The sequence below is a fragment of the Dermacentor andersoni genome, chromosome 1, assembly GCF_023375885.2.
Source record: "Dermacentor andersoni chromosome 1, qqDerAnde1_hic_scaffold, whole genome shotgun sequence".
NCBI lineage: Eukaryota > Metazoa > Arthropoda > Arachnida > Ixodida > Ixodidae > Dermacentor > Dermacentor andersoni.
Window position 1 is genome coordinate 8,932,100 of NC_092814.1, and position 144,179 is coordinate 9,076,278.

The 144,179-nt window shown below is 46.1% G+C and overlaps 1 protein-coding gene and 3 long non-coding RNA genes across 5 annotated transcripts; 2 read left to right on the top strand and 2 right to left on the bottom strand.

The window, feature by feature from the left end:
• Window positions 1-1,142: 1,142 nt before the first annotated feature.
• Phb1 (prohibitin 1) lies at window positions 1,143-98,812 on the bottom strand. The gene is made up of 6 exons (XM_050191449.2): window positions 98,606-98,812; window positions 97,414-97,517; window positions 77,527-77,688; window positions 65,675-65,817; window positions 26,871-26,987; window positions 1,143-1,977 (listed from the first exon to the last, which is right to left on the bottom strand). The coding sequence occupies exons 2-6, from the start codon at window positions 97,499-97,501 to the stop codon at window positions 1,669-1,671; spliced, it is 819 nt and encodes a 272-aa protein (XP_050047406.1). The 5' UTR covers window positions 97,502-97,517; window positions 98,606-98,812; the 3' UTR covers window positions 1,143-1,668.
• Window positions 98,813-112,247: 13,435 nt separating this feature from the next.
• LOC129380377 (uncharacterized) lies at window positions 112,248-113,670 on the bottom strand. Its single transcript, XR_008608382.1, has 2 exons — window positions 113,049-113,670; window positions 112,248-112,363 (listed from the first exon to the last, which is right to left on the bottom strand). It is a non-coding gene; the product is annotated as an uncharacterized lncRNA (long non-coding RNA).
• A 564-nt stretch (window positions 113,671-114,234) lies between these two features.
• On the top strand, window positions 114,235-121,994 carry LOC129380376 (uncharacterized). Of its 2 annotated transcripts, none has more exons than XR_008608381.1 (2): window positions 114,235-114,378; window positions 120,531-121,994. It is a non-coding gene; the product is annotated as an uncharacterized lncRNA (long non-coding RNA). The 2 variants fall into 2 exon arrangements; XR_008608380.1 differs by having other exon boundaries at window positions 114,364-114,452.
• Window positions 121,995-126,969: 4,975 nt separating this feature from the next.
• Window positions 126,970-133,039, top strand: LOC129384352 (uncharacterized). The gene is made up of 2 exons (XR_008612090.2): window positions 126,970-127,660; window positions 130,857-133,039. It is a non-coding gene; the product is annotated as an uncharacterized lncRNA (long non-coding RNA).
• The last annotated feature ends 11,140 nt before the right edge of the window (window positions 133,040-144,179 follow it).

The window sequence follows — 144,179 nt, forward strand, 5'->3', positions numbered from 1 at the left end:
TCTCTGTTTCTGTCCCCTCAAAGTGGACATGGCTACGTTATTGTCGCAAGCTTGCCGATTTAAACAATACTATTCATTACTGATACGGAATAAACTGTTTCAATGCGCGTAATGTACTCACAAGATGAAAAATAATCGTGTTCGGCGCGTTTGGCTGGCTCCGCCGGCCGCCATTTTTCTTTTGGTGTCCCGCAATGACAGCGGCAGCCACCTGCTTGTCATCCCACAGCAAATACGGGATGAAAAAAGACAATGTTTGTTTTCATGGGAAATTTAACCTGCGCAATGATCGCACCCCTGAATTTGCGTCATTTTTTTGACAAAAAAGTGCGATCATTATGCGAGTAAATACGGTACTCAAGTATGTGAACAGCCAAACACATCATGCATGAGCGCATATGCGTGGTGCCCGATATGGTGCAAGTGGCGCGCCGGTGTATGGACCATGTAATCCAGCCGGGCTTTTCTCTCGACTCCCCTCGAGGGGTGCACATGCCCGAGACTTAAATTTTTACCTGACAGCGCAAAAAAGGTCGGCAAACTTGAATTGTGCATGTACATTCCCATCGCGACAGTGGACGATATCATTTGGCAATGGCTGCAGAGTGAACACTCTCAGGCCTAACATAGGGCCCCTAGATAGACAAGTTTCAAGGTAGTGCCATCCTCGTCCTCCTCACCCCTACATGAGTGACTTAGTGCAGTCATGTGGCATTTCCATGTGCCCACATTAATCACCAGCATTCCCAAAAGGTTCCAGTTTTTTTTCACGTAGCATAGTTTATGCCAACATCACATGAATAAAAATTTACTGCATGGAACATTTTCAAAATGAGTGTTGATAATAAATGTAGTGCAACAGTAATGACAAGCTACTTGTTTTTGCACGCATCTTGAGAGATTTGGAACTATTGGGGGCACTGGGAGGAAGGCTAGAAAAGGAGGAATTGGCACCAGCTTGAAACTTATATAGGGACCTTGGGCAAACAGTGCCCCGTTAATGGAAAGCTTTCCTCGAGGTAAAACAAAAAGACTGTGTTCCACATTGGTTGATGCCACATCATGCTATGCACTGCGCCCTCCTGTCCTACGTGTCCCGTGTTTTGTGCACTGCCCTGCCTATATCTACAAAATGAACGAACTAGCTTAAAAAAAGTTTTATTGTACAATGCAGCGGTTTTGCTACAAAAATCACCAGCATCTTGCTCAGGATGATTATGTTATCGGGAGCATAGAAAGTACAAATGAAGGATCGATTTCAGAAAGCTTTTTGTTCATAAGTGCTGGTTTCCATTGGCCTTCGCTAATCATATGTCTGACATTCAGAAAGTTCTAGCATTAGAGCTTATTTCTGAATACCAGCTTAGCTTTGCTCAACCCATGTTTCTCAACTTGAATGTGTGCTGAGCCCACGAAATGTAGTGTAGGGAAATATGGATTTATATTTTCAGCAGCATATAAATGAAGCACAGAAAAGTATTTATACCCCTTTAATTAGCCACAAGGCATCATTTGTATAAAGCACAGCACAAGTAATTTACATGACATTGATGTAATTGCACTGTCAATCGTCATGCTCCCCATTTTTGGCACCCTACCACAGGTTTTCTCTGTAGGCTGCTGGATTCCACAACACCCTCTTAATCTAGCTTTGCTTAATTTGTAGCACTATTGTGGCAGGCTCAGCAGTGTGCTCTGTCCCGCAGGAAGATAGACTACATTACGCGAGCGTGAGAGCTGATATGAGATGTCTTCGGCTGCTTCAAGCCGACGAAGTTCCACCAGCGCATCACCGGCCTCGCCAAAAGCCTTGGCAAGCAGAGCTGCAGCCTGCGAGTCACCCTCTGCCGTGATGACAGCTGCCTTCTTGTGCTGCTCGGCCTTCTCAACCAGGAAGCGAGCTCGCTCAGCCTCCTGCTGGGCCACCTGCTTCATCTCGACGGCCTGTGTGAACTCCTTGCCAAAGGTCAGGTGCGTCTGCAAATCAGACAATTACTTGCAAAACAGCTTCTTTCCCCACTTGCAGCTGCCGATAGCCATGAAATTAAGGTACACAGTTAGACAATGAACTGCATAAAATACATTCATAATCAAAACAATGCACTTACATTTGTCCATACATCACGTACAGTTAAACAATGATATAATGAAGTAGGTAAAATCAGTGATTTGCTTCGTTAGATCACAATTTTGTTGTATTGAAATTCGACCTTTTATGCAAATAAGTACAGTCACTGATCGATTTTCCTTACACGGGAAGGGGCTGGAGAATTTTCTGAATTATTGGGCAATCGAAAAAAGAAAATTGGAATAAGAAAACAATTCATTTTGATTAATTTCGGAGTCGGCAACGAATGATAAAGTTTGATGCCACGTCAATATCTTCACACAGGCGGTATGAATTAACCGAAGCCAGCCTCGCTTTCCTGTGCACATGGCCCCTGCGTTGCCCACACTGAGACGATGCTATCATGAAAAGCCCCGGCAGCGCGGAGTGAATGCTTTGTCTGCCTCACGCTCTAATGAGTCACAGATACTCGAGATTGCGCAACCTCCAATACGAAATGCACAGTAACCCGCCGTGGTTGCTTAGTTAAGCTGTTAAACAAGAAGTCGCGGGATCGAATCCCGGCCATGGTGGTCGCATTTCGATGGGGGCGAAATGTAAGAACACCCGTGTACTTATTAGATTTAGGTGCATGTTAAAGAACCCCCAGCTGATCCAAATTTCCGTTGTCGCCCACTACAGCGTGCCTCATAATCAGAGTGGTTTTGGCATGTAAAACCCCATAATTTTAAATGCGCCGTAAGACAGCTTACATGATGCCACGCCGTCTCGGCACACCCACTCTTGGCACATGCGGCAGATTACCTCTAAAGCAGGGTGCGTGGCTGCGTATGCGCTCAAGTGCGCTTAGAGCCATGCACAGCCACGGCCGAGACGCGAGCCAGAAATCGCAACGTGCGCTACCCCTTCCCCACCCCTCTCAAGCGCTTTTGATTGCGTTACCGCGAGCTCGCTCCTCTCCCCCTTTTCCCCTTGCTTGCGCGGGAAGGCAGCACTCGTGAAGCCACCATCTTTGTCTCACCCGTCCACACTTTCACTTGCACCTAAAGCACAAAGAGCGCGATAAGATCTTATCGGCTCGAAAACTCTCGTGTGGACCCCCACTCACGCGGCTGTGCCCAGCAACGCGTCGGCTCACAGTTTGGCTCGAGATCTCGCGCGGAGAGCCTCGTCCGCGGACGGCGTGAATGAGGAGGAGAAACACGAGGAACCCTGTGAGACTTATCATGAAATAGCCCATAGATATTGCTTGAGGCGTCGCGCGCTCCTACCACCGGCCAAGCAACTCGATAAAATGCAAGCGGCCATGTTTTGGCGACTTCAGACAAACACATAACCACACCCAAAGTACATTAACAAAATCACAGGGGGCAAGGAAAGCGACCAATGTAGGCTCTGTTCAGAAACAGGAACACTCACACACATAATGTGGGAATGCACCTCGCTCCCATTTTCTCATCCCCCCCATCAGCAGCGAGACTGGCTGGACAGCCTGGCTCAGTTCCGGGGACGTTGATCGACAGCTTGAACTGGTGGACTGGGTGGAGAAGGCCAAGCAGGCCTAGGGCCTTGCTTGAGCCCAATCCCTCAGCCACTTGGGCCCAATCCCTCAGCCGCATTTGACCATCTGCGTCTGCAGATGGTCAAATGAAGAGAAGGCGAGCTGGTGTGAATCGCTTTGTCTCTTGCACGGCGTTGTTATACGCGAAGGTCACGTAAGGCAAGATCCGATCCCCTGTTTTTTGTTGGACCTCGATGCACACGGAGATCATGTCTGAATAAAGAGAAAATCAGACATCCACCCGTTCGTAGCAATTGCTACAAAGGAAACCCATACGGGTTCCTCGAAGGGAAAGCCTCAAGGCTCACATCTGCTAGCCGCCTGGTTAGCTCAAATGGTAGAGCGGCTGCCCCGGAAAGGCGGTGGTCCCGGGTTTCAGTCCCGGACCAGGACGAATTTTTCTTCAACTATGAGGCTTTTCTTTCAAGGAACCCGTATGGGTTTCCTTTGTAGCAATTGCTACGAACGGGTGGATGTCCGATTTTCTCTTTATTCATTACTTCTCTCCACCTTGCGGGTTTTCGCAGAACTACTACGTCCAGATTATGTCTGTAATCGTTTTATTCAGTCGCTCGGTAAGCCCGCTGGTCTGTGGATGATACGCGGTCGTCGCTCGTTGCCTGATGTTGCTTAATTAAAAAATTTCATCCATAAGCTGGGCTGTGAATGCTGTCCCTCTGTCTGTTATGACAGTGGAGAGAGCACAGTGATGCAGTACGATGTGGCGCATGAAAAATTGCGCTACCTCTGAAGCCATGGCTCGTGGGATAGCCTGTGTCTCAGCATAGCATGTTAAATAATCAGTTGCTACGATCACGCATTTGTTGCCGTCGGCCGAAAGAGGAAACTGTCCGAGAATGGCCATGCTGACTTGGTTGAAAGGTGTGCGAGGTGTTTCAATTGGCTGAAGGAAGCCAGCCGTCTTAACAGACAGTGTCTTTCGGTGCTGGCATTCTTGACAGCCTTTAACGTACTGTTTGACATTTGCCGAAAGCCCGGGCCAATAGTACATCTCACTTACTCTAGCGAGTGTTCGTGAGACGCCTAAATGGCCAGATGTGGGTTCGTCATGGCAAACGACGAGGATGTCTCGCATGTCTCTTGGAACCCTCAGCAGGTAAGCACGGATGTTCGAACGGGCATTCTTTTTATACAGTACGTTGTCTCATAGACAGAACGATGTGAATGAGTGGGACAGATGGCGTGGTATGGTTGTGCCATGGCCCCTAAATGATCGATGATCGGTCAAATTTCAGCGTCATCATGCTGCCATCCAATCAAGTCCGCCTAACTAATGGCGCCCAGGAAGCCGTCGTCATTCTGTTTCCTGACTGACAGGATCAATGGGTGTGCGGGACAGTATCAGCATCTTCGTGCTTACGACCAGACTCGGCCAGGCTTATAAACGACGGTGATGTCAAATTCCTGCAGCCGCAAGCTCCACTGTGCCAATCGTCCTGAAGGGTCGTGCATGCTTGCCAACCAACAGAGGGCATGGTGGTCCATCACTACTTTGAAGGGACAACCATAGAGGTAGGGGTGAAACTTGATCGCCCACACGACTGCGAGGCACTCTTTCTCTGTAGTCGAATAAGTCACCTCGGCACGGGACATTGAGCGGCTGGCATAGGCTATAACTCTCTTCACTCCATCTTGATGCTGGACGAGCACTGCGCCAAGGCCAATGCTACTGGCGTCGGTATGCACCTCTGTACAGCATCATCATCAAAATATGCAAGAATGGGTGCTGACTGTAGGCGCTGTCGTAATTCAGCAAAAACTGCGCTTGTTGCTCATTATGCCAGACAAATGGAGTGTCGTCCCTTGTAAGGTGAGTCAGAGGCTCCACTATCTTCAAAAAGGCCTTAATAAACTGGTGATAGTAGGCACACAAACCCAGGAAGCGCCAGACGGCCTTCTTATCGACAGGAGCTGGAAATGCGACCCCAGCGGCAAGCTTGTCTGGATCGAGTCAGACACCTTTGGCGCTTACTATATGCCCGAGGAACTTGAGCTCCTCACAACCGAAGTGGTACTCTTCTGGCTTAAGTATGAGGACTGCCAATCAGATGGCTTCTAACACACACTGCAGGCGGTGAAGATGCTGCTCGAACATTTCAGAAAATACGACCACATCATCAGATCATAAGAAGCCAACTAACAAATACACCAAGGACAACATAGGGGAAATTACTTGTACTTACTAATTGAATTAAAGAAATGATAAATTAATAGCAATAAAGTGGATGAAAAACAACTTGCTGCAGGTGGGGAACGAGCCTACGTCTTTGCATTACGTGTGCGATTGCCTTTAATTTATCATTTCTTCAATTCAATTAGTAAGTACAAGTAATTTCTTTCATGTTGTCCTTGGTGTATTTGTTTGTTGCCTTCTTATGATATGATTAATAAAAATCGGGCCCCTCAGTTAACCCCCTTCTCGGTGACCACATCATCCAGGTACACAAGACATGTCTTATTGATGGATATAGTTTTTTTGGCGCAAGGGTCAGAAATGGCCAAAGAGCGCCATGACACTTGATGAGAAAAGCTGAATATGGTCGAAATGGAGTGGCTGTATATTGGCCTAAAATATTCGCTGTAAATGGTGTAAAATATGTATTAAAATGTCAATGAAAAGTTAGTCCTATGGTTATGAAAGTATGTTGTGAAAGATTAAATACTAAAATGTGTTAATTTATCGCAGCACTAGTGCCTCTGCAGAGCCCTTCAGCACAAGGGCTGCGAGGCATGTGCTCTGTAAGTGACTACATTGCAGTTACAGCCTACAAGCAGAGGCTGTGCTACAAATAGCCTGGCCAAATGATTTTTATGGTATTCGTTTCTTCTAGGATTTTGAGTACTGATTTGAAATTAAAGGTACATGTACAGGTACAGGTGCAAAGGTACATTATGACGGTATAAGTAAGGGAAGTACTTTTCTCTCCTCTTCTAATAGTGGGCATTGAATGAGAACATGAAGGACTAAATCTAATGCCACACCTAGTGCATGTCGGAGGGTTAGTTCCAGTTGGAATATACGAGTGAGTGCTGTAGGTGTGCCCAATTCTTAATCTACAGAGCAGTACATCCTGGTGTCTTGTTTTCTCAGAGATCCAGTTCCCCTATTTTTGACTTGATTAGGTGCAGTTTGTTGGATACCCGAGTGTCCCATTGCCTCTGCCAATATTTCCGTAGTTTATATCGTAAAAATGGCTTAAGGTCTGTGTACGGTAGAAGTAAATTAATGTTTGCATCACAAAAAGCTACAGATGTAGTCCTTTCATTAGCAGCTACGTTGCCCTATAGGCCTCTATGGCCAGGCACCCAACAAAGAACAATTATTTTGTTCGACATGTATGCTGAGCATAGAAGGTTGTAGACTTCATTAAGGATAGAGATTTTGTGTTTTCATAGACTTGATATGCTACTAACAACACTTAATGAATCTGAATATGACAGCCTTTATTATAGTACCTGTTTGTTTTATGTGTTTCACAGCAGAGATGATCACATATGCCTCCGCTGTGAAAATGCTGGTGTTTGGATTTAATGCACCGGACGTTGAAAATGACTGTCAGAGAGCTGCATAAGCTACGCCATAAGTAGACTTTGAAGCGTCTGTACAAAACTCCGCGCAGGAGTACTTTGCCTGCAGTTCGAGAAAATGTGAATGTATGTGCATTTCAGGCGCATGTTTTGTTATTTCGACAAATGACATATCACACTGGATAGTCTGCCATTCCCACGGTGGTGCAAGGTTAGTGGGAGTCATTAGGACTGTTTCTTAATGTTGAATACCGGTTTCATTAGCCAGCTATTCTAAGTGCACAAACAGAGGAGCTTGAACAGATGGGCGGTTATGGTGAAGTCTTGCAGAAGACAAGGCAAGTACAGTTGAGTAACATAGATGTTCTTTATTCAATTTACATTTTAAAAAGTAGGAGAAGCTTAGATACGTTCTGCGTAGGTGCAAGGATCATTCGTTCGCCTCGACATACAGACTTTCCACGGGGCTTGTCCTAAAAGCCCCTGTTGCCAGCCTTATACCTAGATTGTGGACTGGGTCAAGAATTTTGAGAGCACTATCGATGCAGATTGGTACGCCACGGCTCCGTAGTCTAAACGTGATCGTACAAGGCTCTTATAGGCGCCGTGCACGCCGACGGACGCGCCACTGGTGGCGGCCTTGCGCAGAACACGCGGGAGAGGAGCCTGGTGCGCGCCGTAGTTTGTTGCGTCGTTGATCGTGCTTCTCTGTCTTATTCACGTTTTCAGAGCAAGATAGGCAACACCATTCGCACGTGTGGGGCGGCCAAAGCTTCAGGGAATGTCGAAGAAGAATTGTTGCAGGGTGGGGGGCTCAAATACCGGTGAAAACGTGCCGGGGATACGGTTCTAATCATTCCTGGCAAAGCCTCATCAGCGGGAGCAACGGTAGCAAAAATGGATCGTCGCTTCGAAGGGAAATTTCTTGTTCTCATCCTTTCCTTTGTCTCGTCGGTGTTTTTTTCCACTCGATCATATTTAGATGCGTGAGCAACGAAGTTCGTCTTCAATGCAGCATGAGGTTTAAAGGCATTTTGCTAAAGTTCGGAATGCTGTTTGTCGGTTATATTGTTTTCCGCTTCTTTACCGCGTTGCGCTAGCTAGGCAGCACGGCTGCACGAGCGCATTGCGTTGTATGTTAAAGCTACTGAAGTTTGCAAGAACTGAAATTGTTGGTTTCATGTGGCGCGGTAAATCCTCGCACCAGCTGTCGCGCACTTCATGTTTCTACATGTATTTTATGCGTGGCTTTGCACATGTTTAACTGTTGCTAGTTGCTCCATGCATAACTCTTGTCGATTCTTTTGAGCTGCGAAGTTTTCACCCTGCCTTGTTTGTAAAGGGTATAAATCACGCTGTGTCTTATCGGAATAATACCAAGGAAGTGCTTCTATAAGAGCTTTATTCTTTTCGCCCGAGGGCATCTTAGATATTGTTTGCGTTTTTGGAAATGTGTTTAGAAAATAGGTAGTTCAGGGCGAGAATTGCTAATAGCAGCTGCATATGGTATTTTTGTTCCATTTCTCGCTGAAAAGTTCGCGTCCCGTTTGGGAAGTCATCACACCTCTATGCTGCCTGAGCAAACTTAACACGCCGAGTGATTTGTTTGTTTCACAACATAGTCCCTTCTTGCATGTGAGTTTTGTACTCAACTGAATTCTTTCTTATACTTACGCTGCAGACGACTAAACCGGGCCTTGCCGCCAGCACTCATCTACATTGACTGGCGCTGCTCTGCCTTTAAATATTTCATGTGGCACCTCTCTCTAGTAATATAAAAAGTACTGAAAAGTTAGTTAGTCTTTAGCTTTGTACGTTTCCAAGCAGCTCCCTTGGGGAATCTGAAATTGCACAAACTGCAGCGCGAAGGCTAGTTCATCAGCATATGCAGCAGAATTGCGTCGGCGGTACATCGCTAACACGCGCTTTTATTATCCCGTGTGTTTGGTGACTTCGTTGGCTAGTGTACGCGTTTCCATCAATAAATTGGCAATTACTCTTCTTGAGGCAACTTCGACTGCACTTATTCGGTGATGTCAGATGTATTCATCGGCAGAAAAATCACAATGGCATATGCAGAGATTGCACCGTACGGATTTAATTGATATAAGTCTGCACAAACGACGGGTGCGATTATTCAGGTACAGAAGCAGCACTGCGGCAAGGGCAAAATAAAAAAACAATCGAGAGATCGCATCATTCAACAAAATTTATCGGCTAGTGAACATGAGCTCCACATCATGTAAATGGGGTTCATGGCGTTTGTCTGCGGGACACACCTTGCACGTATGTGGACCATGCTGTCCCAAACACCGGTAACATCGTGTTCATTCCCGCTCGCACAGAGGTCAGCATCTTCCCCACAGCTGTCACCGCAGAAGAAGCAGCCTGGCACCCGAACAAAGGAGAAATCGCAGCCGCGAACTACAGCCATCCTTGCTGCAAAGGGCTGTCGTCTGCTACTGCTCCCGCATGTACTGTTGGACGCGTCCGCTCGGTGGCTTTTAGTGGCGCCTCTATAGGCGGTGCACGAGGCGTATAGAGGCTAAGCAAACACCTCCTGTCACTGCCCCAGTTCAAGAAAGTAGCTTAAGCAGGTTCATAGTCTTCAGGCACTTCGCTCTAAGATATTTCAAGTGGGGATTAAATTAAGTTTTGTGTCCAAGATAATACCTAAAAATTTGTGTTCAAGGCTGACCGATAGTCGTTCTCCATTAAGGTCAATAGCGGGTTCTGGCGTATGTATGTTTGAGAAGAGGACACGTGCTTTTTTGAGGGTTAAATTTAAAACCATTTTCTTCTGACCACTTTGAGAGTTTGTTTAGGCCAAGCTGTAGCTGTCTCTCGCAGATGCTAAGATTGCACAACCTAAAAGCTGTCTGCACATCGTCCATATAGACAAGTAAAAGTGTGCAAGGTACGATGGTATGTAAGGAGTTCATTTTCACAATAAAGAGCGTACAGCTCAGCACTCCATGCTGCGGTACACCTGTCTCCTGTATGAATGATCTAAGACTGCACACTGCCAACTCTAACACCAAACGTTCTGTCAGACAGGTAGCTCTCAATAATGAATAATGGTCAGCAATTGCCACGTATACCCCTTCCAGAAAGATCCCAAATGGTCCCAAAGTGCCGCGTAGCATCGTACGCCTTTTCCATATCAAGGAATACAGATACGACAAGCTGTTTGTGAATAAAGGCTTACCGGATGTACATTTCCATGTGAACAAGCTGGTCTGTCGTCGATCTACCTTCCCTGAAACCGCATTGATATGGGTCTAATATTTTGTTGGTTTCAAGACAGTGGAGCAAGTGTTTGTTCACCATCTTTTCAAAGAGTTTGCATATGCAGGTTGTCCACGCTATAGGCCTATAACTGTTTGCCAAGGAAGGGTCCTTACCATGTTTCAGAATGGGAATTATAATGGCCTCTTTCCAGACAGAGGGAATCTGGCCGGAAGACCATATACTATTGTAAAGAAAAAGAAGGGCCCTTTGTGTTTCAGATGGCAAGTGCATTAACATTTCATATAGTCTGCGGTCAGAACCAGGGGCAGATTTGTTGCAGCCGTTTAGTGCTGCTTGAAGCTGTGCTGTGCAAAATGGTGCATTGTATACCTCACCTTTTGCACTTTTTCTTTCTAATGGCTGCCGTTCTATTCGTGTTTTATGTTCTTGGAATGTGTCAGAATAGTGCGACGAACTGAATATGTGTTCAAAATGTGCGCCTAGAAAATTCGCCTGGTCTTCCATGCTATTTCCCTGAGTACTCTTTAAGGGTAGCGATTAAGGTTGTCGACCTATTATTCTGTTCACTCTATTCCAGACCTTTGTCTCATCTGTGTAAAAGTTAATTCCCGATATATATTTTTGGCAACTCTCTCTTCCAGCTTGTCGGCACGTTCTCCTTCCCTGAAATTCGACATGCTTGAAATTAACCAGGTTTTCTGCTGTCGGAGAATCGCGGAGCAACCCCCATGCTTTGTTCTGCTTCTTAGGTGCGTTACGACACTCCTCATTCCACCACCAAACACGGCACTTGTTAGATGATCCGTTTGTTTCTGGGATACATTTGGTCGCGGCATCAATCAGAAAAAAGATGAAGTATTCAACCGCAGCGTCCAGGCTTAGAGCAGAAATGTCAGCCCACGATATGAGTAATTTTTCGGAACTGTTCCCAGTCAGCTGAATCAGTTTTCCACCGAGGAAACTGTGGAGGACATTCATTCATCTTCGGTGTACATAGAACTATCGAGAAATTATCGCTCCCATATGGATTTCTAATAACATACCATTTAAGATCAGGTAAAAGGGTCAGAGATGCAATACTGAGGTCTATAGAGGAATATGTTTTATGTGCAATATTATAATATGTAGGTGCCTTGCTATTCAAAAGATATTCACCAGAAGAAAAGAGAAACTGTTCAATCAGTGGACCTCGCACATTGCAGTGAGAGTCACCCCATAGGTTGCTGTGTGCATTTAAATCTCCTAAAACAAAATAAGGTTGGGGTAATTGATCTACAGTCGATCCCGGATATATCAAACCCGGATATATCGAATTATTGCCTATATCGAACAGTTGAAAAATCCCCTTGGGAATCCCATACAAAAGTATAGTGCTATTGTTCGCGTATATAGAACTCCCGTGCACCGGCATATCGATGTATCGAACTCCGTGCTGAGCTGCGCGCCGGCAAGTGCGCTTCTCCCACCATACCCCACCCCTGCAAGCGCGCTTCTCACGAACCTCTTGCGATGTGCCCGCTATCTTGCGCACACCGCCCTGCACTCTGAGAAAGGGGCGTGTGGGTAAAATATACGTGACGAGGAGCCCTTTGAGTGCAATTGGGCGTGAAAGGGAAGTGAGAGGGAGAAACAACGCTGACCGCAGGTGCCCGTTTCCTGTTTTGGTTGGCTGACACCGCTGGCGCAGCGAGATGAACGAGGTCAGTGCAGCTTGGGCTTGTAGTAGTGCGGAGACGTGGAGCGGTGCGTCTTTCGATTTGCTTTGTTCCTTTTATTCACGAGGCCAACGCGAAGGCTTGAGACTCGTGTGGTGCAGTGCGTTTTTCTCTCTGCTTTTGGCACGCGTTCTGGAGCCATGGCTGCAAAAAAAAAACACAAGCATTTGGATTTTTCAACAAAGGCGGAGATCATTCGATGGGTGGAGGCTGGCGAGAAAAAGTCGTCGTTCGGAATTCCTCGCAACACCCTGAGTACGATCCTCAAGAAGAAAGCCGATGTTAAGCTGAAGGCAGTGCAGTCCAGTGGCCCAGGAGCGTGTTGTGTGCGCGTCCCAACCTTTGACAAGGTAGAGAAGGCATTGTACGCCTGGTTTTTGGAGACACGTGCCAAGAACATACCTGTTGACGGCTCAATGCTGGACGGCTGGTGCTTGGAACGACGTGATGAAAAGCACAATTGTGAACTGCTTCCACAAAGCAGGCTTTGTGGTAGCTCCAGATGACGGATGTCTTGACAGTGAAGACGATGATGCTGGATGCCTGGACAGTGAATTTCGTGAGCTCTCGGCATTCCCAGGCGCCATCCCAGGCGGCATTACAACATGCGATTTCGTCAGTGCTGACGACGGCGTGCAAGCTGTAGCGGATCGCGCTGACGCAGAGATTGTGGCTGACATCATGGGTGACGAGGACGCAGACTCTAGCAGCGGCGAAGGTTCCGATGAAGAGCACCAACCACCATGCACTGCAGCTGAACTTGCATCAGCTTGCATCACCCCAAAACATCCAACAAGGACAGGCAACTGCAAAAGGAACCCGAAAACACAGCTCTGCGCCACGATGATGTATCTTGGATCTCAATTTGGACCCGCTAAGCTTCAAAGAAAACAGAAGTGCAGAAACTAAAAATGCTGCATTTCGCTACTACAATTTGAAGGAATTTCGTGCTGAGAAATTGGGCAATCATGGAGGGAATCCTGCTAAATGAGAGGGGATCTTCATGGCTTAACAAAATTAACAATAACCCCAAAATTTAGGCGGGATCCCTAAACGCAGAATTCAAATTAGCCTGCACAAACCATATGCATTGCTATGCAACATTCCCTTCTTATATCTAATGGAGAAGTTGTACTCTTGGAGAGTGAGGCTCCATCGGAGCAAGCGGCCATTTTTGTGTGATATTTGATTGAGCCACATCAGCGGACAGTGGTCGGTCTCGAAGATGAACCTCGCTCCGTACAAGTAACAACAACTTCTGGGCAGCCTCTAACTAAACAAGCACATTCCTTCTTTGAAGAGCTGCAGGCTTCCTCTCTTACAGTTAGTTTACAGCTGGCATAGAGGATAGGATGTTCCTCGTTATCGTTGCCGACCTGACTAAGTATCACACCCATACCCCTGTTGCTTGCGTCACACTGAACTATGAATTCCTTTCCGAGTCTGGCGCGCGAAGCACAGGACGAGAAACCAATAGCGTTTCCAAATTTTGGAAGGCGTTCTCTTTGTCCTTACCCCAGTGCACACTATTCGGTGCTCCCTTTCGGAGGGCGTCTGTTAAAGGACTTGCCATTTCCGAGTAATTCGGAATGTACCGCTGATAGTACCCCACAAGTCCCAAAAATGAACGAATGTCTGTTTTCATGTTTTTGCGCGTGGCTGTGAAAATGCTCCAATCGCAGCTATGCTATTTTCAGCTCAGCCGGCTGTCTCATGCCCTGACCGACAACATGGCCCAGATAAGTAACCTGCGAAAAGCCAAACCTACACTTTTCTGCCTTCATCGTTAAGCCGGCTTCCCTCAATCAAGAGAACACTTGTTTGAGGTGCGATACGTGCTGTTCCCAGCTGTCTGAAAAAATTGCTACATCATCAAGATATAGCAAGGCGAATTCCTGCAAGTCTTTTAGGACAATATTTATTAACTTAGAGAAGCTAAATGGCGCTTTCTTCAGCCCGAAGCTGAGGGCGAGAGGGCGAAAAGTGCCTACAGGTGAGATAAATGCGGCATAGCGGCTGGCACTTTCTGAAAGGGGAACTTGCCAGTATCCCCGCACGAGATCTATAGTTGAAATGTATTTAGCAGCGCTAACTCTTTACATTTGTTCCTCAATGTTGGGTATCGGGTACAGCTGATCCCTAGTGATGGCAGTTAACTTGCCGTAATCAACACACAGACGAGGGTCTTTATTAGGGGTTTCCACAAGTATTAGTGGTGACGTGTAGTCACACTCAGCAGGCTCAATAACTTCCAACTCTAGCATGCGCTGTATCTCTGCCTCCATAATTTCTGTTTTGGAGACACCATGTAAGGCTTTGATCTTACGGGTTCAGTTGATGTCAGCTCTACTTCATGCGTTATTAGTTTGGTTCTATCTGGCCGATCGCTGAATCTGTCGAGATATTCCCCTAACGTTCCTTTTAGCTCATTAGCTGCTCGGGTCTAAGAGTGTGCGAGCTTACCGAATGTTTTACTGCTTCTAGGCTGATTTCAGAGTTGGAGGTCGCCTTACACTCATTAAACTTGGTACTAGTGTCATCCTGCTCTTTGATGGTACAGTTAACGACTCCACTAAGCTCTACATATGGCTTCATCAAATTGCAGTGGTACATCCTCACCTCCATCCTGTGACCGGCCATTTTCAGAGCATTGTTAGTAGCTGAAAGTTTGTAGAACACTTTAACAGGCCCATCCCAGTGAACTTCAAACTTGTTCTTTCTTGAAGGTTTGAGGATCGTTACCTGGTCTCCGGCGTTAAACGTACGTAGCCTCGCATTCTTGTCGTAATAAAGTTTGGCGTTCTTTTGAGCTACTCCCCTGTTCTTTTCGACTAGTTCTTGGGTTGCACTTGGCCGTTACAGTAGATTTAGCACGTATTCTACCCCTGTTAAGACTCTCTCTTTCCTCCCACATCTCCCAACATTCTTAGTGGAGAACGGAGTGTCCTCCCATACACTAGTTCTGCTGGCGAGAGCCCTGTAGCCTCAAGAGGAACCGTATGCAATGCAAACAAAGTCGCCGGAAAACAATTCTCCCAGTCCTCCTTGTGCTCGTAACAGAGTGCACGCAAAACTCGCTTAAGCACCGAATGCCACCTCTCGACATTGTTTGACTGAGGGTGATATACACAACTGTGTATTAACTTTACCCCGCACTTCTGCAAGAATGTGGAAGTCAGTGCGCTCGTGAATACTGACCCTTGATCTGCCTGAATTTCGGCTGGAAACCCAACTCGTACAAACACTGTCAAAAGCGCGTCTACTACTTCGGTGGAGCTGAGCTCTTTCAAAGGAATTGCTTCTGGAAACTTGGTAGCTGGACACAGCATGGTAAACAAGTACCTGTAGCCCGATTTTGTTTTTGGAAGAGGCCCTACCGTGTCTATTACAAGTCGTCTGACACCTTTACTGGAGCTTTCCATGTCTCTCCTGGTTTACCCGAGCAGGCGTCGCATGATCTTACAAAGTTATCTACGTCTTTGAAACAGCCAGGCCAGTAGTATTCCATAAGCAATCTTTCCTTCGATTTGTTTATGCCTAGGTGGCCAGACCACCCATTTCCATGACAGACTCAAAAGGTCCTCCCTGTACTTAGTAGGTACGACTAACTGATCTAGAATCCTACCCTTTCGGTCCCTGTAGTGCCGATACAACAATCCTCCTCTCTTGTATTGTCACGTTGCACCTAGCAATGCCTTCTTTAGATGTGTGATGCAATTTAGCTGTCAATCTTTTGCTCGGCTGCCAGTGACCCTCTGTCCACACGTAAGAGCTCATCAAAGTTCTTTGAGGCCGGTGATAGTAACGACCCTGCCAGCTGGCAGGCTTTCCTCAACCGTTTTTTCGTCCGTCGCGCCTAGCTTGGATTCGGTTACTGAAGTTACCTCTCTGGCTACTTCTGCTGGAGCAGCCTTTGCATTTTCAGCCGAAAGCGAAGCGATCTTATGAGCTTGGCCTTGCGTCAATGCCTGTACTACGCCCTTTCTCAGTTTAAGCCCTTTGTCACGCAGTGACTGATCCAACTGATTCGAAAAAATGTAAGGTTACTGCAGCGACAAATATTTGGAAACTGCAGCTTCAGTCACTAGCTCCCCGAATGGTCCACTGATTTTGACTTTGGCCATGGGCAGACACACGCTGTGTTCTTCAACAACTTGTTTAATCCATGCTACTTCTCCAGTGAAGTTATCTACCATCACGTGAGACGGATGGACAATGTCCATTGTGGCGGCACTGTCTCGCAGCACCCGGCATGGTTTGCCATTAACTTGCAGGTTGTGAAGATATGAGCTTAAAAGTTCCATATTCTCGTCTTTTTCATTCCACGTAGGAGAAAACTACGCTAGGCTTTCCGCAGTTTACAGTGATAGTCCCAGGTTCGAATTCAGACACGGGTTTTGCCCCGAGCAGGCATCTCTTCATCCCAGTGTTAACTGTGCAGACAATGGCCGCCCATTCGTGCAGGACTTCTAAGCCCCGTGAGACGGCCGCCAGCCATCTTTTCCCAGGAGTTCCGCCGCTTCTAACAAGCTGTGGCGGCCACGGCGAATCCACGAACGACACTTGGTCCGCCGACCGCGTTTAGTCATAGCGGCGCCGTGGGGGTGTTGATGTGGCACACCGTCGTCCCTACAAAACGAGTCGCTGCGGCAGGTGGGGAAGGCTTCCATGGTCGCTTCTGGGAAGCTCGCCACAGTTGCAACTGCGGCTGGCTGGGAAAATTTTGTAGGTCGGTACCCTTGCAAGCCGTTTGTAACAGGGCCATGTTGTATTGTTACTGGTCTCAACATGTCAAGTCAGTCTTTCTCGACATTAATGAAATGACATACTGTCAGATACTACAAACTTGAGAATCGGAGGGTTTTAATAGGTATAGCTCGTTGCCCTTTGGAAGTGCACTACTGAAGCACTTATTCAAATCTAGCAGCCTGTGCACCACCCTCCTCCTCCCGTCCCCTGGACCACTACTGCCGTCGCTAACTCGTGGTGTGTGCCGGACAATCACCCTATCTGCTTCGCATGTAAGTATCCCGGTCATGTCGCAAGGTTCTGCCGCTGCCGATCGCAGGTGTCCGATCACGATCGGCGAGCACCTTACGTGCCACCTGATCCTAATGCGCCTTACAGACCCATCACCAGCTCGCTCCCAGACTGATCGCCGTCCTCGCTTCAAACGCCTCCGGTCACCCTCCCCACGTCGCTGATCGCTTTCCCCTATGCATGACGACCCGTCTCTAACTAAGAGGGAAACTAGACGACGCAGTTCCTGAGGCAAGAACTGCGCAAGTGTCGACATGCTGAAGTCCTTCTCCTTTACCTGCCAATGTCATTGATATGTTCATCGAAGATCTGGCTACAGTCGCCCTCGTCGATACCAGCGCCGCTATTTTAGTTATGGATGCGAGGTTTTGCCGCTCGCTTCGTAAAGTGACACGTCTGTCTGGATTGTCCCTTCGAACGGTGAGTGCTCAACCCATTCGCCCTACCGCTGCTTGTACTGCCCGTGTGGCCATACAGGACGTTTTATACACGATTGAGTTCATAGTTCTTTCATCATACTCCCACGCCCTTATTCTAGGATGGGATTTTCTCTCATGCCACAATGCCATCATCAATTGCGCTCGGGTTGAGATTGAACTTTTCCAACCTGGTGACCTGGCCTCGGCCGATGCTCATCCTGCCGCTAAAATTGCCGAGAAAAAAGGCACCTGTATTCCCCCGTGCTCTTCAGCATTCGTACCACTCTTCTGTAGTACCATATCGAACGGAACGGTTTTCTTCATGCCCTCTCATCACTTTGTTACCCGAAAAGCGCTTCCTTTGCGCTTTGCAGCTCTTGACCATGGGGCCGGTGTCAGCAGGATTCCCGTTTACAATCATCTTTCATCACCGCTATCCCTGCTCCGCCGCGAATGCCTTGGTTACGTCGAGTCGGTCAATCCAACACAAATTGTCTCCATCCTCGACGAAGTGCCTTCTACTGCCGTCCATGAACTGAGTGCCCTCTCAGTACCCGACTCAACGTGGACTGGTGTGTTCAGCCTATTCATCGCTGAAGATCTGACACATTCACAGAGATCTCAACTTCTCACAATCCTTCAGCACTTCCACCGTTCTTTCGACATTGCACAAACATCTCTTGGCCGTGCATCGACGGTCTAGCATTACATCGGCACTGGCTCTCACTCACCGATGCGACAAAGACCATATTGCGTGCCTGCTACGGAACGTCACGTCATTGCAGACCAGGTCGATGACATACTTCGTCGAGGCGTGATTCAACCTTCACAGAGCCCATGGACCTCTCCCGCGGTCCTCATCACAAAGAAAGACGCTTACATCCGCTTATGTGTTGATTTTCGACGGTTTAACAATATCACGCTGAAGGACATCTACCCATTACCACACATCGATGATGCTCTGGACTGTTTGCAGGGAGCAGAGTTCTTTTCTTCGCTGGATTTGTGGTCAGACTATTGACAGGTTTCGATAGCAGAGGCCGATCGCCCGAGAACTGCCTTTGTTACACGAGACGGCTTGCATGAATTCACCATCATGCCTTTTGGACTTTGCAACACACCTGCTACGTTTGAAAGAATGATGGATAATGTTCTGTGTGGCCTCAAATAGAAAATCTGTCTTTGCTATCTTGACGACATCGTGGCGTTCGCCCCCGATTTCGCAACGCACCTGCTCTGCCTCCAGTATGTACTCACTTGCTTGACCAACGCCGGGTCGCAACTTAACTTGAAGAAGTGTCGATTTGCTGTTCGTCAGCTCACAATTTTAGGCCATGTCGTGTCAACGGAGGGCATTCGCCTGGATCCCGAGAAGCTATGTGCTGTTACTGCGTTCCCAAAACCTACCACTATGAAAGAGCTATGCAGTTTCATCGGCCTCTGGTCTTACTTCCGGCGATTTGTTTGAAACTTTGCACGAATTATATTGCCTCCCACGCAGCTCCTTGGTGGCACTAGAGATCTTTCAGTATGGTCTACAGAGTGTGAAGACGCCTTCACAACCTTGCACAGTCTTCTCACAATGCCCCCCATTCTTTGCCATTTTGACCCTCAAGCGCCAACCGAAATCCATACCGATGCAAGCAGTGTAGGCCTTGGCGCTGTGTTGGCACAGCGTCAACCTGGTCACACAGAATACGTTGTCGCATACGCGAGTCGCACGTTAACCAAGGCAGAGACCAATTTGAGCGTTACAGAAAAGGAGTGTTTGGCCATTGTGTGGGCGCTTGGCAAGTGTCGCCCATATTTATACGGCTGATCGTTTGACGAAGTGACCGACCACCACGCATTATGTTGGCTGTCGATGCTCAAAGACCCATCGGGCCACCTTGCCCGCTGGGCATTGCGAATTCAAGAATATGACATCGGCATGGTTTACCATGCGAAAGCACTCCCAACGCTGATGTTCTATCCTGATCAACGCTTCCCCCAAAGGCCAGTCACGACTCCTCCTGTGAGTGCACATTGTCCTCTCTGGTCTTTGACGCTACCGCTACTGCACAGCGTAATGATCCCTGGACTGCATCTCTGCTCGACCTTCTCTCAGATATGTCGAAAGTTCCAGTGTCACGTACGTTTCAGCGCCTTTTTTACGGCCGTCATCCTTTGCACACAATTGACACCATTCTGCCCTAATGGCTGGACCCATCCGAATGCCTGCTGATCTTAGAAGTCTCCAGACATGCTGAAGAATGTCGCCAGCTGGCCCGCCGATTCACCTCGGACGACCAGAACCGTGAAAAAGCCGTTCACGACGCCCAGAACTCGACTCCCACTTTTCTGCAGGGCGTCTTTGTCTGGTTGTTAGTGCCACACTGCACGCCTGGGCTCGCTTCAAAAATCCTTCCGAAGTACGACTGGCCATACCGCATTCCCGAGAGAACATCATCTGTTAATTACCTGGTTGAGCCACTAATGCTGCCGTCCTACATGCAACGTCGTAACCGCGAAGTTGCTCATGCTCAGAGTCTCAAGCCATATCACCATTCTACCATCCTTCTAGAAAACAGTCACCAGAATGGCTCCTTTATTTCCGCGGGGCCATTGTAAAGAAGATAACGAATGTGAGCGCAGAGTCAGCAGCATCTGCAGTATCAAGCACGCAGCAGAAGCTCAAGCTAGGGGACTGTACTCAATGCATCCTAGAAGCGGCTGTCGTTACTAACCTCATTAAATCTCGTTTATTAGATATATAAACTGGTAATTTTCACAATTTGTACACTTGCTAAAAAACCCAACTGGACACCTGAGCTTGGTGTATATAATATTTTGTTGTCCTCGGAACGAATGGAAACATGCAAGTCACCACACAAAAAATAAAAACTATCAGTTTGTTTTCCGCCTACTATGACGTTTTGACTGAGAAAGCCATTTAATTTGTCCTGTGAGGCGTGCAATAATTGCTGTGCCATATTATTATATTGCACAACACAGGACACAGTAGACAACCATTATTAAACCTCAGAAGAAATTCATAGCACAATGCATATGATCAGGCACATAGCCTTTTATTGCATTTTCTTAATTCGTGTTTTTTTTTTAAATTGTCAACTATAACAATATTGCACAAAGGTACTGCACTGAAATACTATACTAGTACATATTTAAAAAGCACGACTTCATACTACAATAATAATCAATCAATCAAATGTTTATTATAGTGCCCAGGAACAAACAGCTAGAGAGCCTTTGTACTGGTGCACTTAAAAAGCAATATGCGAGACAAAATTTACAGAGAACACAAATTGGGAAAAAGAAAATGCGGAACCGTAAAAGGGAGTTAATCGCAACACGTGATTATCTACATATATACAAAACAGAGGAAATGAAACTATAAAATATGTCAATACAGGCACGATACTTATTCCATGCTTTTTTGGAGTCAGGTCATATATAGGACAGTCTTTAATGCAACAAGGCCAGGCAGAGAATGCGGAATCTTGCCTGGTATACTGTTGCAGCAGGAAAAATTGCGTGTGATCAAGCAGCTTTGGGGAATGTATAATGCCATGGACCACCTTATATAATAACAAAAGGTCTGATTAATTAAGTCTTGAGTCTAGAGGTGCGAGTTGAGGTATATTTGAGAAGGCTGAACTACGGTCGCCAGAATGGCAAAAGTGTTGCTTGAAGATATCAATTTATTCTGGACGCGTTCAATGAGGTCAGAAATACATTTGCACATTGCACCCCAATCTACAGAGGCATACGCTAGTAGTGAAAGGCACACAGCAAAATACAATTTCAGAAACAGAACAGGTGACTGGAAATCATGCAATATACAACATACAATTCCAAGGGCATGAAGGGCACGTTGCGCACATTTAATGTGTGAAGAGATGCTAAGCGTTTTGTCGAAGTACACACCATGATCTTATGACCTTTCATTTCATCAACCCTGGGCAGTAGATCATCCCAAAGGGTGTATGAAAATTGCACAAGGCGTCTTTTCAGCATATAACTTGATACCATAGTTTTGGAAGCATTTAACAGTACCTTATTGTTTCTACACCAGTTTGATGTCAATGCAGTCGTGAACACTGCTGACAGACTTAAATAGCTTTAAGTCGTTTGCATACAAAGCCATGCTGTTCATCTATTAAAATGTTCTTAGCACTAACCGAAAGCAAGGAATGCAATATTGATTCAAACACTTTTGATGCACTGCAGAGGATAGATATAGGCTGGTAGTCAGTAACTGCACTTCTGGCACCCGACTTGTGCACGGGCAGTATCCATGCTACTTTCCAAGTACTAGAAAATGGACTAGACTTCAGGAAACTATTGAAGATGGTTGTGAGAACAGGGACAGTACACTTCCTTATATAAGTATTAAGCAATGCAGGAGAAATACCACCAGCACCACAAGAAAGGGAAGGTCTGAGGCGCTTCATACACTTAAAAACAAGGTCATCATTGACTGATAGCGTATACACAAAGCCAGACTGAGAAGGAAGGTTACTTGAAGCATCTTTTACACTATTTACAGGAGATAAATGTTCTGCAAAGGCATTAGCAGTGTTTTAAGACAACATCACTATTTCCATCAAGAAGACATACATCTTGTGTGCTCTCTTTAGAAGAGAGAGCACACGAAGGTCCAGAAATATTTTGAGCAGCTTTGCTGCGGCTGATAGCATGGCAGCACTTTTCTCAGTGCTAATAGAAGGTTTGTTATTGCGGGCTCAGTCATTCATCTTTACAGAATGCATTTATTTCAAGCGCATATGCTGTGTATAAGCATGATGTTGCAGTAGAAGTGTTAACTTGTTAATTAAACACACTCTGTGAAGATGCATCAGGAACTTGGTTTTGAGTTAATCTTTTTCCTGACTATAGTTTATACTAGTATCACAGGGAGAAAGATCTTCGTGGAAGCTGAAGAGATTTTGGCAGTCTAAGCATGGACTGAACAAAGCACTGATGACACTTTGCAACGCACTCACACTATCTGCTCTTTCAATAAACAAAAAGAGATCAAAAGCCAATTACAGTTTCATTGACTCAGTACGTTCAACTTCTAAAGCAGCAATCCTGGTACACGTGGCTGCATGCATAGGTCTTGCATGATGCAGGCCCTCCTATGCATTGCACACAGTGCACATATTGCAAACAGATCCTTTCTTTTTACACTGCTCAAGTACAAGGACACAGACTCAAACATAAACATGACAGCACTGTGTCATGTTTCCTTCAGTGCATCAGCGTTCTTGAGTGCTGCACGAGCAATTTAACCCCAACTAGCTCATAAGACGCCTGCACTTAAAAGAAGAGTTAAGGAATACTGTTAACTTGTACTGAACTGAATTCCACATGCCGAATCGAAGAGTGCACTGTCAGCTGAAATGAACAGCATGGCTGACGATGCACTTCCCATTGTTTGGCTACTAGGATCTTTCGCTTTCAAAAGTTATCTTTGCTGCTGGAAACAGTGCAAAACTCGCCCATTAAACTTGAGTCACCAAAGACCACATAATTCCCACACAAAACATGCTGAGGTTTACCACCTGAAGTTCCACACGGTTCAGTCACCACACCACATGAAGTCAGGAGTGCTATATTTTAAATCGCTGCAATGCAAACTTTACTGAAAAACTCATTTCTTTCAACAGAGTTTCTCAGCTGGCCTTGTTCACTTGCCAGTCATGAAATTGGCGGTCGGTGAGTACTGATGATTCGGAAGCATGTTTCCATTCGTTCCGAGGACAACAAAATATTATATACACCAAGCTCAGGTGTCCAGTTGGGTTTTTTAGCAAACTATCGCACTGAGGCCGGCGGAACCGAGTGGGCAGGTTGGATTTGTTGTCATTCAAACTCGGCACGGATTCACATCACACTGCCACAACCCATGGTCGTCGGTCCTGTCGTTGTTAGCCTAGTATGACAACACTGTCTTTTAGGAAGTCTCGCGCGCATTGTGCGCCCAAAGAACTGGACGACCGTTGGTGATGGCGTCTTCACATCAGCAGCCATCACAGGCATAGCAGCCGAAGGCCGCAATTGGTGCACGATATTCTAGCATCGGCAGTCTACCAAATCTCTGTGTTAGGACGCGTCAGCCTGTTCGCAACAGATACTTCTCGACGGATTTGATGCATCGGCGTGTGCCGACGCATGCCAATGGTTGGGCCTTAAGGGTTGGTTCTCAACAAAAAGACAACACATTGCTCTTCTACATTCAAAAGAAGTACCGTGCAGTCCACTTATAATGATGCCACATATAACAATATACAGGGTGTTTCAGCGAACACTTTCAAAAATCTTTAAAAGTTGCCTGTGGTTGATATCACAATGCTAGTTCATGAGCTGGTCTACTCGAAGCGGCGGACAATACTTGCACAAACAATTTAGATACAAAATCGGCTAATTAATAAAAATTCACTAATTAAGTTTTTAACTGATTACGTTATGGCCCTTACTGTAATTTACCAATTCTAGCCATGGAGTTCGCAAGGCGGATCCACTTGGAACGAATTTTCAAGATGACACCGGTTTCGAGATATAAATTCCCGAACTTTGCGGAGATGTGCATTGGAATTCCAGTTTATTTGTCAACGAAACGTCGTTTCATGCACTGAAGCACACAACTGGAACGCAAATGCATTTCTCTGCAAAGTTTGGGAATTTATATCTCGAAACTGGTGTCGTCCTGAGAATTCGTTCGAAGTGAATCCGCCTTGCGAAGTGCGCTGCTATAATTCGTAAATTGCAATATGGGTCATACGATAAGTAGCTAAAAAGTTAGTGAATTCTTGTTAGACGATTTTGCATTTTAATTTTTTGTGCGATAGTGTCCGCCGCTTCGAGTAGACCGGCTCATAAACTATAATTGAGCTATCTTCCACAGGTAACCTTTAAAAAATTTTAGAACTGTTCGCTGAAACACCCTGTATAGCTTACAACAATGAGTCAACTTAAGAGTACCAACTTTTGCATTAGGGCTACTAGAAAAATACCCATATATACTAATATGTTATTCACAGCATATCGGATATAAGAATAAAAATTTTGCATTCTGAATGGCGTTTTCCAGCAGAATAATCGTGACATTTGAGTTGCTTAGTTCCCCTTAAACGAACAATGCCTGCGCGAGTTTGTACTTGTACCTGCACTACCGTGCAGTGCATCTTGTTTGACACAGATTCACAAAGCCACGGAGAGCATCACGAGTTGGCACAGCGTGCCACAAGATGACGCCAGGTGCATCGTGCGCGTCTGTATCACCCACAGTCATGCTCCGCACACCCAGAGAGGGAAAAAAAGGGGCAAAAGAAAGAAAAGTGAAGCAGCGCCCGGCATTTCTACAATCTCTCCCTCTCTCAATGAACACGGAAATGCGCCACAGTAGCAGGGAAGCAGCTCGAAGCAGCAGTAGTATGGTTCCATAGTGGTAGCAGCACACAGCCCTGTAAGTGGAAGATGGCGCCAACAATGCGCAAGGCTGTGTGGCTTGAGAAGAAGATGCAAATTATGCAAGACTAAGTACTAGCTTGTGTCGTTGATTATATAAATGATTCTAAAAACTTGGAGCGCATCGATCAAGAAGGCTGGAACCAGTGGCCATGTTGATCAACAAAAAAAAGCAGGCTTTGTGCACCACAGCAAAATCCTCCATGGGCGAAACCAACACGGTGGAAGCCACTGACATTACCGAGCTCGGGGAACGTGTCGCTGTGGACGATGAAAACAGGTGGTGCTTCAGGAGTTCCGAGTGCACATAGTGGTGCCTCGTTCTGCTAAGAGATCTCCGACGGGGCGATTGTGGTCACGACAACAGACAGTTGAGTTGTGCAATGGAGGTGATGACAGCCACAGCAGTGACACCAAGATTTGCAATTGCCTGCCTTGACACCGAGCCCAATGTTCATGCAAAGTACACTGTCGTCAATCCAGTCACTCATTGATTTCACGCATGTTAAATTATTGCCACCTGTGTTCGTGCAGCACCTTGACACAATGCACACTGTGGTTAACCCTTTCACTGTCGGACCTTTCTGGCCGTGACGAACCCCCAGTGTCGGCTTGGTTTCAGGGAACGAGCATAACGGGAAATGAACATAGCAACTTATTTTTGATTATGATTGGTATACAAATAACATAGTCAATGCAATATGCACATTTCAGTGTTTTGCTGCTGTTGTTAGTAAACATTATCATCAGCCTAACTATGACATCCGTTCAACAACCGAATCTGACGATGCGGAACCCATCTCTTCCTTGCATGAGACGCTGTCCAAGTCCAAATCCGAGCTCGGCTCGTATTCTGAATCGGAAGAGCCACCACTCCAATGAGCAGACGAAGGTCCCGCGCGCCTCAGCTATCCGAAAGTAACCGCGCGCAGGAAGGATGCGCTTTCAGTCGCCAGCACAACGGAGAGAAATGGGACGTTGTGTGATCAAGAAGACATAGGGAGATGGAAAAAGGCTAAAACAAAGTTCGAAGGGCTTTACGTTTACTGTTGCAAGTCGGAAGCGAGGGTGCGGCGAGAGAGCGAAAACAGCAATCGAGTCACTCTTTTCGGAGAGGCAACGGCACGTGCGCCTGAACTTGACGCGCCGTAGCAGACCCACCAACAGAAGAAAAATAAAAACCTTCAAACCAGCGGAGATGGCAGAACAACCCTTGAACCCATAACCACACGCGCGCGACGCATGATCCAGCGAACGCGGAGCCACCGCGCCACTCAGAAAAGAGAAAGTGGGGAGTGGCAGTCGAACCGTACTCTTCAATACATGCACTAACACAGGTCGAGGTCAAGAGATGGCGTGGCCCGTTTAGGAGCGCCAGCTTCACGCTCAGGCGCGAAATTTTGAACGCACGATAGAGAACGTACCGGTACGTCAGTGACACTGTGGGGGGGAAGCGCGATGACGTACCGGTACGTCCGTGACAGCGAAAGGGTTAAGAACCTAAGTTTCTGCGAAAGCAAGGGCAGATTTCTGATTATTTCAGTACGCTCACCGTTTGACAAGCTGCTTAGAGGTGTAAATAAATGTTTTATCTTTCACAGCCTACTTTCTACATCTATTATGTGGCAAATTTGGTTTCAGGACTACATAGGTATGGTCAGCAGCTCTTTTAATTATCTTTTTTTTTTTGCAGCAGTCCAGATATAGCGATTATAACAACAAGATTTTTCCTTATTGGTATCATTATAAGTGGACTGCCCTGTAGTACAATTGGAACTGCCTGTGGCACTCACAATTGAGATGTCGTCCAGGATGACGCCAAACTGAGAGGCCCGCTCTGTCAGCTCATCACACACCTTCTGGGAGACCACCTCTCGCTGGGTGATCATTTCACTGGCATCAAACTGGGCCTGAAGGAAAGAGACTTCAGTTAATTGCCTAATAATCGTGTGCTGCTGTCCATTTCATGGACAGTGGCACACAGTAGTAGTAGTAGTAGTAGAAAGTTCATGGACCCAAGAGTAGCACACAAAGGAAACTCTGCAGAAGAAAAGCTTCTGCAGATAATCAGGAGGTGTTTGAATTCGTCAACTGAATGCGCAGGGGCATGCAATGTACAAATCCGATCTGCAAAAGCCAGCAAGGTGGAGGAAATTTTAAATTACACATTTCATAAGAATTTCAATGGTGCAATACATCTCACACAAATTTCATGATTTGTCATGAAATTTATCATGACGGCTCATGGTTGTTTGTGGTTCCTGCAGATGTTAGGACTTTTCTCTGTATTTGGCCCCTTCACTGTGTATTACAACATTGCTTATAGTGCACATGGCTAGAGTATGAATAAAGTCTTCTATGTTCAAGGTAAGCACTGTGTGTCATTTATTTGGTGCCCTGATATTGTGTTACACTTGATCCCAATTCAATGACAACAACAATAAGAAGCCCACACTGTCACCCTTGTCGGCTTCACACAATGTATGACGAAAATATTATGCAAAATAGTACACTATCAACACTGGCTGCATCCACCATCTTTGTTAGGGTGTAGTTGTGAGGCAGCTGTATGCTGTGAGCAGGGTTCGTACAGAACGTTTGACTTAAAATTCAAGGACAGTTAAACGAGAAGAAAGGGAATTAACCGAAGGGCCCAATTTTTATTAGTCATATCATAAGAAGCCAACAGACACTGACACCAAGGACAACATAGGGGAAATTACTTGTGCTTAATAAATGAAATAAAGAAACGACAAATTAATGGAAATAAAAGCGGATGAAAAAAAAAAAACATACTGCAGGTGGGGAACAATCCCACAACCTTCGCATTTCGCGTGCGATGTTCTACCAATTGAGCTACCGGGGCGCGCCGTTTCCCCGTCCACTTTCTTGGGTATTTATGTTTCCTTGTAGAACCCTGGGAGTGTTAACCAGCGCCACCACTCACAGACCTTGGCGGTGGACGTGGAACATCCTTTCTGCTGCAGGCGTCATGAGAACGTGATCTTTTTGGGTGAACGCAACCAGTAAATAAACCCACGCATGCCACCCGAAGACCAGCGGCAAGTTGTTTTTTCATCCACTTTCATTTCCATGAATTTATCGTTTATTTCATTTATTAAGCACAAGTAATTTACCCTATGTAGTCCATGGTGTCAGTGTTTGTTGGCTTCTAAGGATAGTTAAAGGATTTCAAGGATGCACAAGGCCAAAATTCCAAGAGGGGGAAATAAATTTTATTCATACGCATACACTGAAAAATAGTGAAATCTCCTTGGCTGCAATTTACTGCAGCTAGGCAGCTGCTGAGTTGGACACACGCTTCAAGCACTTCAGGTTGCTTTCTTAAGTCTACTTTCCCATTCTAATGAAGTCAATCACCTGATGGCATTATGGTTAGTAGCGTCTGACTTCAGCCAAAGATACTCGTCATATTGCTACAGAACAGTATTTGCGATCCCGAAGACGCGAGCAGAGTGAAGACGACGACGACGATTAGAGCCTAGCGCGGGCTGTTGCCTCTTGGCCAAGTGCGCCGTATTTTCTTATAAATATACTTGTATATAGCTTTTCATCCGAGTCGTCCTACGTAACATGTCTGGTGGAGGTGGACGTTCCCTGTACCTCGTCACGGAGCTTCGCAGTGGACGGTACGTCGAGCCCTCCTTCATGGCTCCCGGCGACGACAACTCGACTCCGCGGCTCCGACACCTGCTGCCACTTCGACGACCTACATCACTCTCCCTGCTCCTCGTGATCCTGGCGTATTCTCGGGCAAAGATGGGGAAGACGTTGAGGACTGGATCAGCCTGTACGAACACGTCAGCCGCAATAACCGGTGGGACCCTACTATCATGCTCGCCAACGTAGTCTTTTACCTCGGTGGCACACCTTGAGTTTGGTTTCGGACGCACGAAGATGAGCTCACCAGTTGGGATTCACTTAAGACACAGCTTCGGGACTTGTTCGGCAACCCCTACGGTCACCAACTTGCCGCGCAGAAGGCGCTTTCCGGCCGTGTGCAGACGTTAACAGAGCCCTATGTCACGTACATTCAGGACGTCTTGGCTCTGTGCTGCAAAGTTGACACCCACATGACTGAGTCAGACAAGGTTGCCCACATCCTCAAAGGCATTGCCGATGACGCCTTCAACTTGCTCGTTTGCAACAACGTAGCGACGGTGGATGCTGTTATAAAAGAGTGCCGCCGCCTGGAACTCACTAAAAGCCGACGTATTGACCAGCAGTTTGCCCGTCTGCCCAACACCCCAGCGACATCTTCCTGTGCCGACACTCCTCGTCCCAACAACATTGCCGATGTTACCAGGATCGTCCGGCGTGAGATCGAGGCCGCCTATCCGGCTGCCTTCGACTCCAGCCCCACCAACACATCTGCAGTCACGGTCTCACTGATCCAGGCAGTTGTCCGCCAAGAGTTCGAAAACATGGGCCTTCACACCATCTGCTCGGCCCATCGCCCTGATACCCATCCGGCTTCTTCGATTCCGCCCCGTCCCGCATCTTCTTACCCACCACGTTTCCGCAACCCATCTGAATGGCACACTGCTGACGACAAGCCCATTTGTTTCCACTGCCATCGAATAGGGCACATTTCTCGGCACTGTCGCAGTCGCTGGAGTTCCCCGACCCGGTCTACTTATACCGCCTACTCTCGCCCCCCAGGTGGCCCTTAGTGCCAGTGAACAGAATGAGCACAAAAACTCACAAAAATATAATGTACAAAAATATAACATCACCCCCAAGCACTAATTTGTATCCTTGAAGAAAATACTTACTACCTTAGCTTAACTTCGCTGCCCAGGCACAGGTGGCGAACCCAAAGCAACAAGAGAAGACAACGCAAGCACAACGCAATAGCCACAATCGACCCTGGTGTAACGTAAAACTATTCCAATCTGTTTTTCTTTCAAATCCGCCATTAGCCCTTCATCAGGTGCGTACCTGGGAGGGGTGCTTATGGGGCTTACACAGATGGTAAAAAAAGTGTGCGACTGGGTGAAAAAGTACAGACTGTTGCAACCGACAGTGTCAACACTCATCTGCTCGGCAGAGAAGTTCAACAAAGAAAGCTGATCGGTAGACAACAGGTGCAAACGTGTTCGACAAGGTGCCTATAACGAGGTGGAAGAGGCTCTCTACAAATGGTTTCTCTATGCTCGTGCCATGAACTTGCCCATCACTGGGCCAATTCTGACCACGAAGGGAAAGCAGTTTTCCCTACTTTTTAACAATGTGGACTTTCAGTCAGGTGGCAGCTGGGTACAGCTCTTCAAAGAGGCACGTGAAAGCGAAGCAGAAGTGGGTGGAGGAATGCTGCTCCGCGTCCTCGACAACTATGTCGACGACATATATAATGGTGGCGAAACAGGACTGTTCTTCCAGATGTTGCCGTGCAAGACACATGCACTCAAAGGCAACACATGTAAGGACAGCACGCTGCACCTCACTGTGTTTTTGTGCGCTAACGTGGACGGATGTGACAGGTGCTTCGCATTTGTTATCGGGAAATTGAAAAATCCCCACTGCTTCTGTCACAGATCTCGGGGGTGCTATTGTTTACGAGAAACACAGCGGCACAGCACACAGGATTTTATCACACATCAAAAATACAAAGAAACTCACACCACACCCTGAATATAAATCACCATAAGAAATGCAAATTACTGCAAACTAACAAATACAACACTAACAATCAATTCTATAACTCCTTAATCTTAATAATTAGTTATAACGAAGTCTGGCTGCTGGATGGCCGAAAGGTAGTGAAATGCGAAATCCTTGAAAAGAAAAAAAGAAAATAAGGAATTCGAGCTGCTGAACGATGGCCCTCACAGCCGCCGCGCGCTTGTTTTCCATCCTTCTCTGCATGCCTCTTTCCCGTCGCCCTCCACCCTTCCAAACATGAATGGTTGCGCCCATAGCTCTATGCCGCACCACCCTCTGAAACACGAACGGACCGCGCCAACTGCGCTACTCCCAGATTGCTCGCTGGCTCCTCATTCAGCGCAGTTCTGCAAACAGCCACGTGGTTTCCCAGCCTCGTTTGACTCGCCACCGAAACGGAAGATAGCCGATCCGCCTGCTGATCGTTGGCAATGCACAACATTGCTGGTGAAAGAAAGCGCACGGCTATAAATTTGTAAACTAAGTGCTTCTAACCAATGAAGCGGTCGTTGAAACGTGCTTGCATCAGATAGCGATGGCGACGGTAGCAGTGATGACACGGTAGGGCAGGCAGCGTTATGGGAGGCCCAGCAGATGATTCAGTCTCTCCGGTGCTTCGTTTTCGCGAGAAAGCTTGCGCTGCACTACGTGGAGCACCTGGATGCCTTGGAGAAGGATGTCGGCAAGCTTCGCGTAAAGCATGGAAGGCCGACAGCCATAGGGTTTTCTCATGCAAGCCAGTGAGAAGTATGTGGTGAGATGCTTGTAGCGATTTCGCCTCAGCGTTTCTTCTGGATTTCTCAAGCTGATAGGCTGCCATGGCAACCTCCTCGCATTTTCTAAAAGGCCCCTTTTGGGGCCACCAATGCGATGCCTCGGCGGAGCTCAGATATTGCTTGCCACCAGTGACGCCCCTTTGCAGTTGTTATATCAGTGCCATTCTTTAACGCCAACAGCTGTGGCTTGTTACAAGCGATCGGAGCATTCAGGAAGCAGTTAAACGAGTGAACACCTCAGCAGCCGGATGGAGGAAGGTGGTAGGGTGGGGCACTGGCCTCCCCGCCATTACAGATTACAACAGCTCTGCCATCCCCCAATTTGCGTTTTTTGATACAACCCGGTTGTAACAATTATCAGTTATAACAATGGAATTTTTATGGCACTTGAATACTGTTATATGTGGGCTCGACTGTATATTGTTACGTCTGTCGCGACTGTATATTGTTACGTCTGCCGAAGAGCTGAAGTGGTATTCTCAAGCAATAGCATACGGGGGTGCGGTACTTTTGCTAGATTTCATGCGACTCGGCACAGGTCGCGCACTAGGCCAACCTCATTGTTTGCACAGTGCAACAAATGTCCTCCGACGCGTCCAATGCCAACACGAAATCAGGTGTAAGTAATCATATCCCCAAAAGTGATCGCTAGATCGCTTGAGCATACCTGTTTGCAGCGATTACATTGCCCACTGGCGTTGATGAGTTGGTGTTCCGTCATCACATTCGACGAGACGGTAAAGCAGGATATTGGGCACATCTTCTACACATGAAATTTAATGTGATTTCGGAAAGTTGCTTTGGCTGATGCTGCTTCTCTACTGCCCCTGTGCTGAGGGAGCTAGGGCTACAGCTGGCCCATGAAAATGCACGCCACCTGTGACCAGCAGAAAGCTAGACATGATAAACACTAGATTGGTCGATCACGAGAGCAATAAGTCAATGTACGTGCAGTTATATAGATCGGTGGTACTCATTACTCAACTAGTGAATGCCATTAACATCAAACACTTAGTTAAAACACATTGGCGACATCGGTTTTGACTACACCCAAACATACGATGGAGAGATGGAGGAAATACTGGCTGGCTGCGACTGCCTTTGCTAACTGCAGAAAAGGAAGATATCACTGCATGTGCTTGAGAGATGTAAAAATCTATATAAGAGAAAAATGAAACCAAAAGGCACGTCTACAACCTGCGCAGAACATGTCGTAGATAACATGCATGCATAAAAGAGCATGGTGCGCTGTTCCCGGACAGAAGCTTCACCAGACACAAAGAAGTAAACTTCACATGTCCACGGCCTCTCGTATTGCACCGCCTCGCAACGTGGAACAGTGCGTTGGAATGTAAATCGAATGTGACCGTAGCCAGTTGGCAGAACGAGGTAAATGTCCTCAAGCTCTGACCTATTTCTAGCCTTTCCTTTAATCTACGGTCTCCGCAAGTTGTTGCCCCATGTCTATGACAGCACAACCCACTAGATTTGTTACGTTAACAAAAACTGTGTTATAACACATCAGTCGCGGCATACACATTTGTGGACACAACATTCTTTTCGCTATTACTCTGCAGTGGTTGCAAGGAATAGGCAATGAACATTAAGCTTTGAGTAAATTGAACATTCTGCTTTTCTAAACTACATCCATTTCACTTCTGAGTGAAATGTACGCTTCAGACGATCGCTTTGGTGAAGGCTCTGCCGAATTTGACAAGACTTTTCCGTAGTAATAACGAAAGATCTTTTTTTCCCATGTTGTAATGCTTGCACCCAATAATTAGCCTGTGCATGCAATATGAGCAGGTGATTCAATAAAGAAACATGGCATGACTGACTGTACAATAAATGAATATTTATTTACTATGCAACTACGATGGGTTAGTATAAAATGTAGTCATTCTCCCATCTTGACTTGTTTTTAGGGATGGGTGAATATTCGGTGCTGTACTTGGCAGCAGTATTCGTTGCAGTACTTGGCATGTGTCAGCCGCGTGCCAAGTACCGCAGTCACCGTTCATGATCGCGTCAATAGCGGCATACAGTTGTTTTGACTCAGTGCAAAGCTGTCGAGGATGAAGAGCACTGGCTACATCGCGATGGACGTACGACCTGTTGGCGATCAGCTCAGTGGTTAAAAAATAATCGGGATTTGTGCGTGGTAGTGCAAAACGTGTCGCAAATGAAGGCACGCGGCACAGCCATGCTGCGAAGGAAGTCGCGAGGCCAATCTGTCACGAGATGAGAATTGCAGCTTCCCCACTGCTTTTGTGCGAAATGGCAAAAGGAGTTGCTCATCCATTCACTAATAAAAGCGTGTTGATGTAGTAAGCATTTTTCTTATTGTTTTCTGGACACTCTCGATAATTCAACATTCGGTTAATTTGGGCAGTCTTTTTCGGTGCCGTGAAATCTGAATTAATGAGATTTTACTGTAATATGTGATATATACTATTCAAACTATTCGATTCGAAATTATTTGACCAAATCACTATTCGCTTCGAACCTCAAATTCACCATTCGCCCATCCATACTTCATACTTGCCTTCTATGGAGTCTCTAGCACCTTAGCATAAAATTATGTAAATTTCACATTTACCGGCAGTCTATCATAATGCATGACTGAAGAGGATAAACGCTTGTTTCTGTTGCCTACAATGTAACATGAACTCTTAGAATACAGCTCAAGAATACTGCTCCACGGCAAACTAAGGCCTTCGGTTCATCATTGGCATGTACCCTATGTGCGCGGTTCACCCCTGCAGTTCTCAATATAATTCGCTGCAACATACAAGATGCTTCACATATGGCAAGGCAAGCGTATAAACAACTGTACTGCGGTAGAAAGTCACGCTGTCCTGCAAGTGCATGCAGGGACTAAGTGTCAATGCTACCAATGACCAAGCTGAACTGTAGCAGATGACAGCCATATGAACACACCCCGCTACCCCAGCTTTCCCCAGACAAATGCCAGCGTTGCCTTTGTTGGAAAATTTGCAGTTGGTCTATTATAAAAACTTCTTTTTGTAGCAAGCATGTGACGTCCCTTTGGGCATAATCTTCATTGGCCCGCCAGGCTCGGTGGCCTATTAGGCAACATTGGTCACCGCACCAATAAACACCGGCGAGCACAGCTGCTCGGCGGTCAGTCATCGTTCATCACCACCACACTGCGGAGCGTCCGTTTAACGGAGGTGCCTCGAGCCCTCCTTTGTTCATGAACCCGGGCGGATCGTGACACTGGCAACGAGTACCCACGGATCGTCCCACACCCCCGCGAGCGGCCAACACCGCCCCCCATTGCTGCCGTCATGCTGCTGCACGGAAGGCTTGAGCCATTTGAGGCAGATGGGTCCGCCTGGCCAATTTACGAGTAACAAGTTCACGTGTTCTTCCGGGCTAACGACACACCCGAGGCCAAACAGCGGGACATTTTCCTGGCCAGCTCCGGGACCCACGTCTTCAGTCTCCTGCTCGACCTCCTCAAGCCAGCCACGCCACATGTTAGGACGCTGGGTGAGCCGCTCGCCACACTGCGCTCGCATTTCAACCCAGCACCGTCCAGACTAATGGAGCGTTTCCGCTTCAACAACCGGAGCCGCCGGGAAGGAGACCTTCGGGTAGTTCATTGCTGGGCTACGAGGGTTAGCGAGTGCCTGCGTTTTCGGGGACAAGCTGGACTCGCTGCTCCAGGACCGTTTCATCTGTGGCATCAACAACCCCGCCATGCAGATGCAACTCCTGGAGCTTCCCGACCCCTCACTGGACGACGCCGTGAAGGTAGCACTGGCAATGGAAGCCGCCGCCAAGGATGTCGGCGAGATTGCCCGTGCGACTGGCTCACCGTCAGCGGAAGCGGCGGTCAACAAGTTGCCGACAAAGGGCAGTACCTGCGGTCGCTGTGGTGGTGCCCACTCCCCTTGAATGAATGAATGAATGAATGTATAGTTCTTATTGGCGCAAGGGCCAGATATGGCCAAAGAGCGCCAGGTCTGCGGTGATGAGTTTGCAATGTGGGTATGAGATCTATGAGGTTGGTGTGGCGTGGCTGTAAAGAGGCCTTAAAAATAGTCGCTGTATAGTGCGTAAAATCTTTCTGTACTAAGATTATGTCGATGACAAATGACGAATACTATGAACATTAAAATCCATCGTAAAAAATGACGCAGAATAGAAAATATATGAGATGGCAAAAATACCTGGAGCACTGTTGCCTCGCCGGAGCCCTTGAAACACAAGGGCCTAGAGGCACGTGCTATACCAAAGAACTATCACAGCGCCATCCTCTGAAGAGAGGAGACGCTACGAACATGTGGGGCTTACAACATGCAACACAACATCTTTCATATAACTTAGGACTGCGTTGGTGTCAAAGAGCGGTTCTGGGCCGAGCAACATTACTGGATGAAGGGGAATGTGCTGCCGGTATGCTAAGGGAAAATGTTTCTTTCAAATTCGGCTTTCCGGCACTCCAGGAGGACGTGGAGGACGGTAAGCCTCTCCTCGCATCTACCGCAGGTTGGAGGGTCATTTCCGGTGAGTAGAAAATTATGGGTGCCGAATGTGTGTCCTATTCTGAGACGACAGAATAGGACATCTGTTCGGCGTGATTTTGTTACAGAGGGCCAGAATCCTAACTGTGGCTTTATCACGTGGAGCTTATTACTTGTTTCCGCGTCCCATAGGCGTTGCCAATGGTTCCGTAGTTTCCTCCGTAAGAAGGACTTCAAATCTGTGACAGGAACTGCAGCGGTGGGATTAGCAGAATGCCATGCAACTGACGTGGCCATCTGGTCTGCCAGAACATTACCTTTGATGCCCCTATGACCTGGCACCCAGCATATGATGACATGCTGGTTAGACATACGCTCTACAGAGAATGGAATAGAGCTCAGTAATTACGGTGTTTCTGTGTTTACAGAGTGATTTCAAGGCTTTCACGACGCTTAGGGAGTCTGTAAATAGAATTGTTTTTTGAGTATTTGATTTTCTGATATGTTTCACAGCCGACAATAGCGCATGGGCCTCAGCCGTAAATATACTTGTTTCAGGGTGCAGTACACCGGATTCCGAGAAGGATGGACCAATGGCTGCGTAGGACACCCCGGCACGCGACTTAGAAGAGTCTGTGTAATACTCTGTGCACGAGTACTTGTACTGGAGCTCCAAGAAATGCATTTTGATATGTGTCTCTGGCGCATGTTTAGTGACCTCTACAAAGGATGTGTCACACTATCAGCTGCCACTCCCAGGGTGGTACTAGCTTAGCTGGAGGCATTAGGCGTTGTTCGAGAACTGGGACATCCATTTCCGCGCAAAGTTCTCTTGCACGCAGTGAGAAAGGAAGTCTCATAGAGGGTCTGTTATAAAAAAGTGTTTCACACGTCAAGTCGTTAGCGGTTGTGAAACACGGATGTTCCTTATTAGAGCGAACCTTGAGAAAATACGTTAAGCTGATGTTTGTTCTCTGAAGATGGAGTGGCCACTCATCTGACTCTACATATAGGCTTTCAACAGGGCTTGTCCTAAATGCGCCAGTGGCCAGACGGATACCCAGATGGTGAACGGGGTCTAACATCTTAAGTGCGCTCGGTGCGGCAGAGTGATATACTACGGCACCATAATCTAACCGTGATTGAACAAGGCTCTTGTAAATATTCAATAAACACTGTCTGTCGCTACCCCACGTTGTGTGGGATAGGATTTTAAGTAAGTTCATTGTTCCAAGACATTTTTCTTTAAGATGTTTTATGTGAGGAATGAAAGTAAGCCTGGAGTCAAGTATAACACCAAGAAATTTCTAATCTTTGTTTACAGGAATTTGTTGTCCGCCCAGTTCTACGCAAGGATCTGGGACCAGGCCTCTCTTGTGAAGAGAACACAAGAACTTTTGTGGGGGTTGACCTTAAATCCGTTTTCGTCTGCCCACTTGGAAACCTTGTTCAAGCCCTGCTGTACCTGTCTTTCGCATACTGTGAGGTTGCAGGATTTGAAGCCTATTTGTATATCGTCTACGTATACGGAATAAAAAATGGCAGGCGGTAGTGAAGCACGTAGTGTGTTCATCCTAACGATAAAGAGAGTGCAGCTGAGCACGCCTCCCTGGGGTACACCAGTTTCCTGCGTAAAGGGACGTGACAGTTCATTGCCGACTTTTACACGGAAGGTACGATTGGACAAATAGCTTTCAATTATTTTCAACATATTTCCACACATGCCCATTCCCGACAAGTCTCGCAGGATTCTGTAACGCCATGTTGTATCATATGCCTTCTCCATACCGAGGAACATCGAGAGGAAATACTGTTTGTGTACAAAGGCATCGTGAATATATCCTGCAATGCGCACAAGATCTGTTGTTGACCGCCCTTGTCTGAAGCCACACTGATAGGGATCGAGTATATTGTTGAATTCAAGGAAGTGTACGAGTCTGTGATTAATCATTTTTTCAAAGAGCTTACACAGACAATTCGTAAGAGCTATTGGACGATAACTTGCTGCCAAGGAGGGGTCTTTTCCCTGCTTCAGGACAGGAACCACAATAGCCTCTTTCCATGTAGATGGGAGGTATCCCGCAGCCCACAGAGTGTTGAAAAGTGTAAGTAGTGTAAATTGCGTGTCAGTATGTAAGTTTCTGATCATGTCATACATGACTGTCAGGTACCGGTGCAGTGCTTTTGCATGTATTCAAGGCAGCTCTCAACTCGGCAATACTGAAAGGCCGGTTATAGGGTTCATTCTGTCTGGATTTTCTAATTATTGGCTTACATTCTTCTGTTTGTTTATATTTGAGAAAGGACAGAATAATGAGTTGAGCTCGAGACACTCTCAAAGTGCTCAACAAGTGAGTCTGCCTGATCTTGCAGGGTATCGCCTTGTGTGTTTACCAGAGGGAGTGATTGTGCTTGTCGCCCTATTATCCTAATAACCCTGTTCCAGACTTTGGCCTCATCTGTGTACGAGTGGATGCCCGGTAAAAACTTTTGCCAGCTTTCTCTTCTGGCCTGTCGGCGGGTTCGCCTGCCTTCGGATTTTACTTTTTAAAGTTAATAAGATTCTCCGCAGTGGGAGAGGCGCGTAGCAACCCTCACACTTTGTTTTGTTTCTTATGGGCGGTCCTACATTCGTCGTTCCACCACGGGACGCGTCGTTTGCATGCGAGACCACTTACTTCAGATATGCATTTAGATGCTGCATCTATAATGAAGGCTGTAAAATACTGCACAGCAGCATCAATTCCTAAAGAAGACATGTCATTCCACGAGATCCTAGTGAGAGTTCGGAATTTCTCCCAGTCGGCTGTATCGATTTTGCACCTAGGAGCCTGTGGTAGATATTCGCATTCTTTATATGTTCTTAGGAGTATGGGGAAGTGGTCGCTCCCGTAAGGATTGTCGTTAACTTCCCATTCAAGTTCGGGCAGTATTGACGGGGAAACTATACTAAGATCAATTGAAGAAAAGGTTCTGTTTGCGAGACAGTAATAAGTGGGTTCCTTCTTATTCAGCAGACACGCACCGGACGAAAAAAGGAATTGTTCAACGAGGCGACCTCGCGCATCAATACGAGAGTCGCCCCACAGGGAGCTGTGCGCATTGAAATCGCCCAGAACATAAGGTTCTGGCAATTGATCTATAAAGGATTGGAATTCATGTTTCGTTAATTTGTAGTGTGGGGGTATGTACAGAGAGCTAATGGTGATGAGTTTGTTTAGGAGAACCGCTCGAACCGCCACTGCTTCGAGAGGCGTTTGTAGCTGTAGAAGTTGACACACAATGCTCTTATGGATAACAATGGCGACACCGCCATTGTCGCCATCATCATTCTTTGCATCATCGCGATCTTTGCGAAAAGTTATGTACTGTCGGAGAAATTTGTGTGTTTGGATTTTAAGTGTGTTTCCTGTAAACACAGCACTTTTGGATTGTGTTGGTGGATGAGTTCCTGCACATCATCAAGGTTCCTAAGAAGACCTCTGACGTTCCATTGTATGATTTGTGTATCCATATTGGTGGTCAATAGGTGCTGTGTGTACAGAAACAGAAGTAGTGATTATGTAAATTACAGAGATTAAATTACAGAGATTAAATTACAGAGCCCTTTGGAGGCCCTGTAACGGGAGTTCTGCCCTTTCTGGAGCGTTCGAGGGAGCCTCGGCGCTCCTTAGGAGCTTGGTGCGCCTTGAGGATAGGTGTTGTGTCCCATTGCCTCTAGTGAGGCTCGGGACACGTGCTCTTGCGAGCGAGAGGTTTTCAGGGGAGTCCCGCCTTGGAGGGCAAGACCCCTGCGCCCACCAGCCCGGAGGTCGATGGGGCTCCCTGAGGGATTTGACTGCGCCGGCTGTTGCCAGCTCTGGAAGGGGCCGAGAGGGTTGGAGCAGCCTCGGCTGCGCCCACCTTCGGGGTCGATGGTCCCTTCTCCTCGGTTGACGGAGCAGCGCTAGCTGCAACCACCGCGGGGGCAGATGGCGTAACTGCCGACTCACGGCTTGTGGGTCGGACAGCCGCCGGAGGCCGTCGTGATGCTGCCCCCTGACGCGCCACTTCGGCAAAGCTGGCCTTAGGAAGGTATGCAACCCGCCTGCGTGCTTCTTTGAAGGTGATATTTTCTTTTACTTTGATTGTGACTATTTTTTTTTCTTTCTTCCAAGACGGGCATGACCGCGAGTATGCGGCATGCTCGCCATCACAGTTGACACAGCGTGGGGTATTCTGGCATGTTTGAGAGGAGTGTTCGTTTTCACTACACTTGGCACAAGTCATCCGGCCTCTACAGTTCTGTGAGCTGTGGCCGAACCTTTGGCACTTAAAGCATCTAAGAGGATTGGGCATGTATGGCCTAACACGAAGTTTGATATAACCGGCCTCGATGGACTCGGGGAGGACACTTGAACCGAAAGTGAGTATAAGGTGTTTCGTCTTGATCTCTTTACCGTCTCGCCTCATCTTAATTCGCTTAACATTTATGACATTCTGTTCACTGAAGCCCTCCAAGAGTTCAGCTTCAGTGAGCTCTAGCAAGTCATCGTCCGAAACGACGCCGCGGGTGGTGTTCATGGTACGGTGCGGGGTTACTGTTACTTGGGTCTCCCCAAATGACACAAGTTTCGGCAGTTTCTCGTACTGCTTCTGATCGTGGAGCTCCAAGAGGAGATCACCACTTGTCATTCTCGACGCCTTATATCCTGTTCCAAAAACATCAGTCAAACACTTCGAAACAAGGAACGGTGAAATGTTACGCACTAGTTTGTCTGGCTTTTCTGAGTGAATCACGTGGAATCGGGGAAAGTTGTGGACTTGTCGTCCGAAAAATTGAAAGAGATCTTCGGTGCGCCCTCGTTTCTGAGGGCGATCAGGAAGTTTGGGGAAAGAAGTTTCCATGAAAATATATAAAAATTCGGCAACAGCGCCGACTGCCCACCACGGAGCCCAACGAGGGGACGCGGCAGAGCTTGCATGCAAGTCTGCACGACGCCAGCCGTACGCCGCCACTATAACCAAATATGGTGTACCCAAGGTTGGATAGCCACACAGGGTTAACCCTTGCCGCCAGGAGAAAGGAAGTAAATAGAAGAGAGAAGGAGACAGGAAAAGTCAAAAAGTGAGAGATAAAGACGAAGATTCGAGGAGGGAGAGACAGGAAAAGGCGACTGCCGATGTCCTCCAGGTGGGTCAGTCTGGAGGTGCCGTCTATGTGAAGCAGAGGCCAAAGGGGTGTGTTGCCTCCACTGGGGGGCCTTAAAGGTCCAGACACCCAGCGTCGGCTCAATCCCCAGGATCCCCTTTTCCCCAGACACGGCTAAGCCGCGCACGGCTACATGCGGGAGGGTCCAACCCTCTTGTGCTCGGGTACGTGGTGTCGCAACACACCAAACGCCTGGTTGCGCAGACGCCCCTGCGGGGGCCCACTCCCCTTCACAGTGCCAGTTCTCTCAAGCACAATGCTTCATGTGTGGGAAAACTGGGCGCCTGGCACGGGTATGCCGAAGGGGGAGGACGAACAGCAAGCAGCAGCCTGGTTCAAGCCCAGGTACTACACAAGCCCGTGGCCAGGCTAGCCGTTGCAAGGGTGCGCGGCGGGGGCGTGCGGCAGCAGGCTCGAGTTCTTTCGCGGCCAGGCTCCACGTCGTGGCCGAGGACCCGCTGATTTTCGACATGTGGCACACAAGCTTTGTACTGTCTGTGCTGCCGTACATGCTGACCGTCCAAATCTGCGGGCACCCCATTTCCATGGAGCTGGACACAGGGGTCAGCGTGTCAGTAATGGCCGGGAAACTCTTCAAGCATACTTTCCCCTGTGTGTGCGTCGAGGCTTCGGGCGTGATGCTGCGCAGGTACTCCGGGAAGCTCTCCCAGGTCTAGGGTCAGGCATAGGTCAGCGTTTGCTTTGGCGACAGGGAGGCAACCCTTCCCCTTTATTTAACCAAAGGTTTGTCGCCGACGCTGCTGGGCTGAATCTGGATCCATGCACTGGGTGTTTGTCTTGCAGAGTACCAGGAAGCCAGCCTACATGTGGTGAAAGACATCCCCAGCCTCCTGACCGTGTTCAAGTCCCTGTTCCAGCCAGGGGTGGGCACTTTCGCCGGCACGATGGCTGGTATCTATGTACCTGAGAGAGCCCGGCCACGTTTATTTAAGCCTTGCCCACTGCCATTTGCCCTGAAGGATGAGGTCACCCAGGAGCTGCAATGGTTACAGCGAGAGGGCATCGTGGTGCCCATCAAGACGTCTGAATGGGCCGCTCCCATTGTACCAGTCCTCAAGCGAGATGGCAGTGTCAGGATCTCAAGGTTACCATCAACCCCGTTGCTGCCTTCGAGAAGTACCTGTTGCCCCGGATTGAAGATCTCTGGTCAGCGTTGTCCGGTGGACAGAAGTTCACCAAGCTCGACCTCAGAGATGCTTGCCAGCAGCTGGTGCTCCAGGATGCCTCCCGGAAGTATGTCACAATATCGACAACTTTGGGGCTCTTCCAGTACACGCACTTACTGTTTGGCATGGCCTCAGCCCCAGCCATATTTCAGAGGGAGATGGACAACCTCTTCAGGGGCATGAGGCGCGTGACGGTATACTTGGATGACATCCTAGTTACTGGCAGCGACGACGGGGACCACCTGCAACAGCAAACCTGCACAACGTCCTGGCATGGGTGCAGGACGCCGACCTTAAGCTCAAGCTGGAAAAGTGCTTCCTGGCCCCCAGTGTTGACTGTTTTAGGCTTGTAGCGCAGCTCAGAAAGAGCAAAAAACTCCAACCAACTCGCCCAAACTGCCACGCTTTTGACCCAGTGTTGAGTACTTGGGACATGTCATTTCCCAGGCCGGCCTAGCCCTGGCTGCCCGCAAAGTTGATGCTGTGCTCAAGGCGCCTAAACCCCAGAACAAGGAGTTTCAGAGCTACCTAGGCCTCATCAACTTCTACAGGAGTTTCCTGCCGAACCTGTCGGAGCATCTACAGCCGCTTCATCTTCTGCTTCGAGATGGTCAGCAATGGGTCTGGAAGAAGGAGCAGGACCGGGCCTTCCAGCGCAGCAAGGAGCTAATCACCAAGGCTCCAGTGCTAGTACACTTCGATCCTGCTAAGCCTGTCGTCCTGACCATAAATGCATCGCCGTACGGCATGGGAGCCGTCCTGGCACACCGGGACAAAGATGGCCAGGAACGTCCTGTGTCGTTTGCTTCTAGTCGGCTTCATGCTGCAGAGCAACGCTACAGCCAGCTGGACAAGGAAGGCTTGGCCCTCATGTTTGGTGTCGAACGCTTCCACCAGTATCTGTCGGGCCGGAAGTTCGAGGTGGTCACGGACCACAAGCCACTATCGGGGCTGCTGGGGCCTGACAAGGCAGTTCCTGTGCAGGCATCACCTCGAATGGTACCCTGGGCCTTGAGGCTGGCAGCTTACAGTTACCAGCTGGTTTACCGTCCGGGAAAGGACCTGTGCCTGATGCTGTTCCAGAACCTGCTGAAGTGTTCATGCTGGAGTACGCGTACCCGAAGGTGCTCTCCAGATCTGCAGTATCGCAAGCGACCAGCCGGGACCCAGTCCTGTCTCAGTTGGTCAAGGTGGTGTCCCGCGGGGAGGAATTGGTTCAGCAGGCCTATAGCCACAAGGCCGCTGAGCTGAGCTTGTAGCAAGGCTGCCTACTGCGGGGTTCAAGGGTGGTGATCCCACAAAGTCTTTGGTCCAGGGTCCTGCAGTTGCTGCACGTGGGCCATCCTGGCGTGGAAAAGACCAAGATGGTAGCCTGGCCTGGACCAGGACATCGCTCACATGGTGCAGAGCTGAGAAATCTGCCAGGAGCATCACAGGGCCTCACGTCATCTGGAAATCCCCCTTGGCCGGGTTCCCACAGAGACCCTAGTCCTGCCTAAATGTGGATTTTGGGGGGCCCTTCAAGGGCCATTACTTCCTGGTGGTAGTGGACGCCTTTTCAATGTGGGTGAAGGTTCTACGTGTCACCACTCCATCAGTAGGCGCGACCATTGTAGCGCTACGACGGGTCTTCGCCGCCCAGGGGTTGCCGGACGTCATCATGTCCGATAATGGTTCTGCTTTTGCCAGCACAGAGTACATGGCCTGGCTGACGAAGAACGGAATCCGTCGGATGATGGTTCCGCCCTACCACCCTGCTTCAAATGGTGCAGCCGAGCGGGTGGTGCAGACCATCAAGGACAAGCTCAAGAAGAGCCAGACTGGGGATTTCCGGACGCAGATTGCCCGGAGAGTGTTTCAGTACCGGACCACGCCCCACGATGTCACTGGCCGTGCCCCCTGCGAGCTCCTGCTGGGTATGATGGTCAAGACGCCCTTAGACGTCTTGCATATTCGGACCTCCGATCCACAGTGCTCCTGAAGCAGCTGAAACAGAAGCTGGCTGCTGACCGAGGATGCCGTCCCGGGCCTTTGCCGGAGTCGGGAGCTCCAGTTTTCGCCAAGAACTTCCGTCCTGGCCCACCCTGGTCCGCCGGACAGGTGGTGTCTCCTGCCAGCGCCTCGTCGCTGCTCGTCCGCATGCAAGACGGGGCCACGTGGCACAGACACGCCGACCACGTTTTAGGCCTCGCTTCAGGACCTGGCCAGCACCCTCGAGCGCCATTTCCGAGTTCCAGCCCACAGGAGGACTAGCGGCAGCACCAGTCGCTTCCAGAGGAGCGCCGCCCACCTCGGAGGCGGCAAGTGTTGCCAGTGGTGCGGCGCCTGTTGGGCCGGTGTCGAGCCTGGCACCACTCACAAGGCCGACCACTGCGGACCCTCCGGATGGAGTGAAGCTGGCTCAGGCAGCACCCGGCGTTGCCACACCCGGCCCGTCAACATCAATGCCCAGGCAAAGTACTCGACGGCGGAGGCCACCAGACCGTTACTCGCCTGGGTAGCAGGCACCGTCGACCCAGCTAGGACGGAGGCAGAGCCTCGTACATTGAACTTTTTTGTTTTTTTGTTTGCGACAAACAAACTGGGGGTAAGGGGGTGCAGCAAGCATATGACGCCCTCTCGGGTATAATCTATGTTGGCCCGCCAGGCTCGGTGGCCTGCCAGGCTCAGTTAGGCAACATTGATCCCACACAATAAACACCGGCGAGCACAGCTGCTCGGCAGTCAGTCATCGTTCATCACCACCACGCTGCGGAGCGTCCGTCTAATGGCATCGAGCCCTCCCTTGTTCACGAACCCGGGCGGATCGTGACACTTTTACATCTTGTAATCCAGTAACATAATAGCCTAATGTACACAGTCATATAGACGTGCGGTTATGCTACAGTTTTGTCACCTGCTATCCGTTTGGCAGGTGAGCAGTCTTGCTCTGAAAGCTGGGCAAGTTCAGTATAACTTTGGTGCTGCCTTCCATTATGCATTTAACGGGTATCAAGGAACACAGTGGTTTAGTATAATCGCACAAATGGTTGGCTGACACCTGCTCTGGTCTCCTCTTCACTGCCAAGATGTTGTGAAGTAGCATATAAAACGGATCATTTTTGGTGCCATCTGCAAGCCATCAATGTGTACACTTGCATGTACGCAGTGGGTTTCTTGTCAAGAGTGTTCAGTGGTTGTGGTGCACTCCTTATTTATTTATTTGTACATACTGCAGCCCTATTGGGCTATTGCAGGAGTGGGTATAAAATGCAGAACAATGACAAATAACAAAGGCAATATGAACAATACAGACTCAATGAAAATAACTACCTATTCAATGGTCGCTAAAAATAAGTTTAATGGCAGAGAACGAGTATTACCAGGCAAAGAATTCCAATATTCAATAATACGGGGAAAGAAACTGTATTTAAAGGTGTCTGTATGTGGTAAATAAGGCGCGATGTTCACGTGATGGTCATGTAATGCACCGGTTAGATAACCGTTGGACCATTAGGGTTACAGAATAGGTACCAAGAGAATGGGAACACAGTCGAGGACGGCAGAAGACTAGGTGGAGCGATGAAATTAGGAAATTCACGGGCGCTAGTTGGAATCGGTTGGCACAGGACAGGATGATTGGAGATCGCAGGGAGAAGCCTTCGTCCTGCAGTGGACATAAAACAGGACATAAAACCCACAAACTTCTAGTATTGCATGGTTTAGCAGGAGTTAGATAATTATCTGAGAAAATCCGGCAAGTGGAGTTAATAATGCAATGAAGAAACTTGAGCAATTCCGTCCGTAGGTGATCTGAGAACGGTTGCAAGCCTAGGGATGGAAGCGCTGCGGAAGGTGAAAAATCTCTCTCAAACCTGCAGCATATGAAGCGAATCACTTTCTCTTGGATGGCCTCGATTTGATTAATGTCGCATTGCTTGTGCGGATTCCAGAAAGGAGGAGCATATTCTAGTAAAGGTCATATTAGTTGCTTATACATCAGTGGTTTAGTATCCCTTGGGGCCGTGGTCAATGGCTTGTAAGCTCTCTTTTATGATGAACTGCAGCATTTGTCCTTCAGTATGCCCTGTCTGCGCAGATAAGTTGACTTCAGTGAATTCGACCCTGGCAGTAACAACGAATTTGGTCAATTAAACAAGAGGCAGAAAAAATGTAGAAACACACTGCTGATTTATTTGGTAGTAGTATTTGCATGATTTTAACACGTCTCCGAATTGTACGCGCACCCACTTTCTATGGTTTCAAAGTAGAAAATTCATGCAGAAATGACAGGGCTCCAAAACAAAGAAGAAATCAAACACGCACCTAATTTTTAGCAAGAAAAACACAGCATGCCTCCGATTCTGGCAATAAGAAAAACACAAAACCAGTTAAAAGGATGACTGCTGCCAAGAAGTACTGCAAATTCTGGTTTAGCAGTGATCTTTTGCTGGGACTGCAGGACCTGGCATGATAGCCAGGACCCTGATAACACTCACCCTGTTTTTACTGCATGCTTGTTGCCATTGTTCCGTAGTCATGGCTTTGTCAGCTGCTCCATCATCAAACCCACAGCTGTGCCAACATATAGCAACAGGCATCGAGATTGAGGGGGGACGCGGCTTTCGCATTGCGAAAAATGGCCAGAAAGATTGAGCGAATGATACAACACCGTTTTCAAGGCGCACAGAATTACCAGACCAGGAACATAACACAGGTTGCTGCATAACCTGCACGCTTTGGAATTGATTGCTAGTTGCGGGCCCTGTTCTGCTACGATACTGTCGCGACAACTTGGGTACATTTAAGTAGCGCACACATCGCCCTTCGTATTGGACACTGTGCGCATCGTACCGTGGTGTAGTTCAGTGACAACAGGCAGCGATCACCATGGCTTGAGTAGCCGGTTGAGCCCGGCTCGCATGCGCCACGCGCACGAGGGATCACACGAGGACAAAGTAGAAGACAGTTCGAGGTCAGTTTTGGAACGCGACTGACGGGTGTTTTCATGACAGTAATGACTGAGTTGTCGGCACAAGTTCGCCCTTAATAAATATTTTTTTATTAACCTGTGCTCCTCAACATCACTGCATTTCTGGTGGAGGTGCGGGGTACAAGTCGAAGCCCCACAAACGCAAGTCAGCGTAGTCCCAACCACCAGCGAGTCGATCCTGCAGAACCGACACCTGTACACCAGCGGACCAGCCGCCGTCTTCGAGATGACTCATCTAAATTCAGCCCTCTCCTTTCACGCCAAGAGAAACCCAGACAACAGATGCCACCACTATGACTAGCCAGGTAACCCCAGCACAACTGGTCGTAAGCCAACATTGCAAGCCTGCCAACATTCCATGGCGACTCGCTCGAAGATGTCGAAGACTGGTTGGAACTGTTCGAGAGGGTGGCGAGCTTCAATGGCATGAGAGACAGAAGCTCCGTAACGTACATTTCGCTTTGGAGGACTTCGCAAAAACATGGTATGAAAACCACAAACCCTCTTTGTCCTCTTGGAAGGAATTTTGACGACAACTGCTACCTACATACGCCAGCATGGATCATATAGAAAAAGTGGAAGTTGCACTTCAGGCAAGAAACCAACTCACAAATGAGAACGTGACGATGTACATCGAGGACATGTCCCGTCTGTCCAAGCCTGCTGATCCCAACATGAGTGAAGATAAGAACCTGCACCATCTCATGCGTGGAGTAAAGCAAGAGCTCTTCACAGTTCTCGTCCATAACCCACCGCGCACGGTCGTCAAGATCAGATCCAAAGCAATGACCATCGAAAAGATGCTGGTACAGCGGGCTCAGCAATACAATCGTGAGGCAAGTTGCGCATCTGCCAATGTCTTCTCTAGAGGCATGCCAAACGACCTTGAAGCCCTGCGGGAGCTCATCCGGTCAAGGATCAGGGAAGAGCTCAGCAAGTTGCAGGCACCTCCGACTCCAACTGCACTATCTATCATCGACATTGTCCGGGACGAACCGAGGCAGGTCATACGGGATCCAGAGCGTGAGCCATAGCCGATGCTGCACACCCCAACGTACACAGATGTGCTCAGGCAACCCGCTGTACACAGAAGTGCAGTTGAGACGACCGTTCCCTACCCGCCGACAGCATGCAGCCTGCTGCTCGAACCAACGGCTGCCTATCTGCCTCGAACATGCAGTGCACCTCGTTTTGTGGAGCAAAGGCCCCAGAAAAGCGACGTCTGCCGTGACCACAAGCACAAGCCTCTGTGTTTTCACTGCAGAGAAGCGGGTCTCCTGTATAAGTTCTGCTCGTACCGTCAAGCTTACAGGGGTATTACTCGAGCTCGCACGTGCGCACCTGACCCTTCTCTGGATCGCACAGCGCCGGCGGAGCGGCAGTCGCTCGCTAGCACTTTCGCAGCAGCCCTAACAGTCAGAGCTGTGACCCATAACCCGCGGTTCGCAGTGAGTTGCGACAACGGCGGGTTCAGGCCAGGACAGGGTGGGTCTCGGACTTAAGGTGTTTATTCAACTTAGAGTACAATATCAACAGAGCAACAGCAGCAAACACAAATACAAAACAAAACCACAGCGGCAGAGCGTTCCGCATATCTGAGGCGAAAGAAACTGCACAATGTTGGAACCACAAAAGAGGCTGATAAGAGTTCAGCTCACCAAGAGTGGATCTGCGCTCGGGCTCTGGGGCGGTCAGTCGCTCACGAAGGCCTAGTGCAGCAGGGAGACGGCGTGCGGCGGTCTCAGCGGCTGAATTGAGGTTCGGTCAGTCGCAAGCTCCTCAGCCGAAGGACAAAGATGCATCGGGGGAATAGCGCTTCTCTCGAGCGGCGGACAGAAGTCTCCCCGGTTCCAATGAAGGGAAAGGAGGGAATGGGGTGCCTTGGGCTGTGGCGTCGCGGCCAGGCGCGAAGAGCAGTGGGAGCGCCGAACATGCCCTCTCCCCGCTACCCTCTGCAAGCGAGCACGTGATTATCACGTGATAACCGCGTGGCCACTCCGGAGATATTGGGATGCGCGTGCAATCCCACAAGCTTTATTAAGGGGTTTTCCCTTATGTGCACCATGCCCCCGAAAAGGTGATACACCAGCAGAGACTGAACAATACTTGTCCATGCATCAAAGCTCCATTACTCCTTGCGAACATCTACCACGGTCACCATCGCCCATGCGCTACAGATTGCCCAGCCGACATGCATCTCCAAGCTTGCCTGGGCATCGTTCACCGAGCCCACACCAGGAAAACTGAACGAAGTGACCTGTGGAGGGGAGGCCGCTGATAACCACAGTTATGAAGATCCTCCTACACGGTTCCAGTGCGATGACGAGATAATTCCAGTAAACAGGTGCAATAACGAAAAGATTACGTCAGATTTGCAGTTGACAATAGACAGATGCGAGCTGAATGCCTTAGTCAACACCGGCGCTGATTATTCGGTAATAAGCTATAAAATGACGACGAAACTGAAAAAAGTTGTGACATAGTGGACTGGACCGCAGATATGCATGGCAGGCGGTCATCTTATTACGCACCTTGGCAGATGCCCTGCAAGACTTAAGAGGATTCACTTACGCATCTGACCTCATTGTACTGCCAGAATGTTCAAGGGAACTTGTACTAGGAATACATTTTCTGCAAGCTAACGGCACCATAATTAACCTACATAGCTCCAGTGTGTCATTCTCAACAGAACAAGCTATACCAGTGGAGGAATCGAAGGAGCGCCGTTTTGCTGCACTGAGCATCGATGATGTAACTGTGCTTCCACGCTGCAGTGTAATCGTTTTTGTGGAGAATGAAACATTCTATGACCGCGAAGGTATAGCGGATGGAAACATAGGGCTTTTTTTGAAGAAAGGTATTAGCGTGGCTGAGGGTCTTGTTCACTTAAGCAATGGCCATGCAAATGTCGTACTTACGAATTTCGGAAATGAATTCTAACACATCACAACAGAAACAGCTATTGCCTATTTCCATGAGTTCTGTGTGCAACAGCATGTGTGCAGCCTAACAACGTCGCTGCTCTGCCAGGAACCCGCAGTGTCGACAGATCAATTACCGTCAACCCGAGAACCTCGGAAGCCCAAAAGAAACAGATATTCCCTGATAAAGGATTTTTCTGACTGCTTCTCCACTTCTAAGAAAGTATGGTGCAAGTCTGTTGCAATGTACATAATTGCAACAGAGGATGCCACGAGACCGGTACGTCAGCACCCGTATCGAGTTTCACCAAAAGAAAGGGAGATCATCAAGAAGCAAGTAGAGGAGATGATCTGAGACGATGTTATTCAGCCTTTCAACAGTCCATGGGTCTCTCCCGTTGTGCTTGTCAAGAAAAAAGATAACACACTTTAATTCTTAGTCAACTACCGCAAAATTGAACAGCGTAGCTAAACGAGATGATACCCCCTTCCGCATATCGATGATACATATGATCAGCTTCGATGCGCAAAGTTTTGCTCCTCCCTTGACCTCAAGAGTGGATATTGGCAAATAAGAGGTGGATGAGCAGCACCGTGAAAAGACTGCATTCGTAACCCCAGATGGCCTCTACGAATTTAAAACGCTTCCATTCGGCCTCTGTTCCATGCTTGCGACGTTCCAGCGGATGATGGACACTCTGCTCGCAGGATTGAAATGGCAGTCGTGCTTAGTGTATTTGGATGACGTGGTCGTATTTTCCGCGACGTTTGACCAACATCTAGAGCGACTGCGGCTGCAACAACAAGATGACCCGGAATTGTTGGCACTTATACAGCGACTGGAGGGACTCGACATTCAACTTCCGTGCATTTTCTCCAGAGGGCTCTCCTCTTTCTGTCTGCAAAGAAACTTCGAAGACAGCGAGGAAAAATTTTTTACCCGTAGTATCCACAGCTATGCAAGAATTTTGCAAGCATGTCACTATCAACCGACATCTGGACACATGGGCGTGAGCCGTTCATTAGCCATGTCGAAACTTACATGTTGTACATGTAGTTTGCATGTATTCCATGTCGAAACTTGTCGCAAATGTCAAAGGTGCAAGACTCCATCTATAAAACCAGCATGCCTTCTCCAGCCAATAGATCCACCAAAAGCCCCATTCCAAAAAGTCGGTATGAACCTCCTTGGACCCTTCCCAACATCATCTTTAGGCAAAAAGTGGACAGCCGAAACCGGAATACAACCAAAACCCGCGGCAACGAAATCCCTAGGGAACGAAATTTTTTCGGATCCCCGGCGAACAGCGATGGCAGTCAATGCATTTCCTATCTCGTGACAACGAAACTTTTTTGTATAGCAATCCCTCATTAACGAAATTTTCTGAAACGACAGTCCACGAATAATCTACTCGCATAACACTAATTGTGTCCGGAAACTGCTCAAATGCATTCGTTGTGCACTTAAATTGCATTAACTACCACCACAGCACACTTGCGTGGCCGCCGCCATCACTGTTTGCAATAAAAAAAGCCTCGCACCACCTTGTGACAGGCGACAGCGATGATGATGATGGTGGTCGTTCGCCCGTTGCCACGGGTGACTGCGCAGTGTCCGGGCCAAAAATGCAATTATTAGCATTTAAATGATACAAAAAAAAAAAAAAGGACAAGAACCGCAGGCGATCTCGCAGTGAGCACATTTTATTTAATCCTGTGTGCCGTCACAGCATGTGCTAAATGCGGAACGAAACGCCTGCGTGCGTGGCAGCCAAATCGACATCTACTACACGTGAAGGCTCCGATAACCCGGATGACGCTTTATCAGTGGGCTTTGTGTACCAACGCACATGGTTGTGTGCTCAGTGTCATTGGGGGTAGAGTGTGTCAATTGTGTGTGTGTGCCAATTGGACCATTTGCTTTTACAGCCTACTAAGATGCCGCCTCCAGCCAAAAAGAGGAAATTTATGACACTGCAGGATAAGGCTGCAATTATATTGCCCAAGCTGAAAAGGGCAGGAAGAAAATGGATATCGCCGAGGAATTTGGGATTGCGTGCAGTTTGATATCTACGATTCTGAAAAACAAGACCTCCATTCTCGGCGCGCTCGGAAATGGTGTGAGTGCGAAGAACAAAACGGTGAGCGCTGCGGCATTTCCAGGCGTAGACAAGGCGGTGTTTGCATGGTTTTGTGAACAGCGTGCCAACAAAGTGCCGCTGTCTGGCAGAGTTCTTCAGCAGGAAGCGCTGGACTTCGCGTGCATTCTCGGGCGCACTGATTTTAAGGCTAGCCCTGGCTGGTTGAGCCGTTTCAAAGCCCGCCACGACATAGTGGCCAAAGTCATTTCCGGGGAGGCAGCAGCCGTCGACCGTGTGACAACATCATCGTGGCTGCTGACCAACAAAGAAGTATTGGACCAGTACAAGCCCTCGGACATATATAACTGAGACGAGACGGCCTTATTCTACGAGATGCTGCCATCGAAGACCCTGGACTTAAAAGGCCAGAAATGCCGCAGGGGGAAACACAGCAAGCGGCGTGTAACAATTTCGTTGTGCACTAACATGGACGGCACAGATAAATGGCCACTGCTTGTAATCGGCAGAAGAAGCCCCACTGCTTCAAGGGAAATCGTCGGCCGCCCGTACAATATACCGTGAACCTGAAGGCATGGATGACCTGGGACATATTTGGCAGCTGGCTCGAGGCCTTCGATACGGACATACAGAAGGCACGCAGATCGGTCTGCTTTTTTTTTTTTTTTTGGACAATTGCAGTGCCCATCATGTCGATTACGTGGAACTGGGAAACATGCGCTTGGTTTTTTTTTTCCACCAAACTGCACTTTCATGCTGCAGCCACTTGATCAAGGCGTCATTCGTAGCGCCAAGTGCGCCTACAGGGAGAGGCTGATTCAGCGTCTGCTGCTGAACCTCCAATTGAAGCGTCCCACCGTAGTGGACATGTTCATGGCGCTTGAGATGGTGGCCACCGCATGGGTTACGACGTCGCCAGCCGTGATAGCTAATTGTTTTAAACATGCCGGCTTCATTCGGCAAGCATCATGTGCTGATGGCGCAGTGCCGCCATCGCTGGCCCACGCATGGGATGAACTTTCTGCCGTGACAGATGGTGTTCCGGATGGCCTCAGCATCGACGAGTTCGTTCGTGTGGATGAAGGTGTTGTCGTGCATGAAGAGATGACTGATGAGGTCATCATAAGTAGCGTTTGCCAAGGTGCCGACGACCACTAGACATCTAATCATGAGAGGACTGCGAACCCGCGGGATCTGTTGAATGCCTTCGACGTAATTCTTCATTTTTCGGTGAGCATGATGAAGACGTGGCAATGGACCACTTTTTGCAGTGCGAGTCGAGAGCAGTAAAACTGCTGCAAGGCAAGGCTCAGCAAAGTAAGCTGACTGACTTTTGGCGATAAATAGTTTTTTTTTTGCAAGCCAATTCCCTTCCCTGTCTTTTCTGCCTCATTCTCGCACTAACGAAATTCCCGCAAAAGCGAAATATTTTGCTTTCCCTGGCGATTTCGTTATTGCGGGTTTCGACTGTATGCTACCAACAACTCCAGCTGGTATAACCAGCGATGTAGTTAAGTTCATTATCAGCCTGGTGACAAGGTGTGGATATGGACCCCAGTGCAATGCCGTAGACTGTCCGAAAAGCTTCTCTGCCGATACTTCGGTCCTTAAGAAATACTCCATCATATAAGCGACGTCACTTACGAAGTGAAATCCACTGGACACGAGAGCTTAAGATTCTGCAACTCCACGGAAATTGTACATGTTGTCGGCATGAAACCTTACCACGTGAGGTCATAAAAAGACCGCAGGAACCCCTACTTTCTCTCGCACATCGGGCTGATGCGTTAAGAAGGGGGATAATGCCACGAGAACTTGGCCACATTGAAGTAGCGCGCCCATCGCCCTTTGTACTGGACACTGTGCGCGCCGTACCGTGGTGTAGTTCAGTGACAACAGGCAGCGATCATCGTGGCATGAGTAGCGGGTTGGACCCGGCTGGCATGCACCACGCATGAGGGATCACGCGAGGAGAAAGTAGAAGACAGTCGAAGGCCAGTTTTGGAACGTGACTGACGGGCGTTTTCACGACAGTGGTGACCGAGTTCTGGGCACAGGTTCCCCCCTAATAGTTTTATTAACCTGTGTTCTTTAACATCACCGAAATACAAAGCGCTTTCATTGCTGCACGCGCTGTGGCTGGTACGCACGGTATGAAGCTTTTGAAATGCGTTGTACAACATTATTGTGCACGATAGCTCCACCTGGACAAAAGCAATTGCTTTGCCTGGCATTGAGTGTGAAAACCACTGGATCGTTGTCTTTCGCAACGGGACAAAGCAGTTGCTTTACATATTGCTTCGCATAGGAAATCTCTCGAGGCTTTCACTGCGCGCGTTTGTGACATGTCGCACTACACTCGAGGCATGATGGCTGCGACAGGATGAAGCGGTTGCTTTTCTTTGCTTCATGTCAGGTATATATTCGAGTATTCGCTGCGCGTGTTTGTGACGTGTCGCACAACTCTAAGATAGCTTTTATTGCGATAGCAATTATATGGAGACTCCAGGCACATTTCTGCCGTTATCGTGATTACATATAAAGTCCAAGGGTGATAAGGTGATAACATTGTCGCTGTACGCCCTATGCTTTATGTGCAAACGAAAGTGTGTGAGGGGAGCTGATGAGCCGGCTCAATCTCGCCCACGCAAAATCCGCCGCACGGGGGGTCTACTCCGGCTGCGACCGGTCGTGCAGCCGTATCTCTCGAGAGCGATCTACGTTGGGGGAAGAGTCTAGGTGCAGCAGCAGCTCTTAGTTTTGGCCCTGCTGTGTCCTTTCGGCACTCAGTTTGAGTTGAAGCGATAGAGAGCACGAAGGTCACTTCACTCGCTGCGGCTGCTGCGTTTCCTCACGCCAGCATTCCGGCAGCGAGTGTACGCGGACATCAAGTGTGATGTGTTCATACTAGCTGTGCGCACTGACACCAGCCTTGTTAATTTAGTTAGCAAGCGAATACTTACGAGCTGATATGGCCGATAAAAGTACTATCCTTACTTCGTATGGCTGTCTGATAAATTTCTACCGCAATCGGTGCTTCGTCTTTTGGGCAAAACTGCAACTTTTTTCCGCTGCATGCTTCTGGATGCTATGCAAAGATTGAAGCTTCCGCTAGGTCTGAAACTGAGAGGCGTCGCACACTTTGGGTGCTTTCTTTCGCAGCGCATGATGGCTGCAATAGAATGAAGCAGTTGCTTTGCCTTGCTTCACGTCGGGAACCTTCTAGGGATTACATTGCTTGCATTACCGGCTTTCCTAAAACTCGCATTACAGGCTTTTGTAAAACTGAGACACGTCGTACCGCACTCAGGGCACTTTCTTTCGCAGTATGCGATGGTTGCAACCAGACAAAGCGGTTACATTATATTGCTTCGTATTGGGAATCTCCTGGGGCTATCACTACACACATTTGTGACATATCGCACAACTCTTGGATGGCTTTTTTCGTTGAATCTGAAATTCAGATGCGTCGCACAATACTCGGGGCGCGATGGCTGCAACGGAATGAAGCAGTTGCTTTGCTTGGTATCAGGTATATGTTAGGGTGTTCTCTGCACACGTTTGTGACACATCACAGAACTCTCAAATAGCTTTCTTTGCTGTGCGCTTTGGCTGCTACGTACAGGTTGAAAAATCGGGCAGTTCGAAAAAATGAATGCATGCTTTTTCCTGCCCTTGAAGTCTCAAATCACCAAAGGCACATCTAGAAAAAGCTTTGAAGGACTGCCAGCACACTTATTAGGCATATCGGTGCTCATACTGTGATAGGAGATGGCGGGTGCACGCGAGCATGATTAAGGCATACATACTGTGCCCCGTGACAAACGCCCCTTTCTACGCGTGTTATGCCTCACCGCAACACTTTTGCTTATGCTTCAACACGTAACATTTCTGTACTGAGGCGAAGCAGACACTCGGGAACCGGTATTATGCAACGTGCCGTGCTTTCCGAGCTTCGAAGCCAATCACAAGGACCACAGAGGCAGAGTCGGTGCCATGCTGACAGCGGCGAATTCTTTCAATGAAAAACATGGCGCCGAATGGCAAGAGACTCAATAGTGAACGTCAAAGCAGCTAGGCCTAGCGTTTGCCGCGGTGGTGGCTACGGCTGCCAGCGGATCTGTGTGCGAGAGTGCCGTTTCGAGGCGGCGAGGTAATCAAAACGGCGGCGGTGGTAGTGACTTTGATTAATGCCGTTTCGAACCGTTTCGTTCACGAAAAAAAGTATGGCAAATCGGACAGCGAAGGGTTCTTGCCTCCGAAATTTTAGACATTCTTATACATTGACTTTATGGGGCACGTGATGGTGCCGCAAAGCCATGCAAATGATCGGGCATCGGAAAGTCAGTCGTCGACTGTATGTACACTGGCAACTCCTCCATCAGACAACACGGCATCAAAGACAATTCGTTACGATCCCTCTCTGTTACTCCAGTCAGCATTACTGCGACTTTTGTTCCCTTTAATAAAATTTCAGCTAATTTTCCCTGATAGAAGCATAAAGTCCCAGTTTTTCCCGAGTATTTTCAGACTATTCAAATTCCCCGAGATTTCCCGGTTTTCCCGGTCGGTAGACACCCTGCTGTTATTCGAGCCAGCATTACCGCGAGTTTAGTTCCCTTTCAATAAAGTTACAGCTAATTTTCTCTGATAGAAGCCCAAATTCTCTGAGTTCTCCCCTGAGTTTTTCCAGACTATTCAAAATCCCTGAGAATTCCCGGTTGGTAGATACCCTGACCTCATCGTGAGCTCTGTTCTCCAGGACCCTTGGGCTGGCACACACACTTGGCTGTGGACGTGAGGCATTGTACAAAAGTACAAGCTGGTAAGCACCCAGCCTATCAATCAGTGGCTCTCTGATCCTGAACTCCACAGCCATTGTCAACGAAAGATGACTCGGAAGGCTGACGAGAGCCTTCATTCAGTAACATGGTCGATTCTTCCAAAGGAAACAATGCCTCACTGATTGCACTGAAGAGGTAGTCTGCAGTACAACACTGGAACTATATTTGTGCCCACTGTAGGAGTTGGAGGCGATCCCACCGCTAGCGCCAGTTGTAGGAGTTGAGGACGGACGTCGGAATGAAAAACTTGGGAGGTTTATTTTACATTATGTACAGTGAGAGTCAATTAACAGTCGTACCGTCATTACGGGCCAGCAGCAACTCGGATGCTGCGGCCCGTCGCAAGAAGTTCGAGAGAGATTAATCAAGGGATGCTCTGGAATCTTCTAGAAAGCTCTTGCTGCTCCCGGTCTGCGTCTTTTAAGCCCTTCGGTGTCTCGGCTTAAAACGACATTCGGCCAATGGGCGAACCCGCTCAGATGACGCCATCTTCGGCCAATGGTAGGCGCCCGTGCGGTGGTGTCACACATGGCGGCTCCCTGCGGTCTTGCCTTGCTGACTTGCAATGCCCTCTTCAAAGGCGGACGGGGCGACGCTGCTAGGTTGTCACGGCGCATTACAGCCGTCTTGCTTCTGGACCCACTTTACTTGCAACAGTGCCGGGCTATCCCCTCGCTTTCTGGAAGAGTCAAGCATTGAATGGCTCCACCGGCGGCGTACAAAGTGGGGGCCTTCAACTTGTTTGCACGTGCGCGCCTCTGGAATGTGGCATCCGTGTTTCTGCTGTTTCTGCACTTAGCTGTGGTGCGATTCGATGTGGTCTGGGGGACTCTAAGTAGGCTCAGGAAACGGCCCCATATCTAACAGCTCGTCCTCGCCCCGGAAGTTCGGAATGGCCGGTGAACTCAATTCGCTGGCCATGAGGAACGCTGAAAGAACCTGCAGGGTGCTGGTGTCGAGCCTCGTTTGACAACCTTCGGGATCCTGGGCCCTGGAGAACATACGTCAAACAAACAAAACAACACAGCGCTGCACCACGTGTAAGCGCAGGCTCTTCACCCCTGACTCGCCAGGCTATTACTGAGTCAATATGAACCCTGATCTTTTATTTCCCCAATTTTGACAAAGCAGTTCCAACCACCTTTCTAAACCGCTATCCATTTCTCCCCGAATGCCGACAAGACCAGAGTGCCATTGTTGTAGCAAAACAATGGGTCGTTGCCGTTGCACACAAACAATGAAAACAGCCGAACATAACTTAAGTGGCCCAACTACTCGAACAGCATGTTTCCAACCCTAACAGTGGCGTACTTATCGCACGTATTGGTGCCACTGAACAGTCTGGTCCACTTCACAAGTACGTAATCACAAGCGCGCTAGCCTTGTGGTCACTAATCAGAACGCGTACTTGTGTCGTAGACAAACTTTTTCTTACGCCCACTCACGTGTCTTTCTCTAGTCCATACAGGACACGTAACCTAAACGAAAACTTAATTTGCGTAACTTACGCCCTCCGCAAAACCCTTTTAAAAAAATGCGTCTCCTAATTACTCGTTCCATGCACGCTCACTAAAGAAGTCAGAATACGGCTGCCCTCAACACACACGAGCAACCCAGTCAAATCTGCTTGCTTCCGTCCACACAGGACACGCGCTAATGGAACTAAGAACGCTTCTCAGTGCAAATGATGCACTTACTGAAAACCTACGCGGTTAATCTTAGAAAAAAAAAAAAAAGAAGGTTAACTAAAACACACGCGCGCAACGATAGGCTTCTCACCGATAACCTTGACATTCAGGTTACTCACACACACAAAAAAGAAAGCCTATCTACTTATTAATGAACACCTCGCGATACTACATGTTTACAAAAAACGCGTCTTTCAAATCTCGCTTCTCAAACAAAACATAAACAAACCTCATACTTTTACCTAGTGAAAGAAAATTTGCAAACGTTCAAAAATAAAAACAACACGTTTCACTTCTACGGAAGTTGCCTTCGCCTCCCGTTTCAAATGTTTACGACCGACTCATACTTTGAGCCGTACCCGAGGTGGTCGCGGTTTGAAAGCTATTCTGGCTGCCGAGGAACAACAAAAGGGCTGACTCGCTATCAGCTCCCCCAAGACGTTACCGTCCCCTGCCAATTTGCGTCCTGGCGCCCCCCTTTCAACACGAACTCGATTGACCGCGTCGCTACTCCCCACCTGGTCTCGTCTTGCCACCTTGCGCTTCTTTGTACTGCACGCTGAGCTTCGAAGAGAACGACGGAACGACGAGGAATTTAACTGCCCCATGCCCTTTGTCCGCGTCCGTGCAGAACATGCTTCGCGGTCTCTTTTTGACCTGTGGCTCGAACGTGTTTGATGCGTCAACATCGTCAGTGACGGCCGCACCTTTCTTTTCCTCGTGCTTTGCCCTTTTGGGTCTCTCGCCGTCTTTGGCGGTGCTTTCTCTTTGCATTCTCTTGCATGTCGCCTTCTGGCGCCTCGTGCTGGCCGTTACACATCTCATCGGCCCGGATCGGTCTCTTACCCGCACAGTCCGAGTGATTATCATTTAAATCGACTCTATCTTTGCCTCGACTGGCGGACAGCTCAACCGACTCTGGCACAATGCAGCAGCTTTTACTCGAGTTATGCAACTCGCACTCTTGCGAACTGCCCTCTACTGCATTGCCCAGCTCACGCTGTGCATCGACACACAGCCCGTCGGCCTCGATCGCTGTCTCACGCGCACAGTCCGAATGATTCCCAATTAAATCATCCATCTCTAGGCTACCTAGACTGGCGGAGAGCCGCACCGATCCCTGAACAATGCAGTTGTTCTCTCGTGAGCTACGGAGCTCGCCACCCCGAGAACTATTCTCAACTGCATCGTCCAGCTCGCACATCACTTCGGCACGCAGATCTGACCTGACATGGGTGCTCGTGTCTATCGGGTCAGCAGTACCCTTTTCTTCGCTAGCATTACAAGCGACGCACACGCGCGGTAACTGTGCCAATTTGTTCGCAGCTGGCCTAGCTGTCTCTACAGTCCTCTGTTGGCACAGCACCTCGTCGCTTTCACTACGGCCTTTAACGGCCTCTGTTGCCACTAAGGCATCGTTAGCAGCTAGCCTTTTCCCTTCACCTATGAATGTGCAGCCAATCTCGCAGGCACTACTCTTCTCATCGGCCTTTGGCGAAAATCCGCTAGACACTTCATCATTCTTGTGCTCTGTACTGCCTACAGAATTTTCAGACAGCCGTTGTCTCTGTGCCATTAACTGATCACAATACAGTCGCCAACCGATTTTCCGGACTCCAAAAATTCGGACATGCCCGATTATTCGGTCAGCTTCGCGGCACCGCCGTTCTCCCCATAGACCATAATGTATAACAACTGCCGAAAGTTCGGACACCTTGCAACCTCTCGTCTGATTTTTCGGACACTCCTTGAGCCAACTCTATCGAGGGCATCATGCACCGACTCTGACCGGCGCATAGTTCGACTTGCTGAACGCCATTTTTGTTTTGAACGGAGCCTCCTTGCTGCCCCACGAAGTGGCGCTACTGGAAATCCCCGCTCATCATCATCGTTTCGCCTGGTTCGATAGAGTGGCCGTACAGCAGTTCCGGTTTCAGCTTAGTAAGCCATGTCAAGACAATCCAGCAGCTGATTTGTTTCTTTCGCGCACGACGCTGCGAACAGGCCGCGTTTTTCGTTTGTGCGACTGGTGTCGGCACGGTGGTGTTTGCTTTGTGTGCTGTGTCGAGGTTTCGGTGTTCCAACGCGGCGTACGGAAACATCGCGTCGAGTGTCTAATGGCGCCGACAGTGCCCGCGCAGACTGCGCTGGGGAATGCCGGCAAGCGGGTGCCGGGAGGCCGGCAGAGTTCTGACTGGTGTGGTTTAAACCTGTTGCCAGCTTTGCGGGTCAATGTTGCCAGACTGCCTGCCAAATTTGACGAGAAAAAACACCGTCAAATGTAGCGAATGCAACACGCCGTTTTCGAAGCGCACAGAGTTACCAGATCACACGCGCGCAGGCTCTCAGCTCCCGACAGTACCGGAAAGCTGCTGCATAACCCGCGCGCTTTCGAATCGCTTGCTTGTTGTGGGCCCTGTTCTCTGACGGTACGAAGCGCTTTCTTTCGCTGCACACGCTTTGGCTGGTCCGCGCGGGACGAGGCTTTCGCTGGATCTGAAACCGAAACACGTCGCATAACGATGTATCGCTGCGCGCTCTCGCTACAACGTTAGAAAAGGGTTGCATCGCCTTGATTTGCACAGGCCATAGCACAGGCAGTCTCCTGACGGTTACGCTGCTCGCAATAAAGACTTTTCTGGAACTGACACGCGTCGCATAACTCTTGGTGCACGATATATCGCTGCGCGCTCTCGCTACAACGTTAGAAAACGGTTGGATCGCCTTGATTTGCAACAGGCAGTCTCCTGACGATTACGCTGCTCGCAATACACTGTTCGGAAACGGAGACGCGTCGCATAACTCTTGGTGCACGATATATCGCTGCGCGCTCTCGTTACAACGTTAGAAAAGGGTTGGATCGCCTTGATTTGCATAGGCAGTGTCCTGACGATTACGCTGCTCGCAATACTCTGTTCGGAAACGGAGACGCGTCGCATAACTCTTGGTGCATAACTCTTGGTGCAAGAGTTATGCGAGGCGTCACCGTTTCCGGACAGAGTATTGCGAGCAGCGTAATGGTGAGGAGACTGCCTGTTGCAAATCAAGACGATCCAACCCTTTTCTAACGTTGTAGCGAGAGCGCGCAGCGATATATCGTGCACCAAGAGTTATGCGACGCGTCTCCGTTTCCGAACGGTGTATTGCGAGCAGCGTAATCGTCAGGAGACTGCCTGTTGCAAATCAAGGCGATCCAACCCTTTTCTAATGTTGTAGCGAGAGCGCGCAGCGATATATCGCGCCCCAAGTGTTATGCGACGCGTGTCAGTTCCAGAAAAGTCTTTATTGCGAGCAGCGTAACCGTCAGGAGAGTGCCTGTGCAAATCAAGGCGATGCAACCCTTTTCTAACGTTGTAGCGAGAGCGCGCAGCGATATATCGTTATGCGACGCGTTTCAGTTTCAGATCCAGCGAAAGCCTCGTCCCGCGCGGACCAGCCACAGCGTGTGCAGCGAAAGAAAGCGCTTCGTACCGTTGGAGAACAGGGCCCACAACAAGCAAGCGATTCGAAAGCGCGCGGGTTATGCAGGAGCTTTCCGGTACTGTCGGGAGCTGGGAGCCTGCGCGCGTGTGATCTAGTAACTCTGTGCGCTTCGAAAACGGCGTGTTGCATTCGCTACATTTGACGGTGTTTTTTCCCGTCAAATTTGGCAGGCAGTCTGGCAACATTGACCCGCAAAGCTGGCAACAGGTTTAAACCACACCAGTCAGAACTCTGCCGGGAGGCCTAAGATTTGTCGCCTTCCGATGTGCTCCCTACTGACGCGGAAAATATTCTGCCGAGACCTGCGCAGTGGTTGCATTGCGATTCCGGACACCGTCTCATTTGACAGTTTCACAGGTGCTGACACTGCTGTACTGACATGCGCAGAACTCGACGACGGCGAGATCATTCGTCAGGTTTCTGCTGCACCCATTCTCTATGCTGCACCGCCGGACGATGACTCCGAGTCGGAAGATGACGCGCCATGTGCTACGCTGCCGTCGCATGCGGAGCGTGCACAAGCAGTGACTGTGCTTTCAGCCGCCTATAGTGACCGTGCGACCCTCTCCGAGATTCAGGCTTATCTGATTGCGCGTAAACGGAACAGCGTGCAACGGCGCACTCACGATTTCTTCAAGCCTAATGCCGAGCCCGAATAAGTGCGTGGAAATAAAGGATTTCATTTTTTTTTTCTTAATCTGCTTTTTCGGACACCTGTTTATTCGGACATTTCCGCAGTCCCCGTGAGGTCCGAATAAACGGTCGGCGACTGTACTGTATCTCTTTTAACAATGCTGCCTTCGCTCTCCCATACTTTTGCTCACGCTTACGTTCCTGATACTCACGTTCGCGTTCATTCTCACGTTCGTGACGCTCACACCTAAGAGTAAGTTCTTGAAGCTCACGCTTCCGTTCATTCTCACGTTCTTGACGCTTACGCTCACTCTTACGTTCACGACGCTCACGCACACGTTCACGACGCTCACGCTCCCGTGGTTCTTGTATCACCTCCAAAGCAAGCTCAATGCTTTTATCATCATTGCCACTATCTTCAATCGCCTTTATGATAGCTGGCGTTTTCATCTGTTCGTCTGCCTTGACTCCCAAACCGTCGCACACCAACAACAAGTCTAACCTCGTCAACCTTCTAAGATCCATGGCAGCTGCCCCGACTGGTGGTTAGCACTGTTTTCCTTAAATTGTGCAGACACACAATGCAACAAATTCCCGATTCCCAGAACTATCAAAATGAACACACAACATTTGAAGTCTGGCGAATCAAAAGGAAAGAAACCACGCGCTCACTTACGGTTGCAGCACCCTGCCATCTGGTTCATTGGTCCGCTGTTCTCGGTTCCTCAGCACTCCCTGGGTCGAAGGCTCGCTCTTCTTCGCTCTTCCCGTTCCTCGCGACTCCTTTAGACGAAGGCACTTTTTCGCTGTTCCGGGTTCCTCAGGATTTCTCTCGAAGAAGGTTGATCCGTAGCACTGCCATCAGTTGATGCATTTGGAGGCGATCCCACCGCTAGCAACCAGTTGTAGGAGTTGAGGAGGACTTCTGGATGAAAAACTTGGGAGGTTTATTTTACATAATGTACAGTGAGAGTCAACAGTCGTACCGTCATTACGGGCCGGCAGCAACTCGGACGCAGCGGCCCGTCGCAAGAAGTTCGAGAGAGATGAATCAAGGGATGCTCTGGAATCCTCTAGAAAGCTCTTGCTGCTCCCGGTCTGCGTCTTTTAAGCCCTTCGGTGTCTCGGCTTAAAACGACGTTCGGCCAATGGGCGAACCCGCTCAGATGACGCCATCTTCGGCCAATGGTAGGCGCCCGTGCGGTGGTGTCACACCCGGCGGCTCCCTGCGGTCTTGCCTTGCTTACTTGCAATGCCCTCTTCAAAGGCGAACGGGGCGACGCTGCTAGGTTGTCACGGCGCATTGCAGCCGTCTTGCTTCTGGACCCACTTTACTTGCAACAGTGCCGGGCTATCCCCTCGCTTTCTGGAAGAGTCAAGCATTGAATAGCTCCACCGGCGGCGTACGAAGTGGGGGCCTTCAACTTGTTTGCACGTGCGCGCCTCTGGAATGTGGCATCCGTGTTTCTGCGCTTCTTACTTAGCTGTGGTGCGATTCGATGTGGTCTGGGGGACTTGAAGTAGGCTCAGGAAACGGCCCCATATCTAAGACCACACAGAGTCCTGCACCTCATTTGTTTTGAAACCCAGGCACCACCTATGCTCTTTGTAGAGCAGCAGTAAAGAATTCCATACAAAAAAAAAAGGGGGGGGGGGGAAGGAAGGCACTCCTGACCGAGAAGCCCCACATCACAAAACACACCAAAGACTACAAATTTGGTGCCTTTTAGAGAACTGGAGAAAAAGTGAAACTTTTAGAGCCATTTTCTCAAACCAGTTGTTTTGCTTTTCTGCTCAATTTCCAGAGCTGATTTCTTTGTTAGTGTTTAGCCTATTTTGACTTTCTTTTTTCCCATGTTCCTTGGGCTACAGTGCAAGTCATGACATTACCTTTTTTTATCTTGACTCTTTATAAATTTATGATGTGGCTATTCGTTCACCCGATAGTGTGCTTGATGCAAACATAAAAAATGACAATCCAAAAATTTTCTGTTGTGAAAAAGGAAAAGCATGAATGTCACGACCTTCAGCACACATTTAGCTATGCAGTCAACACTCCACAAGCCTTCCATTGCTTTTTTTAAACTCCCCAGGCCCTCCAGAAAGTTCAAAGGAGAAACATTCTGCTGAATAAAATGTTCTCATGATATCACTCTAAAACATTTATGGAAGCATCAAGGAGACAGTGTAAACATTTGTGCCAATTTTCACCAAAATCCATGCAGAAATAAGGAAGTTTTTTTGAAAGCCACATCCCCCCTTAAGTGCATTTGTTCTAAATACATGTGTGATAGTAAAACATTCTAGTCTCCCCATAAACTACAAGGTAGCCATTCAATCCTGGGATTGCCACAGGTCCAAAGCTAAGGGTGCAATTATAACAGGGAAAATAAAAATCCCAATTTTCAAGAGCAATGTTGGTGGTGCATTTATCATGTAAGCAATACAATATTCATGAGTAAGGCCCTATTCCATGATTGTTTATGATCAGTTGGCATGTTGGGCCATAATTTCAATAGTGTACCAGAGGCGTTGGTGCAATAATTCCAGCACATTATACACCCTTGTGAAAACTAGGCAGCATTCACTGAATGAGGTCATGCAGCGATGAAAGCAACAACTCACCACGACTGCCTTGAGCACCTCATTGGTGATGGAGGGGAGCACACGCTCATCATAGTCCACGCCCAAGGTTGTGTACATGCGAGGCAGCTGCTCTTGCACGGGACGGAACAGGATCCGTAGTGTGATGTTCACATTCTGTAAGTCTGCATTGAGAGAGGCATTGTTGCCCAATTCCATTCTGTTCTTGCTATTCTTGAGCTATGTGGCAATTGACAACTGTGCTAAACTAAGCCCAAACTACCAAATGGCTTACTGCAATGTAAACCAGTATAGTACTACCGACAAACGAAGAAACACATTATGGTCTGACCAATGAAGGAAACAGCAGAAAGCTGAGCAAACACTTTGTAGAGCACTATTACGTGCCACAATGGTCCGGTCACAAAAGACGACAACATGCCCAGCACACTGATGGTGCGCAAGCAGTGGTATCGGCGGAATCAGGCTTCCGCTTGATTAAATGGGCTCGACTAAAGATATCATTTCTGGACACCAGACACCAGCATCTGTCTGGTTTTTCTTCACCCACAAGTTGCAGGTAATCTCGATGTGATTGATGCCGAGTAGCCGAGATATATTGGCTAATAATGATTGGTGCCGCACGTTCGGCCGAGAGCTGCTCACCATCTATTTGGCTGTGAAGCCCTTCCGAGATTTTCTCGAGGGATGCTCCTTCCATGTCCTTACAGACCATAAAGCACTGACTTCCGCCCTAGCAACCAGCAGCACCTCCTACGCTCCCCCACGAAATCAGACAGCTCACCTACATTTCTAAATTCACCAGTAACATTCGTCACGTCCGCAGAAAATCCAACGCCGTTGCCGATGCACTTTCTTGCACCGCCATCCATGCAACGGAGCACGGCAGACCGGTCATCGACTTCATGGCCATGGCTACAGCCCAGAGTGTCGACACCGAGCTCTAGCTGCTTCACACGAGCAGTACCTCACTGGTGTTTGAAGATATCTTGCTTCCTTGCTGTGATGTGCCAATTGTTTATGATACGTCGACTGGACGTCCTCGTCCTTACGTGCCTCGCCCATACCGTCAGACAGTCTTTGATGTCCTCCATTTTTTAGCTCATCCTGGCATATGCGCAACACAGCGACTCGTCCCTTCTCGCTATACGGGGCCCAGCATCAACGTAGACGTTTGTCGCTGGTCTCAGGTGTGCCTCAACTGCCAACAGTCTAAAGTGCATCGCCACACTGCGACTCCTCTAGCCGCATTCCCGTCCCCAGACACCCACTTCAGCCATATGCACATCGATATTGTTGGCCCCTTTCCTCCCTGCGGGAATCGTCACTACCTGTTAACCTGCACTGACAGGTTCACCAGATGGCCTGAAGCGATGCCCCTCCTGGACATAATGGCAGAGTCAATAGCTCGAGCACTCATCACACTCCGGATTAGCTGCTACAGTATCCCTTCCACCATTATGACTGACCGTGGTCGTCAATTCGACTCAACACTGTTCACCAATCTATCTCGGCTACTCAGCCAAGATAGATTCTAATGGGATCACTGAACATTTTCACCGCCAACTGAAGACTTCACTTATGGCTTCGACTTTTCCTTCATCATGGATTGAGCGCCTTCCTTTCATTATGCTTGGCATCCACACCACTCTTTGCAGTGACTCTTCCACCAGTGCCGCCGAGCTTACGTTTGGCACCTCTCTACAAGTCCCTGGCGAATTCTTCGACGACTCGCCCGCCATACCTGCCGACGTTTCCGACTATGCAGCACTATGCGTACTGCCGTTCCCCCTCCCTCCGACAACGACATTCTTCCCGGTGTGTATACGTCAACCCTGGCCTTGAGAACTGCACACACGTCTTTGTGCACCATGATGCTGCGCGTCCTCCCTTATGGCCCCCGTATGATGGTCCGTTCAACGTACTGAAGGGTGCACCTAAAAACTTTCTATTGCTCATCAACGGCCAGGAAGATATGGTGTCCACTGACCGTCTGAAACCTGTCTACTTGGACTGATGCTTTAGCCACTTCTGGGGAGGTATTCTGTAAGAGTCCACCTAGTGGGCTGTCCATTTCAGCCATTCCTGATTGGCTAGGGCCGCTTGTCTCCTCCTCGCTCGTACAGCTGCATCCAATCGGCAGTGGCCGAAATGGCCAGTTCACTAGGTGGACTCTTACAAAATACCCCCCCTGCTGTCACATTCCCTCCCGACCAGGCTAATCCTACTCGCCGCATACGTTTCGCACCACTGCCATCTGCTCTTCGCCGTCCATCTCACGGCTTCCTCGCTAGAAGGGGGTACTACCTTACTGTACTACCTTATTTTGCTCTTTGGAGACTTTAATTTCCCTAATGTCAATTGGGATAGCTATCCACCTTCGTCACATAGTACAACTGAAAATGATTTCCTCGAAGTCTGCTTTAATTTCAACTTAACCCAGCTAGTCTTAGAACCAACACGTGTAATGAATGACTCGGCCAACATTTTAGACCTGATATTAACTAACAATCCATGTTGCCTATCTTCGGTATCTCCGGGCAATTAGCGACCATAAAGTAATCCACACTGTCTTTAACTTTACCTTTCCAAAGCGAGAGTCATGGAATAAAATAATATGCTTATACGACAAAGGCAACTACGAAGCCATTAACAACGAACTGATGTCCTTCTACCCCACTTTCAGTGCTGAATTCCACAACCGCACACTTCCAAGCAAATTGGTCGATCTTCCAATAAAAAATCACCGAAACTAACCACATTCCAGTTATTCCAGTATGGACTAACAGCAATAAACCTTGGTACACAAAAAAAATTAACTTTAGAAAACAGGAAAATAACTATTCTTTCGGTCAGCAAAGCAAACCAATTGTGCTGTGGCCTGGGACAAATATTACGAGGCAGAGAAAGTTTATCTCTCAGCTATACGCCGCGAAAAACACTTTTCCATGACACGTTGCCTTGTGTACTAAGCACTAACCCCCAGAAATTCTGGCAATTTCTAAACCCCAAGCTACCGGATGCTATCACTATCGCTGACCATAACGATATACCGTAGTAATCCCCGAACAAGAGTGTGCCGATGCATTTAACCGCACGTTTTTATCAGTATTCACCACTAAACCTGATGTTCTGTTACCTATACCACCTTCACCTGTGCCATCTGTTATGTCACCCATCCAATTCACTGAACATGGCATAACGGCAATAATCGAAAAGCTAGAACTCTCATCGTCATCAGGGGTGGACGGCACCAACTCTAAACTATTAAAAAATACTAAACTCAACTGCGCAGCGTACTTTAGATTAATCTTCTCACAGTCTTTATCCTCCTGTATCATCCCCATTGCCTGGAAGAAAGGGCAGGTCATTCCAATCTACAAATCAGGTAATAAAAACTCGCCTCTTAACTACAGACCGATTTCCCTAACCAGCGTACCTGCAAGATAATGGAGCACGTCATTTTCGCCCAAATTATGCACTTCCTTGACACTAACAACTTCTTTCACCCATCCCAACATGGTTTCCGTAAGGGTCTCCCATGTGAAATGAAACCTGCCATGTTCGTTTATGACTTGCATGTTAATCTCGATGCTAACACCCAAATCGATGCCATTTTTCTGGATTATGCTAAAGCATTTGATAAGTTACCTCACCAATGCCTAATTCAAGCTCTCCCAGCTGAAGCTGCACCCTGACATCTTAAATTGGGTTATTGAATTTCTCATTAACTGGTTACAGTCAGTGCATGTCAATAATCACACCTCCGCACCCCTCCCTGTAACATCTGGCGTCCCACAAGGTAGCGTTCTAGGCCCCCTACTTTTTCTTATTTATATTAACGACCTCCCTCTTAAAGTTTCCTCTCAAATCCGTATGTTCGCTGACGATTGTGTCATCTACCGCATAATTACCGACTGACCACAGCATTTTACAAAATGACCTTAACAAAGTGCAAGACTGGTACAACGACTGGTTAGTGACCCTTAACCCCAATAAATGTAAAGTAATGTGCTTCACTCGCCGCCATCAGCCCTTAGTCACCGTATAATATTGCTACGGAACAGTATTTGTTATCACGAAGAGGCGAGCAGTGTGAAGACGACGACGATTAGAGGCTAGTGCGGGCTGTTGCCTCTTAGCCAAGTGCAGGGTATTTTCTTGTAAATATACTTGCACTATATAGCTTTTCGTCTGTGTCTTCCTAAGTAACAATATTACTAATACTACCTTAGAAAAAGTGGAGACATTTAAATACCTCAACATCACCCTTTCATACGACTTAGACTGGTCTGCTCATGTAATACGAATAAAGGTAAAATCAGACATCCACCCATTTGTAGCAATTGCTACAAAGGAAACCATATGGGTTCCTCAAAAAGCCTCATAGTTGAAAAATTCGTCCTGGTCCGGGACTCGAATCCGGGACCACTGCCTTTCCGGGGCAGCCGCTCTACCATCTGAGCTAACCAGGCGGCTAGCAGATGGCAGAGCGAAGTCGAATTCGTCGACAACACGAAGCAAAGGCAAGTGTTTGACGTAACAGTTCTGCGGAAACCTGCAAGGTGGAGAGAAGGAATGAATAAAGGGAAAACCAGACATCCACCCGTTCGTAGCAATTGCTACAAAGGAAACACATACGGGTTCCTTGAAAGAAAAGCCTCATAGTTGAAGAAAAATGCGTCCTGGTCCGGGACTCGAACCCGGGACCACCGCCTTTTCGGGGCAGCCTGGTTAGCTCAGATGGTAGAGCGGCTGCCCGGAAAGGCGGTGGTCCCGGTAAGGCGGTAAGTTTACAAAACCACATCCAGTTGGCTGAATCGTCTTTCCATCTGGGAGCTTGTGAAGAACATTCAGCTGGCTTTGTTAGGTTTCAAACAATCTGATAGTGATCACTTCTGTAAGAGTCTCTTTTGACGTTTCACTCAGGGTACAGCCCAAGCGTACCTGATGCTATGCTAATGTCTATCAATGAGACTGTTTTATGCACAACACTATAGAACATTAGCTCTTTCTTACTGAGGAGGCATGAACCTGAAGAAAAGAAAATTTACTATTAGGCAGCCCCTCACATTAAGAGTCTACTCACAGGGTGTCGCATGCATTCACATCTCTGGTGGGTGCGGGAAGTTCATTAAGGCTCTGAAATTCTGTTCTGTGAAGTTGATAGCTGGGAGGGATGTAGATGGAAGTGACTGACTAGCTTATCAAAAGCAGTGCTAGGACAGCAACTGCCTCAAGAAGCCACTGGGGGCAACACCTTTATCTACTATTTTATGGCCACACCACTTGATAAGGCAAGAGCATTGTTGCAGTCTATTCGAAAAGTGGTATATTGTCTAACAAAGTCTCTGCGTAGATTTTAGGTGTGTTTCCTGAACACACAGCACCTTTGGACAAGTTTATGAAGATAGTTAACATCTAGATTGTGTACAAGCCCCTTAGTGTGCAATATTTGTGTGTCCATATTACAGAAGACGTTTGTGCTACGTGTCTTATAGACAGTTTTTTTCATGGGCGCCACCAGTGGCACCATCTATGCGCAGTCGGCATGCTGGCTTGGGCGAGCGCTCCATCTTGTGTGTCAGCCTTACGGTCGGCGCTAGTTTCTGGTGTTTGTTTTCGCGCTCACGTGGTCTATGTGGGGTGACGTGGCGTCTTCTACGTGGAAAATGGTTCTGCGAGACATACTGAAGTTTAAGTCGGCACGGCCGAACTTTCTGCTGGCGTTGAGGCGGACGGAACACGCAGCGCAATGTGTGTGCCCATGTTTAAGCCTACAATCATTTTCTCAGGTCAATTGTGTATTTCTGAAAATTCCATTCACTAATGTGACTTTATAGCAGTATTCTCCTTTGGTTCTAAGCTGTGGTTTAGGAGCAATCAAAGATATGCGACGATCGTAACAGCGTAACACCATTCGGCTATGGTAGAAGCATTCAAACTGTTCGCTGTAGATTACATTGTGTACAAGAGGATAATACCCATTTATTTTTTCAGTTTTGTTCATCCCGTTTTCTTCGACGCACTCAACTGTATTACGGAAATTTTGTACTCAGAAATAGCCGTTGCATTCTTTTTATGCCATCCCTCTCGGATATACAGTCGCCGACTGATTTTCCGGACTCCAAAAATTTGGACATGCCCGATTATTCGGTCAGCTTCGCGGCACCGCCATTCTCCCCATAGACCATAATGTATAACAACTGCCGAAAGTTCGGACACCTTGCAACCTCTCGTCTGATTTTTCGGACACTCCTTGAGCCAACTCGGACGAGAGCACCATGCAACGACTCTGACCGGTGCATGGTTCGACTTGCTGAACGCCATTTTTGTTTTGAACGGAGCTTCCTTGCTGCCCCACGAAGTGGCGCTACTGGAAATCCCCGCTCATCATCATCGTTTCTGCCTGGTTCGATATAGTGGCCGTACAGCAGTTCCGGTTTCAGCTTAGTAAGCCATGTCAAGACAATCCAGCAGCTGATTTGTTTCTTTGCGCACGACGCTGCGAGCAGGCCACGTTTGTTCGTTTGTGCGACTGGTGTCGGCACGGTGGTGTTTGCTTTGTGTGCTGTGTCGAGGTTTCGGTGACCCAACGCAGCATACGGAAACATTGTGTCAAGTGTCTCATGGCGCCGACAGTGCCCGCGCAGACTGCGCTGGGGAATGCCGGCAAGCGGGTGCCGGGAGGCCTAAGATTTGTCGCCTTCAGATGTGCTCCCTACTGACGCAAAAAATATTCTGCCGAAACCTGCGCAGTGGTTGCCATAGAGTTTCTCACTACATTACCTAGGGTGAAATCTGGCGCTGCTGCGCTGTGGTATGCATGGGAATGCCGGTATATTGTGGATTCGGATTGGCATCGTTCTCGTAGAGACAGGACACCTTGAAGACGCTCTTGGCAAGTACCGTTCCGTCTGTCACAATGACTCATTTTCTACTAGAATAGCACGTGAAAAGCTGTTTTAGTTTTATTATTAGGCGAAAACATGTTTAACTATGAGAACTTGTTATTGTGTGTACGACTACATGTTACGTAAAAAGTATAAGCGGGCCGCTAAAGTTGGAGGACAGACGACAAGGTTCGCGCTCGCTTTGAAACAGTTGGTCGTCGGTTCTTGCTTTTCTTCGCTTGGTCATGCATCGTGGGTGAGTAAAGATGTAATATGCGTGAATGGAAACATTTTATGAAGATTTTACTTTGAGAACGCGTTATCTGCGTAGCCATATCCACGTTTTAGACGAAGCCTCTTAAAACACCAGCCAACACGAGCCTCGCAGACACATACAGTGCAGTCCACTTATAACGATACCACATATAACGATATATCGGTTATAACGATGGGTCGACATGAGAGTGTCATATTATGCATTAGGTCTATGGGGAAAAAACCATTTATAACGATAGGTTATTCACCGCATATCGGATATAACGATCAAAATTTTGCAGTCTGGACGGCGTTTTCCGTGCCAAATAATCGTAACGTTTGCTTTGCTTGGTTCCCTGAAACGAACGATGTCGAGACGAGGCGATGTTTACCTCCGTAAGTTCGTATCTGCCGCCATTACCGCGCAGCGCGTCTCGCCCCGCCCGCGCACGAGTAGGCGCAGCCAACGTTGGCGAAGCGCGCCACAAGATGGCGCTAGCTGCTTCATGCGCGTCGGCCACAGTCGCTCCGAAAGAGAGAGAAAGAAAAAAAGAAGCGACAAGCAAAGCGGCGCGGTGGCGCCCGTCCCGCGTCTCTCTCGCGATAGCAGGCTGACGCCACCGAAGCAGCGTGCAACCAACGGTTCATCCCAGTTCGAAGATGGCGCCGACAAAGCGCAAAGCTGTGTCGCTTGACACGAAGATGGATATTTTGCAGGACTCTCGATGCGGCTTCAAGGTGAGCGCCCTCGTGAAGAAGTATGAGCTCGTCCAGTTAACGATATCAACCATCTTGAAAACCGGGAGCACCGCGATTGTGAAGGCAGGAGCTATCAGCGGCCATTCCGATCAGCGGAAAAGGGGTTAGAGACCCTTTGTACGCTGATGTTGAAGAGGAGCTTTACCAGTCGTTCATCACCAATTGCTTCACGAAGGCGGGCTTTGTGCGTAAGGACGAACTTCCCCAACCCGCTGAGACCGACCCGGTGGAAGTCGCTGACATAACCGAGCTCTGGGAGCTCGTTCCTACTGGTGACACAGGTGGTGTGTCGAAGGAGGAGTTTTTGACTGCAGACAGTGCTGCCTCGTTCTGCGATGAGGTCACCGACGAGGCGATCGCCGAAGATGTGCTGTCTCGACAGACGCAAAGTTGTGCGACGGTGGCGACTGCATCAGCGACAGTGACAACGAGATCGACAGTGGCTCCTTGACCCCGACCACGATGTCCACGCAAAGTGCACTGTCGTCGATCGACTCCTTCATTGATTTTATGCATGCTAAAGGATTGCCGCCAGTGTTCCCGCACTAGCTGGAATCCATGCGCATCGCGGTTGTGAAGCTGAAGCTGCCGCAAAAGCAAGTGCAGATTTCGGACTATTTCGGCGCGCCTAATCCTTGACACGGTCGTTGGCGCTAGAAATAAAGTTTGTTTTTCACGGCCTACTGTATACATCATCTATTCTTTAGAGCAAGTAGCGAATTCGAGTTCAGAGCTGCAAAGGTAAAGAGCGCAAACGCGTTTAAATTTTTTTTTTTTGTAACTGCAGTCCAGATATAGCGATCATCGGTTATAACGATCATATTTTTCGTCTTTCTCGATATCGTTATAAGTGGACTGCACTGTATACCGTCATTCCCATGACGGCACGGTGCCCCCTTGAGAAACTCCCATAGACGGTGGCGCCAGATTACCCTCTAGGTGTTATAGTGAGAAACTCTATGGTGGTTGCATTGCGACTCCGGACACCGTCTCATTTGACAGTTTCACAGGTGCTGACACTGCTGTACTGACATGCGCAGAACTCGACGACGGCGAGATCATTCGTCAGGTTTCTGCTGCACCGCCGGACGATGACTGTGAGTCGGAAGATGACGCACCTTGTGCTACACTGCCGTCGCATGCGGAGCGTCTACAAGCAGTGACTGTGCTTTCAGCCGCCTATAGTGACCGTACGACCCTCTCCGAGATTCAGGCTTATCTGATTGCGCGTAAACGGAACAGCAAGCAACGGTGCATTCACGATTTCTTCAAGCCTACTGCCGAGCCCGAATGAGTGCGTGGAAATAAAGGATTTCATTTTTTTTTTCTTAATCTGCTTTTTCGGACACCTGTTTATTCGGACATTTCCGCAGTCCCCGTGAGGTCCGAATAAACGGTCGGCGACTGTATGGCTGTACAGGGCAAAAAAGGCAATGCCGAAGCACGTAGCTTATATACATATCATGCTGGTTCACCAACTGCAGTGATCACTGTATTGAGCAGCGCCATCGGCCTGATACAAGAGGTAAGCGTAGACATATCATAGCGACTTAAAGTCTACTAGACTTGAAATACGTGAGAACGATGATGGTGTAACATGAACGTATAATAGCGCCTGGAACTTAGATGTTTCGAGGTTGCCTTAGGTTGGCCGTACACGAGCATGAGCTCTATGTTTTAGTTCCTGCACCATGCGATCAGATAGTGAGCAGATTTTCGATTTCCTGGCAATACACAACACAGATGCCGGTTCTTTTCGTTGAGTTAAAACCGATACACCCAACATAGTTCACAACACATACACACACCGAGGCTGATGCTCGTCACATGTTTGCGCCCCCAAGAGATATTTCCGCATACTGTAGTTACCGATGCACAGAAAGGCTACACACTGGTTCCCTAACGACCTTGTATGAACAGAAATTGTGTAAATTTCACAAAGTATGAGCTAAAACATCTCCAAATTGTTCCACAGCAAGCAACAGCAATACTTTCATGCAGCGCCACGCCAGATCGCACAAGCCAGAAAGGAGGAAAGGCTCGTCATGCACCCTTTCCTCCTCGCCCGATGAAAAGGTCTATATATAGGAAAGCTAACTCGCAGTAATGTGGCTGTCTGGACATGTTGGTAAGACATAACTAAAAACTTAAAAGCGCACAACCAGACGGAGACTGTGAAAGTGTGTCTCGCGTCTTCTTCCACCGCCCTTGTCTTGTTGTGCACTTTTTTAGTTCACTCACAGAGCTCTTTTCGGGTTCTGTGATGAGGGGCTTATCCTTTTATGAACGGTCAAGAGATTCTCACTGCTGCTTAGGCGCCGTTTGAGTGGGAGTCATGTCCATTGGCTCTTGCAAGGCGCTGCACACCTTCTCTTGTGAGCAGTGCATTTATCTTGAAGTCTTTGCCTCAAGACGACCAGCCTTAAATCGATGGCCCCTTTTGGGATGGCAGTGCAGCACTGGCTGCAGTCGCCAAGGGGGCAAACAGCACTGCTGCCGGCTCACTGCGCACGGGCCAAACAGGTGCCGGAAGTCATTGTGGCACAGCCCCGACGCACCACTTTGGCAAAGCTGTTCTTCAGCAGGTATGACACTCGCCTTCATGCCTCCTTAAACGAGATGTTTTCCTTGACTTTAATCATTACGATTTCTTTTTCTTCCTTTCATGACGGGCAGGATGCAAGTAAGTGACATGCTGGCCATCACAGTTAACACAGTGCAGAGTGTTCTTGCATGTTTTGCATGAATGTGCACTGGCACTACATTTAGCACATGTTTGTCATCCTCGGCAGTTCTGTCAACTATGGCCAAATTGCTGGCATTGAAAATACCCAAGAGGACTTGGGACATATGGCCGGACCCAGATATTTACACTCCCTGCATCGATTGTCTTGCGCAGCATACTAGAGCCAAAGATGAGAATAAGGTGTTCTGTCTATCTCTTTACAGTCACACCTCATCTTAATTCGCTTCACACTGATTACATTCTGGTCACTCCAACCCTTAAAAAGTTCAATCTCAGTCAATTCCATTAAATCATCTTCTGGGACAACACAATGTATGGTGTGAATGGTTCAATGCAGTGTCATGGTCACACGAATATCCCCAAAAGATACTAGATTATGAAGCCTGTCATGTTGCTTTTTATAGTGGAGTTCCGGAAGGAGATCACGTTAGCCATCTTGGTTGCTTTATGGAGTTATATATTATGCTTCATATATCTTGCAATGAGAAAATCTTTTCTGGTTTTTCATAGTGGATCACATGGTGGTGAGGAAAGTTTTTAGTTTGCTGGCCAAAAAATTTGAACACTTTTTTGGTGTACCCCCTTTTCTGAGGGGCAGTCACAGGAAGGGCGGGAAATAAACTAGCCATAAAATTTTTTGCTACGGCAGTAACACAAACCACCCACCATGGAACCCAACAAGGGGACGCCACAAGACTTGTAAGAAACACATCCTGTACTAATTGCCATAACCAAATATGTACAAAAAAGGTTGACTGTCCCACACACTTGCCACCTGGAAAGTGAGAAGGGAAGACAGGAATCAGGGAAAGTGATGGAGAAAGGCCAGGGAAAAGGACAAGTGGATTTGGGTCAGTGCCGTCTACGTGAAGCCAAGGCCAAACGGGCCTCTAGCAAGGGGCCTTGAAGGTCCTAAGGCCACGCATCGGCTTAATTCCCGGGGTCCCCTTTTCCCCGGACACAGCTAAGCAGCGCACGGCTAGATGCAAGATTGCAGGTGCTCGGCTTCGTGGTATCACAACACACCAAAAGCCTACTGATGCAGAGACCCCTGCAGGCACAGTTGAGACAACTTGTAATGCAACTGCACACAGAAAATGCATTTACGCAAAGCCACACATGGCAAATAACATGGTCTCCCTCGCTTGCTTTCGAATGAGCACTTGGATTTATATATTACTCATCAGTCATGGAATAAATCATTAGGAGATATGTCTCACCTTTGCTGCCAGTTACAACAGGTACATTGCGTGGCCGTGAACGCACATCGTAAATGATCGGCCGCTGGACCCAGGGGATGAGGAAATGTGTGCCTTCACCAACCACATAGTTTTTGACGCCTGTGAAGCGATCGAAGATCACTGCCCGGTGGCCACCATCCACTGCACAGAAATCATGGCTACAATCACAACTGCTCTCCCACACATCCGTGAGCATAAGACAAGCTACACTAAAGCTTAAAATTCTAGCAATGTACACCTTATTATGACAAAACAGGCTATCCAAGTTCCTGTAGAAACCCATGCATTTAATACCTCTTTTTAACAAAGCAATTATTACAAAGAAATTTATATATAACGAAGTTTTTCTTTTTCTAGTTCATAATGGCTACTCACTCACCAGTTTTGCTGCTAAAATCTGGCAGTGCAAGACACTGCTAAACCAACATAAGCTGCTGATACACAAAACTGGCCGGACTGGCAAGATGGTGACGGCGCCGTTCAGCCCCCCTACCGTGACTCGCCTGCGCTCCATGCACGCAAGCTGCTGCACAATGTACTACATATTCCACCACAATCAAGCAGTGGAGCTCTAACTGCCTCGGGCCCGAAAACCTGCTTCACAGTCCTCTGTCCAAATGATGGGTATGGCAGCTCCAAAAAGTTGGTGGAATGGAGATGCAAGCGTTGTGAAGTTGCGTATAAATCAGCCAAAGTAGGAGGTGAGGCCGATAAAACTGCACAAGTTTTTTTGACGTTCCGGCCTGGGAAAGTTGTGGACTGCAGCAATCTTCTCTGGGTCCGGCCAAATCCCTTCTTTACTAAGTGTCCCAGAACCTTGATGGTCTTGCTTGCGAAGTGGAATTTTTTTGTGCTCAGTTGCAGTCCAGCCTTGGCAAGACAGGTTAAAACTTCATCAAGGCACTCAAGATGTGTGTGAGAATGTTGAAGAAAAGACAACTATGTATATATTGTCAAGATAGCACAGGCAGGTCGTCCAAGACACTGTCTATCATGTGCTTGAATGTGGCAGGCGCGTTGCAGTCCGAAAGCTATCACGTTGAATGCACAGAGCCCGTCCAGGGTGGCAAATGATTTCTCATTGTCAGGCTTGTACCACGGCCGCTGGATAAAGAAAAGGTGCGGCCTGCCACATGCATCAAAAATAGTGTCATCCGCCACAGTGCCACCAGCCGGGGAGACTGTTGTCTAGGATAGGCAAAGAAAATGCTCCAGGAAGGCATTTGGAACGCCGTCCGGCCCAGCTAAGCTGCCGAGAATGCAACTACGGCTGTCACATTCGCTCCCATTGCAGCCCGCCTGAAACAGCAAGCCGCACCTGTCTTTTTTATCTAGTGGCTGTGCTCGTAATGAAATGTGACCAAAAGATTGAATGAACACATCGCCATGTACTATCTCGGTGGAACGAATGGCGATGATTTGTTCTCTAGATGTCCAAAGCACATAACCTGTGGCTGTTACAAAACGGCTATGCACATCTGTAGAATGGCATTGCTGACTGGTGTCGGTCAGGGATAGGAGGCGTTGGCAACAATTGATAAACACTGAGGTAGATGACTAAAACCCCAACCCAAAATAAGTTTGCGAGTACACTCGCGTAGCACCGCAAATACTATGTGATCACAGATGCCATCGATAGAAACATGTACACAGGGTTCATGCTGGTGTATATGTCAAAAATTCAAGGGTTTTTAAGGACTTTCAAGGTCCTGTGTGTGGATTTTCAAGGACCACACACAGGGCCATAATTATACACGCGTGCACCCTCCTTTTCAAGAAGGGTGCACGCGAATACGTATTGTGTCCCGTGACAATTGCCCCTTCCCACGCTTAAGCTTCACCGCGTAACATTGCTGCGCCGAGGCGCAGCTGCCTTTCGCGAACCAGCATTACGTCACGCGCCATGCATTCTAAGCTTCGAAGCCATACGCGAGGATTACGGATGCGGAGTTGGTGCGATTACTGACAGCGGTGAATTCTTTCAATGAAAAACACAGCACCGAACAGCAAGAACTTTAATAGCGGACGTTGAACCAGCAAAGCCTAGTGTTGCCGCAGTGGTAGCTACGGCTGCCAGCGGATCGGCGTTCGAGAGCGCTGGTTCGAGGCGGCGAGATAATCAAAACGGCGGTGATGGCTTTGATTAATGCCATTTGGGACCTGTGGTAGTGGCAAAAACTCCGGAAAGTCGAAGGGTTCTTGAATCTGAAATTACAAACGTTCTTATACATTGACTCTATGGGGCGCGTGTTGGAGCCGCAAAGCCGTCCGCGCTATCGGGCATATCACAAAAACTGGGCGTCCAGAAAATTGGTTGTTGACTGTACACAGGCAACTCCTCCAGCCAACGACACGGCGTCAAAGACAATTCGTTACGAGTCCTCTCTTTTACTCGAGCCAGCAGTGGGGCGACTTTCGTTCCCTTTGAATGAAATGACAACCGATTTTCCCTGATTGAAGCACAAATTCCTTGAGTTTTCCCTGAGTTTTACCAGAGATTTCAAAATGCCTGAAAATTCCCGTTTTTTTTAAACATCGCAGCGGGAATTCAGGAAGGTTGAAACTTTCTCGAATACAATCACTGGAAGTTTACTAAAAATAAAAATTTAGGAAATTGAAGGATCTCCGAAAATTCGATGACTTTCAAGGCCTTGAAAACTATCTTTTCAAATTCAAGGATTTTCAAGGGTTTCAAAGACCCGCACGAACCCTGTGTACAGTACATTGCGTGATCGGGTGAATTCTGGCATTGTTTGCTCCACGCAAAGAAGCGCCACAGTACGGCATGGCCACTTTCCATAGACGAGAGCATAAATCAGCATGAATGATAGATATGGAGGCACCAGGCTCAATAAGAGCTTCGTCACAAACACCTTCCACAAACACTAATAACAGATTCGACAGGCACTCTGGAAGTATTATAGGCAGTCCGATAAATGCAATTTCCCCTCGTACAACTGCAGCATGGAGTTTTCCGAGCCGAGGTCAGGGGTCTGTGAGGTGGGCCGAAGTGGGGACACTGTGCAACGGCGTGGGGAAGGTGAGCGGCGCCGAGATGAGCAGTAGGTGGGAGGCATATCGACTGTGTATGGGGGCAGACGGTCAACGGTGCGAAGGTGGGTATGTCATCCGCTGGTAAGTCATAGGTAGATGGGTATCGGAGCGTTCTTGAGGAGCGTAGCCATGCCTCTTGTCCTGTTGGTGCCGTCAGCCGAACCAGGAAATGAGCCCTTAGCATTCGCAGTAATAACAAAGAGGATGGGTAGGATGCCATGCAGGGTAGGAAGGTTGAGCATGAAGCCACGGGTGCGTGTGCAGATGGTGTGGTCCCAGGCGTGGTCGTAAGTGGAGACATTGGAGTGATCTCTGCATATGTCCAACACATGGCACGGTGAGTAGATGTGAACTCCGATTGCATGCAAGCCCGTTTGCAGGAGGGGAGGTGACGGTGCCAGAAGCACAGGAAGAGCATTGCAGGCAGGGTTCCTCACGTATGATGGTACGAATCAAAGTGCGCAGGTCCATAGCCTAAGGGAGATGACCATTATACGCATCTGTGTAAATGCGAAGGGACTGCAGTTCCTCAGGGCGCTGGCACATGGTGATGACATCTGGCATGGTGGTAGGGTTCTGTGTAGTCCGGGCGTTGAAGCCGATAGTGTCGATTCCCTTGATGATGTAATGGATGCGGTTGCTTTCGGACATAGCGGAGTTTACACGCCTGCACAGGGCGAGGACATCTTCAATGTAAGGTGTGCATGACTCCCCTGAAAATTCAACATGCTGGTCGAGCTTCTTTTTTGCAATTTCAGTTCAAATAGCAGGAACGCTGAAAATAGCATGAAACTTCAGCGTAAAGGTGGTCTAGTCAGGGAAGTCAGGCTCATTGTTCAAGAACTAAGTTTTAGCGATCCCGAAGGGGTAGAAAGGGACATTGCAGAGATCATGAGAATTGTCCTACCTATTGTAGTCACCAACTACATCGCAGTTCTCGAGCCAGTATGCGACGTCTTCACTGCGTAAGCCAGCGAATACTTTGGGTTCACACTAACGGCGGTGCTAGTTGTACAGGGCAGGTCTTGACATTGCAACAAACGGTAGGATTATGCGATGATATGTACAGATGTACATGTATATATGAGGAAGATGAGGTGCGAATGTTGTGCTTACAATATATACATTTAAGATATACCGCAGTAAAAGACCAAGCAGGTAGGCGTAGAACAACATAAAAAGGAGTATAGTGCAAAACACAATGAAAAAAAAAAAACGAAAAAGAAAACAAGGAAATTTTGGCATAAACTTAGATACAACATCAATACAAGCATTCCGTAGATATAATGAAGTAGTGGACATATACAATTTCAGTTCACCTTTTGTTATAACAAGGCTTTACTGTAAATCATGGTGACAATACAGTTAAACCTCGACATAACGAAGTATTTAACTTTTCATAACCTCTTGTCCATAGAACACCATATATTTAGAACCTTAAATGGACACTAAAGGTTAATATTAAGTCAGCGTGGACTGTTGAAATACCATCCCAGAAACCTCGAAACGCTCGTTTCATGCGAAAAAGAGACTTATTTTAAGAGAAAATGCATTCTGAAGCACCTGCGTACCTCTAGCGCAGTTCAAATCGCCCGCCCTATTATCTAGGAGAGGTGACGTCATGGTCTCATAGTTACGTTGCGGCGTCGGTGAGTAAAATGGCACCCGCAGACAGCGCTACGGCTTTTCTGCGCAAAACGCAAACGCGCAGCTAGAAACCGAGCCAAGACAGAGCCGACATCAGCGCGAAAGCGGAAATATGGTGGCTAACGGAAGGGAAAGGATGCGACGATAAGCTGGTTGTTTATTTTACGACGCCAACTTTGACGCTCGTTGCAATGGACGACCCTGACGACACACTGGCTCGCGATGCTGGGCTCGATTCAGCTATTTAAGCACTGACGAACGTGACCTGCTGCTGAGGGCTCGCGCTGCCGGCGTCGTTAGCACTACTACGACGGCAACTGCATGTCATGGCTGTACATATTCGCACATTTGTAGCTTTTCCTTCGTGAAAACCAAATGCCGCACTCACCGCCCCGTCTTCGACCTGCAGTTGTTCTTGCGCTTCGGAAAATGCAGGCAAGACCGACGGAACAGTGCTACGGGAAAGCATTGCTTTGAAACGCACTCCACACGACTTCAGTAAGTCGGCGTTGAACTCGTAATCCTCTGGACGAAAGTGCAGTGAGCACACTATGCGATTTTTCGGCTCTTTGCCAACGCACTGTGACAGGGGTACGGCACTTAACTTCGAACGGAGAGGTTCACTCGTTGGCACACAGTGATAAGTAACATTGGATTCACCGCTGCAATGCCCTTGGCCAAGTTCCGCGGACTGTTCATGCATTTCACGACATCATATGGACGTGGCATTCTTGCTGCTTGTTCCAAATGCAAGTTTCGCGAGCCAGCAGAACCAGCACAGCACGACGCGATAACAAAACAACTGAAACTCCAAAGCGCGCGCGACGCAGAGTCGAGCGGAAACAAAACCTTTCGACCTCTCATACTGCTGAAGGGTAACGTCAAAAGGTTATTTTTTCTTAGAATCGAACAGAAGTAGACAAGCAACATTTTCTTCCGTCTTATAACCTAATGAAATGATCTTTTTAATACGAGTAGTTGAGTACTAGTGACATAAATTATGATGAGGAGTGCCTTCGTCATCGGGCTAGTACCGAAATGTCGCTGGGGGGTCTCAAATTGTGTCATGCATTTACCTCAATTTCTCGGTTACTAAAGCTCTGTTCGTGATTATATTGACGGCTTAGACGTTCTTGAGCATTGCTTTATCACTTTAACTTGACTTCATAGTAAACTTTAGTGTCTCTTTAATATAACAGTGTGTTGTGAGTTCAATATAACGAAATTTCACTACCACCGTAAAGGAATGCAGAGACAATAAATAAAAACTTCCACGGACGATGGACGCAGATGGTCAAATGATTGAATTACAAGCAGCTGCTTGCCAACGCACCTCTCAAATTGCATGCTACGTGTCATGAGCGACTTCTGAAGTGGAGTTGCATCATGTTCCATATAAAGTCCAAGAGCGATAACATCCTATCGCACCTCGTGCACTCTAAGTAGGAGAGAAAGCGTGTGAGGGTGAGACAAGAAAGATGGTGGCTTCTCGAGCGCCACCTTCTCGCGCGAGCAAAGGGAAAGAGGGGCGCGCATGGCTCTAAGTGTGGCTGAGCGCATCCGTGCACCCTGCTTTAAAGGTAACCTGCCACGAGTGCAAAGAGTGGGCGTGCCAAGACGGCGTGGCATCATGTAAGCTGTTTTGCAGAGTGCATTTAGTACTGCAAGCTGCGTAATCTCGAGTTTCGGCGACCAGTTGAAGCGAGAGGCAGACGAGGCATTCGCTCCCCACTGCCAGAGCTTTTCATGATAGCGTAGTGTCGTCTCAATGTGGGCAATGCTATCAGCCGCAGGGGCGGAGTGCATGGGAAAGAGTGGCTGGCTTCGTTTAATTTGCACCGCCAACGTGAAGACATCGTCGACGTGGCATGAAAACGTATCGTTCGTCGCCGACTCCCAAATTCATCAAAATGACCGTAAAAACCCGCGTATAGTACGAGGTTTTTTTACTGTTATTAGCGTCCCAAATTTCCGCCTCGTACTATATGCGGATCCGGACAAAAATTTCAAAGTTCGGCTCGAAGTTTTGGTTTCGTTATTGCTCTGTGGCTACGGCTTGGCTTCGTAATATCTGCATGGCTACGACTTGGCTTTGTTATTGCTGCCTGGCTACGGCTTGCTTTCGCTATTGCAGCGTGGCTACGGCATCGTTTCTTTCTTTGTTGAGTGCGAACCTTGGCAGTTCACGTGTTAACCGCGCTTCGCGAAGTGCATCGTTTTTAGTGAAGGAGCACGATGTCGGGGGCACGGAAGCAGTACTCGGCAGCTTTCAAGCGAAATGTGATTTTAGCGGCAGAGGAAATCGGCAACAGTGCGGCCGGGAGGCAGTTTGGCGTCACCGAGGGAAGTATCCGTGGATGGCGACGGCAAAAAGAAGCACTTTTCGAGTGCAGCGGAAAGCGAAGAAGCTTTCGCGGCCCGAAGAATGGGGCATTCCCTGAAATTGAACTCAAACTGACGGAATTCGTCCGAGAACAGCGAGCCGCGCATCTTGCTGTGAGCGTGGAGCTCATGCAGGCAAAAGCCAGGGAGCTTGCGAGAGAAAAAGGCCTAACGAGCTCCACCTTCAAAGCAAGCAAGCATTGGGTTTATCGGTATATGTGCCGTGCAGGATTTTCATTGCGCCGGAGAACTTCAATTTCGCAAAAGCTGCCGGAATCGTTTGAAGAGTTACTGGTGGCTTTCCAGCGCCGCGTTATTTCGTTGCGCAAGTTGAAGAACTTTCAGCTAGGGCAAATCGGCAATGCTGACCAAACACCAGTTTATCTGGACATGCCATCGCCCCTCACCGTGCACGAAAAGGGCTCGAAACAAGTTTGTGTCCGGTCCACTGGGAACGAGAAGACGCGTGTTACCGTCATGTTGTCATGCACGGCAGACGGCCGCAAGCTCCCGCCCTATGTCGTCTTCAAGCGCAAGACAATGCCGAAAGGTGAGCTGCCGAAAAATGTCATCGTTAGATGCCATGAGAAAGGGTGGATGAATGAGAGTCTTGTGCTCGACTGGATAAAGTCCGTTTGGTGTAGGCGGCCCAGTGCACTGTTGTCGTTCCCGTCCATCCTCGTGCTGGACGCGTTTCGTGGCCATTTGGCCGACTCGGTGAAGAAGCTGTTGCGTGATTGTAATACTGAACTCGTCGTTATCCCTGGTGGGATGACGTCTCAGCTGCAGCCTCTAGATGTTTGCGTCAACAAGCCGTTCAAGGACACGGTGAAGCGGTGCTACGCAGAGTGGATGCGGTCAGGTGAACCTGCAGTGACGCCAACTGGGCGGCTGAAGCGGGCATCGCCAGCCACGCTGTGCAAGTGGATCGTGGACGCATGGGCGAGCATCCCAGAAGACCTTGTGCGTCGCGCTTTCAAGAAGTGCGGGATCTCGAACGCGCTCGATGGCACCGAGGACGAGTACCTCTGGGAGGATATGTCAGACAAGGAATTGTCCGATGAAAGCGCAGCGGAGGACGACAGTGAATGAAGTGCTGAGTCCGATTTAAATAAATGTTTTCCCCGAGTTTCTCTCACTCGTATTATACGCGGGTAAACCTTTTTTTTTCCATTTCTCGCCCAGAAATTTCACCTCGTATTATATTCGGGTTCGTATTATACGCGGGTTTTTACGGTGAATTGTTTTCTCATTCAAATGTGCTTTTTTTGGATTGCGCGATAATTTGGAAAATTCTGCAACCCCTTTCCATGTAGGAAAAATCTATCAGCGATTTTACTTGTTTGCATAAAAGGTCAAACTTCAATACAACGAAATTTCGATACAACGAAGCAAGTTGCCGACTTTACCTACTTTGTTATATCGAAGTTTAGCTGCACGTTTTATCGTTTGAGAGACCGGATTGGTAGCCTGCAGATAAGGAGCGATTTGCACAGTTATGTATGCAACAAAAAGTTGGGATAACTTATCAGTTGTTGACCTTAGACAACGATATTACGGCTCACAAGCAACTTTCAGTGCAGGGGCAGCTACAAGGCGTGTTCACGTGAAATAGAACTAGTTCCATGCTTCAGTTTTAATGAAGAGATGTAACTTTAGTAATATTAAGCACTATAAAGGTTTGTGTAATGTTGGACGTCCAAATAATTTGCAGAAAAGTGACAATGGCATTGGTACCAGCCACCAATATAGTCCCTTACAAACCTTGCCTGCTGATTGCCTACCACGTTTATAATGTCCACAGTAATATTTTTCTGAATGAGCAGTGTAATCATTCATGAAGGGCTTGGTTAATAACTTGCAGTTAGCATAAGAAAGAATCAAGTTCACAGACTTCTTTGCTGCAACACGGAGTACTGGGTTGGTGCTGTGCTGCTGTTGTCACGACACTTCACTGCAATGCGATCATCTAAAACAAAATTAAAAAGTGTGTCATGAAGCTGGCAGAACGATGTTTGTATATTCTGTCATCTGCATTTGGACTCGTGGCACCTCGACCAAGCAGCAACCGAACAGAAATGTCACGCAGAGAAATGAAAAAGTTACCTTTTGTTTTTCCGCAAGCATTCTAAGTCAAAAACCAGACAGAAAAATGAAGCTGTATGAAAAGGCTCAACAGACGTATTCATATTCTATGTTCCCAACTGATGTTTCATTATGCACCTTTTCAGATGGGCAAAGTCAGCGCAGCTGTCTTGCCACTTCTGATGCGCTTGCCGGCTCTCTGCATTTTTGTGCTAAGCTTTATTCCTATTCGAGCATAGCAAGGCAGAATGTGCTTTATGGATTAAGGAAGGAGCTTCGAGAGAGTCAGCACCAATACAATTTATGAGAAGGCTTCAGTGCTCATTTGTGGCAGCAAGCAAGCACCTACCTGTGACGACTTGCCATTGCTGCTACTGCTTGCGCTGCTATGCATCAAACATTCTGAAAGGCCCAATAATGCTCAAGAAATGTGCCATGAACGTGTTTGTTAAAGTGAATATTTTTTTGTGGTGTCCCGTCTGAGGTATTTAATGCTACGTTGCTCACGGTGCATGGTTGGATTGTGTGCAGAGCAGTGAGGTAAACAAGCGAAAGAGGTCCCTTACAGTACGTGGGGGATCTGCGCTATTCTTCCGTAAGCTTAACATCATCTGGTGGACACTGGCTGCTCTTAGCTTTCACTGCACTAGAAGTTGATTTTGAGCCAGAGCACTATGCTCGCAACCAATTGGAAGTCTGCTTTGAATCCTAAAGATGAAATTTTGAATTAACAAACTTTTTGTGACAGTTCCATATATTTCACCTTTATAGCATTGCTGAAATTGTAATTCATTCACGTGCGTAAAACTGAATTGGCTGAACATGTTACGGGTTTAATTTTCAGATGTCAAGTGGACTAGCTGGAACAAGCAGGCTATCTACAGTCATTGCGTCAGTTTGCATTAATTTCATAACAGAAAGGCATTGAGCAAAAGTGGCATAACAGGGTAATACACAGCACAAATTTCCTACATACATGGACAGCTTCTGAAGTGAAACATATTGGTGCTAGATATAAAAAGTTTATGTTTCAATTAAAGCCCCCTGCATTTTCCATAACATGCGGGTCAAATGTATTTCAGGCAGTATAGAAACGAGCTTGTTTAGCTGTGGCAAGGTACATGTGGGTGAAGCTGTGGCAAGTTTATGTGGAAGAAAAACAATTTCTCCGATTCTATGCATTAGAGAGGAGATATCGAGCTTTAGCATTTATTTTATGGGCCCCCTTTATTTATTCATTACTGTGGCTAGAACACAGAAATATGACTGCAAACACAGTGTTAGACAATTAAATTCAATAAAAGGGATAATGATACTGCCATCTATGTTCTGAAAGCACCATTTTTGCACAGAAGAAACCCTTTAGGTGTGCCCAATCACTCGCAAGAAGCTGAGGTGGTCAACCTGGCATCAGGAGAAACCATCCGATCGAAAGGTACGAGTGCTTTTCCTTTTTTTCGTTGACACAAGTAGTAATAACTTGCTCAAGCAAGAATTAGTTGAGGCCTTCCATAATAAAATGGGACATGTCTGCAACAGCCATCCTTCTTTCATGCTACATGGTGAACGCACATGTAAATATAGATCTTGTTCCTTTTTGTAGATGATTCACTACTTCTTTTGGCTGGTTTGCTCAATGATTACTTTTTGTGACAATTGTGCCTGTCCTGTGGTGCCATCTTGCTGCCCCTGGCCTGTTAGCCAGCTAGCTTTTATAAACTTATCTTCCAACCCCTCAAACGCATTAGATATTTAGGATCATTACATTGGAATATGTTTAGCTATAGGTTGTCAATCCAGAAAGTGAAACTGCCTAATCTGATGCAGCCAATAGAGCTCAGAAAACTAGGCACACAGCCAGCACTGCAGTAACGCCCACATTTCTCATTCACTTTATGATGTTCATTCAGACTTTCAGCCATCTGCACAATTTGTAACGCTAACTGGGTTAACTTTCGTAAGTTTGTGCCTGATAGCTATAAATATTATAAAGAATTATTCCCAACAAAGGAGAATGCAGAATGAATACAAAGCGCGTACAAATGTTTTCACATTTTTTTTAAAGCTTACACGTGAAAATCAGCAAAATGACAAATATTCTAGTTGGGACAGTCTGCCTCCAAGTCTTCTCTGATTATGAATAGGTTGAAAACTATCGGTAGACAACTTTATTGTACTACTAAGATTATTTGTAATTAAATGCCATAATACCAAAAATACACTTGTAAAAGGAAATTAAAATCCACTATACATTTACCAGAGGTGAAATCTAAGTGTTCTCACACACCAGGCCCCATATGCTCAGCCTACTAACTTTTTTTACACAAAGCTGTTTATGCGGGCCCTGTGCCATCATTGTTGGACTTCGCTAAAAAGGGGCCGTGTGACCTAGCAGGAGAGGAAAAGTTCAACAGGGGGAAAGGCATTGGAGGACCCCTTTTCCCTTGTGAGAATGCTATTTTATACATGAATCTTATATGCTTGTCACAGTGCATTTTCGGTGATCGAGCCAGATCAGCATTGAATTTATCAACGATTGATTCCACCCTGCCGCAAAAGAAACAAATGTTATGCTGGTGGTTTGCGGCCAACGAACAGTGCCCAGTGTTTAAAACGCTATACTAGAAGTGCGTGGCTGCCGGTACTTCTTGCTGGCGCAAGAAGTACCGGCAGCCACGTCAATCGTGAAACCAATCCAACCAATCGTGAAAATGATTGCAGCGCTCGCATCTCCAGTGATGGGCCTTGCGCCCAATATATGGAGTTTTGGATTAGGGGTTCCACATATTCCATCCCAGCTACAACTATGGGAAGACCACGAGTAGTGCGTACTCCTGAGGAAGAAGCTGCCTACCATGAACGTCATCGAGAGTTGGCTCGTGAACGGGCTCGTTGTTGTAGGGCCGACCCTGAGCTGCACGCCAGAGATGCCAAGTTTAACCGGCAGTGCTCACCACATGAAGCACTTCAAATCGAAAATGAGGTGAAAGAATGGTAAAACAAAAGATTCACAATGTAGATTGTTTGGAAAGTTTGACTCGCATGGTGTAACACTCAGTGTAACTAACAAAGCTTCGCTGTTCGACCATCTTCATGAACTGGAAGGGGTGGTGATTTTTCTCCATAAATATTGCACCCTAGTGTACAAGTACAAAGATGTTGGGTAAACAGTACTGCAATGCAGCTACTATATTGAATTACCCAGAATGTTAAATTCCAATTGCAGTGATGGGAATGCCCTTGAGCATTTTGGAGCAGACATTGGAGCAGGTATAATGTTTCAACGAAAGCACACAAAAAAAATTTAGTTGAGTGTTTTCTTTTTATTTTAAAATAAGTGATTTGCAGAGTTGCGGTTGTACGAACCATTCGCCCCCGCTGCCGGCATTCTTCATAATGCCAGCATTGGGACAGCGAGTGCTCGTTTGTAGTCATCCAAAGAGATATTTACAGGTTTACAAAGACTGTGCATTAAATTATGCTTGTTCTTTTAATTAGTAAGTGAATGTTCACTACAGTTCATATGGCCGATATACCGTATTTTCGCGATTCTAAGAACCCCCCAATTCTAAGCACTCCCCCTCTATTTTCGCGAAAAGGTTAGGAAAAAAGTTTGCATTCGAATCTAAGCACCCCCCTATTTGTCAGGAAGAGCGCGTAGCCAAGGTCGCCAAATGCGCTTGCTCACTCTGGAATCATTGCTCGGCGGACCTGCAGGCACGCGGTCAATGCTTCTGTTGGACGCGTTTCGCGGCCATCTGACCCCGAAGGTAAAGACAAAGCTTCGGAACATCAATAGCGACGTGGTTGTGATTCTGGGTCGCAATGCGCCAGTGCTGCAACCCCTCGACGTTTCAGTCAACAAGCCCTTCAAAGCCAATCTCCGACAGGAGTACGAAGAGTGGGTGCGAAACCCCGACTGGAAGAAGACGCCGACGGGAAAACTGCAGAAAGCGTCCCCATCAACCATCGCAAAGTGGATTTCGGACGCGTGGAAGAGGGTCCAAGTGGACGTTGTGGTCAAATCATTTAAGAAGTGCTCGATCACAAACAACTTCGACGGACCGGAAGACGACCTGCTGTGGGATACAGACAGCAGCGATTCAAGCGGTGCGACGAACTCTAGTGGCAGTGAGGGTGACCGAGCATCCTACACAAGCGGTGGGTTCACTATCTGCGCCGATTTTTCTTTTCAATGTTTGCGAAATAAAATGTTATTTCTCGCAACCTATCTCGTCTTGATGTTGCAGCAACAAGAGGGAGGGGGGAGTCATTCTAGATTTTTCGAATCTAAGCACCCCCCCCTCACTTTGGGCATCGCGATCGTGAAAAAAAGGGGGTGCTTAGAATCGAGTAAATACGGTAACTAATGTATATAGACTTGTCTAAGGGTAGCACTTTTTTGTCGCGATTGTGACGTGTCTTGCATGGGACTGTGCCATTTGGCCTAATTTTTCAAACTACGTGTATGAAATCCGCCGTACGCCACCATGATTGCCTCCTCTCGCCCTCTAGTAGCAACGCATGAAAATGAATTGACCGTGATCGGAATTGGCGTACCGAACGCAATTCTTCTCATTTTCTTTTTTTTAATACTGGCTTGTAAGTTTGGGGTGCGGCCCTCACACGGATTTATACGCTAAGAATTTTCCTTTGTGTAATTGCTTTATACTTCGCTATCACTAATACTGCTTCACCTGTCTGGCGAAAGCGCAGCCTTTCTTTTTGTCTGCGAGTCCGAGTGCGGATAAGCTTGGCATCAAAATAAGCGAACAACTATTTGAGCGGGTGCATCAGTTGGGAAGATATAGCGAGGACAAACGGAGACCAATCATAGCCAAGCTGACCGTCTTTAAGGACAAAGATTGCATTCTCTCTTCGGCACACAAACTGAAGGGAACGTCATATTCCATTCGCGAACATTTTTCAACGGAAACTCGACGTGCTAGACAAAAGCTAATTGAATTTGCGAAAACCCAGAATGAAGCTTTCAGTGGACAAGCTGCGTATTGAATCAAGAACTTATATCTACGATGGCTCTGCAAGTGCAGTTGTCCCGCTGAATAGATAGCTACGGTTGGGAGCATGCGCACAGAGTCACCAAGTACTAAAACTAACCCCGACTTCACCCTCGCTATCATTATCGTATGCCAACATACGAAGCATACTATCAAAGCGCGATCTCATCTCTTCCTTCTTGGAAGACAGTAAATCGGACATTATCGCTTTCACAGAGACATGGCTGCATTCTGCAATAACGAATGACGGAATCTTTTCATCTTCAAACATGTACGACATATATAGGTGTGACCGCTCTATTATAAGGAGGCGGTGTCTTGATTGGTGTAAAGAAAACCATTACGTCATTTTTGGTCAACACTAATTCTGATCTCGAGATTGTTTGGGTGGCCTGCACGATCTCATCTTCTAGGATACTAATAGGTAATTGTTACCGTGCACCAGATTCTAACATTTCTTTCATCAATGCTCTCCACGACACAATAAACAAAGCCATTGAACTCTTCCCGGCTGATTTAATTTCTCTTCTTGGGGATTTCAATTATCCACTAATCGATTGGACGAATTTATCATCTTGTCATATATCGTCTGAATTCATCAATTTGTCTTTAGACTTTAATCTCTTTCAAGCTGTCGCGAAACCCACACATGGTGCCAATGTTCTAGATCTTATTCTTAGTACAGCACCTGAAACAATAGGTCACATAGAATATTTGGATGGTTTTAGCGACCACCATTTGCTCCAAATAACGATAAACACAACGCCACCGGTTACGGGTAAAACGAGAAAACAAATTCGTGATTACAATAAAGGCAATTATAAAACAATAATCTGAGAATTTAAAACTTTCTTCGAAAACACAATGTGGCCATCATTTTACGATAGATTCGCTGAAGAAAACTGGCTCATGTTTAAAAATACACTGTGCGCATTAGTAGACAAGTATGTTCCACTCATAAATATAGCTAACGATAAGTTGCACCCTTGGTTTACTAAAAAGCTTCAGCGCATGAGGAACAAGAAAAAAACGCTTGTATAATATCGTTAAGCGAGATCGCACATCAGCAGCGTGGCAGAATTACAAAACGTACCTTAAATCATACTGCTCAGCTTTAGGTGAAGCTAAAGATAAATATTTCTCTAATGATCTTCCTGAGCTGCTTAAGAACAATCCTGCCAAGTTTTGGAAAATAATAAGGCCTAACAACGAATCAGATGATTTGTCATTACAAAACAGCAGCAATATTCCTATTCCAGAGAGCGAATGTTCGGAGGTCTTTAATTCATTCTTCAGCTCTGTATTTACACAGGAGAACACTTCAAATATACCTTTTGTTTCGGAATTAGGCTACCAATACATGGAACCTATTGAAGTCACTTTGGAGGGCCTCTCTTCTCACATAAATAACCTTAAGATGTCTTCTTCATGTGGCATAGATGGGATAAACTCAAAGGTTTTAAAGAATACGGTAGAAATATCAAGCAAAATTCTTTTTCACATATTCAGACAGTCACTTGCGACTGGCCACCTTCCCGCAGATTGGAAGATGGCGAAAGTTATACCTGTATTTAAAAATGGCAACAGGAAATCCTGTGAGAATTATCGCCCCATTTCATTGACATGTATTCCCTGCAAGTTGCTTGAACACATTATCGCTTCGCAGATTTACAGACATCTTGAGACTAACAAATTCCTTTTTCATAATCAGCATGGCTTTAGGAAGGGCCTCTCGTGCGAGACACAGTTATTTGAATTTACAACAGACCTACACACTAACTTAATTTATAACTTACAAATTGATTGCTTGTTCCTTGATTTTTCGAAGGCATTCGACCCTATCGCACATTGTCGCCTAATATCAAAACTCTCCGCACTTAAATTGGACTGTCTTACCTTGTCATGGCTCCGAAATTTCCTGTCTAATTGTCAGCAGTTTACTATTGCAAATAACTACTCTTCCTCCATAACGGACGTTTCTTCTGGTGTACCACAGGGTAGCGTCCTCGATCCCTTGCTTTTTCAAATTTTTATTAACACCTACCTGAAAATTTGTCCTCCTCCATCAGAATATTCGCCGACGACTGCATAATTTATCACCCAATTAAAAACTCAGATGATCATCTCATTCTTCAGCAAGACCTTCAACAAATCATTAGCTGGTGCAATAAATGGCTAATGACTTTCAATACTACAAAATGCAAAGTAATGTCGTTTACCCGGAAGTCGGCAACCTCACCTTACCTCTACCATATTAACAATTACACTGTAACAACAGCTACACAATATAAATATCTAGGAGTTCTATTCACATCGGATCTTTCCTGGACAGAGCATATCACGTCCATTTCAGCTAATGCCTGCCAATCGTTGGGGCACTTGCGACGCAACTTAAGAAATGTTCCTTCAAATGTTCGCAAGCTAGCTTACCTAACTCTCGTTCGTCCCAAGCTCGAGTATGCATCTCCCATTTGGTCCCCTCACCAGAAATACCTCATTGAAACACTAGAACGGATCCAGAACAGAGCAAGCCGCTTCATCATAAACGATTACAGCTACCAGTCTAGTGTAACACAAATAAAACTTAAGCTTTCATTACAATCCTTGAACACTCGTTGAGACATTGACCTTTTATCACTGTTCCACAAATTCCTTCACTCCACTCGAACACCTGCATGCTTGAAACCACCCTACTCCACGTCACATAGGCTTCATAATCATTTCAGCTATGCCCGCCTTTACGGTTCTACAAAAGCATTCCATTACTCTGCTCGTCCTCGTGCTATCAGAACATGGAATTCGCTCCCGGACAGCATTGCATGCCAGTCCAACTACGATTCATTCCATGATGCCTTGACTGAATGCATGACTAAAGAAATGTGAAGTTTTACGTTTGTCGCACAATGCTTTCTATACTTGCATTATCTTTTACAGTTTATTGTCGCATTATTACCGTTATGTCGCTATGTTTACGGTTGCGTTGGAATGTCGCGTCCGTAACTTTTCTGTTATTATTTTTTTCATTATTACTGTTTAACACTCTCATGTTAATTACACGACTTCACTGAAAACAATCTGTGGGATTTATTCCTTGTTATTATATTATGTTTTCTTCTTTTCCCTAGTCAATTGTGAACTAAATAATTCTTTTTTCATCTCGGTTGCACTTGCGGTTGTAGGTTGTAAACAGATACGGTTTATAGATGTCTTGTATTCTATGTATTTTCTATGTACTGCCCCCCTAACTCAATGCCTCACTTTGAGGCCTGTAAGGTATTTTTAAATAAATAAATAAATAAATAAGTAAGCACTGCTGCGCATGACTGCTACTGAACCTGATTTCGGGTGAATCCAGCTTGGCTTCATTTTGGTTACTGAGTGAATTGCATATATATTTATGACCTCTGCATGCAAGATCCCTAATAAATGTTGCAAGTTATTAAAAGAGCTTTTTTTTTTATTGCCTATTGGAATGAGAAGCAATACTGAGACACGTATCACTCACGTGCATTTCGCATGCCGTAGATAAAATACTCTACCGAAAGGGTCACTGAAGTCTGCAGGTCTTTTTCAGGATTAAAAAAGCTTGCACAACAATTTGAAGCAAGGTGAACGCACAAAAACATATTCGTTTTCTAGGCATAGGCTATTCATACCATTAGAAATACTTGTTAGTTGACTACCTCTTCTCTTGAAAACGTATAATAAACTTTGTCCTGCGTATATATGCAAATATATTTGTGCATAGTGTTACCGATAGAAATTAAAAAAAAAAAAATATTGAAGTGAGAAAGTATGGATGATGTAGCCACCGCTGGTGCTTGTCCTCTTGTCACAATTTGCAGAAATAAAGCGAAAGTATGAATTAAACACTGTGATCGTACCCACTGACAATGATGCAGTAAGCTTTTAACCACAATAATATTCTAAGTGAAAAGGCGTCAACTCAAAAGAAACCTCAAATGATGTGGGCAACAGAACTCTGGTAGTGACACTTAGTGAGGGGGAATAGACTTGGGCATCGCAAGGCTCTGCCCCCCCTTGCGATGATGCCCCCTCCGCCCCCCCCCCCCCCCCTCTGGAAAACTTCAAAGAGGGCTCGGGCCCTGGAGCCCCCCCCCCCCCCCCCCCCCCTCTCTCTGGAAGCATCGTTGGAAATCCTTCGAAACCCTTAAAAACAGCAGACTTGTTCCTTGACCTCGTTTATCAGGACAACCTTACACTCCAACGTCGGTGACTTGAACCGTTTATACACCCCCATGCAAGGGCAATTCTTGCAGCGTTCACTAAATCCACAGTGAAGTAACACAATTTACATAGCATAGCACGCGGATGCACAAACAGAGAAAAGCAGAGCACAGATAATAAGCAAACTGACGACACTCCACGCAAAAGTGAACATGCATGTTGCAGAGGTCGTGTGTACCTTCTCGCGTTTTGTCAGAGGTAACATCGACATTTCGCTCGCAATATCAATGAGATCGCAGCCGGCAGTGTAGAGCGGATTATAATAATGGTGAATAATGAAGTGAAATTCACTACGAACTTGTGGTCCTGTCACTTTTTGGCAATATCACAGCTGCACAGCATGCCTCATAATGCCACTACGGCGTGCCTCATAATGAAATTGTTTTGGCACATAAAGCCCTAAAATTGAAATTTTTTTAGTTTCTTGCAGTTGTGTCCTCGAGGAACTAGCACATCATTGGTAGAACTGTTCTCTGCCAAGACCATATTTTCCACAAATCCTCAATTTTGCAGTCTAATGTTTACCTGTACATGATTACTGTGTTTGGCAAGCATGCTTAACCCATAGCATTTTATGAAGCATTAGAAATTGTAATAGAACACTTTATACCCGTCACACAGGCACGTCTTTTGAGCAAAAGGACTTCCCCCGGAAAAGTGTACTGCTTGCAGACACACGACAGGGGAGCGATCTCTTTTCTTCAGAAGCGGTCTTTTCTGGAAGCCAAGTTCGTCTGTTTTCAGTTGAAAAGGAGTAGCCTCGACACCAGTGGGTGCCAGCAATTATGATATATTAAAAAACTAAGCAATTGCGTATTTTTCTGTCGCCTAAGCTCAACGTAAAAAATGATTTTGTGTCTCGCAGAAGTTGCAGTAAATCCAGTAATGCTCATTTTCCTCTGCACCCTCGTAACCAGGTCGAACGGGTCTCGAAACCAGGTCGAACGCTCTCTAAAATACTACAATAAATCTACATTAAGGTCTCTTAATCTGGTGTTATTAAATTTATTTGAAAACCGTGTAATAAAAGAAGTTTTCACTTTATATTTAGAGATACATCCGTCTATTTTGGCTGATTTTGTTTCGAACGCTAGTGCCACACTTTCCGTAAAGCGTGTCCAAAGGAAACACTGAGAAGAGATTTTCGATGCCGTGTGTCTGCCGTGCAACACCTCTTCAATGAAAAGTATTTCAACTTGGTAAAAGAGTTTATACGTGCTCATGTGACAGAGGTATTAAACGCCTACAGTCTAAATGCACTTAAACCAGAACCAAACAGCTGGCAATATTTGGAAAGATTGGATGCACTTTGTAGTCTCCTTTCTTGTGATCGTCTACAAAGCGCATCCAATCTTTCCAAATACAATGAACCAACTTGCCCCACAATGCATCCTGCTAAGCTGGCAACATGTGTGACAGGAAAAACCCTTACCATTGTACAAAGCACTGTTGGCCACGCCTCCCACAACTGCTAGGCCAATGCCAAGCTTGCCAAGAGTGTTGAATATTTGTGCAGCCATTGTTCAGCAGCTGCGCCTGTCAGGAAGAGATAACCAACTCGATTTCTGCTGCCACCTACAAAGTCATGAGTGCAGTTGAGGGCCTTCAAAAGTCCAGACACGAAATCTGACGGGTGTCACAAATTAGTCAATTTTATGAAGAGGAAATTGTGGTCACTGACTAAGTCAAGGTGAAAAACACAGCCGTCTCGGGGCCCTTACAGGTTGCTTGATCAGGACCCATGCAGGTTCCTTGATCAGATCAAGGTACCCGCACGGGTCCCGAAACGTCCGTTTTTCACCTTGACTTGGTCAGTGACCGCAATTTCTTCATGTTACCCGACCAGGCGAACGTTCGTCGACCACTTGAATACTGTCAATTTTAACATAAATATGTGCCGTCCACCTTCGACAATCTCCTGCAAGTTACCTTCGAGGTAGTAATCGGTGATTGGCAGGGCAGGATATTCAGGCGCATTCTAGACACACTGACATAACATGGCTTCTGTGCAAAGCAAGGATGCCACAATGGCTGTACCGAAAACATGCTCAATAAAGGTTAATCTGCAAGCAAGCGTCACAACGAATTCAGCTTGTATACATTCCATTGGAATATCGGCACAGAGCTACGGACACTTATGGCGTTTTTATCGGGCCTAGCTTGCACGTGCTGGCAGCACTAGACAGAAATACCGGCTGTGTGTGCGCACCATTCCCGAGGCCGCTCACTAAGGCGTTCCCCACAACGTTCTCGCTGCTTCAGCACGGCGACCTCTGTGGGAAAGCATCGGACTATGAATGCGACTTTATCGGACGCCCAGGGGGCATTGCACCTTTCTTTTGCGAATGCGGGAGCACTACACGGGCTACCGCACGTGTTGCTGCTATCGACATTCACGTGGACGGCGTGACCAACTCGAACACGCACAGTACGCTTAAAAACCCACGAACATTATTAAGGATGTACTTAAAAGCAGATAAAGGGGCAGCGGTTGGACTGACGCGGGTTGACTGGTGGCATCATGCTAGAAAAGGTGAGCTTAGCATCACCAGCGCCCACAAATGCAGCACCACTTAAGCTCGCTCGTTCCGGCAGGTTATATTCGCCATTTTACCACGGCTCACCTTCAGTAATCCTTCAAGCCTTGTTGAGCAGCACTGCCGGTCCACACACTATGCTGTCAGCACCATAGATTAAGAACGTCTGCACCACGGTCTGCAGGCGTTTCAGTGGAGTAGATCTCCAGATCCAGTACAGTCCGACTAGAGTGCACTAGGATTATTCTAGAATACAGTTGAGTGGGTGAAATGCATTAGTGGGTGGCACCAGGGTTGCCAGGTCCAAAATGTGAAAAGTAGCCAAAAAATCTCGGAAAGTAGGCAGAAAAGTAGCCAACTTTGGCCACATACAGAAATGTAGCCAAAAAAGTAGCCATGCTATGGAAAAACGTTGCATTTTCATTTATTATGCAACTCTGAAGACATTATCACTGCCAACCCTTAAAGCTGCTTTTAGTAAATGTAAGAACATACAAAAATATTATGAAACGTGTATAAATGACTACAGCTAAGAGCGCTTTGATCAGCATGTAATATGACTAGATTATTATCACAAATCAGAATCACAGCTCCAGTTCAGGTGTAAATGTTTGAGTTAATCACGGCGCACATTTCTCGAAGAAGGTCAAAGCTCAAGGCATCCTCGAGCGATCGCTTTCGCGATTATTTACGTGCGATTTTGCGTCTTGGCATCGGACGTGTCGCAGGCCGTTTGTTACGCTCTGCATAGTGAGATGCCCAGTCGCGCGAAATCTCGCAAAAGTTATTGTATTCCAGAGTAGAGCTGTATATTTTCAAGCTGGGAACACATACATGGACCGACTACGCCGAGAGCGCGCCGGCCAGACCGGCCGCTGATCATGCTGGTAGCATGTTTACGTTTATCCCGTGACCAGTTGTCCAAGTGTTCGATTTTGCAAACTTCGGGCAGCTTCGGGTTGTCCTAGGATCCCACCTTACGTTGCCTTCCCATGAGGACCGGCACTAGCTGGCTGCCGTCTGGCTGCCAGAACTATGAAGCCCTATGTGTGGAAGGCCTGACGTGGAACGTCAATGCGAAGATGGAACACGCTGTGACGTCACCAGTGCAAAATCCTTTGCATGAAATGAAAGCGCCAGAGTCAGATTGACAATGATGATGGACCAGCTTGAAAAGATTTGAAGTGTCGTTGTTGCGGGTTGGCCTATATATTTGCTAATGTTGCTGCATAATATGAGCTACACAAGTTTCTATCCAATTTTTACAATCGTCAAGCTATTTCAAAAGTAGCCAAAAAAGTAGCCAAGTAGCCAAGGCATTTTTTTCGGCCGGCGTTGCGCGTACCCGGTGGTTCGAACGGGTGCGTTGCGTTCACCCAAATAGCCAACTAATACTGATTTGGCTTGGCTCCCGTTGGATTTTTAAAAGGCAGCGGTAGTGCGCTTTGGACATTTCTTGTGAGCGACTGTGAAACAGGGTGTAACCTTTCTCTATGGTGAAACCTTTACGAGGTGTTTCTGCGTTGTATTTTCGATTTAAGTGGTCTTCACTGCCGTGGTTAGTTTGTTTGGCTGGTTAGTACATGTGCAAACGCTCTTTTGTGATGTTCTGGAGTTGTGGAAGGTCGTCGCCCCTATTGCAAGTACTTGCGTTGTCGCGACATCATTCGAACACTATACAATCAGAGCAGAAACAAGTGCTATAACGTACCCCGGTGGTCGTGTAGGCGTCAGCTCTCGAAGTATTGGGCAATGCACGGTGGGAGCCCGTTTTATCTGCGGATGCGTGCTTGCACCAACTCTGACGAAACTCTGATCATTTGGGACCTATGAAAGCAGTGCTGTGTTGTTTTTGTTCCCTGCTTAGTTCGCCTGTTTACATACTCGCCTGAATGTGTGCTATTGTGATTTGTAAGTTTTCCCCCGTCGGTCTGTACCAGATACCTCGCATTCAGCTGCTTGTCACCTGTGGTCGTTTTATAACTTTGCTGCAAAATTTTGTCCTTAAGTCGAATAAACTTGGGAAGGAAATCGTGAAGCTTTACTCCCGGAAAGCGCTTGTACGTCCATAGAATTTACAGTTCAAATGCAACACATATCCTCATTTAAATTTTAGAAGAATTTATGATTTCAGTAAATTGAAATTGCAGTTAAACAGAATTCAATAACTTGAAGATTTCTATATGCACACCAAATAAGTTCTGCAAAGTAAAACGGTTTGTTACATTAAAGTTCAATATATGGAGGTCTAATTGTACAAAATTGATTGATATAGGGGTTGATTGGATACAGGGTGTGCATATTCACACGCCTGCTCCCTTAGTCAGTCGTTACGTGCCGGTCTACTTGGGCAATAAACCAAGCAACAATGTTAATGTTTTCGAACTGTTCATATATCGGGAGCACACCAAGAAGGTGATCTAAAACCTCCAGGCATATGGTGACTTTCTGTTTCAAAAGAAAAAAAAGTAATAGTAATAATGTGTACAGTGGCATAGCAGAGTAAACAAACAAAAAAGCTGTCTTTTTAAGGCAATGCTACATTTTTTTTTCTAATTACAGCAGCCGTGCAAGGTGTTCTAGATCAGTTACAATATTTGAAAATTCATTGTGATGGGCCAGTCTGTTTCCCTTAGTGTTATAATGGCCTCATATTCTTGTGAAGTTAATCATATTACTCCTGTATCCTTACCACATTGAACTCCTGAAATGTTTTATCTTGGCCACTCCTCCTCATCCACCATGCTTCTTCTGCTTAATAGTTCTCAAGGCAATTATATTGCCCTCCTCTCCCTATTATTAAGGCAAAGAAACAGATCCACATGGCCATCACAAACTAATTTTCACTTGCACATGCCCTGACGTTCAAAACATTGCAGTTGAGCTAGAAGCTAGAGGGAAGCTAGAATTAGCACTAGTGAAATGTGAAGGTTGTTAGCAAAGGTGCCCACAGTGTGTGAGGCCACAGTTTATGCGAAGATAAAAGTTTTGAGAAAAATTATATAAATTTTGCAGTTGATATTGTTGTTTAATTAATGCTGCTCTTGCTTTAGTTATCTTTTTTTTTGTCACCATATGTGTTAAATGTCACAGCATTTGATATTATAGCATTGACATATATCAGTGGGGGGGGGGGGGGGGTCCTCATCTGGATAGTTCATTTCTAATGCATACACTTTGCATGGCTTGTTCGCGTTGCCAACACCTACTGTATTACTTTGCAATTAAAACCTTCACAATTGTTTTTCACACAAAAATAAAACAAGCAATCTAAAAATGTTCCTTTGTATCATGCAATATAGCGCTCCTCTCACCTAAAGCTGTATGTTCTCGAGACACAAGTAAACAGCTACATGTTAGCTGCAAAACCTCTTAAATTTGCAACAATATCGAATATATTGAGACAAAAAAAATACCTTGGTGAACATATTGCTGCAGATGCTGACCAGCACATGAGTAGTGCTTCTTTTATTACAAACATTTAATCACCTTGCAGAGAGTGTCTACCACTTAAATCACAATCATTTTATTGAGATATTTTTGTGTCATTTGCATGTGGCAGAAGCAGGAAATAGTAAGCTGACTCTGCCTTAAAGCAAACATATGCATGAGAGAGCGCTTAAAGCATTACTTGTTCAAACCAAGGCTTTGGTGTCTAGACTTCACGACGAAGAGAGTAAAATGTGAGGTCACTTGCCCTGTATTCTGAAACCATCTATGACTGGAAGCTTCATTCCACTGAGCTGAGCGCAGTGCCACCCCTCGACTGAAGCCGACGCTGTGTTTCACAGTAATTGACATGAAGTTTAATTAAAGCTAAGCAACCACATCTGTCAAGGAGCGGGGCTGCTGTGCATTTGAATCCAGGTGGAGTGGTGAGTGGAGAATACAGGAGTTAGTCATCTTTACCTATCCTCGAGCTTCTTAAGAGATTTCCTACAACATTTAAGCTCAGCCTTTCTGTTTTCTTACAGCATGGTTATTACAGGTGGTACAAAACATTCCATTGTACAGTTTCTATAATTCTTTGGGAAAACATCCATCACCTCACTAAACAGGAATAGGTTCACTGGTATCATCTATAGTGTCTCCATCCAAGACCTATTGCTATTACAAGGCATTGCAGACATTCAGTGACGTAGCCAGAAATTTATTTCAGGGAAGGATTCTCCACTGGCCATTACCACTCCCCCATCACCTCTCTCTCTCGCACTATATAAATGTGTGGAGGGTTTTACATCACACCAAGACAAACTCCTAGCACTCCCCGGACAGGAATGCTTTAGCAATGAGGATGCACATTTTTACGTTGTCAAAACAACTTTGCTTAACTTCTGACAAAAGTTTTTCATTGCTAAGGCATGCAGCCACTATGCTTAAAATTATGCTATCATCCTTGTGCTGTTTTTAAAAATGATTATATTAAAAATAACATTTTGTTTACAAATTGATGTACTTATATAATGTATATTATGACCTAGTTGATACATTACTTAGGAAAGCAAACTGTGCTAAAAACATGACAGCGCTCTGTCTTGTGTCTTCTTGTTTGCAGCCCAGACTTGTTGCAGCCCAAGTAACAGTGGAGGTCAGCGTTATTTTCTTACCAGGTTTGCTAGTGAGTGGTTCAGCCATGGCTGTGTATGGAAGAGAGCGGGCACTATTTTGCAAGTCGCCTATTACTTAATTGCAGGCATTAGGGGCATGCTGCCCTGACACCTGGCTATTCTAAAGACTGCAGAGCAGCAAGCACAGCACATGCTATGACAGGGTAGGCAAATCTCGGCTAAGGCAACTGGCCACGGCCATCTGGTGTTGAGCGATCGAGCAGTGATGAGACAATCCCCCTATGTTCCATAATTTTTCACTTAACTTCATTCTTGACTCCCTTAATGCGCATCACCACCCTAGCCCCCTTACTTTATCCACCTCCCACTCCCTGGAGCTCTCTGAAACTCAGCACAGCATTCTCTAACATTCCTATATTTATGTTTCTGTGTGGACATCGAAGCCATTCACCTAGCTCCCCTAGTTTGTTGTGGCGGCTTCTTAGCTTCCCTGGTCCAGCACCCCATCCTTGATATAAATTGCCGCGCGCAAATCAACATTCTGTAGGCCTTTCTTTCTTGTCCTGTTTTCTCTCCATTTTTTCATTCTTAGCAGTGTGTACAAACTAGCCTGAGAGCAAGCTCTTCTGAAGTTAATTAACATACTGAAAGTCAGAGTCAATGGAAAGTAAAAGAAGAAAAAAAAGGGGGGGGAGTGTTTTTTATGAGTTTTCTAAACAAGCAAGTTGTAATATAAGTAAGTTGTATAATAGCAAGCACAAAGTATGAAAGAATAAAAAACACATTTGCATTTATCGTCTGACGAAATTTACTGTGCTTTTACAGAAATGAAAATCATTGAAAAGGAAGTAAGTGTTCACGTTGAGATATGAGCACGTAATCTGTAAGCCTTGTAAGCTTATGTCAAGTAAAACAACATGAAATCCTGAGAGATTGAGCTTCTTAAGTACACGTGTTATAATAGGAACACCAACCTTCTTCAGGATGATAAAAGCACTGTAGATCAAGGTTCTCCACGTAGTGGAAACATTGTTAAATCTGTTAAGATGTGAATGTGGGCAAGTTGGTAACAAATTTCTAACTTGCTAAAGCACATTACTGTCCTCATCGAACTAATAACTGTAGTTTCTTGTACATGTGTCTTGATCACATTCAGCACAACATTATGCATTTTTATCTTTCTTTAATACATTCTGTAGCCCCTCAATGGATTCAAGATGCTAGAAATTTATGTTGAACCACAAAGTGCTTGCCATTAGAAAAGACAAGAAGTCAGTTCCTGTGTTAGAAATATGTATTAGTTAGAGAAAGGCTAAAATTTAGTATGAACATTAGCCATGTTTTGAAGTTTTCATCCTACTCATTTTACAGTTGAAGCTAGCTTGCTTCTCAGGTTACTTGTGCTTAGAATTAAAGCAGATGAATGGCTTGCCGTGGTGTTATCCACAGAAAGTGGTCACTTTTCTCACTCTCACCGTAGTGTTTGGGCTACAGCTGGTACTGTTTGCCGCATAGCAGCCAGTGCAGTGCCACTGAGTGTCGTGTGCCGATGTGCGAGTTTTTCTTAGCATGTGCCAGTTTTTCTTAGCATGTGGACACTTCTCCCACGACTTTCTTCGATGTTGTCTTGACGAGGGCCGAACAGTGAATGAGCCAGTTCATCTTGAAATTTTATAATTGGCGTAGAGTTTCCTTCAAGCATGCCATGGATGTTCCACGCATTTATGATGGCACTTCCAACAAGCAACTCAACAGCTACCTTTCTGTACCACTTGAGTCCTTTTCTAAGGCAGTTGTGGTATAACGTCATTTGTTCACTATAGTCGACGCCCTTTTTTGCTGCATTGCAATCGAGACCGGCCTGATGTTTCATGATTGGTGCGCCGTCCCTTGTTTTCTTCCCACTGTCCACCAAAGTTGCTTCATATTTGGCGACAGATGTGAGTATCAGAACAGGCCTCTTGTCCATCCACTTCAGTGCCTTCAGTCCATTTTTGGACTGAAGTCCGGTAACACTGCCATTTGCAACCTTTACTTCAGTGAGATCTTTTGGCAGCCCTTTCCTCACTGAGCGAACTGTGCCACGAATGAAAGTGTCTTCCTTTAGAAGGCGAAGAGTGAGCGGCAAGCTCATGTAGAAGTTGTCTACGTACAGCGGGCACACAACTTCCTTGTAATTTTGCAGGAGTTTCAAGCATACATCTTCGGCATGTCCGATGCCAACTGTTCAGTCACACTTTCCGGCATATACATCAACCTTTAGCCTGTAACCGTCTTTGGTACATGCCTTGAACAGCCTGACTCTGTAAGAACGAAAGTCTGCCACGCCATGGCACTATTGTTTCATCTATCACAACCTCCTTTCCCGGCTCAAGCACAGTGGCAAAAATTTTGGTTCAATTTCTTTACCAGAGGATGGATCTTAAAGACATGATCCTGCAACTCTGCAACCAGTTAATTGTCCGCAAAATGCCGGAACCTCAAAAGTAGGGAAAAGGCGGCCACGGCTCATATTTTGACTAATGAGTTCAACACCATACAGGTTACTTTTTGCCCAGTAGTGACTCAGATAGGAATATGGACGAGATTAATACAAATTGGTATTCCAACAAATGCTTTCGTTTGTTGGAGATTGGTTTCCATCCAACTTTTCAACTTTGATTTAGATGTGGGAGTAGGAAGACAGAGGAGACCAATACAAATCAGTATTCGAATAAATGCTTTAATTTCTTGGGCATTGGTTTCCGTCCAATTTTTCAACCGTGATTTAGATTTAGGAGTAGTTGACTTCAACACTTGTTGTGTGAACCTGTTTGTTTCATTGACCATCATTTGCCAAATGTCATCCGTAATAAACAGTGAACATAAAGATGGGGCATAACGGCTAGATGTCAACTGAACGATAGTGGGCGGCCTAGAGTGCGTTGTCACACTAGGCGAAGCGGTTGTTGCCGGTGTCCATTTCTCTAGAGATGGGCTGAGGGAAATGAGAGCATCGTATCCTGAATCATTCACCTCAGAATCATCAGTCAGGTCTGACTCTCCATTCGACATGCTGGCTAAGGTCTGTGATGGTTCGTAAACACTATCTTTGTCACTGATTTCACTGTCTGTCCACTGCTGAACATCTGAAACTGAAGCACTTGACTCATCCGCTGGTGATCGCGAAGTTGCTGGTGCATTCTTCTGGCCCAAAACCAAGTTTATTTGTTTCCTCTGCATTGTGCTTTTTTTTTTTGCATCCGTAAGGGGCATGAGGATCTATCTATTAGACACGCTGAAAAGTTTGGGAGTAGCAAGAAAAATGCAGGTACTTATTCCAACGGCACGTATTTCAAAAACTGCGGCGAAAGTTTGCAAGAAACCCAACTGAGAAATGCGCCGCCACTCGACTCTCCGAAACAAACATGCCACCCCGTGTCCAATGCAATAAAAACATATGTTAGTTGCAATTTCAAACCTCAGATGGCAACACAAGAGCGAGAATTCTTGCGTGTGGGTCACTGGAGAGTCACGCCGCACACAGCATAAAAACGTTTTCATTGAGTGCATCGTGGATTGCCAGTGGGTCATAGCATTTAACATCAGACGAGTAGTCTACTGGCTATCTATAACCTCACACAACAAAAATCGTACCTCTGAGTTCAAGTGTCATAATGTTATCGCAGCAGCAAGCAGATGAATGCCCATAACTTTGCTGCTGCGTAGGAGCACAGGCTGTGCTGTGATGTCATTCAGAGTGACACGTGACTTAGATTCAAGGCAGCATCAGTTATTTGTTGAATCTGTTGCTTCAGTGGACTAATTAAAGTTTAGAGAAATAATGAAAAATACAACCCGAATGTCTGGGTGCTTTTGTTTTACTTCGCACTGTAGCAATATGAATTTCCGTTTCGTCTCCTTTTTCCGACGTTTGCACGCGCGCAGAGAACGAAACTATACGTCATTGTCTACTGTGTTCCAGCATTGCGATCATACTCCTTCATCCCCTCGCGTTTGCCTCAGTGCTGGGGCACTGACTTATACTAGGGTCCCTAGAAAAGTATTTCTAGGGACCCTACTTATACCGCTAATCACGTGTTCTCGTGTAGAGCGCGCATTATCGTCCGCTACAGGAAACGAGACAAGCGCAACAGCTCGCACGACACCGTCACCGGAAGTGTGCCGGTGACGGTGAAAAAAAGAAGACAGCAGGGTATACCCGCCGCGCGACCCCTCGGCTCCGGTATGGGAGAACGCAGTGAAGGAAATTCGCTTACACAGGCGAAACGGGGAAAGTCGAGAGAGTGTTTATATAGGCGGCGACGCTTGCCTCCTGAAATCATGTGTTCGCGGCACTTCAATCATTCTCTCTCTGCTGTTAATGAACCAATTTGAAAAATGCTTGCGGTAGAACGTACACTTCTTAGAGAGCACGTAACAACTTTCAGCGTATAACCAAAATTTGTTATGTAGCCTGTGAGGGGCCCTTTAAAACAAACGCGGTAAAAATCGGGTGTACCGTGGGATGTTACAGCTGCGTCGAGCTTCACAGCCCCCTACACAAGCATTGCTGTGAAGCCTGTGGCAGAAATAGGGTTTTATTAAATCAAAGGACTGCATAGAGCGCGCTCTCGTGTTGTGCTACGTGAATTAAATCATTCGTTTCCTGCCTGCACAAACGTCTGCATCTCGAGTGGATTTCGAGCACACCGTATAATAATGTACAGTTCCGTCGTGCTTCGCAGCACTATACACAAGCACTGCCGTAAAGCTAGTGGCAAAAGTACGATGTCATGAAACCAGATCAATGCATATACCACGCTCTTTTGGTGCGCTGCGTGAATGGAAACATTGCTTGCCTGCCTGCACAAACGTTTGCATCTCGAGTTAATATCAAACAAACCATATAATATATGTGCAGTTTTGTCGAGCGCTTCACCGCACTGCACGCAAGCATTGCCGTAAAGCCTGTAGTATAAATAGGGTTTCATGAAGTCAAATGAATGCGCAAACCTCGCACTTGTGGTGTACAAGGTAAACAAAGAATTCGTTGCCATGTCTCCACAGTAGTTGGTCACGTTGATTTGTGTGAGCATATAGGTTCATGTGCCCCATCTACCTCTGTGATGAGAAAATAAGCAAGAATATCAGCTGCTATGTGTCGATGTATATGCTTTTTATTACAAGGTCTAGGAGCAGTCCATCTTAATTACTGCATGATTAAACCACTCACGGAAACAGTACGTTCCTTGAACATTGTAGCTATTTAATAGCCTAGGAAGCGCGCTATATTGGAAGTTGCAATTTTTTTTCTGTTCGCAAAATTCAATAACTCAGTGCTTTTTCTAAAAGCAAATTTCGCAATGATACGTGTGCTGCGTCAGTAAGTTAAGTAGGCAGCACATAATTACGCTAAACCAGAGGAATATTTGCAGGTAGGGATATATACAAATGTACTGAGTATCTTTAAAAAAATCTTTTCTCAAATGTTTTCAGTGTGGATCCAGTTGCATATGCGCCCAGCGCTGATTTCCAGCGCTTAATTTTTGTTGAACCTTGATGTAACAAAGACGTAACACTCAGCACTCTACTTTGTTACATCAAAAATTTTTTTACAATGGAACACTGCATTCTACTATACGTGCCGCTCATGCGCCCCAAAATTTTGGCCCCTCTAAGGAAGTCACTGTTTTAAGTCACTGTTCTCTAAGTTTCGTCCGAAACTTGAATAACGCTACTTCCAACACTCGTGAAACCAGCAGCCACGTCGGCTTGCCGCCTTTACACCAGCCGCAAATTACTTTTAAAAAATGTGGCACGCGCGGGCCGTGTATATGCACTCTGCTGCGCGCGGACAGCCGTATGCACGGGCACGGCCGGGCAAGAGACGTCGTGCGCTCTCCTACCCTAGCGCGCGCTTGATCACGGGACGTGGACAGCGCGCATAAAGCTGCCATCCTTCTCGGCTCACCCTCGCACCCTTTCATTCGCAATTAACCCCAGCACGTGGGATGCAACGGGGCACTATAATTTTTGTCACACTTGGACATTAAACCATGCATCAGGGCGATGGCGAAAATTCGCTTAGGGTGTCCAAAAATTGCTACCGCAATAATACACTATGGAGAAAGGTATTATGGAAATTATCTGTGCATGGGTCGAAACCCCCTAATTACCCAAACACGCACCCATCCACTGGCACGCTGCACACCACGGATCCCACGCGGCACGCTGCATCATTAAGGCGTATCGTTCTTCTCTAGCTCTATGATCATTTCTGCAGTAGTCACTTGGCGAGAAGCTTAATTTCCAACCTATGCGCAAGTGTTGTACCTGAATTTCGAAAGTACACGGACCATATATATGTTGGCAAAATAATCGGAACTCACTATTTAGACTCGCCAAAATTATACTTAGCTGCTCATTTGAACTCATAAGAATATACTACTCAGCCGAGCTCACTCGGGCTCAAACTCGCCGAAATACTGCTCAGCTGGGCTCACTCAGACTCATGGGATGATCTGAGGGAGTTGACTCATCAGTGAGTTTGCCAGCGTATGATGTGTGCTGAACCACAAACCTGGCTTTCTTGAATAAAAACAGTTGGTCGCTGCAGCATATGGATGCACATAAGTGTAATTCAGAAAGCATGGCATTGTAAAGGCTGCCACAGTTACCATGCCATGCTGCAGCTCATTTCAATCATGTCAAATGCAATACCCCTGCCAGCTTTTAGTCAGTCGATCAAATGTGATTGCTATTTATCTCATCACAACACCTCATTTTTCTGCCTAAGGCTTTGGGTGAATTTTCCTTGGCATCCATTTTGTTACTCTAACAGGTTACCAGTTATCTGTTGCCTATACGAAATTTGAAGTTGTGCACATTTCATGTGGACTCTATGCCAAACTCGTAGTACTGCATGCGTTTTTGCAATTAGGTCTAGAGTTACAGAATCGCATGTGGGAGTTACTTTAGTTAGCAACTGTAGCTTTGGAACAAACATGTGCATGAGAGGGTGCTTAAGTGTTACCTGTCAAGACTGGGAGCACCAAGGCAACTTGTGCAGTAAAGGCATGGGCAGTACGAGCCCACAGATTTTTTAAGTGTGGCTGAGGTGATGCGTCTAGACTTCACTATGAAGAGAGCCAAATAAAAGGTTGCCTATCCATCATACCTATTCTGGAGCCTTTTCTTGAGCTTTTCTAAAACATTAAGCTCAGCGTGTACACTTTATCACAGCATAATTATTACATGTGATATAAAACATTGTATTGTGCAGTTTCTCCAACTCTTCGTGAAGGCATCTATCCATAGATTAAACAGGAATAGGCTCAATGTTGACATATCTCCACAGTAGCATCTCCAGGACCTCGTACTGTCACAATGCATCACAGACATTATATAAGTGAACTCCAAAAGTGAAGCTCTTCGTTAACATTGGCTAAAATTGTATCTTTACATAGCAAAGTGATCATGCATAAATCTGTATGTCATGACAGAACACTTCGTTTCTCACGGACTTTAGTTTACAATTGTTTTCAAGTTCAGGAAAATTGTGCAGTGGGCTAGTTGGTTCGACATACTTAACACTGTTGTGCGGAGTGACGAAGGGACAGGACTTGAGTGAGGAAACAACACACGACAGCTGAGCACAAACTATCAACTGGTGATTATCACAAGACAATGATTCTGCTGAAAAGTAGGAACCAAAGGAAAAGAGAAGTCGTGGAAGCATACAACCTCAAGGTGGACCCACAGGGCTCATGCATCAGCCCGCCGTCTATTTCACTCAGCAATAAAGAGATTAGCATAATCGCTGACCATAGAGGGTGTAGGTAGACCGGGAAGAGGACTCCTGTGCATGCGTGTAGGCTTTATGTACGCTTCACTTGCAGAAAAATAAACCAGTTCGTAGTTTGCGCTCAGGTGTCGTGTTGTTTTCTCGATCAAATCCTGACCCTTCATCGCTCTGCGCAACAGTGTTAAGTTTTCAGGTTGTTCACTATGTGATGTAGGAAGGGTAAAATTGATGGGAAATCCCAATATTCTCCGGCATATTGCGAAAAATATGGCCCAAATCAAGTGTCATTTTAGGCTTCACTGTCCCCTTTTATAGGGCAAATAGTAATAGTTTGAATTCTATGGACGCTGGTTGCTTTTTCTGAGTTAACCTAGGCGGTGCTCAGCTCTCAGTTGAAAGGAACAGGTAAACAGGAGGACTTGCCACATAAGCAGGAGGTAGCACTCCACACAGACTTAAGCTTAATATACTGCGTGCTTCCACAGCCCTAGGGGGCTAGTCTGTAAGTGTTGACTAAGTGGACTGTCCATTCCAGTACACGCTGAATGAATAGAGCACGAGAGCCCATGGCGACGATTGCCGCTTGCTCTACCAGCTTAGAGCTCTACCTAATCAGTGTGTGCTGAAATAGTCCACTTAGTGGATCCTCACAGAATCCTTCCCGACTGATGTTTGTGTTGGTAGGTTGCAAGCATTGCACTTTCTTTCCTTTCATGTGGGCAGTTCCCACATATGGATGTCATTTAACATATTGTATTCATATTGCCTTTGATCTATAAATTTCTAATTCATGCTTATAACCAGGCCTACCAGCTCTTGTCCTGCATATTTATATAGCCTTCTCATTTCTGCATCAACACTGCACATATTTATAGCAAATTGGAGTCATTCTCCATTATACCCTCAAGCACTTGAAGTAGACACTACAATAACCCCAAAGGAGGGGGGACAGTAACGCAAAAACCTTATTGGGCTTATAATGCTGCTGAAGGATGCACACATACCATGTATGCTAAAATTCTCAGCAGACATTCCAAAGTTTGTACGAGTTCGACTTTAGCTGGCTAAACTGAATGATTCATATTGAAGGCAATTCTTGCAACACTTGGTCAAACTGAATGAAACTGGACAGCACAATTAGCTGTGTTCATCTACCATTTATACGACTGCTGCCCCGAGCATTTTGCCTGTTACTTTGCCTTTCGTTTCTGTACTATCAAGTTCAAGTACACATGTACTTTATCACTGTACAAGTAGAATGGCTTCAAGGCTTTTCCTGGGCATTCAACAGTCACTATTTATTCCTATAAACCTTCCTGCATGTGAAGGCAAAAAAAACTTATTAATTCATGCTGGAAGTATAAAAAGACAGGTATTTGCACAGAAAATGTTTATTTTGAGCACCGAGGTTCTTGCTGATGTAGATGTGGTGCTGGCTCCCTCCTTGCCCGAAGCATGTGCTTGCTGTACACAGCACCAGATGATGGCTTCCTAGGTCAAAAGATCAAATTGAAATAAGAGGCATTTTGTTTTAGCTCCGGAAAGAGAAAGCAGGATTGAGACATTAACATGTATAAAAAATACTTGCCAAAAGAAAAATTAATACACAAGCAAATTCACTAAAGAGGTTCACTTTCAAGAGCAAAAGTATGGTTACGATGAAAATTACAAGGACGCTTCACTGCTCATTGAGGTTTCGGTTCAGTAGTTGTTGAGCCACGAGGGTTAGCATGCTACATCTTGCATATTATGTTTTGTAGAACAATATAGCACTTTGAACAATGTAGTGCCTATTTAAATGTACTGACAAGGAATGCTGAAACTCCAGGCTAGTTTGGTCTGCACAAGATATGATACAGACACTGTACTGCATTCATTTAGTGTTTTTGTCACTGATCTCATGCACAAAGGTCATTCACACCTATCCTACATGAAATGCAGTTTCTTTGAAGCTTCATCTAGTCCTTGAATTTGCTGCATGCTTATGTCTAAGGGAATTCGTTTGGTTCCCTTTAATGTAGTACATCTAAGCAACTGCTATCAAATGCCCATAGTGTTCCCTTGCATGTACAAAACATTTTTGGCCCTTTCAATGCACAATACTCATTACATTTGACACTTGGGACTCGTGCAAGGCGCCATTTAGTATTGTATGCTTGTCCACATCTGATAATACCTTCATAGCTGGGTCATTCCCATGCCAAATGCCTTGGTTATTACTGTGACCATCTCACACTTTTCCTTTAGAATCTTCTTGTCCACTTTTAAGGAAGCATCCCACGACACAATGTCTCCATCCTAGTGGTGCTATGGAGTTAACTTATGTGCTAGTTGTAGCAGATGACGTCAACTGAAGGCCACTGAAGATAAAACTCTCTGCGAGAATTCCTTTTGCACAATAAATGCAAACAATACAGAATAGTCAAAATGTAGTTATCTGGCAAGACTGGCTGCATCCATCATCTTTGTTTGGTGCAATTCTGAGGTGGCTCCATGTTACAAGACGCTTGGCGATTATTGCCATGTGACTGTTCGGGACTCTATAAAACACAAGAATTGCCTTACTCCGGCCTTTCTCTTTGTGCAGCAGCCAACGTTATTATTCGTCCAATCGCACCGTGTACTGTTCGTGTGTCCATAGACTAAATTCTTCACCACATTGTTTTTGCGGTATTTCGTGAGTGACCCATGAACTCATCTTGGGGTGGGACTTCTTTGGCGTCTGCTTCTATCTCTTGTCGTCAGCGCCTCACACAACTGGATGCCACTGGCAATTCTTTTCCTAACCACGAAGAACGCATTCGGGTCATCTGCCATTTACACATTCTGCCGTGTAGCAGCACCGTAACCAGGTAATGTTACGTTTAAGTGATTGTGAAAAAGGCTCTTACAAGTTTGAAGGAACCTAAGATAAACAGTGTCGTCTAATATGCGTTCTCGGCGCTAGTACACTGTAGCACTGGCTGATCGGTGCGGCGGTCCGCGGGATGCGTCACAAGGAAAATAAGCTGGTAAGGAACCTGGAAATGAAGTATCAGGCAGCCGAAAGCGTAGGTTTGCATAGTAGAGGCACATCGAATGGAAAAGTGAAGTACTTACGATAGCTTACGCTAGCACAAGCCCCAAAAAATAAACGATTCACATCTTTGTCCAGTTGTTTGAGCGTAGCTCACCTTTGAGCTTGCCATTCTGCCGCCAAAACCAAAGGCGGATGTGACATCATGGACGCGAAAAACAAAGAATGAATGCGACGTCCCGGACGTGACGTTTGGGTGAACCTAACGCCTGCGTTCCGTCGACCGGGTGAACGCAGACACTTTCATTTTTTTCCGGCCGTGTCTGCTGTGCCCGGGGCACAGAAAGTGTCTGCGTTCACCCGGTCGACGGAACGCAGGCGTTAGGTTCACCCAAACGTCACGTCCGGGATGTCGCATTCATTCTTTGTTTTTCGCGTCCGTGATGTCACATCCGTCTTTGGTTTTGGCGGCAGAATGGCAAGCTCAAAGGTGAGCTACGCTCAAACAACTGGTCAAAGATGTGGATCGTTTATTTTTTGGGGCTTGTGCTAGCGTAAGCTATCGTAAGTACTTCACTTTTCCATTCGATGTGCCTCTACTATGCAAAGCTACGCTTTCGGCTGCCTGATACTTCATTTCCAGGTTCCTTACCAGCTTATTTTCCTTGTGACGCATCCCGCGGACCGCCGCACCGATCAGCCAGTGCTACAGTGTACTAGCGCCGAGAACGCATATTAGACGACACTGTTTATCTTAGGTTCCTTCAAACTTCTAAGAGCCTTTTTCACAATCACTTAAACGTAACATTACCTGGTTACGGTGCTGCTACACGGCAGAATGTGTAAATGGCAGATGACCCAAGTGCGGCATGTGCGCGCACTTGTTTAGAGAAAATAAGGAGTATTCATCATTTATCTCGCAATGTAAACGCACATTCCTGACACATGGTTCAGGTCTGCCGTCCGCCGACTAAGGGCGGTAGTGAATGAAGTCGCTAAATGAGTGCTTTGCGGCGTCATTAAACGCGCGGGAAACAGCGTTCGTTTACATAGTAATATGAGCCTTTACATAGCAATATCGCTGCGCTGTCAACAGCCATTCTCTGGTAACCTTTCTCCGCAGCGTAACGCTCGAGTGCTCTATGCAGATGTGACAAAGGTTGTGTGTGCGGTCGGTATTTGTGATTTTCTAGAAAGAAGCTTCATTACAAAGTGCATGATCGGGCTGCGTGGTCGTCCATTCTACTAGAGCGGGACAATCAATAAACGATACAAGCATGGACATACACATGCTGTTGCCAAATAACCCTTAAGGTGGGTCCATTTAATACTGGTGATTTAATCGTGGATGAAGACTGGGATGTTCTCTTTATGCGCTTGCTTCAAAGTAGGATAAATCGTAACTTGGCCAACAAATTTTACTAGTGTTATAAGGTTTTGTGAGAAAGGGTGTTGTGTATGGCTTTGTAACGAGTCATTGTCTCCCATCGCACGTGTATATCCCGGCTGGAAGTTATGTTCATGTGCTCAAGAGTGCTTCAGGAACCCTATTACAGCCACTTGTGAATTCTGGTCCTATGTAAGCATTAAGGGGTTTTAGCACTCATCTTAGTGATCACCTTAGACGTTAATTCTATAGTGTATATTGTTAACTGACAATAAGCTGGGTCTGGTAAGTTTTACATCTTGACACTAAGAACCTGTGGCATGATGAGTTTGCGCAAAAGAACAGCTAGTGCAGGTGCCATCATATATACATTCATTGTCATTCACGCACACTATTGGAGGGACTCCAATCTACATTAAGTACAGTGCAATCGGCGCCAGTACCAATGGTCGCTCAATGTGTGGTTTGGAATTTACGCCAGTGCAATAATCAGTACCATCTTCAATCACGCACTGACTGGACAGCGTTATGTGAACGAAATCCTTGAAGGAGTGGTTGATGAGTTTCTCAGTAAAGTCCCGCTGTCACATCTTCCACTTCTGCTGTATCAGCAAGATGGGCCACCTGCATGCAGCAGCAGCCGAGCACGAAACTGGTTGGGTGCTACTTTTCAAATAGATTGGAAGGCACGAGCCTGTAAAGAGGCCGGCTAGGTCACCTGACCTCTCCGTTAAGTTTCTTTCTTTGGGGTTATGTGAAAGATTGTGCCGGACGTCAGCTTAGACGGACGTCACATTAGTTCAAGGTAAGGATAACGGATGTCTGCCATAGAATTCCGGCATCGGTCATCAAGAAAGCCACTAAAGGTGTGATAAAATAGACAGTACTGCGTAGCTGCAAAAGGAGACCTATTTGAACACGTCCTCTAGGCTGATGTTCAACGCAGCTTACAAATTAATAGATAGTAAGAGCACACAGTTTTTTTTTTTTTTTGTCTGTGTGTGTGTGTGCCGACATTCTGATTGCCAGTTCGGCTCATAGAAGTGGTATATTTAATATCGTGAACGCATTGGTTTTGCCTTTTCTCTACAAGTTGGTCGCTTTCCAGTGTGTTTATTTCGCTTTTATTTGTTGACACGAACCTGTTTTTGCAGCACGTGTACACTTTCATGAAAAATAAAACGCTCACTTTATATTGGCTTTGGTCCGAAGCAAGTTTCTGGTGCGAAATATAACTTCGCCCGCACTCTTTCGATGCGGTGCGAGCAAAGTCTGGATTTTGAAACATTCTGTGCCTATTACATTGCTCTTCACATTTCGTGTGTGGTCAGAGCTGCACTTTGGCTGCGTTATCAAGGTGCTTTTGTTATCATTTATCAGTCGGCCTTGAGAGAGGGATAATAAGTGTGACGTAGAGAGAAAGGAGAAGCTGCGAAACCTGCTGTTGGGGCTCCTTCCGTACCATTATCAAGGTGGTGCACTGTCTCTTCGGGTTTGCGATAGGCAATGCGGTTGCTTTCAATCAGCTTATTTGAGGGCACTGCTTTATGATGCGGGTGAGAGTTCACTCACATGGTATTTTTCATAGTTCGTGAGGTTATTTTCCAGTCGGTAAAATTGTACGCAATTAGTATGTCGCTGAAAACACTGCAGTTAGATGTCATTTTGGGATGCCAACAAATGCCTCATTGACACTTTGAAAATTATGAGAGTACTTCTCGAGTTAGATAATTGTAATTACCAAATTAAATCTCAGTAACGAAAGAATTACTGGCTACTACTCCACTTTACTGGAAACAATATGCACTAGGTTTTCTTCAAGTAACGGAACTGTTTTTTTTTTTTTTAATCTTAGTGCATGATAGCTGTGGAACACTCTCTCTCTTCATCCCTATACCCCGTTTTCCAGTGCAGGGTAGAAAAACGGACATGCGTCTGGTTAACCTCTCTGCCTTTCCTCTCTTCTATTTCTCTCTCTCTATAATTCACTCAGTAACCATAATGAGGCCAAGCCAGATTCACTCGAAATCAGAATCGACAGCAGTCATGTGCGGCAGCACTTATGCTCGGACTAGCAGAAAAAAAAAAAGAGGCTGCAGTTTTGCAGAAAGGCGAAGCAGTGTTAGTGATAGCCAAGTATGCGACAATTACACGAAGGAAGATTACACCAGCAAGGGGACTCAGGCTGTGAAATTGAACTGTCGCCTACTATGAGGTCTTGTATATACTTAGCGCCGTTACTTCAGTGCTCAAGTCTTCGAGGTCAAACGAAGTTTCTTGAAGTGCAAGAAATATATATATATATATATATATGTATCGTAAGGAACCGCTTTATTCCAGCCAAGCTCGGACTACTACCTCGAGGATTAAACTGTGCTGCTAGTGATGATATATGCAGATGAAAAAGATGTGCAGATGATGAAGTTGAAAGTCAGGCATGTGTTGTGCCCATGCTAATTCTCTCTCGCTGTGGAAGCGGCCGCCTGGCTGCGCGTAAGTACTATAAAATGCGTCAAGTATTTGGTTTTAAGCGGGAGACATGCACTATCTCTGTGCCACAGCAACGGGAATTGGGTGGCGTTCTAACAAGCAAGACATGGTAATTGACAGGTGATGTCTGCTCAACGACCGCGGAAAGTCGAATAAAACACCAGAAATTTTTTGCATAAGCCAGGAACGCACACAGGAGTCCAAAGAACTTCGTCACCAGGAGAAAAAGTCACAGCACAGTGGGTCGAGTCGTAACGAAACTTGCGAGCGTCCTGGGAGACGCCTGTGTTAAGCGGGGCGAGGCGACTGCACTCCGCGAGGCGAGACACAAACTGTTCCAAGAAAGGAACTGATGGGGGTACAGGAGTCGAAAGGAATGATACATCAAGAATGAAACTTGGTGAACAGCCATAGATGAAGAAAGAATGTTAAAAGCCAGTAGTACGTTGCGTAGCCATGTTATAGGCGAATGTCATGAACGGCAGGATTGCATCCCCGTTCGTGTGGCCAGGGCGGATGTACATCGCAATCATGTCAGAGAGGGTATGGTGAAAACACTCCGTCAAGCTGTTGGTCTGCGGATGGTAACTGGAAGTCGTCTTGCGAATTGTGTTAGAGGCGCACAGAACTTCGGTAAGGATAGAAGAGAGGAAGACTGCTGCGGTCACTGAGGAGAACGCGCGGAGCGCTGCGGTGTAAGATAATGTTGTGTAGAAAGAAATCGGCGACTTCAGCAGCAGTCCCGGATTGTAGAGATGCTGTCTCCGCATAGCGTGTTGGATGGTCTATGGCCGTTATAATCCAACGATTGCCATGTAAGGTCGTGGGAAGAGGACCGTACAAGTCTATTCCAACTACTTCAAAAGGCGAAGCGGGACAAGGCAGAGGTTGTAAAGAGCCAGAAGGAGCTGTTGGTCGTTTGCGGCTTTGACAATGAACGCAGGGTGCAGCGACTTCATATTCTGTTGTAAGTCTTGTGGTAGCCTAGATGAACAGTCGTCGCATGATCGTGAAAGGCTTCAAGCACCTCACATTGCAGAGAACATGGTATGACCGCGACCCATTTGTTGCCATCGATGTGATAAATGTTGCGATGTAAAACCTCATTGTGCAGCTTGAATTGATTAAGTTGTCGACGAAGTCAGGCGTTTGGAGGTGACGAAGAATCTTCCATGTGTTGGAGAATAGTTCAGCAGTATGGGTCGATGCGTTGGTGGGACACAAGGACAGATGGGCTGTCGTGTCTTAGCCATTCGAGGGTTACAATGGGTAAAGCCAATGAAGAGGACTCGGGACGTACAGAATCACGGAGAGGTTATGGTGAATCGTCATGATTCTTCGGAGGGTAGCAAGAGAGAGCATTGGTGTCTTGATGCTTCTTTGCAGCCCTGTAGGTGACATTGAAATCGTACTCCTGTAGGTGAAGCACACAGCAACCCAGGTGACCTGATAAATTCTTTAGCAATGAAAGCCAGCACAGTGTGTTATGGTCGGTAACAACTGTGAAATGGCGGCCATGAAGATATGGGCGAAATTTTTGCACTGCCCAACAGCAAGGCACTCCTGCTTGGTTATGGTGTAGTAATTCTCTGCACTGGTTAGTGCACGACTAGCATAAGTAATTACTCGTTCGCGGAATGTGTTGTCACATTGCAGTAGAATGGCACCGAGACTGACTGCTAGCGTCGGTGTGAAAGATGGTGGGCGCGGTCGGATCAAAGTGGCACAGTACTGGGTCTGACGTCAGGGCATGTTGCAAAAGCAGGAAAGCATGTTCACATTCGTCGGACGAAACAAAGGGCGCATTACTGGCGAGGAGTTGATGGAGCGGGGACGTAAGCGTAGCGAAGTTGCGTATGAAGTGCCGGAAGAAGCAAGTCCAAGAAAACTGTGAATGTCTTTTTGACGCAGTGGACACAAAATTCGAGGATGGCAGTAAGCTTCTCGGGGTCCGGTCGAATACCTTCTTTGCTGACTATGTGCCCCAGAACTTTGATGGCCTTGCTGGCGAAACTGCATTTGTGTGTGTGTGTGTGTGTGTGTGTGTGTGTGTGTGTGTGTGTGTGTGTGTGTGTGTGTGTGTGTGTGTGTGTGTGTGTGTTGCGTGTGTTGCGTGTGTTGAGCTGCAAACCAGCACTTGCAAGAGAGGCAAGGACTTCATCAAGACGTTGCAAATGTTGTGAGAACATGGTTGAAAACGCAATGTCGTCGAGATAGCACAGACAGGTTTTCCATTTCAAGCCACACAAGACTTATCGATCATGCGTTCGAATGTGTCAGGCACACTGCAGAGTCCAAAAGGCATCGCACTGAACTCGTAGAGCCCATCAGGAGTAGCAAATGTCGTTTTTTCTTTGTCGGATTTGTACATCGGTATTTGCCAGTAGCCTGGTCTAAAGTCAAGGCTAGAAAATTATTCAGCACCGTGGAGTGAATCTAGTGCATCATCCATCCATGACACAGGGTAAACATCTTTGCGCACGATTTTGTTCAGCGCACGGTAATAGACGCAAGAACACACTGAGCTGTCTTCGTGACAATTGCAACGACATGAGTGTCAACAGCTCAAGTGACAGTTGATCCACGAGGCAACAGTTGGGGTTCGAGAGTTTGGTTTATTGCAGTAAGCAATGCCGACCCCTCAGAGAAGCGAATAAGGCCAGGAGTAATCAGAATTGCTCGAGATAGGGTATGGTCATAGGGTAGAATGAGTACGCCGCCATCCACAATGTTACAGGAGTTGACACCTATAATCTCTCCTCTAGGTGGCCAAAGAACGTAATCGGAAGAGGTGACGAGACGAATGCATTCTTCGTGGTTAGGAAAAGAATTGCCAGTGGCATCCAGTTGTGTGAGGCGCTGACGACAAGAGATAGAAGCAGACGCCAAAGAAGTCCCACCCCAAGATGAGTTCATGGGTCACTCACGAAATACCGCAAAAACAATGTGGTGAAGAATTTAGTCTATGGACACACGAACAGTACACGGTGCGATTGGACGAATAATAACGTTGGCTGCTGCACAAAGAGAAAGGCCGGAGTAAGGCAATTCTTGTGTTTTATAGAGTCCCGAACAGTCACATGGCAATAATCGCCAAGCGTCTTGTAACATGGAGCCACCTCAGAATTGCACCAAACAAAGATGATGGATGCAGCCAGTCTTGCCAGATAACTACATTTTGACTATTCTGTATTGTTTGCATTTATTGTGCAAAAGGAATTCTCGCAGAGAGTTTTATCTTCAGTGGCCTTCAGTTGACGTCATCTGCTACAACTAGCACATAAGTTAACTCCATAGCACCACTAGGATGGAGACATTGTGTCGTGGGATGCTTCCTTAAAAGTGGACAAGAAGATTCTAAAGGAAAAGTGTGAGATGGTCACAGTAATAACCAAGGCATTTGGCATGGGAATGACCCAGCTATGAAGGTATTATCAGATGTGGACAAGCATACAATACTAAATGGCGCCTTGCACGAGTCCCAAGTGTCAAATGTAATGAGTATTGTGCATTGAAAGGGCCAAAAATGTTTTGTACATGCAAGGGAACACTATGGGCATTTGATAGCAGTTGCTTAGATGTACTACATTTAAGGGAACCAAACGAATTCCCTTAGACATAAGCATGCAGCAAATTCAAGGACTAGATGAAGCTTCAAAGAAACTGCATTTCATGTAGGATAGGTGTGAATGACCTTTGTGCATGAGATCAGTGACAAAAACACTAAATGAATGCAGTACAGTGTCTGTATCATATCTTGTGCAGACCAAACTAGCCTGGAGTTTCAGCATTCCTTGTCAGTACATTTAAATAGGCACAACATTGTTCAAAGTGCAATATTCTTCTACAAAACATAATATGCAAGATGTAGCATGCTAACTCTCGTGGCTCAACAACTACTGAACCGAAACCTCAATGAGCAGTGAAGCGTCTTTGTAATTTTCATCGTAACCATACTTTTGCTCTTGAAAGTGAACCTCTTTAGTGAATTTGCTTGTGTATTAATTTTTCTTTAGGCAAGTATTTTTTATACATGTTAATGTCTCAACCCTGCTTTCTCTTTCCGGAGCTAAAACAAAATGCCTCTTATTTCAATTTGATCTTTTGACCTAGGAAGCCATCATCTGGTGCTGTGTACAGCAAGCACATGCTTCGGGCAAGGAGGGAGCCAGCACCATATCTACATCAGCAAGAACCTCGGTGCTCAAAATAAACATTTTCTGTGCAAATACCTGTCTTTTTATACTTCCAGCATGAATTAATAAGTTTTTTTTGCCTTCACATGCAGGAAGGTTTATAGGAATAAATAGTGACTGTTGAATGCCCAGGAAAAGCCTTGAAGCCATTCTACTTGTACAGTGATAAAGTACATGTGTACTTGAACTTGATAGTACAGAAACGAAAGGCAAAGTAACAGGCAAAATGCTCGGGGCAGCAGTCGTATAAATGGTAGATGAACACAGCTAATTGTGCTGTCCAGTTTCATTCAGTTTGACCAAGTGTTGCAAGAATTGCCTTCAATATGAATCATTCAGTTTAGCCAGCTAAAGTCGAACTCGTACAAACTTTGGAATGTCTGCTGAGAATTTTAGCATACATGGTATGTGTGCATCCTTCAGCAGCATTATAAGCCCAATAAGGTTTTTGCGTTACTGTCCCCCCTCCTTTGGGGTTATTGTAGTGTCTACTTCAAGTGCTTGAGGGTATAATGGAGAATGACTCCAATTTGCTATAAATATGTGCAGTGTTGATGCAGAAATGAGAAGGCTATATAAATATGCAGGACAAGAGCTGGTAGGCCTGGTTATAAGCATGAATTAGAAATTTATAGATCAAAGGCAATATGAATACAATATGTTAAATGACATCCATATGTGGGAACTGCCCACATGAAAGGAAAGAAAGTGCAATGCTTGCAACCTACCAACACAAACATCAGTCGGGAAGGATTCTGTGAGGATCCACTAAGTGGACTATTTCAGCACACACTGATTAGGTAGAGCTATAAGCTGGTAGAGCAAGCGGCAATCGTCACCGTGGGCTCTTGTGCTCTATTCATTCAGCGTGTACTGGAATGGACAGTCCACTTAGTCAACACTTACAGACTAGCCCCCTAGGGCTGTGGAAGGAAGGAAGGAAGGAAGGAAAACTTTATTTGGTCCTGCAAGTAGTGATAATTAATCACTAAGCGGGCCGCTCCCACGTCGGGATCGGAAGGCCAAGCCTCACGGCCACATCGTGAGCCTGCTGGATGAACCTGGATGACCTGGATGAACAATTCTAGGGCTGTGGAAGCACGCAGTATATTAAGCTTAAGTCTGTGTGGAGTGCTACCTCCTGCTTATGTGGCAAGTCCTCCTGTTTACCTGTTCCTTTCAACTGAGAGCTGAGCACCGCCTAGGTTAAGTCAGAAAAAGCAACCAGCGTCCATAGAATTCAAACTATTACTATTTGCCCTATAAAAGGGGACAGTGAAGCCTAAAATGACACTTGACTTGGGCCATATTTTTCGCAATATGCCCGAGAATATTGGGATTTCCCATCAATTTTACCCTTCCTACATCACATAGTGAACAACGTGAAAACTTAACACTGTTGCGCAGAGCGATGAAGGGTCAGGATTTGAGCGAGAAAACAACACGACACCTGAGCGCAAACTACGAACTGGTTTACTTTTCTGCAAGTGAAGCTTACATAAAGCCTACACGCATGCACAGGAGTCCTCTTCCCGGTCTACCTACACCCTCTATTGTCAGCGATTATGCTAATCTCTTTATTGCTGAGTGAAATAGACGGCGGGCTGACACATGAGCCCTGTGGGTCCACCTTGAGGTTGTATGCTTCCACGACTTCTCTTTTCCTTTGGTTCCTACTTTTCAGCAGAATCATTGTCTTGTGATAATCACCAGTTGATAGTTTGTGCTCAGGTGTCGTGTGTTGTTTCCTCACTCAAGTCCTGTCCCTTCTTCACTCCGCACAACAGTGTTAAGTATGTCGAACCAACTAGCCCACTGCACAATTTTCCTGAACTTGAAAACAATTGTAAACTAAAGTCCGTGAGAAACGAAGTGTTCTGTCATGACATACAGATTTATGCATGATCACTTTGCTATATAAAGATACAATTTTAGCCAATGTTAACGAAGAGCTTCACTTTTGGAGTTCACTTAAATAATGTCTGTGATGCAATGTGACAGTACGAGGTCCTGGAGATGCTACTGTGGAGATATGTCAACATTGAGCCTATTCCTGTTTAATCTATGGATAGATGCCTTCACGAAGAGTTGGAGAAACTGCACAATACAATGTTTTATATCACATGTAATAATTATGCTGTGATAAAGTGTACAGGCTGAGCTTAATGTTTTAGAAAAGCTCAAGAAAAGGCTCCAGAATAGGTATGATGATAGGTATGAATAGGTATGATGCAACCTTTTATTTGGCTCTCTTCATAGTGAAGTCTAGACGCATCACCTCAGCCACACTTAAAAAATCTGTGGGCTCGTACTGCCCATGCCTTTACTGCCCAAGTTGCCTTGGTGCTCCCAGTCTTGACAGGTAACACTTAAGCACCCTCTCATGCACATGTTTGTTCCAAAGCTACAGTTGCTAACTAAAGTAACTCCCACATGCGATTCTGTAACTCTAGACCTAACTGCAAAAACGCATGCATTACTACGAGTTTGGCATAGAGTCCACATGAAATGTGCACAACTTCAAATTTCGCATAGGCAACAGATAACTGGTAACCTGTTAGAGTAACAAAATGGATGCCAAGGAAAATTCACCCAAAGCCTTAGGCAGGAAAATGAGGTGTTGTGATGAGATAAATAGCAATCACATTTGATCGACTGACTAAAAGCTGGAAGGGGTATTGCATTTGACATGATTGAAATGAGCTGCAGCATGGCATGGTAACTGTGGCAGCCTTTACAATGCCATGCTCTCTGAATTACACTTATGTGCATCCATATGCTGCAGCGACCAACTGTTTTTATTCAAGAAAGCCAGGTTTGTGGTTCAGCACACATCATACGCTGGCAAACTCACTGATTAGTCAACTCCCTCAGATCATCCCATGAGTCTGAGTGAGCCCAGCTGAGCAGTATTTTGGCGAGTTTGAGCCCGAGTGAGCTCGGCTGAGTAGTATATTCTTATGAGTTCAAGTGAGCAGCTAAGTATAATTTTGGCGAGTCTAAATAGTGAGTTCCGATTATTTTGCCAACATATATATGGTCCGTGTACTTTCGAAATTCAGGTATGACACTTGCGCATAGGTTGGAAATTAAGCTTCTCGCCAAGTGACTACTGCAGAAATGATCATAGAGCTAGAGAAGAACGATACGCCTTAATCATGCAGCGTGCCGCGCGGGATCCGTGGTGTGCAGCGTGCCAGTGGATGGGTGCGTGTTTGGGAAATTAGGGGGTTTCGACCCATCCACAGATAATTTCCATAATACCTTTCTCCATAGTGTATTATTGCGATAGCAATTTTTGGACACCCTAAGCGAATTTTCGCCATCGCCCTGATGTTTGGTTTAAAGTCCAAGTGTGACAAAAATTATAGTGCCCCGTTGCATCCCACGTGCTGGGGTTAATTGCGAATGAAAGGGTGCGAGGGTGAGCCGAGAAGGATGGCAGCTTTATGCGCGCTGTCCACGTCCCGTGATCAAGCGCGCGCTAGGGTAGGAGAGCGCGCGACGTCTCTTGCCCGGCCGTGCCCGTGCATACGGCTGTCCGCGCGCAGCAGAGTGCATATACACGGCCCGCGCGTGCCACATTTTTTAAAAGTAATTTGCGGCCGGTGTAAAGGCCGCAAGCCGACGTGGCTGCTGGTTTCACGAGTGTTGGAAGTAGCGTTATTCAAGTTTCGGACGAAACTTAGAGAACAGTGACTTAAAACAGTGAATTCCTTAGAGGGGCCAAAATTTTGGGGCGCATGAGCGGCACGTATAGTAGAATGCAGTGTTCCATTGTAAAAAAATTTTTGATGTAACAAAGTAGAGTGCTGAGTGTTACGTCTTTGTTACATCAAGGTTCAACAAAAATTAAGCGCTGGAAATCAGCGCTGGGCGCATATGCAACTGGATCCACACTGAAAACATTTGAGAAAACATTTTTTAAAAAATACTCTGTACATTTGTATAAATCCCTACCTGCAGATATTCCTCTGGTTTAGCCTGATTATGTGCTGCCTACTTAACTTACTGACGCAGCACACGTATCATTCCGAAATTTGCTTTTAGAAAATGCACTGAGTTATTGAATTTCGCGAACAGAAAAAAAATTGCAACTTCCAATATAGCGTGCTTCCTAGGCTATTAAATAGCTACAATGTTCAAGGAACGTACTGTTTCCATCAGTGGCTTACTCATGCAGTAAGATGTACTGCTCCTACACCTTGTAATAAAAAGCATATGCATCGACACATAGCAGCTGATATTCTTGCTTATTTTCTCATCACAGAGGTAGATGGGGCACATGAACCTATATGCTCACACAAATCAACGTGACCAACTACTGTGGAGACATGGCAACGAATTCTTTGTTTACCTTGTACACCACAAGTGCGAGGTTTGCGCATTCATTTGACTTCATGAAACCCTATTTATACTACAGGCTTTACGGCAATGCTTGCATGCAGTGCGGTGAAGCGCTCGACAAAACTGCACATATATTATATGGTTTGTTTGATATTAACTCGAGATGCAAACGTTTGTGCAGGCAGGCAAGCAATGTTTCCATTCACACAGCGCACCAAAAGAGCGTGGTATATGCATTGATCTGGTTTCATGACATCGTGCTTTTGCCACTAGCTTTACGGCAGTGCTTGTGTATAGTGCTGCGAAGCACGACGGAACTGCACATTATTATACGGTGTGCTCGAAATCTACTCGAGATGCAGACGTTTGTGCAGGCAGGAAACGAATGATTTAATTCACGTAGCACAACACGAGAGCGCGCTCTATGCAGTCCTTTCATTTAATAAAACTCTATTTCTGCCACAGGCTTCACAGCAATGCTTGTGTAGGGGGCTGTGAAGCTCGACGCAGCTGTAACAACATCCCCCGGTACACCCGATTTTTACCGCGTTTGTTTTAAAGGGCCCCTCACAGGCTACATAACAAATTTTGGTTATACGCTGAAAGTTGTTACGTGCCCTCTAAGAAGTGTTCTACCGCAACCATTTTTCAAATTGGTTCATTAACAGCAGAGAGAGAATTATTGAAGTGCCGCGAACACATGATTTCAGGAGGCAAGCGTCGCCGCCTATATAAACACTCTCTCGACTTTCCCCGTTTCGCCTGTGTAAGCGAATTTCCTTCACTGCGTTCTCCCATACCGGAGCCGAGGGGTCGCGCGGCGGGTATACCCTGCCGTCTTCTTTTTTTCACCGTCACCGGCACACTTCCGGTGACGGTGTCGTGCGAGCTGTTGCGCTTGTCTCGTTTCCTGTAGCGGACGATAATGCGCGCTCTACACGAGAACACGTGATTAGCGGTATAAGTCAGTGCCCCAGCACTGAGGCAAACGCGAGGGGATGAAGGAGCATGATCGCAATGCTGGAACACAGTAGACAATGACGTATAGTTTCGTTCTCTGCGGGCGTGCAAACGTCGGAAAAAGGAGACGAAATGGAAATTCATATTGCTACAGTGCGAAGTAAAACAAAAGCACCCAGACATTCGGGTTGTATTTTTCATTATTTCTCTAAACTTTAATTAGTCCACTGAAGCAACGTACAGATTCAACAAATAACTGATGCTGCCTTGAATCTAAATCACGTGTCACTCTGAATGACATCACAGCACAGCCTGTGCTCCTACGCAGCAGCAAAGTTATGGGCATTCATCTGCTTGCTGCTGCGATAACATTATCACACTTGAACTCAGAGGTACGATTTTTGTTGTGTGAGGTTATAGATAGCCAGTAGACTACTTGTCTGATGTTAAATGCTATGACCCACTGGCAATCCACGATGCACTCAATGAAAACGTTTTTATGCTGTGTGCGGCGTGACTCTCCAGTGACCCACACGCAAGAATTCTCGCTCTTGTGTTGCCATCTGAGGTTTGAAATTGCAACTAACATATATTTTTATTGCATTGGACACGGGGTGGCTAGTTTGTTTCGGAGAGTCGAGTGACGGCGCATTTCTCAGTTGGGTTTCTTGCAAACTTTCGCCGCAGTTTTTGAAATACGTGCCGTTGGAATAAGTACCTGCATTTTTCTTGCTACTCCCAAACTTTTCAGCGTGTCTAATAGATAGATCCTCATGCCCCTTCCGGATGCAAAAAAAAAAAAAAAAAAAAGCACAATGCAGAGGAAACAAATAAACTTAGTTTTGGGCCAGAAGAATGCACCAGCAACTTCGCGATCACCAGCGGATGAGTCAAGTGCTTCAGTGTCAGATGTTCAGCAGTGGACAGACAGTGAAATCAGTGACAACAATAGTGTTTACGAACCATCACAGACCTCAGCCAGCATGTCGAATGGAGAGTCAGACCTGACTGATGATTCTGAGGTGAATGATTCAGGATACGATGCTCTCATTTCCCTCAGCCCATCTCTAGAGAAATGGACACCGGCAACAACCACTTCGCCTAGTGTGACACCACACTCTAGGCCGCCCACTATCATTCAGTTGCCATCTAGCCGTTATGCCCCATCTTTATGTTCACTGTTTATTACGGATGACATTTGGCAAAGGATGGTCAATGAGACAAACAGGTTCACACAACAAGTGTTGAAGTCAACTACTCCTAAATCTAAATCACGGTTGAAAAATTGGACGGAAACCAATGCCCAAGAAATTAAAGCCTTTATTCGAATACTGATTTGTATTGGTCTCCTCTGTCTTCCTACTCCCAAATCTAAATCACGGTTGAAAAATTGGACGGAAACCAATGCCCAAGAAATTAAAGCATTTATTCGAATACTGATTTGTATTGGTCTCCTCTGTCTTCCTACTCCCAAATCTAAATCAAAGTTGAAAAATTGGATGGAAACCAATCTCCAACAAATGAAAGCATTTGTTGGAATACCAATTTGTATTAATCTTGTCCATCTTCCTATCTGAGTCACTACTGGGCAAAAAGTAACCTGTATGGTGTTGAACTCATTCGTCAAAATATGAGCCGTGGCCGCCTTTTCCCTACTTTTGAGGTTCCGGCATTTTGCGGACAATTAACTGGTTGCAGAGTTGCAGGATCATGTCTTTAAGATCCATCCTCTGGTAGAGAAATTGAACCAAAATTTTTGCCACTGTGCTTGAGCCGGGAAAGGAGGTTGTGATAGATGAAACAATAGTGCCATGGCGAGGCAGACTTTCGTTCTTACAGAGTCAGGCTGTTCAAGGCATGTACCAAAGACGGTTACAGGCTAAAGGTTGATGTATATGCCGGAAAGTGTGACTGAACAGTTGGCATCGGACATGCCGAAGATGTATGCTTGAAACTCCTGCAAAATTACAAGGAAGTCGTGTGCCCGCTGTACGTAGACAACTTCTACATGAGCTTGCCACTCACTCTTCGCCTTCTAAAGGAAGACACTTTCATTCGTGGCACAGTTCGCTCAGTGAGGAAAGGGCTGCCAAAAGATCTCACTGAAGTAAAGGTTGCAAATGGCAGTGCTACCGGACTTCAGTCCAAAAATGGAGTGAAGGCACTGAAGTGGATGGACAAGAGGCCTGTTCTGATACTCACATCTGTCGCCAAATATGAAGCAACTTTGGTGGACAGTGGGAAGAAAACAAGGGACGGCGCACCAATCATGAAACATCAGGCCGGTCTCGATTGCAATGCAGCAAAAAAAGGCGTCGACTATAGTGAACAAATGACGTTATACCACAACTGCCTTAGAAAAGGACTCAAGTGGTACAGAAAGGTAGCTGTTGAGTTGCTCATTGGAAGTGCCATCATAAATGCGTGGAACATTCGTAGCATGCTTGAAGGAAACTCTACGCCAATTACAAAATTTCAAGATGAACTAGCTGGCTCATTCACTGTTCGGCCCTCGTCAAAACAACATCGAAGAAACTCGTGGGAGGAATGTCCACATGCTAAGAAAAACTGGTACGTCGGCACACTCAGTGGCACTGCACTGGCTGCTATGCGGCCAACAGTACCAGCAGTAGCCCAAACACTACGGTGAGAGTGAGAAAAGTGACCACTTTCTGTGGATAATCCCCTGGCAAGCCATTCATCTGTTTGTTGTGCTTTAATTATAAGCACAAGTAACCTGAGAAGCAAGCTAGCTTCAACCGTAAAATGAGTAGGATGAAAACTTCAAAACATGGTTAATGTTCCTACTAAATTTTAGCCTTTCTCTAACCAATAAATATTTCTAACACAGGAACTGACTTCTTGTCTTTTCTAGTGGCAAGCACTTTGTAGTTCAACATGGTTTCTAGCATCTTGAATTCATTGAAGGGCTACAGAATGTATTAAAGAAAGATAAAAAGGCATAATGTTGTGCTGAACGTGATCAAGGCACATGTACAAGAAACTATAGTTATTTGTTCGATGAGGACAGTAATGTGCTTTAGCAAGTTAGAAATTTGTTACGAACTTGCCCACATTCACATCTTAACAGATTTAGCAATGTTTCCACTACGTAGAGAACCTTGATCTACAGTGCTTTTATCACCCTGAAGAAGGTTGGTGTTCCTATTATAAAATGTGTACTTAAAAAGCTCAATCTCTCAGGATTTTATGTTGTTTTACTTGACATAAGCTTACGAGGCTTACAGATTACGTGCTCATATCTCAACCTAAATACCCACTTCCTTTTCAATGATTTTCATTTCTGTAAAAGCTCAGTAAATTTCGTCAGACGAGAAGTGCAAATGCGTTTTTTATTCTTTCATACTTGGTGCTTGCTAGCCTGCTGCGATAGTGAAGTACAGCTTCAAGAGGAGAGCTGACTGAATAGTTTGCTTTTCTGTATGCATGCAGTATTACACTTGAATGCAAGCCTTTTTGAGCTTTGAAAATTTTTTAACGGTCTTGTTCTGTTGGGTTATTAACAGAAAATGTTGAAACCTTACTGTACATAAAATTTATTCTATAGCCTGTTTATTTTTACAATAGTGATTGTTCTACAAGTGATCAACATCAGCTAAACAAGGGAGGCCTCTGCCTGCAGCCAGTGTTTCAACAAGAGGACTAGTTGACAAAGATGAGTTTGTCACAACGTTGGCTCCAGCCCAAAACATTCCTTATTCGACTTGTATTTACATCTTCCTGTGAATCTGTTTGTTGCTCCAACTCCAATACACAAAGATGAGTGGAATGCATAAGCTTACTTGTAGAGCTGCTCAATAAACTGCTGCATAAGTTCAACTCAACTGCAACGTTTTGAACATCAGGACATGTGTAAGTGAAAATTAGTTTGTGATGGCCATGTGGGTCTGTTTTTCTGCCTGAATAATAGGGAGAGGAGAGCAAGATAATTGCTTTGAGAACTTTTAAGCAGAAAAAGCATGGTGGATGAGGAGCAGTGGCCGGGATAAAACATTTCAGGAGTTCAATGTAGTAAGGAAACAGGAGTAATATGATTAACTTTGCAAGAATATGAGACCATTATAACACTAGGGGAAACAGACTGGCCAATCACAATGAATTTTCAAATATTGTAACTGATCTAGAACACCTTGCACGGCTGCTGTAATTAGGAAAAAAAATGTAGCACTGTCTTAAAAAGACAGCTTTTTTGTTTGTTTACTCTGCTATGCCACTGTACACATTATTACTTGGAACAGATAGTCACCATATGTCTGGAGGTTTTAGATCACCTTCTTGGTGTGCTCCCGATATATGAACAGTTCAAAAACATTAACATTGTTGCTTGGTTTATTGCCCAAATAGACCGGCACGTAACGACTGACTAAGGAAGCAGGCGTGTGAATATGCGCACCCTGTATCCAATCAACCCCTATATCAATCAATTTTGTACAATTAGACCTCCATATATTGAACTTTAATGTAACAAACCGTTTCACTTTGCAGAACTTATTTGGGGTGCATATAGAAACCTTCAATTTATTGAATTCTGTTTATCTGCAATTTAAATTTAATGAAATCATATTCTTCTAAAATTTAAATGAGGATATGTGTTGCATTTGAACTGTAAATTCTATGGACGTACAAGCGCTTTTCGGGAGTAAAGCTTCACGATTTCCTTCCCTAGTTTATTCGACTTAAGGACAAATTCTGCAGCAAAGTTATAAAACGACCACAGGCGATAAGCAGCTGAATGCGAGGTATCTGGTACAGACCGACGGCGGAAAACATACAAATCACAACAGCACACATTCAGGCGAGTATGTAAACAGGCGAACTAAGCAGGGAACAAAAACAATACAGCACTGCTTTTATAGGTCCCGAATGATTAGAGTTTTGTCAAAGTTGGTGCAAGCACACATCCGCAAATAAAACTGGCTCCCTCTGTGCATTGCCCAATACTTCAAGAGCTGACGCCTACACGACCACCAGGGGAGGTTATAGCACTTGTTTCTGCTCTGATCATATAGTCATTCTTTCTCTATGGTATAGTGTTCGAATGATGTCGCGACAACGCAAGTACATCAAATAGGGGCGACGACCTTCCACAACTCCAGAACATCACAGTCATAGGCAAAGACCGTTTGCACATGTACTAACCAGCCAAACAAGCTAACCACGGCAGCGAAGACCACTTAAATCGAAGATACAACGCAGAAACACGTCGAAAAGGTTTCACCATAGAGAAAGGTTACAACACCCTGTTTCACAGACGCTCACAAGAAATGTCCAAAGCATGTACATACAAAGCGCACTACCGCCGCCTTTTAAAAATCCAACGGGAGCCAAGTTAAATCAGCTATAGTTGGCTATTTGGGTGAACGCAGCGAGGGCGTTACAGCAACCCGGTGAACGCAACGCACCCGTTCGAACCACCGGGTACGCGCAACGCCGGCCCCGGGGCACAGCAGACGAAAGGTGCCCGAAATGTCTACGTTCACCCATGACGTCACGTCCGCTATAACCCATGATGTCACATCCGCTCATTTCCATGGCGGCCGTCTTACGGAGCCGGCTGCGCTGCGAAACGGTCCGTATTCCATGCCAACTTAGAGCGTGAGTAATTCATCTTTCCACGCTATATGCGTGTAATAAAGGATTGGGGCTGTGAGCAGTTTGATGCGTTACCATTAGGTACCTTGTGCGCATATTTTGCCTCCTGGCCGCGTCAAATTGCAGCCGGCATGTGGAATGGGCCGTGGCATCTTATATGGAGCTGCTCATGTGAGTGGTATTGCCTCCGTCAGGATCGTCAGTGCGTGCACCGAACCATTCAGTAGTCTGGTTCAAGGGAGGATGCGCGAAAGAACTAGGACGTAAGAAAACACTGGCATGACGAGCTGTTCCGTCAGATCGCGTTACATCGCGCTTTTTTTCATCTCGCTCGAGCGAGAGGATCTTAGAACAGCATTACTACTGCTTTTTTACAGCTTTGCTGTGGCTCATTTAATCATCACCTGCATTCTTTTAATAATACAAATGACATCGCTGCGCGGAAGAGCGTCTCTTGAAGTTTCCAAACAAGAGCCAATGCCGCCGTGCCTGCTGCATACACGCTTGCCTTTCCTAACGCAGTTAAGACGCGGCACTAGCTCTGCTACTGCGTGATACAGGGTCACTGTGATAAGAAAATTAAAAAGAACAAACGAAATTAAGGCAGAAAATGTCAAACGTTGCCAAGCGTGATAAACGGACCTGCCTCGCTAGATGAGTTGAAGAAATCGGCGTCCTGAAGTCAGCTTCGCCGCAGTAGACTAGTGTTACGCGTTGAAGCATGTCAGAACTGAAGAGTGACCGCTTTCACCGACATAAATAATATGTGTTCCTTAATGATGTACGCGTGCACCTGCCGTCTCCTGTTACATTACGCGCGCCGAGGCGCCTAAGTGTACTGGCCGGCCTTCAGCGCTATTTCGGACGTGGCTGTGATGCTTTGAACCGTTGGTTTGTCGACCTCGTAAGCCAGTTAATATGTTTACACGGCCATTTTTTTCTGAGCTGTTGATTTCTTCCATAATAGCTACGTAATTTCGTAGTTTCCTGTTCAACTGCTTTGGTCATATGCGAGTCAAGGTTGTTCTCTTTAGCCGAGCGCAGTTTTGGAAAGCGAAACGACGCTCTTGCATCAGCATATAGTGCCGTCGCCCATTTACAACACAGTCAATCAATGTAATTTTGTATGTCACTGGGAAACCGCCGAACGCAGGGAACTCACTCGCATGCGGGGAACTGCATAACTAGCCACGGGATTACCGTGCCTCTTGGGAAGCTGCTTTGCATCAAAGGCCAGGTACCCTTGCTATGATTCACCGCAACATATTTTGTATGTCTTACCGCTTAACATATTTGTATTGCGGTGAAGCTAACCTTACGGAACCGAATTTCGCAACGCTTTTTAGACTCCTGCATCTCTACCAGCCACTACCAAACGCTTTTCAGTACGTCTCTTGGCAAAGGTCCAGGTAAATCTCCCCTGTTGGGAGTTTGGGGGACTCACGTATATGAAAACTGCCAAGGAAAGCAGTTGCCCTGATGAAGGCACGCTCCCCTGTCGAAACATTTGCACCAGCCTGTCCGACCACCGTTATCACCGCAACATATTTGTGTGTTGCGGTGAAGCATGCCGTTATTGGGAAAGATTTACGTGAATCTGGAATGTATGGTTTCTGTCAGCGACTAACCTAATGTTCCACTCTCATCAAAGCAGATTTTCGTGGCAGGATGCATGATGTCTTGAGAACTTTTGTTGGCTAAAGCCATACATGCCAGGTTAGCTCTTGTCACAATAATACGCTTTACCGCAATACACAAGAGGCCCCGCTGCAGGACACGCCCGCCGTAGTTAGCCAAAACCTTATGTGATGGTTCACTGCAAAACACCTCCTGTATTGTGGTGAATCGTAATAAAGCACATTTGTCAGTTTAGAATGTAAAGACCCTTGCCCTTCGCTTTTGTAATAATATGACTCAGTTTAATGAGAACATGTATTCACTGCTAAAAACATCCACATTGAAATGGAGATATGAACACTGATGGCAGCCTATGTGATGTTTTATCCCTTTACTTTTTTGTGTACCTGTCACGCTGCCATTATTAAATTTTCCTGTACTTCGTTAGGTGCTGACGTACATAACATTACATCACAAAGAGCCACTGTGTAATTAGTGTTCAAGGACCAGTGTGGTAGCTTTTCTCAAGAAAGGTTTGGGTTATTTTGTTGTGAAGGTTTTTTTTAGAGAGGTCACTTTCTGAGAAGAAATCAGATGTCAGGAAATAGACCTCAGTGGCACAGTAATCTTGGCTGCCTTTTGCTCAAACGTGCCCTAGACATAATTGAGTGATTTGCACTGGCAACTGGACAGCAGCCTTAGCTTGGGAGACCAGTGATACGGCATATTTTATCAAACTAGGCGACACATAGCATTACCAGTCCGAACAGAGAGCTGTTTAAATGTTTGTCACCTTTAACACCTACATTTTCGACCATGATTTCAGAAAAATCTGTAGCACATTTAGAACCTAGATTTTAAATGCTGTATAAGTTGGCTTCTTGTTCACTGAAGTTGTGCTCAGCTTCTGTCCAAACGGGAGAGCACTTCTGCATAGCTTATTAGGGAACATTCTTATTTACATACCTTCTTTTTATTTATCTCGCCTACAATCACGATTAGCACATGAATGTGTTGTGCATTTATCTAACTTACAATGCCATGTTCAACAGCACAGTGCATGTAGCTTGTGTTGGTTCATTCAAGCTAAGCATTGCTACAGCCTTTAACTGTAGGTATCATGGTATGAGAGCAGAGAAATGGATATGCAAAGACAGTTGGGCACACTGAGACAACATCTTTGTTGCGTGTGAAAAGGTGACAGATACACAATATGGGGAGAACGCATGCACTTTCATATTTTCTCGCGCTCAAAAAAAGCCGGAGGAATAAGGTTTCTTCACTGTGCCATAGAAACTATATGTTTGCTCTCAAAGGTAATTCTGATTCATTGGATATGTTCCTGTGCTGTGCATTGGATATGTTCCTGTGCTGCTGTCAATTTTGCTCATATTCCTGTATTCTCTTCAGCAAAACCACTTATATGGGGAACTGATCATGATAAGTGCTCATGAGCATTTTAAAGAACAGCCTTGAACCCTACTCATGCACTGGTAAAATGTATAGATGCAGTGAAATTTAAACAGAAGGCAAAATAGCAAACATGATGCAGTATTTGTCAGACAATTATGTCAGCAATTTTTGCATAAAACGATTTACTTAGAGCATACTAGCACTACAAAGCACCCATCTTTCTTGTTAGGCATACATTACTACAAGGTCTTTAAAGGTGGCCACAAGAGAGATGCTGGCTTTAATGAGGAACTATAGAGGTTAAAGGCACCCATGAAAATGTTTTAAAAAATTATGCAATGCATAGCATTTACTCAGTTCAGAGAGCTTCCAAGGTTGCCATAAGGCCTTGATAGCTGTGGATGAGGGAACAGTTGTAGCCCTATTTGGAGCATGAGAAATGAACATTAAGATCAAAACATAAGTAACAACTCGTAATGCAATTAAAACATCTTGCTATACTTTTAAAAAGACAGTGAAATGAAATTAGTGACACAATTTCCTTGTCTTTTTACTTCATTTAGGTTCAATATACTTATTTTAGTAACACAAAAAAGCAGCGTGGTGAAGCACATAAAAAAAAATGCTAGTCTGTTTTTATATTCTGTTTTCTCTAAATTCAAAGTTCAGTAAAGTTAACTTAGAAAGCTACGGTGTCGTTTCGCTTTCCAAAACTGCGCTCGGCTAAAGAGAACAACCTTGACTCGCATATGACCAAAGCAGTTGAACAGGAAACTACGAAATTACGTAGCTATTATGGAAGAAATCAACAGCTCAGAAAAAAATGGCCGTGTAAACATATTAACTGGCTTACGAGGTCGACAAACCAACGGTTCAAAGCATCACAGCCACGTCCGAAATAGCGCTGAAGGCCGGCCAGTACACTTAGGCGCCTCGGCGCGCGTAATGTAACAGGAGACGGCAGGTGCACGCGTACATCATTAAGGAACACATATTATTTATGTCGGTGAAAGCGGTCACTCTTCAGTTCTGACATGCTTCAACGCGTAACACTAGTCTACTGCGGCGAAGCTGACTTCAGGACGCCGATTTCTTCAACTCATCTAGCGAGGCAGGTCCGTTTATCACGCTTGGCAACGTTTGACATTTTCTGCCTTAATTTCGTTTGTTCTTTTTAATTTTCTTATCACAGTGACCCTGTATCACGCAGTAGCAGAGCTAGTGCCGCGTCTTAACTGCGTTAGGAAAGGCAAGCGTGTATGCAGCAGGCACGGCGGCATTGGCTCTTGTTTGGAAACTTCAAGAGACGCTCTTCCGCGCAGCGATGTCATTTGTATTATTAAAAGAATGCACAGGAACACAGGAGGTCCCGATACAGTCTTTGACTATGGGACCTCCTTATGTATACTACGCACATGCAATTATCTGTATTTTTACTAATAAATAAATAAATTATGAAATTATGAAATTAAACATCCCACATCTTGGTTTGACTTCCTGGTACAGGATACTTGCACTTAGCATGGAGTGATGAAGCAGAGCAGTGTACTTTTATTAAATGTGCAGATTTTAGCAGTATAACAGCAGTTCATTAAAAAAACGTGTGCTGAAAATAAAGTGTTCTTACCCACATTCCTCGTTGTCTATTTATTTATTTATTAATACTGTCAACCCTCATAGAGGGTCATAACAGAGAGGACAATACAATTACATAAATCAAATATGGACAATGTCAATGTACGTAAAGTTGCTTAACACTTGTCAATTCACAGTTAATAAGATGTTCACTTGAATGCTGTTCAGCACACTTCTGACGTTTATCAAGATACGTACAATGAATATCAAGTCGCACATATCACTTGGCACTTCAAAACTAAATCGAAAACTCCCATAAATATGCCTCAGCAGCATTTTCAAAGTCGGTGACATCTTTTAGGCTAACAATAGCGTTTGGCAATTGGTTCCACATTTCTATCGCATCCAGGAAAAATGAGTATCGATATGTATCACTGTTGGTATGCTCCGGCTTTATGACGTAGTCGTGGTTAGTTCGCGGGTATCTTTTGTCTGGAGCATGTAGATATTTGAGCTTATCAATCTTAAGTTGATCCTGCATTATTTGATAAAGCACCTTCAGCCTATATTTTTTCCTACGTACCTCAAGAAGATCGAAGTTGCAACGCTGTAACATAAGCGTGACCGATTCCTTCCTTCGTTATGTCTAACAAATAAAACGCGCCGCCAGACTCTTTCCAACTTCCTCTTAAGCGTCACTTGATGGGGACTCCAAACAACACTGAATATTCTAGTATCATCCTAATGAAGGTGGTGTATGCAATAAGTTTTACATTACGCGATGCACGTTCCAGTTTTTTTTTCTAATAAAATATAACTTTTGATAGGCAGTCATGCAGACGTTATCTATATGTTGGTTCCATGTCAATTTTGCTCATATTCCTGTATTCTCTTCAGCAAAACCACTTATATGGGGAACTGATCATGATAAGTGCTCATGAGCATTTTAAAGAACAGCCTTGAACCCTACTCATGCACTGGTAAAATGTATAGATGCAGTGAAATTTAAACAGAAGGCAAAATAGCAAACATGATGCAGTATTTGTCAGACAATTATGTCAGCAATTTTTGCATAAAACGATTTACTTAGAGCATACTAGCACTACAAAGCACCCATCTTTCTTGTTAGGCATACATTACTACAAGGTCTTTAAAGGTGGCCACAAGAGAGATGCTGGCTTTAATGAGGAACTATAGAGGTTAAAGGCACCCATGAAAATGTTTTAAAAAATTATGCAATGCATAGCATTTACTCAGTTCAGAGAGCTTCCAAGGTTGCCATAAGGCCTTGATAGCTGTGGATGAGGGAACAGTTGTAGCCCTATTTGGAGCATGAGAAATGAACATTAAGATCAAAACATAAGTAACAACTCGTAATGCAATTAAAACATCTTGCTATACTTTTAAAAAGACAGTGAAATGAAATTAGTGACACAATTTCCTTGTCTTTTTACTTCATTTAGGTTCAATATACTTATTTTAGTAACACAAAAAAGCAGCGTGGTGAAGCACATAAAAAAAAATGCTAGTCTGTTTTTATATTCTGTTTTCTCTAAATTCAAAGTTCAGTAAAGTTAACTTAGAAAGCTACGGTGAAGCCATTGCTTCAGCCTGTATGGTGCATAACAGCAGCAATCGCCAGCCTAACTGCTTGGGTTTACAGTGCCTTATTTGTATTGTATACCTTTTAAGTGCTGAGCTACTGGAAGATTGATTAAGGTGACCAACATGCTGAACCAGTAGTTTACTGAGTAAAATACATGGAGAAGGGTGGAAAGATAGGACAGAGAACAGGGGATGTATTCTGTGTCCACCTAGTGGAAATGTCCATTTCATCCGCTCCTGAAGTTCTGATTGGCTGGGCTGGCGTATGCATGAGAAGGAGACATGCTCCCCCAGCTAATTTGCACTTCAGCAGAAGAGGATATGGACATGTCCACTAGATGAATACTTACAAAGCTATTTAATAAAGTACTTCTGTAACCAACATGCCTGCTATGCCATCCTTGCTTTCAATGTCTGTCTTAGTAAAAGTGTGAAAGAACCAGGTTTGTGCATGAAAAGTTTTCCTGAGGGTGTGTGCCTTGAAGCCCGTAGTGGTAATCACAGGAAACGGGGGTGGATCCAGAGTAGCACCAAAGGGCAAGCCTTCATCGAAACAAATATGGAGGGAAGTGACTGCATGCTCAAACTTGTCAGCTCACAAGTTTGCCAAGACCAAGTGATATCAGAAGTTGATGAAGCCTACATGGTTAATGTATAACCGCTTAGGCCAAAATTATTTAGCTACTTTTTATGAGGACTACATATTTACTGGAAATCTCAAAATAATTATGTTGGTGCAGAATACCTTCCACTAGTTGTGACGTCCTTGAAAGAATGAAAATGTTTGAGTTGCACTTGTGTGGTGCATGAAGTTACTTTAAAAAAAAACAACTCAGCAATGGAAACAAAATGCAAAGAGTAGTATCCGAAATAAATTGCCACCTCTTTAGGGCTAGATGAATTCAAATAATAATAATAAGCAAATGAAGATCGGGCATACAAGATAGATGTTTCGGCTCCCACTTGAAAGCCTTGTTCACAAAGGTTGTGAACAAAGCTCCAGTTGAACCAGTTCTTATTTTTCATTTTTACGGCTGGCATCTAATTTTAAACTACTTACCGTGCCTCTTTTGACCAAACCAGACAGGCTGCCATCAAACTCTTCACTACTTCAATGCAAATAATTGGAGGTTGGCAAATAAATTTTTCTAATAGGAATAGTAGGTAACGAATAGTCAAACACTGATGCATACAGTTACCGCAGGCATATTTATCTTCGAATTAAGCACCATGCTTATATTGTCTAGTAAAAAAAGGACAGCTATCAAGGAAGATTAGGATTATTTTTAAGCAAAAGTAATTATACCTCATATACTTGAAGCAGATGTAGTGCTTCTGAAGAATCACGTCCAAACTGCACACACTAAAACATTAAGCTGGGATATTCAAAAAGACAAGTACATGTTTTGCTCGCCAAGTGACTTTTAGTGTGCTCAATTATGTAAAGTGTGCTATTATATGATTAATGTAATTTGCTAATGTAAAGAAAGAACAAGCCAGGATCTCTTGCTTCATATATATGCGCTGAATCAAGGAGGTAATTAAGGAAGAAGAACACCAGAAATAAACACGAATATTTGTGTGCTTTCTGGCATAAAATAATTATCATGTAAGCCACATAACATGCTTTCCAAAGCATCCCCTACCTTAACTTACAGCTGCATCACGTGAAGGCACTTTCTAAGAACACACATGCTTCATGATCATTCACTGTGTTAGTGACTCCCACTGAAGTAGACTGAGAACATATCTGGGCATTGCATTCAATAGCTGATGTAAAGTGAAAAGACTGCTGCTTGTAGGTATGAATGAACCAAGTGAATAAGAAATATAGGTTCTCAAACTTCTAGTAGTAAGTGTGGCAGCACTTAAGAAAAACATATTGCAACTAAAAATTGCAACACATGATGAAATAACTGAAATAGCTAGGGAGAGTTTAATAGACCAATAAACAAGAAACTGCAAATTCCCAACATTTCTGAATACTTTTCTTCACATGTACTCACCTCATAAGTATGACTTCCCTTAATGCTCGAACCTCTGCCTTAATTTCATAATTCCCCATTCTCACTGCTTCGCTCATGCTGATTGACATCTAGCACAAAGGTTGGCGAAAGTAGCTGAGCATGTGCATGTGTTGTGAGGCAAGCTGCCCACATCTGGTAGCCGCATGCCAATTTCTCAGAGTAGATGAAAGGGAAGCCTTGAGGGTAAACCATAGAGAAGACGGATACCTTGGTTCAATGATAACTGAAAACACCAACATGGAAAATTTGGACAGCCCACAGAATCAGCAGAATTGACATAGTTTGGAAAAACTGAAAAGATGCATTGTGATATTTATGTTACACAGGTTCCAGTCAAGTTGAAGATTTTCACTGTCTAATAAACTTATAAGACAATACATGACCAGCAATACTGTATGGAACCTAAACAAGTTTAATAAAGTCACCTAGAAGTCAGGATGGAGAAGTGACTGAATTGAGGATGCTAAAATGGATGAGGTGGAGGCAGATTGTGAAGGCAGGTCTTAAAAAATTAACATTCAACACACACTTAACTTGGCAAAGATTGGACTCAATGTTCAAGAAGAAATTGACTAAGATAATTTATTGGTATACGTACATGAGAGAGCAGCAACAATACAGCAGAGATAACTGTCATGCAAGAGGAAAGGACGTCAGTCTAAAAATTAACATTTGATCAGAAGAATGGTTATGCATGGGCTCAGGCTCATGTACAATTCTGTATGGTACGCATGATGTCAGAGCTGCATAGCATAAGGTACTGTGGCCTTAGATGCCTCGATTATGAAATGATGTGGGCCAAGAGTGGAACAAGGATAGCATCAAAAGGGGGCCTCCTCCAAAAGGAGAACCATAGGGAAACAGGGTGAGAGAGGTTTCCTACGCAACAGATACAGAGTCATAGTCATAGAAACCATGACCCAAGGAGCTGCACAACAAGGTATATAAATTCAAATCTCTATACAGTTAAACCTCAGTATAACGAAATTCTAGACATAACGAAGAATTTAACTTTTCATAACCTCTTCTCCATATTACACCATGCAATTAGAGCCTCAATATAAAGAAGTGTGTTTGTGTGCAATTTCAATATAACGAAATTTCGCTTCTGCCGCAGAGGAGTGCCACTTGAGACAATCAATGGTAACTTCCGCGGACGCAGATAGTCAAATGACTGAATTACAAGCGGCTCCTTGCAAACGCACCTCTCAAACTGTGTGCAGCGCGACAAGAACAACAGCTTGGAGCCGCATCATGTTCCGTATAAATTAAGTCCAAGTGCGATCAGATCCTATCGCGCCCCGCGCACTTGTGCTTTAGGTGCGAGTGAAAGTGTGCGAGGGTGAGACAAGAAAGATGGTGGCTTCATAAGTGCGGCCTTCCCACGCGAGCAATGGCAAAGTGGGGAAGGAAAGCGAGCTCGCGGTAACGCGATCAAGCGCGCGCGAGGGGGCGGAGTGGGGGGGGGTAAGTTGGCGCGCGTCTCGGCCATGACTGGCCGAGACGCGGCTGGGCGCGGCTGAGTGCATACGCAGCCGCGCACCCTGCTGTAGAGGTAATCTGCTGCGTGTGGAAAGAGCGGGCATATCAAGACGGCGTGGCACCATGTAAGCTGTTTTCCCGCACGTTTAGTATTGAAGGTTGCGCAATCTCGAGTTTTGATGACCCGTTAGAACGAGAAGCAGACGAAGCATTCGCTCCCAGCTGCCGGCGCTTTTCATGATAGCGTCGTCGCAGTGCGACCGGGCGACGCTTTGGGGGCGGAGTGCACGCGAAAGCATGGCGCCACTCAATTCGTACCGCTGATGTAAAAATATCAACGTGGCATATGAAACCGTATCATTCATCGCTGACTCCTATATTTGTCAAAATAAAATGTTTTCTCATTCAAACTTACTTTTTTTTATTGCCCAATAATTCGGAAAATTGCATGGCCCCTCTCCGTGCAACAAAAACGATCGGCGACTGTACTCATTTGCATAACAGATCGAATTTCAATACAAGGAAATTTCTATATAACGAAGCGAATTGCCGATTTTACCTACTTTGTTATATCAAGGTTTAAGTGTATAAAGAAATTTCCTGTTCTCTACACGGGGGTGGCAATGTGGGCTTGTTCGTTGATCATCATGGAACGGCATGTAGTGTAGCACAGCAAAAACAAGAACACAAGAAGAAATGAAACACAGACACAAGCGCCTAATTATGTCTGTGTTTTCCTTTTTCTTGTGTCCTTGTTTTCGTTGCATTACACTACACGACATTCGATACTTTCACTGTCACATTCATGAGCACTGAAAACCTAGAATCAACTAATATCTTGCCTGATTTGCCATAATTAAAAAGAAAAATGTGGGTATAGTAGGTCTAATTGAGTTCTGGGGATTTTAGTATCACTGACATATAGCTTTTAAGAATGTTTAATCGTTTCTTCCGTTAAGGCAGAGTACATGCTCAACTGCTATAATAAGTGTGAACGTAGGCAAAAACGACATTTTTGGCCCTTGCATCAATTTTATGGCATGTTGCGTGATCTAATCAAGTGGTTTCAATTTGACGAAGTTCTCGATTTAACAAAATAAAACCTCACATCCCAATAAAATTTATTAACTAGACTTACTGTACTTTATAACCAAAGTACTGTATAACTATAAGCAGCTACAGCCGCCATGAGTGGCGAGCAGAATTGAAATAAAATTGCTTTAGTCGAAACACGCCGAGCGCTGCTGCTAAAGTATGCGCCACATGCATTGGGCAACTGTGGGAACCGCGGTACCACACGCAGTTATTCAAAGCAGCACATAAAAGTGCCGTGGACTCAAATTGGTTAGTAAATGCATTCGGAACCAGTCTTTCGATTACTCAATTAATATATCAGCCACAAACTCGCATAGCACGGCCACGTGGCAAACGCGGCCATGCGGACGCTTCACTATGCGCGGATTGGCTGGTTGCAATATTGGGGCACTCTATGGGTGCATGTTTAAAGCACAGCGTTTTTTGCCTATCGCATCATTGTTGCGGGTGCTCCATGGCTGAGTGTATTGCATGGTACAGAATT

Bases quoted from the DNA above. Each gene is read 5' to 3' on its own strand.
- Phb1 (XM_050191449.2), bottom strand. From the start codon at position 97,501: ATGGCTGCACAAATATTCAACACTCTTGGCAAGCTTGGCATTGGCCTA. The intron at 77,689-97,413 runs GTAAGGGTTTTT...ATTTCTGTGCAG, and splicing joins CAACAGTGCTTTGTACAATG to TGGATGGTGGCCACCGGGCA. The intron at 1,978-26,870 runs GTGAGTGCCACA...TCTGATTTGCAG, and splicing joins TCCTGGACGACATCTCAATT to ACGCACCTGACCTTTGGCAA.